Below are 144179 nucleotides of genomic sequence, written 5' to 3'. Positions count from 1 at the left end.
GATGAACGTTTGAGTCACAATTTTGATAACAGTTGGTTTTTGAGGAAAGGAAATGGCGCAGTACCTGTTGCATATCTCGGTGGGCACCTCAACTGCTCCTTAAGGGATGAGGTAGAGAGCCTGGGAAGGCATACAATTGAAGGTGCATATGTCATCGGTTCGAATCCCTGTCGCAAGCTAGCCTCCAACTTGACTATAGCACATGTAAGCTATATGCAACGATAAATCGCATGACACTAACGAGAACGCTGTACGACAAACGGTTGCGTCAAAATTTTGGAAATTTTTGAAAATTTTGGAATTTTGGAAAACTGGCGCCACATGGAGGTCCACCAGTGGGGTGTTATATATATATAGACGAACGACATGTATACGCTGCCTGAAATGGCGGTGCTCGGCCTGCTGCTGTGTGCGTCCAGAGGCGGCTTGATGGCGTCACCCAATTTTTCTTGCACTCGCTGAAATTTTCTGCGCCATCTGCGAGTACACACACGATCATACGTACTATCACATGCCCCCAGCTTTTCTCGTAAGGGAACTGGTTGTGCTTTCGCATTAAAACTGTATAGGTGATCCTGTAAAACTTCAGACAGGAAGTACGATGCTCTCCAGACGAAGTTTCACACACGTGTAAAGAACAATTATGCTCAGGGCTTGAAATGTTGAAGACGGTTCTGCCTAGAGCTTAAACTTATTCACTTGGCCGCACAAGGATGGATGCGTGCTATCACCTTCCTTTTGAAGCGCTTACGTAGTGGAGACGGCCATTAAGTTCGCGTATTTGTGGTTTTATCTATAGTTACTGCAATTTGTGAACTCATTTCCGTGGTAACTACACCCCAAATATCTCGGTGCTTGTTTTTACCTCAAGACCAAATTAAGCGTACCTGCTATTTACTTTTTCTTTCTGTTGTTCTCACAACACAGATTTTCTCCATGCTGGTCGTCTTCTAAAAGCGTGGAACTGGCCTTGTAAACCGGGAAATTATAAGAATTAATGCATGGTTTGCTGTGTGCAGCAATAAGTGGTGGTCCAGCATATTAAAGGCGAAGGTTCTTTATACTGATAGCGGTTGATCCGGCTATCATGCCCACAGAAAATTTCCCATTCGAAAGAAAAGTGGACTTTGAAGCCGCTTACCGAGACAACCAGCTGCAGATTCAGAGAGAAAAAGTCGGCTCCGGTCAGCGCAATTTCCTTAGGCATGATCGAGCCCCGAAGATAGCTGATCTACAAAACACAAATCACAGATGTAGTCTTGCGCTGAGAATAAGTCGCCTTAACAATCTGAAAAGAGCAGGAAAAATGATGCCTACTTGATTAAAATACGCTCCGTCCTCGAAATATGTAGGGGCTGCATGCAAAGTCTGCCTTAATTTTCTGAGCTGAAGTGAAATAACAAAACAACAGCGAACATATTTTTATCAAACTGAAGAATGGTATTTCTTGGCAGAAGCTAAATTTTACATATACCTATACATATTTCACATGAATGACAAGTTGTGGCAGCAGTGTTCGCAGATTATATGATAGATATAAATTTCAGCTCCTTGCTTATCTTGCCACTACAATAGGTAGTGAATCGCATTGAATGAAGAAACAAAAGTTTCCGCACTGAAAATACGTGCGACTCTAGTTGCTCCGTATATACACTGTTTCTGCAGTATGCATTTCTTTTATTTTACATTTCTTATCCCGTAAAGCAAGCAGTGTATGGCTAATCGCGTCGTATTGTCTCCATTGCACCTTTCGCCACATACAATTGCGTCATTGATGTCGCAGAAATAACAGTCCTCTAGTGAGCTGTTCGCACTAGTGCCTATACATTAAAGCGGTAACACTTCAGTTTGCAGCCAGCTTCAAAGTTCAGATTTGATTCTTGTTTTTCAGCGATGTCTGCTAAACGTGCGGGCTATTCAGGCGCATTTTAGTGATAGCCACCGTACCGCCTTCGTGATCGCGCAGTCCGGCAAAAGTTAGCCTGTGTGAATAAATAACTTCAATCCTGTGACATGTTATACGCACAACCCTGAAAAAAAAAATTGAAGACGACAAATGCGACATAACCTAACAAATAAATAAATTCTGCTATACAACCTTCCATATGTGTTGGCACAAGCTAGCACAAAAAAAATTTGGCGACTCAAGCAGCAGCCAAGTTTCCTTCGTCAATCTTTCACCTAGACTTGCCTGTAATAAGGGCGTAATTACTCACTGGCATCCACCCAAGCGCAGCCATACGGCTACAAAGGGGAAAAAAAAATGGATTCCCCTAGACATTTCACCAATACTTGCCTGGCTTCAAGAATCGATCCACACTTGTTCAAGTTGCACAAGTTGCCTCCATAAAAACGCCGCCTCTTTTCATTTCGTGACTTCTGTGTCCACAATCCGAATTCGAAGATTAACAAAAATGTAAGCGTTCTCTTGAGTAGGCCACTAGGCGTCGTAAAATACTAAGGTACAAAGCTACACTGCGCAGTAGTTTGAAAAAAAATTAAACTGCTTTCGTTTACTTCATGCAATATCAGAGCTTTGTCACCAAGACAAACAGCACTGTTTTTCAAGCAAAATACGGAAACAGCTTCACTTACTTCCTCGACCATAGCCTGGGCCAAACCAGCGATGTCGAAGAAGTCGAGGCAAGAGTAGAACGTATAGAACATGGACTCCAGTTGTTGCCCCGTTGAGAAGTGTTTCTCAAGGAAAGTACAGTACAAACATATGCACGACACTAGGAGGGTGTTTGCGCCAGAGGCTACGATGGACCACCGCCATATGCGGTTAAGCCTGTTCTTTAGGCGAACAATTGCGCATAGGTTAATTCTCACTTCTTCGATCTTTCTTGCCCGCTTAACGAAATCCGCGCTGGAGCCAGCATCGACGACGGACACCAGAACTTCGTGCTGATGCCTGATGTACAGCCGGAGCACCTCCGTACAAGGCCGCAGCACCACGAAGTGAAGCACGTCGTACACATAGTACAACCAGTTACCGGCCGTGATGACCGCCTTTACGAAGCCACGCAAGATTTCGCCGCATGGAAGAATGTCGACAAATTCGAAAACCGAGTACGAGGAAACGCATACGCTTGCCATGAATGTCAGCACCAGAACTGACCGAATTGCCCGGCGACTGGCCGTCTGCTTGCATCCCTCTGGTGAAAGGAAACGCACTAGTTTTTCGTACTTCGCAGATTCTCTGAAGAAACCGAGAAGAAAGCCTGACTTCAGGGCCACAAAAGATATGTTCACCAGAACCTTCAGGGAAAGCAGTGTGTAGGCAACCACGTGCAAATATATGGTGAAATTTCCGACATTAGTGAAGACGGCGATCGCCGCCAGATAAAAGTACAAGATTAGAACGATGAGGAATACCGCAATGCATGCCAAAGAATAGAACAGGTACAATGTTTTCCCCGTCATTTTCATATCATCTTCATTGTTGCTCTGAAGATTTCGGAGAAAGAGCACACCAGCAACTCTGCAAATCCAGCCGTAACGCTTGAAATGACACGCCATGAAGGACGCCATGCTGTCCGCGGCAAATTTATGTGCCCCGGATAAGATACTTTCGTTTATATATACGAAAAGTCCTCCTCTTCTGAACTGGCTTTTGTGAGAGCGCTTGTCTGAAAAAAAAATCAGATGAACACAATCTCTTACATTCGGTGTATGAATTCCATAAACTTAAGCTCACCATTTATAAATCTCTGCTTAACTGAGAAGAAAAGTTGAGCATATATTAGAGACCCGCGAGCATAACGGAAACTTTTTATACATTTCAATTTTTATTACAGCTGAAATCGTACAGTATAGGCACACAGTTCTCCAGAAGAGCGCAGCAGTTTAATGATTCCCTTCAGGCTTATTCAGCGCATTTTTAGCAGCTTGCAATGTAAAATTTTCACAGATTTAAACTGAAATAAATTTATTTTGTCTCAACAAAATTTGAAATCAGAAAGTCTGGTTATAAATAATCTTACTGTTGCGAACCTGGCAAAGCCTTTTGTCAAAACTGATTGATATTTTAAATAATGACATTTGCATAACTAATGTGACTGTGAAAGTTGGTCTGTCTAAAAAAAAGCGGCTGCTACACTGCCGTTCACAATACCGATGTACCCATGGAATGCTCCTCTGATTCAAAACCGCAGCTACTACACTGTCGTAGCTGCGTGTTGTACTCCCTTTTCACAGCGGGTGTTGGAAACGCGAGTACCCTGATGCATGATGTCTTAGTCTGATCAAGTCTCAATAACCGAAATCGGTACCAACAAGTTTAACTTCACTTACGCAAAATGAATGTTTCGTACATACTTTGCTGATGTTATTTTCAGAAATGTGGGGGACGCTGGATCGTAGAGCTGCTGTACCACGATCCGTTAGTACCGCGGCACAGAGAAGACAGCGCGCCCCGGCAAGTGGCCGGCCAATACGACACTCCCAAACGCAGCGCTTGGATGAGATTCAGGGACCAATGGCTTCGCCACTACGTGAGCCTAACGAGGGAGTAATCCTTTCTACTGGGGCATATAACGACCTCAGCAGGCACAGTGTTTGCCGATCTCTTCTGCGGTGAGTGCTAGGTTCTTTTTTTTTTCGATGATGTATGAATGTTGCATTGCATTATTCATGCGCGCAGCCCTTAGCTCTGCTGCAGGTCTGAAGCACTTAATCGTGTGTGATACCACAGAAACACAAGCTTCAGGCAAAATGTATTGTTTGTGGCACCCATTTAGAGAGAAGGGTTTCTCCCGGAGGAAAGGCGTAATAGAGTGAAGCAATCAACATGAGTAAACACATTCAAACGCGTACACTCTGCGCGATGTTACCAAATGGTGCCCAGAGTCCACGCTCCTCTTGTCCAACTTGGGGGTTGATGAAGCAACAAGGAAATGAATAATGTCCTCGGTTACGTGCAAGCCAACCGTCCCCGAAACCAAGGAGCATAGAAGACATTTTTTCATTGGTATTTTGGAATTGGAAGAAGCGCAAATTCAAAAAGACATCCCTACGCCCCAAGGAAGCATCCCTTGTCGGTTCTCCGCAATCTATAAGCCATGTCCATAGATTTTCACTGTTTTCATCTGGGATATCAATAACCTAACACTCCTGCTGTCCTCGTGTCTTTTAAAGCCAGCAGCACCCTGCCTCTTAGTTCATGGCTTTATGCGCACTTTGAACTCAACAAGTGTTCGACCTGCCACCTTTGTTATCGTTTTTATTATCACGCATTTTCGATAAGTGGGCGTGTGCACTAGAAGCGGAAACACATGCGGCGCTGCAACTGAATGGCAAAGCTCAAAACGGATGTAGCCAGAAAACATGCCGCCGATTCTTCCCATGGGGCTCGAAATTCTCTCCTTTGGACGTCTCCGTGCTTTAAGGCGTGGTGGCAGGTCTGCTCACAAATAAAGTAGTATCACTGACAGGAAAGGGCTTCGCGAATGCATGCGCAGCACGCAAACGCTTTCACTGCGTGAGCAGAAAAAAAGGAATCTGAACGGATAACTCATTCAGTCTTCCCGGGATACTTGGTATGCTGATACTTAACAGGCTCGCCTAGGTTTCATTTCCTACCAATTTTATATGAAGCGCAAATGGGAAAAGCAGGCCCGAAAAAGAACCCGTCTACTGAGAATTTGGCGCTTGTGGAATGGCCGCCCCCGTCCTGAAATGAACCTGCGTTTATTAATTTACACTTTCCTGATACCTTGCGTTCAGCCTTGGCAACAAAACGCTTTCTGTATTCTCTTTTTTTTTTGTACGATTTATGTCCGCTCTAGAGAAAAATAACAAATTCTGAACTCCAGGCACATATCGGGCGTGCGCTTTGGCGCCGCGTATTAGCCTCTATACTTTAACGTGAAGAAATTAGTATATGCTGCTTATGGGAGCGTTTATTATTTTTTTTACAGATCATGAAAATGCGGATACTAAACACTGGCGCTCTGTGAGAATGATTTAAGAGTAGGAAATTGACAACATAAAAGGTCGATAATTGCCTTGTGCGGAGATTCCTTGTACCTACAACTTTGATTGCACTATGAGGTCTGGTCCACCAACGGCTTCGATCTAGACGGCTGATTCAGCCCAGAAAACTAGGAGACAGTGCGCGAAATAAAGTGGCACATCGCGGTTTGCAAAAAGAATCGCACCGATTTCCTCACAAAACCTCTCAGCATCTTTCAAAGCTTTGCAAATAAGTTCTCTATTGTTTTTTGCAGCACCCTTGGCTGGCGGTGTGCTTGTGATGGATTCCAGATGGCTGACGCGTATTCAAGCTTTGGCCTGATGAACGTTACATATGCCAGTTTTTCAACGTCTTCGAGAAATCTAGTAAGATGGAATCGATCTCTTGATGTTCGTCCATGTGCTGTAATAAATTGCGAGTAAATTTGACTAGTCGTGGTATATATGAAAGCGGTTTTCTAAAACCGTGCTACTGAGGGTAGAAGTGGTCGATTGATTCCAGGTGTGCCATGAGGTTAGATGCAATGATATGTTCACGCAGCTTTGAGGGGATACTAGTCAGACATATTCAACGATAGTTAAAAGGACTTGAGCGGGCACCTTATTTGAAAAATTGGTATTATACGTACTTTTTCCAGACATCCGGCATGTTACCGGGGTCGAGTGATTGCGAAAAAACATAAGTTATAGTGTGCTGCTCGACAGTGATGCAGTGTTTTTTCGCAATTTGCTGTTGATTTCGCCACAGCCACTTGGTGTTGAAAGCGAAAGTGAGCTAATAAGGTTTGATTCACCCTATGAATTAATTTCTATTTCTTTCATTGCTTGTGAGCAAACAATGGGCACGTGATTTACAGAATTAATGCTGGCAGGAATGAAAACAGAAGTGTAACAATCATTTAGTGCGGTAGTGCAGCTCTCAGGTACGATGAGGTCGCCGTCGGGATCAGCCAGCTCGATTTGGTTGGGACGGGATTTTTTTGATAGAAGACGCCAGGTTTTGTTTATGTTAGATCGAAGAATGGAGAATTTTTAGCACTGATATTGCTAAACTTGCAGATTTTGGACTACTGATATGAGTGGGTAAGGAAGCTTCTTACTGAAATTCAAAATTTTTTTATCAGGCACATTTCCCGGCAATCGAGTCTAATAATGAACAGATGTCTAACACTTTATTTAATACGCCACCTACAGAAACGAAGTAGTTCGACATCTTCAGTGGACGCCCTGGCCGGCACCTCAGTGCCTCGTGCTGGTGGCCAAAATCCATCTTGTATAGCATGGAAGAGCTCCTATTTTATTCTGTGCAATATCCTGCTTTCTCTCTGTCAAAATCCTCTCTGTCAATTTTTTTCTGTTAGAATATTTTTGCGAAAATTGCGGTATTTTTTCCTATGGAAAAAACAATTGTACGTAGAGGCAGGGCAGCAGCCGGAAAACACGTAGACATCTACAAGCCGCAGAGTGCACGTTTCTGTCAGCCAATGACGTAGCGCAATAATGTCATGAAGGCAGCCGCTACTACTGTTTTCGCAGAATAGTTGGTCAGAAAGAAAGGTCTGAATTATTCTGGCTTGAAGACGTCATCAGCCAATACTTTACATTTTCAGTCTTATTCGTTCCGTAACCAACGCGCAGCTTTTCCCGAAATATTATTATTCCTTTGTGCGGAGACATGTCGTGCTTGCCGGGACTACGCGAACTGCTCGTCCGCCTAAAAGCGTACACATGTTTTTGCACCTGCTTTCGTTTTCCTAGAAAGTCTTTCTCGCCCCGCCTCCGGGATGGCAGTCGGCAACGAGAAAGTATTCAAGACCAGAACCGTGCAGGCTATTAATCGAAAATGGCCTCTTTCTGGACACCCAGCTGTCCTTCGCTGATGGCGCATTCATGCTCTGGTCTCCCGCCTGTCCGGTTGGTCTTTCATCGGTGACCTTTTCAATGCCAGCGAATCAGCAGCCCCCAGGGTGGTGTGGGAGAGTTGTTACACCCTCTACAGCTGAGGGTGTTTTGCGCTTCTCCTGTGCATAGAAGAGGGAGCATTTGACGCTCTGGTTCACCAGATGGCGCAACCAGAAGCGCGCTTCAAGAGGGGTCTTCGCCTTGTGATATATACCACCTTATTTGTCAGGTAAGCAATCAAGGTGCCAAACTACGCATCCGCGTTTTTTGCGTTAGCCGACACTAGCTAATGCGCCACGACTGCGTGGATCACCGGAACAGTAAACAATTCTGTGAAGCTATTTTGATGGCCCTGCAAAAGACTCATTTTCGCAATGCTCTCGAGGGCTTCTTCCCTTACCCGCCTGACTAGGCTGCTTATATGCTACTTGTTTGATTTTCGGGTCTAAAGTTAATAGAAATGAGCTTTCAGGGAGCACTTCTCTGAGGACGTGTCCCATATGGCGTTGTTAACAGGCGGACTGCGTTAAAACGATTGCGGTGAAAAAAGTAATTGCTGCTAATCGAGTAAACAAATTGTAGAATACAATAACTGTAATTTATGCATGCAAGGAAGTGATCCGCGCACTATAAATTCATAAAAGCAAGCTTTACTTTATGCAGTAGCCGTAATTAGGTCAAGTTTGTGCCACTTTCGAATGCATTTTTTTTTTTCAGATAAACTGATGAATGCACGGTGTTCTGACCTATAGCTACCTAATTTAGGTCAGGAACTTTTTTTTTTACTGTATTGATGTAAAATGTGTTGCATTGCATACTGCTAAAGTAGAAATATACAAGTGAATGTAGACGTTAGTTGAAATTTGAAATAGCGTAGACAATAGTAATAATAATTGGTTTTTGAGAAAATGAAATGGCGCAGTATCTGTCCCATATATCGGCGGACACCTGAACCGCTCCGTAAGGGAAGGGACAAAGGAGGGAGTAAAAGAAGAAAGGGAGAAATAGGTGCCGTAGTTGAGGGCTCCGGAATAATTTCGACCACCTGGGGATCTTTAACGTGCACTGACATCGCACAGCACACGGGCGCCAAAAGGAATTCGCACGGAAGAGTGTTGAAAAAAACTTTGAGGCGATCCTGGGTAGATCGCTTAGATGAGTTACTACTTCAAGGTTCGTTGTATCAGCAGTGGTACACCTAGGTTCGTTAAATCCGGGGTCAACGCTCGAAGTTTGTTATATCCTAGGTGCCATACCTGGTTTCATTATTTCCAAGGCTGCATACTTAGGTTTGTTTTGTCCGACGTAAAGAAACTGAAGTTCGCTGTATTTGAGGTTCCTTACGATTGTTTGTTGCCTCCGAGGTTAAAACTCGAAAGTTGTTATACCCGAGGTGACATAGCCCGGTTTGTTATATCCGAGGCAGCACACTACAGTTCATTATAGGCCTCCATGTATACCATTCCACCCGTTCACCACTACAAAGTACTGCCATGATAAGGCAAGAGTGACACTTTTCGCCAGAAATAATGTTCCCAGTACGTACACTGTAGTAGTAAAAGAAAATCAAAATATGGACCTCTTTCGAGATTTCCAACTGTAGACTTTTGATTTCTGTCCACAGGATGATCGTGAACTTGATGAGCACGCTGTTGGGTTCCTCCAGTCTCGTTGCTTTCTACCAGCGAGCGGCCGCCATCGAAAAGGAAATATGCGTGTTGCCTTGCGATTGCTGCGCCCCCAGGAGGTTCTTCTGGTCCGACATCCAGAGGGACTGCCTCAGCGGGGTGTTCACGATCACAGACACACATTATGACCCGGCCCAATGGCCCAGCGCTATGGCGCACAATCCACTCATGGAGATCTACGCATGGACAAAGTTGGCGCTCAGCCAATTCATGTACTTCGATTACGACAGCATTTGCGCAGTCTCCTTGAGGTCATACTGCCAAGTGCTGTCGGTGTACTTGGGGGAACAACTGAGCATGCTGAAGGATTAAGCCGACCAGCTGCGTGTTGGCTTCTCTCATCACGCTGACACTGCGGTACAGGTGGAAAACGTAAGGATAACGTTGTCCGCGGTGCGCCATCTGAAAGAGGAAATCAGCGACATCTGGCGATGGCCGCTAGTCGTGTCCACCTTGTGCGTGCTAATGCTTCCCTGTCTCTACGTGCACGAAGCATGCCAGGAAGAGTTCATCACCGCATCACGCTACAGTATGATTCTGTACACCGCCTACGCAACGTATGAGTCCGCAACGCTTGCTTACGCGAGCCAGTCTCTGATAAACATGGTTGGTGGACACCGTTCGTTGAAGACAGAAAAAGCCAGGCGTTAGCGCTTGTCCATAAAATGGCCTTATTTCTCAGAGCTTCTAAGCAGTGGTTCTGGCATGGGGCACAGGCAGGATGTTGATGCATATATGTGAGCTAAAGTGGCGTTACGGGTTTAAGCAGGACAAGGACTTTATACCGCGTCGGCGATTACGCATACTACCAAGAGGATCTCATTTACTCTTGGTTTGATTGCTATGACACGTCAATATTGGTCAGCACGTCTGTCTAAAACGGGAAACCGGTTCGCGATATTTTTTATTTTGAAGGAAAGGACGAAACTTTTCTGCTATTTTTCTCATATTTTGATGTTTTGTATTAGCCTGGAGATGCTAGCTGCGACGAAACCTCTCTATGGTGCATTAGGTGTGTTGGCAATCATCTTGAAATTAATTTTGTTGGTTTAAAAAAACTCTAGTTTCTTCTTATTCATTGCAGTAGTAATTATAAAGACATCGGAATAAATTGGAACTTTGTGTTCAAATACTACGTTTCACTTCACTTATTATAATCAATTTGTGTATGGGCAAAGAACATCCAAATCACTGTCGCTTTTGAATAGAGGCACACCCTGAAGCGTGGTTCACTTTTATGAAGATATTGACCAATCCTCTCAGGTGAAGGATATTAAGGGCGTCTGCAAAACTATTCGAGGCACAGATAACCCCTCAAACCGTCACCAAGTAAGTCCTAAACCAATAAAAGTATCCTAGACGCCGTCCACAGAGAAGGAGTTCAGCAAAATCAAGCTAGAACTTCTCAGTGCTCTTTCACGTAAATAGCGCACCGACATCTGTATTTTTTTCTATTTTCCCGACTGCAGCTCATAAAGGGGAAATATTGATGCCCATTTGTCATCTTGTACAAGGGCATTAAAATCTGGAAGGTTTGTTAGCATTCGAGGTACCAAGAACGGAGATGCCTTTTTGAGCGGAAAAACAATCGCGGCTCTGGTATCACGTCTGCTGGGTGCAATCGGAGCTCACCATCTGCTAGCCATGCAGAGTGCGCTACTTCGTATCATATATATGATGCAGCTCTGTCTCCACTGGTTGCCCCTCTCTTCTTTTTGTTTTATGCGCAAATAGTGGCACCCTCCCACTCCTCCTTTCCAGAGGTGGCTGAAAAGACTGGAAACCTTTCAGCTGAATTATCATATCAGACATAAAGGTGGCTCTACAGCATTGCTTTCTAAGAAAGAGGGCCATTAAATCATGCACGATCGAAAAGGCGGACTGTTGTAACGGTAAAGTCTGCCTGCTTCAGATTAGCAGACGTAGCTCTCAGCGAAAAAGAATGCGCGGAATATGGCAACAAATCAGGAAAGATTATAGTGCGAGAAGTAAAAAGAAGACTGCAACTTTTCCCGGAGTGAAATAATTTCAACAGGCCTCAGCCCTGCTGGATCCTACTGATGCAGAAAAACACTGTGAAGACATCTTGCGTAAGACTGTCGAAAAAGAACAAAAAGAAAGGAACTATTCAGCACAGACTCTATGCTGCGTAAGTTGCGACACTGAACGGGTGCGGACTTCAGCGTCCACCATTGTTTCCATATCTCTGCCGCTCTTTATTCTTTCTTTAGTTTCCTTCACGGCTACGGTCCCGGTAGCCACCCACTACAAGGTATACTGCAGCCGCGCCATTGCTAGTAACTGCTGATAACCCCTGCACATACGTGCACAGAGCGTACGAGAGGCCCTCTTAGCGTCGTCCTCATACTGCGCGTCCCTCCGATGCGGCGAAGAATACAAAACCCGGGTGCCGCTTCCCAGCTCGGAAAGCATGAGGAGGACAAGAATGCTGTTCCGTATCAATAAAATGATACTTAATCGACACATGAGAGAACTGACTGAATCTTGTCGTCTAAAAAATTGTTTGGGGTTAACATAGTTAAACCGAGTAGACGGGCGAAAGCACGTGTTCATCCTACAATTGAAGGGGACACTTAATCTCCGCCTTAAGCGTATTATGCCCATATATCCAGAATTTGTCATTCTGTACCTAACAGTCATAGATGGCGGGGAGTCTTCATACCACTACCATGCAGCGCAGTGACGTTAGGCGATGCACCACTGCACTGGCAGATGACTGTTTCTGTCAGCCACCGCTTTCCACTCGCGCAGCTAGCGTGACGCTCCTCCGAAGTTGACCGAGCTTACTCGGGTATAACGACGCTGACGGAAGAAGAAGCAGGCACACGTGGTGGTAGTAACTAAGCTTGCTAATCAGCAGCACAAGGTCGAAAGAACGCGGTCGGTGTTGGGGAACGTACCAGGGCTTTCGCACTGATACAATGGGCACCTCTCAAAACAGTTCATGCTGAATCAACTGTGTTGCCAGCAATCGACAGAAAACGGGGTGGGGACCTGCGCCATCCTGGGAGTGGGAATTGTTTTCGCAGATAGCAGGGGCCGCAGTTGCTGTTTCACTTTTACGAGCACCGAGCTAATATCTTCAAGCGCAGTAGATGCGTGTCTCCCTGTCGATGCGTCGTGCAGAGAGAAGGAGAACAGGCACGCGCCGCAGAGGTCTCCGCTGAAGCAAGAGTCAAATACGCTTCAGCCCCTGATCCACAGCTGCGGGTGCGCCATATGAGGCAGGGGCCCAATTTAGCTACACCAAGATATATTTTTGAAAACACCTCTGAGCCATTAAACTGTTCAGCACTGCTGCCTATTTGAAATCAAAATTTTAAAGCGATGCTGGCATCGAGGCGCCCTCCGAGATGCGAATAATTGGGCGAGTAGTACATTCTGAGCGCGAAGGCAGAAGGCGGAAGAAATTGAAAATTGTATTTTTGGGGGGAAAGGAAATGGCGCGGTATCTGTCTCACTGTATCGGCGGACACCTGAACAGCGCCGTAAGGAAAAGGATAAAGGAGGGAGTGAAAGAAGAAAGGAAGAAAGAGGTGCCGTAGTGGAGGGCTCCGGAATAATTTCGACTACCTGGGGATCTTTAACGTGCACTGACATCGCACAGCACACGGGCGCCTTAGCGTTTCGCCTTCACCGAAATGCGGCCGCCGCGGTCAGGTTCGAACCCGGATACTCCGGATCAGTAGCCGAGCGCCCTAACCACTGACCACTGAGCCACCGCGGCGGGTGGGAGGCGGTAGCCAAGAACGCATGTCATCATTCAGACATACCTGTGCCACTTCACACCACCCGCACGTAAAGTTGAATCACGCTTCGTTGTAGTTGCGTGCATAGCACAGTTTCCGCTGTTAAAGCTACCGAGATCATTGCGAAGATTGCTTTAGCTCATAATGTCTCCAATTTTGGCAAATTTTGCAGATTCAGTATCTGCTGAAGTCAATTGATGCAGAAGACATAGGCCTAAAAGGGGCGGGCTTTTTCCTCTTGAACATGCTGTGACTTGTTTCGGTAAGATGCATCATATCCCCGAGTTTACGCATGCATTAAAGCAGTTTAATTATCACAATAATGGTTGCAAGGCTACGTCGAGCTATAGGTGCTAAAAGCGCCAGCTTGTCTACAGCAACTGTTCGTGTGAATTAGACACATTTACGTGCTCATGAAACCTAAAACTCTTTGAGCTCCTAGTTGTCTTGTTGTTGGGTATATTTTCTAGACACTACAAATTTCAGTGATCATGCGCGCTGATGCTAACATAGAAAAGCAGAACCTAATTCATTAAACAAATCTCGTGGTCAATTTTATTTCAGAGTAAGATGCATAAAGGTTGCCTCGGGAATGGTTTCGGACGATCCTGAGTGGTGCTGAGAAGAGAGAAATATGCGCAGATGCTCGCTGATATTGGCAAAATTATTAATGATTAGCGTATATTCACGCAGGCAGAAATTTGGCACTTTGTTTTCTTTCAAGACTTCCCTCTTCCTATCAGCATGAATTTTTAAATCATTTCTAAGGTATGTGGACGACTGTTTCTGTGTCCTAGAGCGCAAGCACATGGCCCTTTTTCTAGACCACCTGAACTCCATTGAACCCTCAATCAAGTTCACTGTTGAGGAAGAAACCGACGGCTGCCTCCCATTCCTGGACACCACGGTAACCCGTACTCCGACTGGCCTCGTATTTAATGTTTACCGCAAACCTACGCACACTGGAAGATATTTAAATTTCAGTTCTGAAATCTGAAATACTGAAATCAATCAAGTTCAATCAGTTCAAGCTCAATCAAGTTCACTTTTGAGGAAGAAACCGACGGCTGCCTCCCATTCCTGGACACCACGGTAACCCGTACTCCGACTGGCCTCGTATTTAATGTTTACCGCAAACCTACGCACACTGGAAGATATTTAAATTTCAGTTCTGTGCACCCAGTCGCTCACAAACGGTCTGTGGTTGTCTCCCTGATCAACCGTGCCAGACAGGTCTGCAGTCAAGATGCCGATCTAAAGAGCGAAATGAAAAGAATAGAGTCGGATCTTCGAAGAAACGGCTGCCCTCTTTCCTTCATCAGGAACACCGAAAGAAGAATGACAGCGAATCAGCCTACCTCCGAAGAACGCGAGAGCACAGAAAAAACAAAAGAAAAACGAGCTGCTGTCCCATACGTGGCGGGAATTAGCGAAGCGCTTGCACGTATTTTCCGCAAGCATGGCGTCAACATCGCGCACGTCCCCGCTGGCAAGGTGCGAACAGAACTGGTGAATGTGAAGGACAAGCTCCCTCGTGAAAGATTTCCAGGTGTTGTATATGAGATAGACTGCGCCGATTGCTCATCAGTATATATCGGTGAAACAAAGGACTTCAGGAGACGCCTGAGAGAGCACCAGAACGACGTCCGAAACCGGAAAGCAGCATCTAACGCCATCGCCGAGCATGTGCAAGAATCCGGCCACGAGATTAACTGGGATCAAGTAAACATATTGACAACAGAAAAGAACACATCAGCACGGCAGAATCTTGAGTCCCTTATCATACAGACATCGTCTAACACATTAAACAGGAACGACGGAACTCTACATCCTATCTATGCTAAATCATTAAAAACGCTACTGGGTGCTACAAAAGGACGGATCCGTGCGCCGATTGCTTCATAGTGAACAAGGGAGCCGTAGTGTTCCCGAAACGTCTTTTTCATCTTTTGACTTTGGCCAGTGACCAGCAATCTGCATCAACATGATTCCTGACCAGACGGTATGCCGTCAAACCCTCGACTATATACAAACAATCACTGAGGTTGTATAAGCAGTTCAGCATTTAATCCAAAGCATTAAATAGCCATTCAAAAAGAGGCCTTCTTTGGAAATTTTCCGAGGACTTTTAGACGGTTTGTATGCCATTAAATTCGTTCTTATGCTCAAAAGTAGATTTCGCATTTCTTACCTCACTTATTTTACTTCTGAACCTATTTAAGGACGTACTTTATGTGGAATAAACAGATTATGATCTTGATTAAGTTTAGGTATTCTCTAGTGTTTTCTGTCGCCTAGTTCAGGCTCCATGAATGATTGAATGAGCAGTAACGTCACCAGCACTCATGCCTATGCGGAGCTCGATACTGCTGGATATGCTGCGAAATAACCTCAACAGCCTCGTAAAGTATATAAGTTCTGCAAATAATTGGCGCCCTGCTGCCCATAATGGAGTGGCCCGGGCAGGTACGCTTTCTTTTTTGTTCTTTTTATGGTCCCACAATAATTTTTGTTCATAATGAAAATGGGATAAGAAGTGGCATAATTAATTGCACATTTCTTACAAATACAAAACCAAATACATCATATTTGCACGTTTCCAATGGTACTGTTATTCGAACAAAAACCGGATTTAAGCTGCAACCCACACTCACAGGAAAAAACACGAGAACAGTTAAATTTTTTTCTTAATATGACTCGATTACATACTACTAACCAAATGAGGCAGCTTGTTTACGAAAGCCTTACAGGCCAGTAATTTATGCCATCGAGTGTGGTTTCCGAACGCTTAAAAGCAGGAAGAAAAGTAAAACTACCCAAAAGGCCTGTGAGACGTTTTTGACCTTCTTTATGTCTGCTTCTTGGGTGCCTTTACATTATTAATTCCCTTAAGTCTAGCTCGCAAGCCCGCTTTAGAGTTAACAATATCCTTAACCGTCGCTAAGCGCAAGAAACTGTTCTACGCTTTATTTACAATCCCTCCAAGATCGGTGACTGAACTTAGCCGCCGTGGCCTCGAAAATGAATCAAATACTCACTGCTCAAATTGCTCTTCTGCACACTCCTTGGCTGTTCATTCCGGGTGAATCCTGTCACTTTGAAGTATTAGATGTCTATGTAGTCTTCCAAAATGCTATGAAGATCACTTTGCTTCTAAATATTTAATTTGTAATAAAAATATATTTCTGTTTTGTCTTAGCGCTAGCAATGCGGCAAAGCAGCGTTCAAACGCTACCGCTAATATTTCAGCAAGATATAGAACAGTTCCACACCAATTTGGCTCGTGTAATCAACGTTCTTTTCTGAATATCTGCGTCTTCTATATTACACATAAATGAAAGGTGATGGCCATATTACAGGTTTGGTTTTCGATATAGTTAATATTCATCTTGAATACTATTACAACAATGCCAACTCGAGTAATAGTATTTTCTAGATCTGAAATGATGCAGAAAAAAAATATTTCAAATAAGTCTAGCAGCAACCCATGGAGAAAAATTTAGTAGTTAGTTCATTCTGAGCCTTTTTGTTGTAATGAAGTATTATATTTTGTTGCAGATGTTATGTGTCGTTTATTCTAGTGTGTGAGAAAAAAACGTGTTACAATTGCGTAACTCACGTGCATCGATACGGAATAATACGTTCCTATCAAAATCTATGGCGTTTACACGGTGCCGCATTCTTTTTTCGCAGATGAGAGCCACAGTGATAACGTATGCCGTCATCGTCCTGCAGACAACTCACACGACAGACGAATAAGTCGACATTTTCGCTTAGTTTTCTGTCTGTAAGCCTGAAGAACTGGTTCTAACGCTTCAACAAAGCGGATGAGATGGATCACCGCGGACCATGCTTTTAAAGAAGCAACGTCGAGCTCAGCTCTAAAATGCAGCGCTCAAGTTTCACTTGGAGGTCTCGCGGCTTTCTTCGGCGATTCGGAGAGCCTGCAAGCAAAGAGAAATAAAATACTCGCTTTGGAAACGGTACACTAGACGGTTGCATTGCATGCAAGCTTTACGAAAGCGCATGCGTTTTCGCGTGATGTAGGCAAAATTTGTTGGCCACAGCGCCAAGGGTAATTGTGTTTTTGAAATTCTAAGAACTTGTGTGGATATTACTTATGGTGGGCTACGCACGCCTCTCAACAAACAAGGAGAATAACAGTAGTGGTTAAAAAAACACTGTCCACTGGTCCTAATGACGTCTCAGGCCACACCGTCTATTGATCTGTTCTGCGGAGAGGGCCTGCTTCTGATCTCAGTGATATATGAATGTTTCTCTGATGTCTCACATAAAATGCGTGTAGCCAAAAAAAAGAAATAAATAGAGCTCACCGGAGCTCTGATTTGTATCGGTAGCGATCAATCATTCATGGAACAGCGGACACAGGCGCGGGGGGATAAAAGCATCGCTAGGGGCATTCATATGAGGAGAAAGTTTTCACCCGCGGGGCAGATTGAATGGTGCGAAGCAATCAACCCTCGTCAACACATTCGATCGGGCCGGCCTTGTTGTTGCGGAATCGTCGATACTGCTCGTGCCGAATTAATAGTGAAAGGATTTAAGAAGATAAAATGCCACAAACGTGATGGAATCGACGCGATTGGCGTAAGCATTGACCGGGCGATCCAATAAATCATTAAAAACAGCGGCGATATCACGATGGTATGATATGGAGCGCATTCAGTGACTCCTATTGCATGTCTAGCACCTTAACTTTAAGTATTTTCCTGTAGTTTTTTCTGCGTCTCAAAATTTTCTACAACACAGGACAGGCCTCAGAGTAATGAGATGTCACTAAGGCCCAAAATGTGATATTCGTACAGCAGCTTGTAATGGGCACACTTGGGTTTTTCTCCAAGTCGCATTTAAACTACATCCTTCAGAAAGGAGAAGCCAGTTTCGTAGCCTACATCACAGAATAACGTCGCTAGGCAGTTTCTGCGTCATGAACTATGCAAAAATTCACAACCTAGAGCTGGTGGCCCAACTGAAATGTAATGTGCTGGGCTCTTGAAGTGCCCTTGTTCTGTGCGTGGAGTGTCGTACAATTACTCGGCTAACATTGCTGTACCTTTCATGTGAGCGTGCAGGAATCCGCCGCCATTCTTACACGACAAACACTGTTAGGTTTGTAGAACCCGATATTGTGTACCAAGCCATAGATAACTGAAATTACATAGGTGAGAAAAAAGGATCAACATGGCAAGGCAATCTAGAAACTAGGTTCGGTGAAAGGTTTTTTATATTATTAATGTGTCATCTATTTCGCTACGCTGAAGATTTCTGGCAACGATGACACCACAACTTCTTTAGATAAAACAAAATGTGCAAGAAGCTGTTCTACTTTTTAATGTTTTGTGGCATCGGTGCCATGCATTCTTTTAAACGCACACTGTACAAATGGCATGATACTAGAATGAAAGGCATACACGTCGAAGCGATGAAAAATTCGACACTTTACTATAGCATGAGGTTAACAATCCTCATTGCGCCCTCTGGGGAGTGGCGAAAATTCGTCTGCTACTGGTTGAAAGAAAAGGCTCCTGGGAGATGCAGGTACGATCTGGTTCCGCCAGGAGCTAGCTGCGCCTGCGAACGGACAAGTGTGTGTGTGTGGGGGGGGGGGGGGGGGGGGGGGTGCGCGCGTGCGTGTGTGTGGGGGGGGGGGGGGCAGTAACGCAGCTAATCTATTTATGTGCAAAAGAAAGGAGAAATCGACCTGTCTCACCAAATTATTAGTCAACTCCTGTCGGCAGTGATATCGTCAGTGTGATAGACCTCGGGGTCATTAACACAAATGATTCACACTATAGGCAGTTCAGTGCCCCGTGCAGGCAAAGCTCTGGCAAGTATGATGACGATGTTTTATAATAGTGGCACAAGGCCAGCTTTAGCCGAACAGCGCCATGGCACAGGCTATTTTTCTTTAAACAATGCAGGGTCAAATTCACATTTTTCGAGAATTTAGCCCCAGAGCCAGGGAAAATATTCTACACATTTTATCACTGATGAGGAGCCGTCCGCACTGGGAATCGCACCTCACTTCCCGCATGCGAATCGGATGCTCCAACCACAAGCCCCCACCCCCCCCCCCCCCCCACCCCCACCCCCGGATGGCGGTGACCTTCCTACTTCTTGGCCTTTTCTCTGTGCCGCCTTCTCATCTGCTCTTTTTACGCACGCATTAAAAAAAAAAACAGCCACAGTACTTTGATTATAAGTACTCATGGAAACAGAATAATAATAATAGTTTTCGTCGCATTCTTTTCCCAACTTGTATCGTTTTTTCACCACCATGCAGTCTGCTCATCTCACTTCATATGCAGCGTAACTCAAATGCCTTGGCCAGTGATTATAAAAGAAATAAGGAAACGGGGCACCTCGGTTTTTATCAGTTGAAACAAGCCAGTATATGCAGTTTGCTAGCGCTTCGCTTATCTGTATTGATGTAATGTTTTCCATAAGTAAAGTGTTTGCTAATTACACACAAATTTGGACTCTTTGGGTTCTGCGACAAGGGTTATTAAGAAAGATTGTAGACGCCGCCAAACTTTTCGATTAGCTCAAGTTAAAGGTTCCCTCAGTTATCTTCTGAGCCAAATATAAAGATGGGCAGTAATACGCTGCATGATTTTAGGAAACTACTCATTGGGTGTTCGACTGAAACTCAGCCATCGCCCACCGAAAGTGTTTACCCTGTATAAGTCTTCGCCAGGTATTGCAACGGCAAAATAACTGATTGTATTCCACTCATGCAAAAGTGCACCCATTGAATAAAGCCGGGGTTAGGATACGTTACAGCTTTTTTTTATATCTCATAACACTTTTGTAAAGAAACGCTAGGTTACGCCGAGTGAACTATTCGCAACGAGTTGCACTTCCTGTATTGCACCACACCTCCAACAGCAATCTGCTTCGCCCCTGTGTACGGAGAAAGCATTTGTATATAAAATAAATGTAAATGAAATTGCGACGCGGCGCTTTGTCAGGCACACAAACTAAATGTAAACGAAGTATCTGCAGTAAAAATATCAAAAACAAAAAAAAATAAACCGAACAGCAATATCAGAACCTTCTGAAAACATGTATCTAAGCATGCCTTCGATTTATAAACCAGTATAACATTCAAATATTTTAAAAGCATGCCGATAAAGAGCCACCTTGCAAGATAGTTTCAATGTGCCGACAACAGTGAGAGTTGCGTAATAAAGAATGAAACTCTTTAGTCAGCTACCATGTAATCCGTATCCGAATGTGAACGAACGTAGAGCTGCGCTTCTGTTTGTATAAGCCCCAAATGAAAACGAGGAGCCAAAGCTACACAGGGAAGGACGCTCGTATTGTTGCCTCCTCTCTGTACAGTCCCTGGTCGCTGAAATTTTAATTTGTTAATCCACTGCTAAAGTTTTTCTTCGTATATACCACACAATGATTTCTGCAGTCTGATTCCTCCTCACGATGACGATAGCGGTTCCAAGGCACCTGATGAGCTTGAGCCTGTTAGACCGAAAATCCTCGACGCCTAAAACAAGGTGTGACGTTTTTGAAGAAAGTCTTTTTTTTTTTATCCGGTCAGTCTCCAAATGCCAGCCCTCACTCATAAGAAAAAAGTTGCTCATACGCTCAGTTCCAGTTTTTAGGCGATTATATAAGCTTTTTAGAAAATAATGTTTGCCTAAGGTTGTGCAACCCACGGGAGGTGCAGGCCCGGAAACAGCATCAGCACTACTATAAAGAGCCCCATATGTCCCTGACTCCTCAAATCAGATCAAAGGTCTTGCCCGGGTTGGCTGGATGCCACATCTGGCACAACGTTGGGAATCCCACGACTGTCTTGCAGTATCTAGGACGCGGTCTTGATACCAGTTTGTCGTGAGTCCCACACGCGGAACGTTACTTAGTGAAAGCGAAACCCTTTAATGGTATACCAACCTGAGCCATGGTATAACTGAATCCGCAAACCAAGCTAAGATAGAGAAGGAGGGAAAGCAGAAGAGAAGAAAAAAAAAAGAAAGTCCAGCCAAAGAGAGGGAAGAGAAAAACTGGGGTGGACACTTAAGCTCCCCCTAATTCGGAGCTTATGTTGTTGTTGTTATCCCTTTTGGGACAACACCAACAACAACAACTTAAGCTCCGAATTAAGGGTATGACGCGATAGCGTTAGCGGCCGCGGGTTAATGCTCAATACGTGTAATTGGTCATTCTTGCGAAATCTTGAGCGAAACATAAGATGCATTTCGCTGTGACTGTTTCGATTATAGCTCAGGATACCCAGAAAATATCCCTCCTGAATCGGCAGTTCAAGTAGAACGCTTCAACATTTAATTTCTCCTTCACAGGTCTTCCGGCTTCCTCACAGACAAATGGTATGCATGCGATGGTGACTTCAACGACTTCAATAAAACACAAAGCGTCTCACTCTTAACGAGCTGCAGGCGTTCTTTATTATGCTGAAAACTTTCATGCAGGGTTACATTCATAACACAATGATGTCCTAGTGAGGCATTTTTTGCAAACTGAACCGAATTATACCGTGCTTTCTATAACCGACAGGTTTCGCGTGCGAGCAAAAACTGCTCTATGCACTATGCCGAAAGGTCCGAGAAGTCCAGCGGTGATGACAGCTAGTTGAGGTGGCAGGGATCATCTAACTGTTCCGATGTCATACTTGAGGTCGTCGCTAGTTTGCACCAGGATTACCGTGAACGGGATGACTGAGCCTGCCATCTGCGAAAAAGTAGGTGGGCTTACGTGACACGATACAAGTGCGCACTTCAAGTCACAGTGTCTTGCCCAGTATCTGCACACTGGTTTGAAAATTGAACCTGAAGTGAATTATTGGTGCTGACGCCATGCACACAAATCGATGTTCAGAGCCGCCGAGGTGGCTTAGTGGTGTCACAGGTTTGAGAGCGCTCCAGCAGCCTAGCGTGCTCAGCAGTCAGCGCCTGGCAACCGTGTCGACCTCAGTTCTAAGTCACCCCAACTAATAAAGGTTCGCTTTGGCAGGAAATAATACCACATTTAGATGTTCAAGGAGTCCGAAATATTACAGCATCGACTTCTGCAAGCACATCGTCTAGATACTTCAAGAACACGCACGCCTGACCTCGGACGAGGATGTCACAAGACAGCTCTCTTCGGGTGAATGCAGATCCAACCATGATGTGCCAGAGAACATGGATCCATGGTTGTCAGATAAGGTGATATGGTTTTCTCCCATTCCATGGTCTATTTCTTAATTATGCACGTTACATGAAGTAAACTACTAAACTACCCTATCCTCCTACCCCACGAGCGCTCTCACGCGGGAAGGGGACGTGGTATAGTTATCGTTGCCACCGATTCGTTTCGATATCTCCAGAAAACTGCGGCAGCTTTCACTTGCATTGCACAGTTTTGACAGAATGGGAGCTTTTTCTTTTTTAAAACGAGCCAATATTCCACCTAACAGAAACTGACAGAAACGCGAAAGTTTATTATACACATAAACCTTAGGGCTATCTAAGCTTCTATATGGTATGCCTTACATGCTAGTTAGAGCCACTCTACACCACCATCAGTGGCGTAGTCAGAAGTATTTTTCAGGGGGTGTTATATGCCGCCGGTAATAGAAAGAAAGAGAGCTTGCGCCCAGACAACATCTTAGTCATTCGTGTTTTGCGGGAATTTACACCGTTACATCCGCACCTTTAGTACAGCGCGTGCAAACGGAAGCGCAGCGATGTCTTCAGCTTTTTCATCTGTTTTTTAGAACTGAAACCATTTTTGTCTACAAATCGACACTCTTATTTTGGTTTTACATTTTAATATATCGATGCGGTAAATAGTATGGGCGAAAAAAAAGCCCGAAAGGAGAGATTAGAGGGGGGATGCAGCGCTGAGAAAATTGGGGGGGGGGGGGGGGGTTATGACACCGAACCCTGCCCCGCCCCCGGCTACGCCCCTGATCACCAGGTAATGAAAAATTGTGCAAAGAATTTCGTCAATGTCACATGTAAACATTGGACTTGGCTCTTTACGATCGCAAACTTTAGGTTTGAGCCAGTTTTCTTCCACAAACTTTATTTCTACAGTAGTAATTCAGGCTCTGTTTGTGAAAAATGATTAAAAATGATCAAACGCTGAATTCAGCAGACACAGTTAAACCGTTCATTTCGTGCATTCGGGCGCACTGCTGTGCTTCAACAACATGAGCAGAAGGCTTCTGTCACAAGCGCTGAATTGGCAGCCTTCTTGAGTGCAAACTTCGGCAGTGGAAAACTAAACTAGCTAGAGTTTATGAGGCCTATAGAATATATTCCACTTGGCAGCAGCATTCTAAATCCACGGTTGATAGTAAAATTGTAGTCGCAGACAGGACTCAAAACGACAGGGCAGCCGCTACTCCCCTCGTTTCCTCTCTCCGTCTGCCACTTCGCTCGCGGTAACGATTTAGGAGGCCAGTACCAAGTACACTTTAAAGATCAAAGTATCAGAAGCACGCCGTTCATTCCACAGTGACGGCCGATAACGATCCCGTCGTTATCATCGTCTCCTGGGCTCAGATCTTCCGCCGATCTCCTCATATCCCACGCAGTCGCTCATAAAGTATATAACGCTGGAGAATAAATAAATGAAACGACGCTTTAACAGCGCACGCTACGAGGCTCAAGCTGAAAAACGCTCTGGCGGATCAATTTGGTTCATTTTGATCCGTACAGCAACAGTATCGAGCTAATTTTTGATTGAAATTCTGAAAGGCGCAAAAGACACACACACAGGAAAAAAGGGGGATGGCACAAAGAGCGCCTAACCAACTAGCCCCAAAGCAAGTTCTTATGCAATTTTTGATAAGATATAGAATATGCACACAGATTTTCTAGGCGTTCTGGGAAAACTTTCGTCCTCATAGTTGTTTCAAAGGAAAGATTACGAACTTACCGTTTCAGTATAATTTGACTTAGGCTGGAAATTGTTTTTGGCGGAAAGAAAATGGCGCAGTATCTCTCTCACATCTCGGCGGACACCTGAGCCACGCCGTAAGAGCAGGAAACCATATAATGCTCTTTTATAAATTTGCATATTACTTGGCTTCCAAGGTTGTTGCTGACAAGGACCATGTCGATAAAGCAAAGGGTGCAGTAGATCGTGTAGATGACGCCCAACCAAGCCTCGACTTGTTCTGGCGCGGTGTGAAAAGATCTGTAGAGCGCCGTGCACAGCATGACCACGAGGCAAGTAGAGGAGGTCACGATCGCCGGACCGCAGACGTCGTTCATTGCCGTCTTGAGCCGCTTTATCTCGCAGACGATGAAGCGCTCTGCTTCAATGCCCGCCACGTCCATCCTCTGAGGCCCCTCTGTCCTCCGGTGTTCTTCGAAGCGCGCAACCTGTGCCTTCCCATACTGCGCCAGTACCTCGCAAAATCTAGTCACTGCCAAGTACATGAAATACTCTTGGAATATGAAAGTAAAAGTGCTCAACATGGCCAGAAACTTGAGGACAGGATGCCAGTGCAGGCGGCTCGAATAGAAGCTGCTGATGTGGAAAGCGACCGCGCAACATAATGTTGCAACCAGGCTAGCTGTGACGGCCAGCTTCGAGATTACGTTGAGCCAGGAGCGGCTGCGGGTCGCGGACTTACGGGCAAGCATGAAACCATTCGACGTCCCGAATGCTGCCGCGTCTATCAAGAAGGCCAGGAGCTTCGTGGATCCGCAGGCCAGGCATACGAAATTCACCAATATCTTAATGGAAGCGAGGCAATAAGATACGACGCCCAGTGATACAGTGAAGTTAATAATAATAATAATAATAATAATAATTGGTTTTGGGGGAAAGGAAATGGCGCATATATTGTTGGACACCTGAACCGCGCCGTAAGGGAAGGGATAAAGGAAAGAGTGAAAGGAGAAAGGAAGAGAGAGGTGCCGTAGTGGAGGGCTCCGGAATAATTTCGACCACCTGGGCATCTTTAACGTGCACTGACATCGCACAGCACACGGGCGCCTTAGCGTTTTTCCTCCATAAAAACGCAGCCGCCGCGGTCGGGTTCGAACCCGGGAACTCTGGATCAGTTAGTCGAGCGCCCTAACCACTGAGCCACCGCGGCGGGGCACAGTGAAGTTGCAGATCCAATTCCTGCGACACTGAGATGCTTCTACGATACTGCTTCCTTCGAAGAGCACGAGCATCCATAGCCAAGCAGCTGAGTAGAGCGTGTAGAAGTTCTTCCAGGTGGTCGTGGCTTTGTCCAGGGACTTGTCGCTTAGGTTCCTTATGAACAAGCAGCCAAATAAGCGACCCAGCCTGGCGTACCATATGAAACTCCGAACCATGGGAGATCCCTTCTCTGGTTCCGCAATGCGGTGATCCGGATGGACCATGTTCGTGGAGTGTGAATTGTCTTCAGAGTGCATAGTCTTCACTTTGACGCCATTGCCTGAAATGAAATATTGAATTGTGCTACGTAAGGGTACCGAGTCGTTAAATGATGGTCAGCGCACAGAGCGAAACGACGCTGTAGCGGGCTTCACACTTTCTGAATACACCGTTCGTAAATAGTTTCCCTTTAACATTTTCAGGCCTGCGTGAATATTGCGCTAAAAAAACAAAAGCGAAGCAGCAAACAATTCTCAAATAGTATATGCGGAGCCCAGTTCTCACGAACGTCACATGTTCCCAAGTTCTTTGAACAGCAAAAGCTTTCATCAGGTACAATAGGCGAGAAATGCGGAACGAATTCAACGTATTAACTATCGTGTAAATAATTTGCTTATTTCTCCATATTTTACTCTCAGTGAAAGCATTGCGAGTGCGTCTATGCTCCGACCTTAAAGCTCTTGGACAAGCAAGGGCAGGTAATGATGGAAAATTATAGTGCCAAATTATGAGACTCAAGGGAGGGGTCAGCTGAATACATATTTGCACTACAACGTCCGTTTACTGTGCGGGGAAGGTATTTCAATGCGGTAATTATTACGCGCTAATAGAAGAAATCATTCTGGTTTGTCTTTGTAAAGAAACCGCTATAGCTCAGAAAGGGAATCGTTTTTTTTTTTGTTCGTCCAGTGAAGTAGAGCAGCTTCCACGCCAGGTTAATTTAAAAACCAATATGCTCGGCCATCCAAAACATCCATCACCACATAAAAGTAAATATTACGAAGAAATCGCAGCTGCATGTGGATGTACACGGGCAAGAGCACATTAATCCCGGGTTCGTTATCATGCTTTACGTGTTGTCACCCGTGTAAATTGTTGCTATTGTGCTCTTAGCGCCCATCAGCGTCATAGTGGAGAAAATTAATCGGCCGCCCTGCCCTATCGCTGTACTCGTAGCGCACGTGCAGCTTCGGGACGTTAAACACCACATATCATACCATATAGCCGTAACATACCATGTCGCACCGTACCATACTGTACCATACCATACCGTGCTGTACCATGCCATACTATACCATACACGTTCCCTGCCCCAAACACTAGCCACTTGTTCCGTTTGTCAACGCCACTCAACAAAAAAGCAGTACTCGATGTTTCAGGGCGAGTGCCGTTGCTATCCCTTGTAGGCATGTCAGTTGTTCGATTTAACCGGGCGTGAGTGGAGTGCTGCACAATACCCCGGATTATCTTTGCCATAGCGCCATAGCACTGGAGTAATCCCAGTTAACACATCTGCTTAACACGTGAACAGCAACATGCGCCTGTACTTCCCACCCAGGCCTGTGGCATGCACTGTTCACGGTGTGCAACTGTAGATGCAAGCTAATTAGGCTACCGGTGTAGGCTTACTTACGTTTCAAGAACTCCATCGAGATGTGAAATCGTTGCTGCAAAGAACGCTTCTACTAAAGAAGAACCGCGTCATGCAACCGAAACTAGGAGCACCGCGGAAACTTCTTATTAAGAAGCCAGGTTTGTCTTCGCGAAATTTTGACTGGGACGAACTTCACTGAGCCTTGACAGCTGGGTTGTTGGCACCAACTTTAGAACACAGTACAAGCGCAGTAAGTGATCAATCAACGGAACAGGCTAATCGGGAGGATCAAGTTCGCGTTCGCGTGCACGTGACGCTTTGCCTGAATTTATTGCACGCCGTCAGCCACTGTTATCGCTACTTCGCGCCTCATAAACACTGCGAACATAATAACGTGTCCAACATGTACCAGATGTTCTCTTGCACGCAAACTTATAATCCACTGCACTGCTGATGTATGTGCACGCGTCTATATTACATTGCTCTACTCGATATCGGGGGCTGTCTTTGTGGTGCACCGTAGCGATTCGTTTCAAAACGGGTGAATTGTTCCTTTGCCATCCGGGTTCGTTTTTTTTTCTTTTTGTTCGTCAAAATCTCAGCGTGCTACGACCATGTTGAAAACAAGTCCACCTCACAGAATAGGGTCGACGCTGTACGACACGAGGCCGCAGTGGAAATTCGCCGCTTAATTGTGGTTAAACCACTGCAGACGCGACAGGGGCGGGAGCGTCGTACACCTGAGTTGTGTCAAGTTTCCCCCTTCTCATGTGTTATGCGGGTGTAAGAAACAGAGCCCTGTTGAAAGGGACAGCAACAGGTCGATGAGAGCGGAAGAACATGGGGCTGTCACGGAAATGAGCCCTACTCGGAAAACTGCGGGAAGACCTGCCAACGGCAGACAATGGCAGAGAAGAAACGCACAGAGCAGTGTAGTGAAAAACGAAGATTAAGGACAACCTACAAGAACTGCATGCGTGATATGCTAAACTCCTATGAGTGATGCAATAGCTTGGAGCATCGCCGTGACATGCAGCTAGCCAACACTTCTGTTACCGTTAGTGAACATTTACACTTCTGCCGCTAAAAACGTAGGATAACGCACATTCGTGGACACGTTTCTGAAGGTTTTTGCACAGTGTATGAGTAATGCGAAGCTCTGATCCGCTTTGGGGTGCAATGCTCGTGGCAGTCGCGAGCCCCTCGCACGAAATTCCTCGCCACGTTTTTACTCCGCACGCTGTTGTTCCTCTGGTTGGCAACAACTGTTCCCAGTGTAGGAACAAAACTGGAAAATCCAGATTTGTTCATTGTGGTGTTTCGCAGCGCTGTTTGTGTTAAATGCGTGGGTCGCGAACAAACTGTAATGTGGCACGCAAGTAATGTACTCGAGCGTTGCGTTGGCAGGAAGCCCTTTGGTTTGATATGATTTGGTTTGGTTTATTGGGGTGTAACGTCCCAAAGCGACTCAGGCAATGCCGTAGCGGAGTGCTCCGGATAATTTCGACCACCTGGGGTTCTTTAACGTGCACTGGCATCGCACATTACACGGGGCTCCAGCATTTCGCCTCTATCGAAATGCAACCTCCGCGGCCGGGATCGAACCCGCGTCCTTCGGGACAGCAGCCGAGCGCCATAACCACTCAGCCACCGCGGCGCGTTTTCCTCGCATAACATTTACTGTTTATGCATGCTCCAGAATACAAAAATTATAGTACCAATGCAGTTTCTTATTCAGGCAAAATCTGTATCGTTGCCTGCTTTCTTAAATTTTGAGCGATAATAATTCCTTATTCGTAAAAACTATATCGCTAAATTTTACATCGGTTAGTAGAGTTTGCATAAAACGCAGTGTAAAGTAGTTATGTTGAAAGAATGTTGAATAAAATGGGTGAGTGGTTTAAGCAAAGGGTGGCTTGCCGACATCGTTGATTTACATTTTTTGCAATCGACTGGCGCCTTAGATTAACATATCTGAGCTTAGGTTTTGTCAGAAAAAGATCTATAAACAAAAAAGTAACTCATCACGAAGAGGCGCACTACACGCTAAAGCATACCGCCATTATGGAATAATGAGGAAGTGCTTAAAAATTTTGACATCGCATTAGTGAAAGGCCTAGAATACAGCTGACCTTTTGCTTTCACTTTTTCTGAAATCTATGGCTTTTCTAAAATTGTCAAACTTGGCACACAGGTATACGTCAACTTATTTAGGGCAAACGGGTAGGTGCCTGAACAAGAGGCTTGGAAAACACAAAAAAATTGTGCGAACAAGTTGCGAAATCCGGGAATCTGGCACCACATTGCGCACACTGTAAATGCAACCCGATGCTAAAAAACACCAAGGTAATAGGTCGGGCCAGAAACAGGCGGGAACGCAAAATTATCGAAGCTTTCGCTATGCATGTTGCTCCAGATAAGCAATGCGTCAGCTCACCTTCGGTGATGTTAGGGAGAACTGAATTAAACTACCTCAAGAATAGTAATCTTCGGTTGTTGTAAGGGCACGTGTTGATAGATTTTTTCTTATTTTTTCTTTTTCCTTCATATCACTCTTGTCAGTGCCGCCCGCTCTTCCCTCTTCTGTGTATGATATAACGTTAATGTGCGTATAGTCATGTTTCTTCAGAAAATAAACAGTTGTTAGAAAGCGCTTCGTCCTGTGTGTTCATCCCTTTCCGTATTTTGATAGTGCTTACCAATACCTTCAGGGATGCATTTCCAACTAGCCCCAGTAGTGGCTCTTTTGAAGTAACGGGCTTAAATTGAACGGACAATAAGAATAAATGGCCGGAAACAGCAACGTCTCGTGCAGGTATGGCGGATCCTGGAGGAAAGCCGGGATTGAGGCTTTGGAGGCCCGCCACTCAATGAGAGTTTCCTGGTTCTTTGGGGCTAGTATTTATAGGGCCTCTCCACAATACGGCAAGGGCTCTTTGCCACTAGGGGTACGACGCGCCTCTTTTCAGTTTTTCTTCTCACATATCTCACATAACTATCCTACTGTATGCACGTGGCAGCGAATGTGGTTTAGCTCGAGACAGTGGACAGGTCCGTGTATGTTCCTTCAATAGCCACACACACCGAGTTCGAACTTGGCCATGGCGGCCACGTTCCGATGCAGGTGAAATGCAAAAGAAACCGGCGGGACGTACGTTAAATTTAAATGCAAAGGCTGCTGTTGTACCCCTCGGGTGGTTTATAACAAAGCTATTACAGCTTTACCTGCACACTACACTGCACCAACTCTAGTGACGCCCTTTTTTGTTGCTATCAACATGCCACACTGCCGCCCACTGGCGTGCTGACAGCGTCACCGCTCATGTGCAGTAGGCATTGCTAGGCCTAACTTATTTCGCAAAATAAGCAGTAATAAGGGAATGTCATGGGGCGATTCATGCATACCAATGTCCAACGCATCATTACGGAGAAGAAAACACGGAAGCGAAAATTTGGCGTCGATACTCCTTTAAGTCACGTTAGGAATAGTAAAGGCTACAGCACACGCAAGTTTCTATCATTGAGCTAGCAGAGTGAAACATTAGCTTTTGTATAGTCCTAAGCACCCACTTTGTCTGTGTCCGTCTTTTCTGTCAACTCTGTCATTGTTCCTCTTTAACACTGTTGTACTGGCGAGCCACCAAGGACATAGAACGGACAGCAACAGACTCTGATCATACTTTTCGCGAGAAAAAAATGTGGACGAGGACAAAATAAAACTCAAATCTTTCTCTTCCTTTATGTTCTTCCTTAGTCCACATAAGTGCACGAATATTGCTCGCACTTATACTGACTTTGGCTTGAGTGCTGTTACGAGGTACAATAATCTAAAAGAATGAGAACTGGGGCTGGCTGATTATACTTGCTGCTTATTTTATGTGCAGTACATTTAACGGGAACAGAATGACTATTATGAAAGGATACAAAAACACACAGAGTACAAACTAACAACTGTTTATTGTGCAGGAAATTATCTTTAATACACGAACTGCAAATGCCGTTTCACACATACGCACAGCAAGAAAATGGCATAAAAAACTGCAGTATGTCACAATGAGATGTGATTTGTCTCATGCAGGCTCTATGGAACACTATTTCATAATGATGGCAAGACGGGCGAGTTGGTGATACATACTTAAGCAAAAAGAGCGCAATAGACAAGGACAACAAGGAAAGAAAACAACATAGCACTGGTCCTGTTGTTTTCTTTGCTTGTTGTCATCTTTTGTGCTATTTTCGCTTAACTATTTCATAACACAGTAGAAAACAACTGCAAATATAAATATGTTATTATGAAACAAATAACTGAAAATAATTGTGCTGAATTTTATTACCTTTTTTTCATTCTTTTTCGGGGGTGCTACCATTTACTTCAGCCTTCCCCACTAATTAAGAGGCCTATGCATGTCTAGGATGCCATCATAGAAGAGAGTGAAGTCAGTGCTAGATTTTCACCTGCAGAGAATGAAGTGACTTTGTCTTCCTGCTAAATTAGCCTACTCTCTTATTATCTCCCAGCTTGTGACAAATGCTAAACTAAGGATTCGTTACATCTTAGAGTATGGGCTCCGTGCGCTGGTATGGTGGCGCCAGCAGCGACCACAACGCCAGCGCCGCCTCGTGGCACTCGCCGCGTTAACCGGACGCTCAGTCACGGCCGGTCTCTCGAAGGGAGAGCGCGCGCGCCCTCCTCGAGACTGGCCGTGGTGGCCCTGCGCCTTCCTCCATGCCCAATGCGTTAGCGCCAGCCCGGCCGCATAGCAGACGTGCACTGACCGCGATGCCATTCTAAGTCAACGCCTTCTTCTCTGCGGATTTCAACGCATTGAAAGCCTTGACGCCACTACTGCTGCATTTCGTTTTTGGGCTGATCACCGATTCCGAGCAACCATGATTGTGTTGCAGTCCCGACGGCACTGCAATATCTGGCAGCGCAGTTGAGCTTATTGATATTAATTAAGTACCTTTACAGTTTGAGAAACAAGGCTCTGACCCAAATAATGAAATCAGCTATGTAATTTACATCCACTGTGACATCGACTATGTGAAAGGTCGGCTAGAAATGCGAAAAACGCAAACTTACTACACATAAATATCAGATGATAGTGCTCTACATCCTGCACGATTGACCCTGCTTTAATTTATATATTTCCCTCAGAGGAGCATAGCTCTAAGCATACAAAAAGACGATGGGTTTCTTGGTATCTTCCACAGTTAGAGCAGTTTTATTTCAGGAATTTCATGAAGGCACCAATTACATTAATTGTTTTGGTCGTATTTCTCTTTTGGTAAATACTTAACTATAGAAAGGCCGCCGCGGTTGCTCGGCGGTTATGGTGCTCAGCTGCTGACCCAAATGACTCGTGTTCGATCCTGGTTGCGGCGGTCGCATTTCGGTGAAGGCAAAATTCTAGAGGCCCGCGTACTGCGCGATGTCAGTGCACGTTAAAGAACTCCAAGTAGTTGCAATTATCTGGAACCTCCTACTATGGCGCCCCTTATAGTCTTCGTTGCATTGGGACGATAAACCTAATTAAAATCAAAAGATTAATTCCCGAAATTAAGGGTTTAGTGATGTTGTGAAATCCAAGAAATATATAGAGAAATTTGAACCACTCTCTATTTTTCTTTTTATTCGTCTAGAACAGGATTTGAGATCTCATAAATGCAACAAATAAAGATACAAAATTTTAAACCACTGAAGGAAATAAAATGATGCAAATAAATACACAAAAGCTTAGGTGAAACAATGTGAAAAACGACATAAGCACTCTCAAAAGTACGACGTCGCTCCCACTACATACACACACGCACGGAAAAAAAAACTAGAAACAAAATTGACACGCTGAACCACAGATGAGCATAACAAACGAAGACTTAAACTTCAGATGCTAGCTCCAAGAACTTCACCGTAGGCCATTTCCTGTGACTGACTGAACGCATTCCTTCACTCTACATAAAGACATAAAGCAGCTCCTACCAATGATGTCACGTTCGAAACACCCCAGTCAATGTAAACCATTTCCCAGTTCACTCCCATGAATTTAATTCCACAGTGCACTCATTTCCAGCATACCCTCTGTGCATGAGCGAGCATGCACGATGTCCAAGAAAAGCGTTTAAATATATTCGGTACTTTGACTGCAGTGTTTTTATAGCTGTTATGACATTGAGTAAACACAGCAGTAAGTAGAGCACCCATAATTATCCAAATTTGTTCTCGCCTTCGGACGAAACACCTCACCGCTCGCCTCGCTCACTGCAAACTGAACCGGAGAGCTGCGTTGGCTGCGTCCGCCTTTCGCCACTGCTGTTAACCAGGTGGCGCCACTCACGCGCGCCAAACTGCAGCGCACGGAGCCCATAGACAGTGCTCAAGCCAAAGCAGTTCACAGCACAAGGTAATATGCGACTATAATGAAGTCACACCACAATCTGCAGTTCATTTTCCACCTTATGCAAGCACAACAGCACAGACAAAATGCAAAAAGAAACTGCCCTAGAAAAGCTTTATATACCAACAGCCCCTGCAGAGCATGGCTGGTACATCTTATGTGTAAGCATGCCAGTTTCCCTGAAATGCCCTTTAATATAAAACTAGGGGCAATAAAGTACTAACTAAATAACAGAAGATTCATCAGAAGTATCCTTGTCAAGCAAGTACTTATTAAACATGCCCACACAGTTCTTAATTTCAACAAATTATGGCATCATGACCGCTGCTGTGCATAAAAGCATCCTGATAGCAGTACCTACTGTGGCATTTGGACTGCTCTTGACGTATCATCATCACCACCATCAGCCTGACTACGCCCACTGCAGGAGAAAGGCCTCATCCATATCTCCTGTGCCTACAATTTTCCTTTCCATAGCTCACTGTGTTGTCCTGCCATGCAACTTGAACATTTTACCTGCACACAAACACACCAAGACTTCACTTTTACACTAGCACCACAGGATCATGTCCGCTTTAGAACATTGATGAATGCATCACGAGGAACTTGAATGTTTCCAATCATTCTAAGTTTTTTCTGTTTCTCAGAATGCCTCTTCAAGAGTTTCATCTTGCGAGTTATATCACCACCATAACACTTTGCGAGGACATTTTTCTTAAGAGCCTTGATATCTTCACGAGCCAGAATTTTGCCTCCAACAGCAGCTTGAAGCGATACAGCATAAATCTGCTGTGGAATGCTCTCCTGCAACCGGAGTAGCATGGAACGACCAAACTGCCGGGCACGTGTTGCATGCACAATCGTGGTTAGCTCTTCAACAACATTTCCATTTATTAGGATATTCAGCTTCACCAGGTCAGTGAGCTCATAGCCAACTTCTTCGTAGTCAAAGCTGGCATAGCCTGATGTAATGGATTTGAGCTGATCATAAAAGTCAACAATAACCTCACTCAGAGGAAACTTGTATTGGATAAGTATTGTACTGTTGTCTATGTTCTGTGTAGTCTTTGCAACACCCCTGCTGTCAGCACAGAGGCTCATCACTTTGCTGAGGTAAGTGTCTGGAGTGATAATAGTTGCCATTACCATTGGCTCATAGTACTCCTTGATGATTATAGGGTCAGGCATGTCAAGCGGATTGTTTATGGTGACCATTTCACCTCCATAATGCTTGATGTTCTTGGCTCCATGAATTTTAATACGGTAGCTCACACTAGGAGCAGTCACAACAACCTGTGCATCAAACTCCTGGTCAAGCCTCTGGCAGAAAACATCCATGTGAAGGAGTCCAAGAAATCCCAGACGCCATCCCTGGCCCAGCGCAGGGCTGGACTCACCAGAGGCTTGCACACTGGGATCAGTTAAAAGAAGGCGGTCAATTGCACTTTTCAGGTCATTGTTTTTTGATTGGTCTTCAGGGTAGATGCCGGCAAATACCATAGGCTTCGATTCTTGTAACTTTGGCAGGGGCTTAATATGATCACACTTGTGTGAAAGCGTGTCACCTGCGTAAGCTTCTTTGGGGGATCGCATGTTTGCCACAACATAACCAGTTTGACCAGCACACAACATAGCAGTCGGGGTTTCAAGAGGTTTCATGAATCCCAAATCTCGCACAGTATACACTGCTCCTGTTGTGTGAGACACGATTTCATCCCCAGGACGCAACGTGCCGTCGATAGCTATAACTAATGCAATGACACCACGGTATCGATCGTACCACGAGTCCAATAGCATGCCCCGAAACGGTGCGTCAACGTTTCCACCGGGTGGAGGTATCCTTTCTACAACAGCATTCACCAGTTCTTCAATGCCAGTGCCTTCCTTGGCAGATATTTTGAGCACGTCTTTCTTGTCAATACCAAACAGGCTCTCCATCTGCCCCATCACACCTTCGACATTAGCGTTTTTGAGGTCTATCTTATTCAAAACCGGTATGATAGAAAGATCAGCACAAAAGGCGATGTTAAAATTGGCCACCGTCTGGGCCTGAATTCCTTGGTTGGCGTCGACCAGGAGAATGACACCTTGGCAAACTGAGACTGATCGCAAAACCTCGTAGCTGAAATCGACATGTCCAGGCGTATCGATCAGGTTGAGTAGGTAAGGCTCGGGATGACCGGGTTTCTTGTATACCATCGACACTGTCTGCGCCTTGACTGTGATGCCTCGCTCCCGTTCGACCGGAAGTCTGTCCAGCACCTGCTTGTTATCCTTAGAAGCCTTGATCGTCCCTGTGAACTCCAGAAGCCGGTCAGAAAGCGTGCTCTTTCCATGGTCAACATGAGCTACGATACAGAAGTTCCGGACGACCTTCTGCGGGAACTGGCTTGGGTCGACGTCGTATGTGCGTTCCTTGCCGGTTTTCGGGGCTGAAGTGGTGGAGCAAAGCCTCTGCAGCCGATGAGGCCGCCAAATCCCGTTATGTACACATCCGTTCCAAACTGCCCCGCGTAGGTTACAACACCAAGCGGAAACGAAGGCGCAATGCATGGCACAAGACGAGGTACCCGCAAATCGCGAGCTCGCGTCACCCACGAACCCGCGCCGCACGTGAAACGCACTGGACAAATGAAGGCAGAGTCATCATGAAGTCATCAGAGAGAGTCAGCGGCATAGAGAAATATCGTCTAGAGGGAAAGCTGTCGCCACCATGCGAGAGCGCTTCATCCAGAAGACAAATCCGTATGTAATAAAATATAGTAACTGTACATCGCAGTAAATTTGCAGAAAAACGACCACCGAATGTGTCCATTGCGAGATAGGGCTTTCCCTTCATACCGCTAAATATGGACCTCCTGCATGTTTGTAAACAAACGAGGTGGCGCTGCAGTCGCTAGCGAGCTCGTGGTAGGCAAAAGGTCGGGGAGTGGGGTCGCGGATAGGTGTTGTGCGCAGGTTTTCATGGCTTGTAGACGCGTTTCCAGTTTCTGCGAATCATACCAATGGTCGATGCTTCCAACTTAGTAATTTGTTGAAGTACACGAGCTCGCGTTGTTCACGTGCGGCCTATAAAGAGAAATAGTTTGCCACTGTGTATTGTATATATGGTTAGCAGTAAACATGTAGAAAGCGTTCCTGCCGTTTATTTATGCGCTAGGCATTGAATAAAACAAGTTTTGACACTCTGCACTAGCCGGAATGATTTTACTTCGGGACAGTAGTGAGGGGAAGTGCTGGCGTTGTTTCGTCGGAGCAGACATGCGCTCATCGTCTGCTGACATACGTACGTGTCGCGCTGCGCGAAAAGTGGGGACAGCGTCGTGTCCCCGATCTCGTGTCTCGCTTAGCGCTGTTTTTAGCCGCATGACCACGAACCAGCCATGCCGACTTGTCCTCTTGTTAAGCTGGTCGATTTGATGAAAATTTTTGATTTCTAGAATTATTTTCTTTCCTAGCCCTGAAGTCTAGTTTCGTGACGAAAAATTATAGCAAAATATTTAGTACAAATTTATAAATTACGCTTTTTATAAGTGTGGTCGTCAAAAACTGTGAGGTAATTTCTTTGATTTCAGTGCCGCATTTCTTTGACCAAAGCGAAAGCGAAGATGCCATAAACGAGGGAATAAACTTTAAGGTTCGTTTTCTGACCTCTCACATTTTCTGCGACTGGATCACTCACCTTCGTAATTCGCATGAAAATCAAATGATTCCATTTGTCGCAAACTATTCCTGAGACGTCGAGGAGCGTAATAAATCTCTCGATTTTTATCCCTACATGTGCAGTATTGTGTTAGTTACTTTTTGTAAGGAACGTTTTCATGTAACTATGCATGCATAAGTACTGATCATATAGAAAAAAGAACCAATCGCGTCATCATACAGAACAGGTCTTTATGCACATGCTGGCATAAAAAAACTGCGCACTATCTACTCAATTATTTGAGACCTAGCTTGGGGGGGACTTGACGACGGTGTTAATTATAATTACCCAGAACTCCACCAGGTATAGCTATAAATAAAAGGAATGACTGAAACTAGCGTAGGAATTTCATATTTGCACCAAGTTTAGTTACATATCGCATGCATGAATAACGAAAACACTTTTCATGCCGCGTCCCCTCTCAATCTCGCCACGTGTCAGTAGCACGCCTGCGGCTGCTTCTTTCCAAACAAGCTTCGCGATCATGTATTACCTCATGAAACATATGACACATGCATGATGCAATGAAAAAGCATATGGCGTTTAGCACACTTAAGGTACGCTATTCTAAGCACACCAACGCGACCGCGCAAGATTGACACAACTTACCAGACTACTTTCTACTCGAATGAAATAATTACGTCGTCATATCAAGAAACAGTTTCAAGTAAATATTGAATGGCACAAAACGCGCCATTTAAACATGGTGTGCTATTAACAAAAAAACGCATTCCTTGGGGGCGAGTGAACCTGTCGCCGCCCCGTGCACTCCGGCTCAAGGTGATAAGTATATACGTGTGCAGCTACATAGGTCTTTTTTTTTTTTCCTTGAGCAATTATCAGCCTACTATCCTGAATTTCAGGTGAATGAACGCAGTAACTTGCATGCTATTAAGTGCACTGAGTGGCAGTGCCTATCGACTCCCAGACTTCGCGCTTTACTACCGTGGCCCAGTGCCTGTTAGCCAGTTTCCGAATGCGGCATTTATGCGCGAGAAACCTATCGAGGCTAATTTAATATTTTTTATGCTACTACGCGGATCCAGCAGTGACGCAGCTGGTCAATATATGCTGCTTCTGCAGTGCACAGGCTTGAAGCAGCCGCCGGTAACTGCGTCAGCTGCGGCAGGCACGGGAAAGCGGAACCTGTTTTGCCTACCATGCGAAAGTCGCTGCTAACATCAGCGCCACCGCATCTTCGTGACGTCGCGGGGTGAAGGAGGCCCATAGCAACCGTGGCAAATACTTTTTTTTTCGCTTAACAGACACACTTTTTGGAGCAAATATTATTGAAAGAAAAAATTGTTAGTTCTTAAGATACTACACTTTGGCAGCTTCCATCATCGCATGGTGAAAAACAGAAACCTTTCATTGGTGTAGTCTGCTGTTGCGGGATGCGTGATATGTCCGTGCATAGGCTATGTTCATGCCGTGAGAAACATGCCCGCTTTTCTGAGAAACTTGTTTGCGCGCACTATGTGCCCAGCCAGCCCAGCTCTCGGCATGTCCTTGCGCTACGCCTACAGATTTTGCCAAGAAAAACATGAACCTAAGGAAGCGCAAACCTCTCCTAGCTACCACAAGTAAGTGATGGCCGTGATCATGCTGACAAGTGCTACATAATGGTATTTGCGTGAATAGTCGTTCCTGCATGCAGTGCACGACCATCACCAGTCTTCGAATTGAACCAATCCTCGGCGAGTACGGTTAGCATAAGTTGCGCTTGTCGAAGCGAGTACGGTTAACATAATCAAGTTGCGCTTGTCGAAGTATTTTGCGCTTTTAAATTGTCGCCGAGACACCTACGAAAAGTGTGCAGAGTGGTCACAGCAGCGGACTATTGCGTTGTCTGCTCACACACACAAAAAAAAAAAAACTTGTTCCCTTCTTCCACATTTCAATGCACAGGTAGCGCATTCCGCTGAGCAAAACCCAGCTTGCTGCATAAATGGCTCCCAGTGTGGGGGCAAAAGGAATTTAGGCCTAGCAGGAACCAAGCACTGTGCTCAGCTCACTTCGAGTCAAGCGCCTTCGGATGCTTTGGATCTCAAATGAACAGCCTGCGTAGCTGCGCTACACAACTACAAAGTGGACAAAACATACGTAAAAACAACAATCATGAAAGCGAAACCGGACAACCAAAAACATTCAATCCATAGCACAATCAACGAGCCACTAGATGTCAATCCAGTTTGCTGTCTTCCCAGCATGCCTCGGGAGTTCATGGTGGATGAAGTGAAAAGCCGTCAGCTTTCCCTCTAGTACCCTACCATAAGGAACGCTATGGTTTTTTACTCGTGAAGCAAAATTACCCCTTGCTTGAGAACCGTACTAGTTCACTGTAACGGAACCAAGCACCGAACGCCGTACCTGAGAGCACTAGACCAACTGGACGACTAGACCCCAACTGGCGCTGGTTACTACACAGCCTCCAGCGACCCGCAGCATGCATAGGCTTGCTTCCTCCATGTTCTAAAATCCGTGCTGCTCGTGCCCCCCCGCGTACCGTGGCTCCGTAGCCTGCCGGCTTTCCGTTGCGCGCCACGGTCGTGATTGCCGAGGGGTGTGTCGCACTGTGGTTTCTCCGTGGCATCAACTTGCTTTGCGGCGCTATTTCCGGATGTCAGAGACAGCGGCGCGTGAGGCAGCATGTCGCACTTCTTGCCCGAGCTTGAACAGGTGAAGGGACTTCGTGGCACGCCTTTTTGTTTGTTGCGGTAGCAGACCTAATTAATGTTGTGGTCACTGTCATTTGGTGCTGACAATATATGCATTGTTATAAAATCATTAAAGCAGTATGTGTGTTGAAATTATACTTCTAGGACGGCACATTGCAACATTTATTGCAGTTTTAACTCTAGCCTTGTTGTTTTCATTTGAGGCCAACCGTATCGGTGGTTTCGTGTCGCCTAACTGGATCGGCCGGTCGGAGCTGCGAATGATAATAAGTTTAAAGAAACGTAGAATCTAACCGGAACGCTTCGATGGACGGTGTTGGCGTCGTGTCGTATTGTTACTGAGAGCTTGATCGTGCGAAAATATCAAGGCGGCCGTTCCCGAGTGCATTCGATAATTTCTCGCCTGCCGTCATGCGGGCTTGCAGGAGTGCTGTCGTAGGAGCTGCGCGATACAGCAGCCACTTCTTCGAATACGAGATGGCTAAAAGCCCGCTTCAGAGGCTTTCCTGTCGCTTTCCTGCCGCCACACACGCAAAGTCCGAGTGTAGTTGTTGACAAAGCTTTCCTTCATTGGGATTTTTTATTTTATTTTAGACACCCAGCACTATTGCTGCCATCCACAGTTATCGTTCTCTAGTAGTTATCTAGGATCTCCAGTGCGCCCACACAATCTAGTGCCATGACGCTACTGGTAAGAGTGGCATTTGCCCATGCTCCATAATTCTGCTACGCCGTAGCTTTCTCCTTTTAGTCATGAGCCACCAGTAGCCTGGTTTGAGCAAGCCAAAGAGGTGGTGGCATTATGACTTGAACATGGCTTTTTCTTCTCAAATGGTGCCTGCAGATTGAGTGTTTTACTACCAACACAACCTCCCACCGCCTAACAGCTGACTCCCTGGAAGCGTTTGTTTCTTCATTTGCCCGCAAGAGGGTGCATTATGCTAATTGGTGCTTAAATTCCATTTCAGAAGCGCTAAAATTTGACATGGACACAGTGGGCAGACTGCAATGAGCGCTTCTTTCATGTCTGTCTCCTTGCTTGTGTGTCCAGTCTTAGCACTTCTGAAGTGATGTTCATATTGTGAGTAGGATGTAGCAGTCCACAACTCTCCAACAGTTTAAGCCATCCAATGCATGCGGCATCACCACCAAAGCTCCAAAAGTTGTTTCATCGCTGAAGCCTGACCTGAATAAATAAAAATAATATTGCCACAACTGGTTTCGAACCTGCGGCCAGTGCACAAGAGCACTATACTATTGCCGCAACCAATCACGCCTGGTGTTATACTGCAACACGCTCTCGCGCTGTGCATCGCACATCGTAGTCTTCAACTTCTATCTGCGGCACGGACAGATCAGATCAGCTTAGCCTCGATCAGAGCTTAACCTGAGTCTAATATTGTCTCCAGACGTGCTGACGACCCAGCAAAGCAAAACCATGAACCTACCAGGCTAAATACATGCTTTCACACGTCTTCTTGGTTTAAATATGTTAAAATCCTACCAGTTTTTTTGTCTGATATTTGTACCATCCTGGTCTTGACATCTCGCTCACTTCCTTAAAGTGAAATCCTTCATTTGCTAATCTCAGTGTCACTGTCAGGGCCAGTGATAGTGTCAGTGATACTGTCACTCAGTGTCTCAGTGCGAGTAACTGGCAGACGAGTGTAGTGACCTACCTAACCTAAAAGAACAGTGCTAGGAACAAGACAAAGGACGAAGGGAGTTGCAGTGTGACGGCATCTTTGGCAATTACACAGTATCTTCCTACAACATTGGGGTGTTGTGCATCAAAGCTACCAAGGTTTGTCCTTGACACAGAACTGGTAGTGCGCGGTTTCCTTCTATGAGCCTGCAGTCCCTCCCAAGCAGCTGCAGTCATGCTTTTCCAGTGAATTCCTTGGTCTTGTAAAGTTATCTGGCCATGCCACATGACGTTTCCCTTCTCATGGTATCCACGCTGTTTCTGCAATGGACCACCAGTTGTCATTTCTACACATTTTGTGTCCAGCCTGTATCCATATTTTGCTTTTAATTTCAGCTCAGATGCTGTCGTTTCTCTCATCAACAATTTTTTCTTTCTGCCTCTGCGTTACATCTGTCATTTTGCTTCTCATCGTGCTCTACACTGTTCTCAGCCTGGCTTTCAGCCTTTTTCTTTTGCCCCCTAGTTTTGGCCACATACTCCAGTACTATTTGCAGGATACATTGGATGTTGTTAAACAGTCCCTTCCTAGTCCAGGGGTGAAATAGAAAAAGAAAAGGAAAACTGAAATGCATCCGATGCATGCTGGGACCTTGCTGTGGTTGGTGCGAGGAATGAAGGGAAAGCTGGAAATGCATGCTGTTCGCGGAGTCGCAAATGGCATCAGTGTCAGATTTTGCTTGTTTGCTGGCTTAGGTCTCAGGGGCCAGCGCTCTACCGAAAAGTCTAAGTTGGAGCTGTTCAGCGTCTGCTGGGTTGCTCTGCCACACTTGTTGGAAAGTCCAGAGGCAACAGATTCACCCAAACTGGTGCTGCATTGTTTTTCTGGGTGCTGTCGAGAGCAGTGTGGAAATGGTGCTCGTGTTTGTTGTTACTTTATGTTGCTTTGCCACAAGTTTGCACTTCCCAAGCTCTGGAGCTAAAGAAATGGAGAAAACACTAAAATGTGCGCATGGAAAAGAGAGCTCTGGGCACTCTGTTAAGCCGCCGTTAACCCCCTAACCTAACCTAACCTAACCTAACCTAACCTAACCTAACCTAACCTAACCTAACCTAACCTAACCTAACCTAACCTAACCTAACCTAACCTAACCTAACCTAACCTAACCTAACCTAACCTAACCTAACCTAACCTAACCTAACCTAACCTAACCTAACCTAACCTAACCTAACCTAACCTAACCTAACCTAACCTAACCTAACCTAACCTAACCTAACCTAACCTAACCTAACCTAACCTAACCTAACCTAACCTAACCTAACCTAACCTAACCTAACCTAACCTAACCTAACCTAACCTAACCTAACCTAACCTAACCTAACCTAACCTAACCTAACCTAACCTAACCTAACCTAACCTAACCTAACCTAACCTAACCTAACCTAACCTAACCTAACCTAACCTAACCTAACCTAACCTAACCTAACCTAACCTAACCTAACCTAACCTAACCTAACCTAACCTAACCTAACCTAACCTAACCTAACCTAACCTAACCTAACCTAACCTAACCTAACCTAACCTAACCTAACCTAACCTGCACGAGGCATTCAATGTGGGAGAGCTCAGCTCGAAATGGCTAGACAGAGTTGCCGCTTGGTGCAGACTCTGGCCAAATCTTGAGTTGCACTCTTACCGAGATTGTTTTTTATACCCCTTAGCTGTCGTCCCTGAATGACCAGCGTGTAAATAGTGTAAGATAAAATATATTCAGTGTGAAAGGAGTCTCATCTCGGCCTCATGATGTGTTGTCAGGTTACTGAACCCCAGCAGGGGAACATCACCAAGGTCCAACAGCAAAAAAATAACAAAAACAAAAGAAAAACTTGACTGTTATAGACTTTCCTTTCGAGGGACATGGGTGAGCTGCTGCTCATAAGTGTTTGGCTGATACTCTTAGATCTGCATCTCGTGGCACCTGATCTGCTACCTCCATGGTACAGCTTCCCCACAGGCTGTGATGCCACTTTGGCACGTGTGCAGAAGAAGACAAACTCTCACAAGAATACATAATGGAAGAATGTTTCACTTTAAAGCAAACGTATCCATAAAGTTTTATGTGGATGGCCTGGAAACATTTTTGTGCACTCATTAGTGCCTAGCCACACAGAGAAATCATGAGAGTACCACTATATATGTAAGTAGTTGCTGTATGCCACGTGTGGGACTATTAGAAATATGCTACACATGCAAGAACATAAAAAGCAGATATTATCTTCCTAAGCTTACTTCCAGCATAGGGCTCTAATATGGTTCAACATGTGATTGAAAATTGGTTTTTGGGGAATGGAAATGGTGCAGTATCTGTCTCACATCTACGGGGGGTACACGGGGGAGGGATAAAGGAGGGACTGAGAGAAGAAGAAACGAAGAGAGAGGTGCCATATTGGTGGGCTCCTGAATAATGTCGACCACCTGAGGATCTTTAAAATGCACTGATATCCTACAGCACATGGGCGCTTTTGTGTTTCGCCTCCATCGAAAGGTGGCCCTGTGATAGAGAGAATAGAACAGGACCATAACACAGTAGAACACCTACAGAGCATCAGTAAAGCAGCCGTTGCACATAGACATCAAATAAGATTTTTCTTTGTTCTGAGCCATGTTAGGATATATAGAAGAGAGAGAGTGGACACATCTGATGTACAAGGTCATGATGCCAAAATAAAGAAATTAAGTAGTCCCTATTAAAGGAGTATGGCACCAAATTTTTTCTTGCGTGCTTTCTTCTTTCAAATGATGCATTATACATCGATGATGGAGAATGTATGGACCACCCCAAAGTATTCTCCTATGATTGCTAAATAATTTATAGTTGTATTTCTTCTTGATGCAGCTTTGGTTTCAGTTTCACCAAACGAACACTGACTGCAATGTGTTACATCTGTTCAGGTCACGTGGTGCATAAAAAAAATCTAGAATATACTAGCTGGTACATAGTTTTAATTCATAACAATGCTTAAGCCAGCCTGTTTCAAGCGCTAGAATAACAACAGATGATGGATCGGCTGTTATATTGGAGTTTTTTTCTATGCTTCACATGACGTAAACTAAGCTTGCTCATCACAGACATCGTTCTATCGATGAAGCTGAAACTGCATGGGAGGAGAAATTCAATTACAAATTATTTAGTGGTCATAGGTGAATACCATGGGGTGATCCATATACTCTAGTGCCTTATGCCTCATTACAGAGAAAAAAACTTGCAAATAAAATGAACTGTAATAGTCTATAATCCTTTAAGATACATACAAGACGTAGTTGGAAAACATTGACAAATATAGCAAAATGTACAGGATAATATGCTGAACAACAAACTTCACCTCTTTAAACTTGTCCTTATACCAAGAGCGTCTTCTCGGTGGTCGCCTTTGTATTGGCCACGCTCACTGAATGTAACATGCATACACGTCACGAAATGCCTGGCTGTCATCATAGATGCTGCAGATTTCAGTGCTACCCGGAGTCTTCACCTCGTTGTTGCTGGCTATCATCGATGTAGAGTGTACAGCTAGCACTGAAGCTTGCACCATCCTTGAGAATCTGCTGCAAACCAAGCATGCAAATCCAAATGGGTTGACTTTGAACTGATGTCCAAATTTCTTAGCACCACTATCTTGGTTTGCCTGTCACTTGCATCTGAGTGAAGTGAAGAGAACTTATTTTTCAGTCCCAGTGGTTTGAGCATCCTCGGGGTTCAATCTCAGGGATTAGTGCTCCGGGTTCAGTCCCCTGTGCCTTCGGGTACCCACCTGTGATACAGTGGGTATGAGCTTTCCCCTTGACCTGTTGCTCGGCTTCTTTGGGGTGAAATGCTTGTGAAATGGGTCTTTGATCCCGCCTTGATTAGTAGAAAACACCTCGTGCCGTGGCGTTCTTTGGCCACAGATGACCTTGCGCCATTAAATTCACCAGCCTCATAATCACCATTTTCCAGTTTGATGTAAAGTAAATTTGGGTCCATTCTCCACAGTATCATCGTAGTCTCCACGAAGAGTCCTCTAAAGCCTCAGTGATTTTCCAGCATAACATACTGGAATATTTTATAACCTGCATCTTTCCTGAGCATACCGCGTGTTACTTGTGGCTTGCAGGAATCGTTCAGTCCCGAGGACTTTGTGGAGCGTCTTGCCTGGCGAAGCCTTGGGGGCAACATGGACCCCGAGACCTTTGACCCCACCGTGTTGCAGGAAGCATTCAAGCAGGGCATTCGGGATCTTCAGGTCCTCTTTGAAATGACCCAGAAGAAGTGCGAGCGCCTGGAAATGATATGCCGCGAAGAGGAGGCACGCCACTGCCAGAAGGTCACCGAGCTGCAGGACAAAAACAAGGTGATTCACTCTTAACAGCGCCTGAAGCAGTAAAAGTGAACGCCGTTTCAAAATAAGCTAAAACAAGAGCATTTGTACGCGGCGGAGCAGCCTACTTGAGGCAAAAACAACCTTTAATTTGCAGCGGAATGTGGGACTTAATGTTAATGGGAAAAGTATGTCCATGTATGAATTATCTGGACATACTTCAGTTCTCGTGGGCCTGTTAGAAGGAGGTATAGGACAGTTATATTAATTCACCCATGAGTAACCTCGACAAATTGTCAAGCAGCCAAGTGAATGGCACTAATATACCGGCAGCCCCTTTTTCAAAGAAACTTGCTTCAGGAAAAAAATGTTGTAATTTCGGTGCTCAAAACTGTTTTCCAGTTACTTTGCTTGATGATCGATTCAAGACCAGGTGACCAAAATAAGCAGCGCTCTAGATCTGAATTTGTCCAAAATTTCATGCATGGGTGCAGATGTGCTGGTGGGCATTGTTTCATGTGTGGCACAGTTTGGGAGGAGTGGGACAAAGGAGGGAGGGAAGGTGCCCGCCCTTGGCCCCACTTGTAAGTGGCAGATCAACTGGTTTTATCAAGGACTGTGCTTTTGTGTGTAGGTGGCTCATCTCGAGAAAAAGACAACAAACGGGGAGGCACAAATATGGCCAACTTGGCAGCATAGGGTCACTTCCCACTGCATGGATCTATTTGTTGTGTCTTTAGTGTGCTTTTGCATTGGGCTGATTTCTTTGTGCCAAGAGTAGTCAAAACTCTAAAGTACTTTCTCCAGATAGTACAGGTGCACCTCTGACTAGGTCAGAATTGCCTAAATACTTTGAAATGGCAGATGGCTTAATGAGTTGGGGCATATTACAAGAATGAAAATGACACAGTACAGGAGACGACACTAGTGCACAAGTGGAGTCTGCTGCATTGTCTTTTTTTTTTACCTCATACACTAATGGCTCAAAATCCATTGACACCAATGAGCATTTTATTTCTTTTTTGAAGAATTTGGAAATGAACTGCCTAGAACTTAAAAAATGTGCTAGCCCCAGACAGCCTGATGGGGAAGGCTTTGCCTGTTGGTCTGTAATGAAAAGAAAAGTGGAGCACGCTGCAGAAGGTCATTTAACTTCTTCTTTGGGCACAGTCAAAAAAGCATGGGCAATTTTGAAGCAACTTTGAAGTTTATGAGAAAACAAAAACACGAAAGCACAAGCAGTTACTTTCCATTGTAGGAAGGTGTTAGCACCATACAGAGCAGAGAGATTCCACTCTGGTTGTCACAAGCAGAAAAAAAAAATGGAGAAAGAAAACTTCTGAAGTCATGTTTCACATTTCACATAAACTTTGGTACCTATCTTGTGAATTAATAGAATACTTCTGAATTCTTTTACTGATTTCAAGAGCTTCTGCGATCTTTCTTTCTGTTTTGAAATCTTTTGAAGCTTTGAAGCTTTCGAAATCAAATCCTCCGGGGCTGAAAGGTGTATCAGCGAAGTGCCTTTGTCGTTGTCTGAGAAAGAAGTTGACATGTTTAGGCTATCACGATGAGTGTGTTGTGTGGATCTGATTGCGATTGCTCATACTGATATGTTGTTTCGTTTGTTTGCCACTGAAGATGCTCACGTCTTGTGTATAAAAGATCACCTGTTTTCACCATTAAAACCAGTTGTAACTTCGCGCTCTGTGTTGGTGTTGTTGTGTCTCTCATTCTCTAAAAAGTTAAGCGTGTTGAATCATCATGAATAACTTACTAGGCCCAATTCTCGCCATTTTCTTTAGAACAAGGTTTCAGTGCTACAGCAAGGCATTTGAGGAGGAAGTCGGAATACCCAGAGACTCATTCATCTGTGCCTTGACTGTGTTTCCTCCTCTTTGTTGCAGGCATCATATGCCACATACAAGGAGCTCGATTCGCAGATCGGCTATGTGGCGATGAAGGTGGTGCACCTGGGCGACCTGCTGGAGAGCGTCAACACTCCACGGTCACGTGCAGTGGAGGCTCAGAAACTGATGAAACACTTTGCAGAGTTTCTGAGGCCAGAACATGGGTCATCCACAGGCATCTTCCAAGATCCAAACAAGGTTAAAACAGGAGGTGGGGGGGTAGATGGTAGTTTCCGCGCCCAAAGCTCTAGGATCATACCAGTTGGGAAACTCCATTTCAGAAAGTGACTGGTCCCAAGGGCCACTTTTTAGAGTTGAACAGATGGTCACGCGATCTAGTAGTTGCCAACAAAATTTTCTCCCATTTGTCATCATTATCTTCTAATGAGCATATTTTTTTTGCTTGTTTTAGCTTTTAATTTATCTCACGGGCTGTCATATATATGCATTTCTGTTACTGCATCTGCTGCACTGATTTTGTCATCAAGCGATTATGCATTTGTCAACAATTTGTAAGTTTTTGTAACTTGGACACGCAGCAAGCTATGGATAGGAAAATGATAGGTATCACGTTCAGAGACAGGAAGAGGGCAGAGTGTGTCTGAGAACAAACACGGGTCAATGACATCCTAGTCAAAATCAGGAGGAAGAAATGGCCTTGGGCAGGGCATGCAATGCGAAGGCAAGATAATCGATGGTGCTTAAGGGTAGCGGAGTGGATTCCAAGAGAAGGCAAGTGCAGCAGGGGCCGGCAGAAAGTTAGGTGGATGGATGAGATTAAGAAGTTTGTGAGGATAGGGTGGTTGCAGCTGGTACAGGACAGGGTTAATTGGAGAGATATGGGAGAGGCCTTTGTCCTGCAGTGGGCAGAGTCAGGCTGATGATGATGATGATGAACTTGGGCATATCTGGCGTTGTTGACCATGGGTGTCGCAACAATCTGTAAAGCTCTGAATTTTGGCCCAATCAGGCCACTGTTTTTCAATACATGGACCCTACGGGAAGTTTTGCTACTGGTAAGATCAAAGAGCTCTGGCTGCATCATGATGTGCGTTGTACTAAAATTGTGGGTACTATCTCCAGTAGAAAAAAAAAAAAGAATCTCTGATCACTGACTACGTCAAAACGTTAGTTGATGTTTTGACATTGCAGTTGATGAGGGCACTGGTAAATGTAGCAGCTACATTAGTTTTTCTCCAGCTGGACCAGTTTGGCCTGGCAGAGATGCACAGAGTAAGTATACAGCAGCCATGTGAACTGTGTTGTTTTTCTGTTGCAGCTTCACGAAGCAGCGGACGTCATTCAGAAGCTTCATCTGATAGCCCAAGAGTTGCCTTACGGGAAGTACGCAGTTCATTACAGGCTTTGCATTGTTTCGGACTTTTCCCAGAAGATGTGTAAATTCAACTGGAAAATCATTGCTGTACTATGCACCTTTTCATACCTGAGTACGGCAAGTCTTTTCGGGTAACCCGTTAAGTCAAAATGGATTCAAACCCTGCAGACACAGGTGGCAAAGACAGCACTTGTTTGTTATCAATTCTGTGGTTGCACGTTTTCTTGCACTGCTGTACGAGTTTTTCACGCCTGCTTCCTTTTGCTTGCAGTGTAGTCAAAAGCATACTGCTGAGACAGATCTATTCGCATCAGGAGCTTTGTTCTGTCACGTGTGGTGCTGCAAGGATATGTAGTTCCTTCATCAACAGCTAGGATGTAATTGTCCTAGTGTGTTCGGTTTATTAACGGCATTTGCTAAAATGTAGGGTGAGTTTGTAATGCCTACGCAGTCCGGGAAAAACAAGGCAGCCAGGGAAAACATCTCGCGCAACAGTGTAAGCTAGAACAGTGACAAATTGTGGAGCGAGGCAAGCGCTGAAACAGAGGGACAAGGAACTCTAGTGATCGTTTGTGCCAGCGCATCAAGTAACACCTAATTAGTGCCTTGTCTGTGCTGAACACTGTTAGGTTTAGCTTGCAGAGGCACAAGTGTTCTAGTTGGCCTGCAGGGGGACATGGGAGTTTTCATTGTACTGTGGCACCAACATAAGGAAGCAACGAAATTTTCATGGCAGCAAAGTAATTAAACATTTAGTACTCCTCTCGCACGGGCACCACAACGTGTTATAAAATCAGGTCTCTTTGTTCAAAAGTACATGATGTGTGGCTATGCGGCTGAAATGCCGACGTGCACTTTGTTTCATACATCGGGTGCAACGCTGCGAAAAGTACGGAAGTAGTCCCCATGAAAATTAAAGGGTGCTGCGTTACTGCGCGCTTGTTTTGTGGCTGAGTAGTCTAAGTCACGAGAAAGCAGCAGCATGTTGCCGGCAATAAGAGCGCATTTAATAAAACAGGACAAATGTATTATGTGATAAGCCTGCAGGCAAAGCATTTACTGTTTGTCCCTCACCAAATCATCATCATCCCAACAACGCCCACTGCAAGACAAAGGCCTCTACAGTTAACCCTGCCCTTTTTCCAGCTGCGGCCACCGTGTCCCCACTTCTTCACTCACCAAAAGGAATGCACTACTTTTTGGTCGCAGATGTGGGCAGTGCAGACAAGTGCGCTAGCTTTGACAGCTTTGTGCTTGGTGTATGAAACATGGTATAGGGGCTTTGGAAGTGAAGGCCTGAGACAGCCCAGAGGAGTGGCCTTCTTGGAGCTGCCGATCGCAGCATCATCGAGACTTAAAATTTTTTTCATATATGCCAGGGGCCTCCCTGCGGCGATGATGACTTTCACACTGTTAAGTTCAACGACAGGCAAGAGCTCCTTCGACGGCCATGGCACCAGCAAACTACAGCTGGCACACACACATGTACTTTTGCAACCACCTCCTCCCCTGGCATCGCGCCAACTCTCACCGTCTGTTTCTCCTTAGTTTCACCTTAGCTTAGGCTGCACGATGGCATTGCACCAGCTGTGCGATCTGATCACTCAGAAGCTCAGCTTAGGGAGGGCTCTGTAAAACGGCTCTCGCTGTAAAAGCAAGCATGAGATATCTTTTTGGATGAAAATGCTCGAGTACATTTTGGTATTATAAAATAAATGTTTAGGTTGATATTTTGGATGAGTGCTTGTATTTCATGCTTTAATATTATAATAATAAAAATGTAGTGGCAGCAATAGCAATTGCAGTGATGGTGGCCAAAATAATAAAATGAGCTGCCGACTAGAAAAAGTAATTTTTGTGATATGAAATTAATTTGTAAGCTTGACGAATTAATATATTTCTCCAGTTTCTATTTTGAAACTTGCTTCTGGCACCATATTAATGGCGAGCAATGCTGAAAGTTCAGTGATGTTTGAGCTGCACCGTGCAATTGCGTCGCTTCTTTGTTTTAAAATTTTCCCCCTTTGGTTCAATGGTATGCCGCTAGTAGAAAAGCCTGAGCATTTCCATGTGACAGGGGTATAAATAAGGTGGCCTTGAAGACCCTATGCATTTCAACTCTGCTGTGGAACTTTTTCGAGCTGCCATCTCGTAACATATAAAAGTCTGGAGAAGCACTCAGGAATTGTTCATTATGTATGAGCGTGACTGAGTACTAGAATAAAAAAATGCAGTGCGTTACTGGCCTCACGGAACTGTAAAAAAAAAAAATGTAAGCTGGAAACTCTGCTGAATCAAAAAACTTTTTTGCCTGCCCCCGTTGCGAATTTATCAAATAAAAAATATCAGCTTGGAGAGTTTTGTTGCTGCAGAATTTGACAGTGTTGTTCATAGTGTGCTGTTTTTAGCCATTGGTAATCAAACAGTTGTACTGAGAGCTACGGAACCAATGTTGGCTCTTGAAAGCACTTTCTCCTTGATGTGCAGGGTAGCATGCCATGAAGTGGTGTTTTGCAGCATTGAAATCCTGGTGTTAGCCTTTACATCTGAATGTGCTATTGTGCAAATTAGCTGCTTATTGTAATTGTTGCGACTTGTCTTGGCCAGGTTTGAGAAGGCTCGCATGAGGATTGCCCAGAAGTACAATGAGATTGAGAAAGCCCTGATTGCCGAATTCGTTCGAGCGCACCACGAAGGGGACAAGGAGACCATGAGGCAGGTGGCGGCCGTCCTGTCGCATTTCAGGGTAGGTGGTCTGCTTGGGTCCTCTTATCTTCTCATTCCTCCTTTTGAAGGCAAGCATGGTCAAGCACTGTTCTAGCAGTTATTCTGGGTACATTCATTACTTACGTGTGGAGTAAAAAGGGCAGATTGGTGTTTCTGTTCATCTCGGACCCAATAACCGCGGTGCAGTTCAGTGGTCACCATTGAGGGCATTGCTCATTAGTCGTCTTCACGGGCGTGGTGTATGCAGCAGCAGATAAACATTTAAAATGCAGGGGGAAAAAATTGGCCTTGCATTGCGCTTGCTTTTGAAGGTAAAGGTACCTCTGTAGCAAAATATCTTGTTTTGAGATTAATGATCAGAAAGTAAAGGGGGACTTCACTGCAGAGTTTTCACCGTGTCATTTCCTGACCAATTTATTGCAGTTTATTTACTCAAAGGTGTTTGTTTATTCGACTTTTTTTTTTTCACGGGGGTCACGGTTCTGGCAGTCTTGATGCATTAGGGAGCATGAGAGAGTTCTCGCACAACTTGTGCCCTCACCGTGCGATGACGTTCCACGTCACACTCACAACAATACAGGACGTACTATGGACGAGGGTAGCACTGGTAAACACTCTCAAGGTTCGCTTGCACGCAAACATAAATACCCCCGAAAGCAGAAGATTGGATAGTTGTCACCACAGCTCAGTTGGTAGAGCACTGAGTGCAAAATTTGGAGGTCGTGGGTTCAGATCCCACTGGAGGCATGGTTGTTTTTTCTTCTGCTTTATAATTGTCTTTCAGCGACAGATTAATCACAGTATTATTGCCCCTTTGATCAATACCACAAATTAAAAAAATACAGGAACATTTCCTTAAGCACCTTTGTTTCAGTGACTGTTGGTTTCCTTAATATGTATGTCAAATGAGCTCCTCATTTCCCTTCCTTTTTCTGCTAAATATCTTCAGCATGAGTCACTCGGTCACTTTTTGAGTCTTTCAGTGCTGTGAGATAAAGGCAAGGTAAAGGATTGCTTTATTTAGCTTGAGGTGCTCGTGGTTCCCTAAACTTTGTTGGCTGCATTCACAGCAGAAACTAAAAGTACACTTACAGGGCACTTTACATGAGCCAGGGCCCAGAGCCCTGGTTGACACTCCCTTCTTGGCATCTGGTATCAAAAACAATCCACCTGACTCTTGCTGGCTGTCTCAGCATACTTGTGTTTGGTAGCCCACTTGTGGAATTTTCTGTTGAACAGACTTAGCATGTTTTTCTATTCTGCATTTTATTATCTTGCTTCCTGTGCTTGTAAAATTGAAATCTACAGACTCCATTTCATACAACTTTAAAAAATATGCAATTTCTCAGCATGCAATTCCTCCTGAACTAAATCCATCGCACGTCCTATAGCGCCTCAAGGCCCTCCATGTTGGCTTAGTGGTCATCGCATTTGGCTGCTGAATCCAAGGTTGCGGTACCAAATCCAGGTTGCGGTAACCACATTTTGAATGAGGGAAAATGTGGAAACGCCTGTGTACTGTGCCGTGTCATGGCATGTTAGGGAACTTTGTAGCAGCAGCAGCGGCCTTACGCAGCAGGAGCAGCACCAGCCGCCGAAGATGATGGCGCCGAAGTGCAGCCGATTTGAGCTCCCTCCTCGTGCCGGCGTCTTGCACAGTTCGGCTGCACGCCATCATGCTGTAGCACTTCAGCCAGTAAATCAATCATTTCCTTTATCGTGCCGGCCTCATACTGATTGGTGCGACAACTTCAGTCGGTCGAAACTAATCGGTATTGCAGTCTGTGAACAGCTTTGAGATGTTAACCCCTACATACCACACCACACTGTTGGAATTTCAGAAAAGCTTGCTGCTACAAGACAGGCAGCTATGCGGTGAGGTTATACAGTAGGCTTTTCTGAGAAAAAGTTCTCAGACCAACTGCCTTGTTGTCGCATGACACTTATTAAAAAGTTTTTTTGTTTGTTTTTTCAAGAGGTTTGTGTGTTATGGTGAAGATTAGCAACACATAATTACTAGCAGCAAGTAAGAATATGGGCCAAGGAGGGAGAGTGACTAGTCATAAACAAACTGAAAATATGTGCTCGAGTGCTCCACATGTATTCTTTCAAAGGAAGCAGCAGAATTTTCATAATAGAGGGCGTCAGTGTATAGGTGTGTGTGTTTAGTATCGTGTGCATTTGTCTATGTGCCTCATTGTCTTAAATATGGCTGCCGTTGGGACAGTAAAATTATTTGATCCAGTGTATTTCCTGTCAGTTTCGTTTCTTGGTCCATCAGAGTTGTTTGTTGGATTATACTCCATGATAACTGCGGAAGCTATGGAGCCGAAACTCTCCTTGCCAAATTTCAGTAATGAAAGGCAAGGAAAAAACAGTTTTCTTGATTGCAGCATATTTCCCAGGAACGTCTGGTTAAGAAAAGGTTCAACAGATGGTGTCAGCTGTCCGAGCAAAGGTGTGAAGGTGGTGCGGAAAGAGCAACACAGCCAGTGACCAGGCACCTTGTCGTGCATGCAGCCAAACTATTTGGTGGAATGTAGCCTTCCCTTCATTGCCAATAAAAACTGTCACCAAGTGTAGCTGATAACTTGTGGACATTGTGATAGTACAAAAAGACAGCAGGCATGAGAGCAACACCTGGAGCAGCACTTCCAATTGACTTTTATTCAGAGCAGACCTGCATATTTAAAGGGACTTGGAAACTGTTCACAAAGCCGCCAGCAAATATTCTTACCGCATGGAAAGAATGCTCCACTCATTCCTGCATTCACTGTATTCGAGTCCTTGGAGCAAAACCTCCAGTTTATTAGGGTATTCATTTTTAGAAACTGCAGTTCTTAGCCAATAGTTAGCCACATAGTGACGGCTTTTGGCATTATATTTCTTGCCCCATGGGTCATGACATAATGGGTACTGCTTAATGGGTAAGCGAAATGCATCCAGATGCTGCCATTGGCTAAAAGCATGACCGCAGGTGCACTTATATTGTACCCATGATAACATGTGACCACTGGAAGTTAACAAGCCATGCATCGACGCCTGATATAATCGTAACTGGGGTATAGTCCAAACCTGTTCTTTATTTTTCTTTCTGGCACATCGTCGTGTATGAGGAAGAGAACCTTTTTTAGTTGCCATTGCTTTTGGTGTTATTGAAGCTAGCTCAAAAGTTTTTCTGGTTGGGTAACAAGCAACAGAATACCTGTCACTAGTGCACCTTGCTTAATCCCAGTGAAAATTGGTTCATGGTTCCTTTAAGCCTGTCGAGCATACATAGGTCCGGAGAGGCAACAAAAGAAACTCATGTGGGTCAGCCTTGGTAAGAATGTCAGCTTTTTACTTGACACAGGTAACTGCATGCTGTGAGAACAGTGGTTCCAATAAACAAATGCACCCGCCTGCACTTTGCAAAATGGGCGTAGCATGTGCTATTCTTCCACCACTGTATCAAGTGAGGAACTGAAATTTCTGTGGGAGTTGTTTTTATCTCTTTTGCTTTTGCTGCCTCTGTAATTCTGTGTACTTTAATACGCTCTGAATCTGTGTACTTTAATACGCTCTGAACGAAATTAGTCAACCAGAAGTTGCACTCTGTGAGAACGCATGTTTCTTCTTTCATGTCTCTGTTCTTTCTGTGCTCTCTTAACTTTCTTGGACTGAGTTGTTTTGCGCCAGCAATTATGTCTTGCTGTTCTGTACCAACTAGCTGCCACGGTGGCTTAGTGATTATGGTACTCAGCTGCTGACCTGAAAGACTCGGGTTTGATCACGTCCACAACAGTAGCATTTTAATGGAGGCATAATGCTAGAGGTTCCTGTACTCTGCAATGTCAGTGCATATTAAAGAACCCCAGGGGTCGAAGTTATCCGAAGTCCTCCACTATAGTGTCCCTTATAACCTGAATTGTTTTGGGATGTGAAACCCCATAAACATAACATAGCACATCTAAATACCAACTAGCATGGCATTCTGATGAACATGATGAATGAAGTGACTCTAGTGTTGACTGCAGCTGTGTGTTTTCTTTATTCGCAGGGCTATGCCAACTGCATTGACACATTCATTGACGAGAGTCAGATGGTAAGCAGAATGACTGCTCAGCCTCAATATGCACTCATAATTTCACATTTCACTCAGAAGCCTAACTTAAGATCACTTATTTTGCCTTTATCTTTGCAGGGTGCATTCATGAAGAAGGACATGTTTGCTGATATTTTGCCACTTTGTGAAAGAAGTGAGCAGGTGATTGAAGAAGTCTTTATGAACCCGGAACAAGTGATGGGCAAGTTTGTGTCAAACATCTACAGTGGGAAGCTGCAGGTTAGTCCCCTATGTGCCAGCTCGTTCTGGGCTCTTTTCCTTTGCACGCCTGCTCATGCTGGAAAAAAGTTTGTGCTTCTTGTTGCTCTCATATAAACAGCGCAAGGAGGGGAGAATGTACTACTTGCGCAATAGGGATCGTTAATGCAGAACTGTGCCAGATTGCGGTTTGAGGACAGCACACTTTACTAATTACACAAAGAAGATGACAGAAGGGCATAAAACAAAAACAAAAATTGACAGCACAGTTTCTGATGGTGAAGGTGAATTTTTATGGCACAAGGACAGCTTTGGCCGAAGAGTGCCATGGCACAAGGTAGTTTTCGTTTACTCAAGGTAGGGTCAGAGGCCCATTTCCCAAGCATTTCACCCCTCATAAGCTGAGCACCGGACCAGGGGAAAGCTTGTACCCTTTGTATCACCGGTGGGTACCCGGCGGCACTGGGGATCGAACCCTGCACCTCCCACATGCGATGCTCAAACCACTATGCCACAACTGCGGTCAGCACAGTTTCTGCTTCGTAATACAGATTTCAGTAACAGCTGGTGCATGCACTGCGGGGACACAGCTCACAACACACATGACAGCACAGCTGTAAGAGCTTGCATCTCACTCGTAATGGCATCCTTGCTCCTTTGTTACACTCTGGAGGCTGGGGTGAAAGTGTCTTCTTGACCTGGCGGCATCACCTGGGCTGCAGCGGGGGAGAGCCACCAGTGCACTCCACGTGAAGCTGCGTCCGTTTCCTTTCAAGCTGTTGTGGGAACATTCTTTGCTGAGTGCACTGCAGAGGGGTAAGAGGAAAACTCTGGTCCTGAACTGCAATGCACACAAGGGTGCATCTCTTTCTCCTTTCAGGCGTGTTTGAGAATTCTAGAGAGATTTTTTTTTTTGTCCCTTTCTCCAGCAGGTGCACCGAATGTTTACATTATCTTGAGTGACCCCACAGTTTGCTAGAGACAGATTTCCTCGCTTTGCTCGATCTTGCGATGCGATCTACACCTGCAGCAGCTTACTCCTCTCGTGACAGCCGCCACTGCAAAGGCTCGGTGGTTAAGGCATTCGGCTGCTGTGTGACAAGGGCGTGAGTGAGTTTAATCCAGACTTCAGTGGCTGTAGTTTGATGGAAGCAAAACACAAAAGACACTCATGTGCTGTGCAATGTCAGTGCACTCAAGATTCCCAGGTGGTCAAAGCTAATCCGGAGCTCTCCACAACGGCGTCCCTCATAGCCCGTGTATCGCTTTGGGGCATGAAACCCCATACACCAGTACCAGTGCCTCATGACATGCTAATTTCGTTCCTCACCACTTGTTTCCTATCAACATGCACATGTTCCCATCGGAGCAAGAGGTACAGAAGCACAGCACATTCAAGCACACTTGGTGCAGGTGCCACCGAGTTTTTTTTTTCTTTAGTTGGTTAAAGTCTGTACCGAACCCCAAACCTGTGGTCTGCAGTTCGGTGAAACTTGCAATAGTGCATGTCCAGTCATTGCAGCTAGAGCCCTTAGTGCATTGCCTTGGGTACACCTGTGACCGGAACCACTGCATTTTGCAGGTTGTTGCTGCAGGAGCTTATGGCGTGTAACTTGGGCACAACTTTGGGAACAGAAGATTGCATTTATCTATTTATGTATTTACTTACTTACGTATAAACACTGTAATCATTACGAGTCATGTCAACATACTGTTTCATATACGCTTTACTGTTCTCTTCTTCGCCTTTTAACTTTTCTTTTTCTTCATTATTATTCTGAAACATTTTTATTTTTTTGTTTTCTATCATCATCTTTCTTACTTGTGACATTTCTTAGGAGGGCAATGTAAGAGAAGTTTTTCTTTGAGATATACGGCTGTCTCATTGATATTCAAAATGTATACTTTGCTCTTCCAACTGCCCAATTTTACAGTGACAGCATTCCATACAACAGCATACAATAGCATTGCTTTTGTATTTAAATTGGGTGCGCAGAAGCGACAACAGATCTTTTGTGCTAGTTAACTCTTTTTTTCTTTTCTTTCAATGCGTGACCTGGGGCCATATTAAGGAGCGATCAAATCGCAAAGTTGTCAAAAACTTGTCAAAACAGATCAATTACGCCTCGCTCCTGTTGGTCGGTTGTGGCCGACGGCCATATTGCTTTTTTGCATCATGGGTGGCTGCAGATTGCGTCATGGATGTGTCAGAAGTGATGGCGTTGCACACCTAATTATGCAGGTGCAAATTGACAGTTTTTTGTGACCGCCTCAAGGCGGTCAATTTGACCATTGCGTTTCTGACAGAAAATGGCGGTCGTGTACGCGGCGATAAGACTGAGGCGGCTGCGCCGGCGCGAGCAACGGCGGAGGAGGGCGCACGAAGACGTGTTTGACTACGTCCGACTTGCCGGACAAGCTGTTTCAACGCCTTTTTCGACTGGAGAAGCAGACTGTGGAGTGGCTGGGCGACGAACTCGCCGATGAACTGGGTGGTGTGCGTGCAAGCGCATTGTCGGTGCAGTGGCAGGTGCTATATGCACTTGCGGTTCTTTGCTACCAGCGGCTTTCAAGCTTCCGTTGGTAACGCGGCGCGCATTGGCATCGCACAACCGACGGTGAGAAAATGCGTGCAGCAGATATTGGAGACAATCTGCAAAGCTAGCGCACAGAATGGGTGGGTTCCAGCGGTCACCTCTGTGCAGCAGCTATATATAAGCATTTTATTTTTCCCAGCAAATCGCACTTCGTCGTCGTCTTCTACTTTCCAAGGGAAAAGAAACAGGCAACCACACATCACACACTGCAACACGTCACCCCTTGGCACTTTTGTCATCGATCGTAAGCGCCGAACAAGACTTCGACAGGTTGGCTTCATCGATTTCGTATCAAGCGCTTCTTGCAAGTTTGCTCAGCAGGCACCTAGCCTTCACTGCCTTCGTTCAAATTTTTCTGCGCATTTAGGTCAACCGCACAGTAGCTTGATTTCAGACGCCGCTTAAAAAACAATAACACGACGTGAAATCGGCTGCTTTCGTGCACAGTGGCTTCTTTACCGCCGTCAGCGCACCCCTGCGGCACCGAAAGTTACCCACCAGCAAATTTAATAGCACAACTTTGTACGCTTTTTGTTTTGCTTAATATTTTCCAACTTTAAAAAAATTTTTGGCAAAATAAAATACTAGTTATTTTGATCGCTGCGTATTTCTTAATTCTTTTTACAAAAGTTTAGCAGATGGTCCTTCGCCGTACAAATAAATGCTCTCGGGGTGCCGCCCTGCTGTAATTGGCTGATTCCTCGTTGCATCACACGGTAACGTCTCATCGGTTCGTCATTTTGACATCACTGTCAAAACTTTTGACAGAATTTGTGATCGTTCCTTAATACAGCCCCTGGTAACTATTAGCTTGTACTCCTGTTGGGAGTATTAGTGCAATAGTTGTTTATCCCACTCGGCAGCAGGGCTGTCATTGAAGTCCACCAAATTAAGTTCATTCATCCCCATTCAGCATGTAATAATAATAATAGTAATAATAAGTCAATCTTTATTCCCTTTCTAATTCAAGGGGAAGGGACCCCAGATGAAAAGCTGCAAAGCAGCACCTTTCATGTGTCTGACACACAGGCATGGTGTGCAGCATGTGGTCGGGTACGAGACAGATTAACATAAACATGGTATGAAATATATTGCCACAGTCTAGAAGTCTACAAAGTGGGCATTGGTGCAACATGGAGCGCTCGCTCTGGGCCCTCCGCCATTAAATCGTTTCATCGCCATAAGTCATGTAGGCCTGTCTTCGGCGGCTTGCCGTCACATAACAATATAGTCAAAGTACACACTGCTGAAAATCTCGCAAAATGCATTCAGCATCATATTTAACTATGTACGCATTCTGCTCGCTTCAAGTTGAATTAAATCAAAGTTTTTTCTCAGTTCAGCTTCAAATTTTTTGGGCTGACAAACTTCATAGCAAGAGGATGTTAATGGGGTATGCAGTCTTGAGATCGCAAAAAATTGCTTAACAGTTGATTTTTCAAAAAACAGATTTTCATACTATGTATGCTTCCAGCTATATCGCTGCAAAATATATGCCCGGTCAGGACAATTCCAAACTACAAAAAAAATTATATTTGGGAGTCGCATGGCTGATAAACGAAGTGCAAGCTCTGAAGTGACGTTCCCCTTCACATGATCGCAATTCCGAAACCACTTCTGAACCGCCATTATTTTGTTATCATTTGAAAGCTTGTTTCATGCTCTTTCGTTTCAACACCTTTGTGAAAGCGAAAGTTTACTTTTGTTCAGAAGGTGACATCAGAGCAATGCAGCTAATGCTACAGCCGTTTTCTTGCAACTTGATTTCCCGAGACTCACTAAGTGCACACAGACTTCAAGTCACTTTATGTTTGTTTCTGATTTTAGAAATAGTCTCCGCCTTATGGGCTTTTTTCTCTGATTTGCTCTGGGCAATTGAAATGAGCTTGAGAGCAATTTACCCGAGAGGATTAGAGTTGTGCGGTGAAGCTATTACGTGACTGCGTATACAGCTTGTTTTGTCGAGAAGCCGTCAGCGTCATAGTAGCAGTAGTAGTTGTAGTTGTTGGCACCATGCGTCAGAAATATTTGGAGGCTGCATAAAAATCAGAAGGCACACACACACTCAGTGAATAAAAAGCCGAGGTATAGGCGAGGAATTGAACCAGGGCCTTTGACGTTCGAGACAGGGACACTTCCACTCTGCCACGACGGCTCGACATTTGAACATGAATATAGGCGGGTCTAGTGAATTCTTCGACACCTGTATTGAGGAGTGCATGAGTAATTATGAGCATGTGAATTACAGATGTCGGAAGTAAGCGAGTAGCATGCGTTTCTAGTAAATTTCCTTCATGCTTGTCGTGCATGCTGTCGTAGCGCCATCGTGTAGCACCCACTGAAACCCCCCTTCGCCATGCACGGCGCTGGCCCGGCAGATGGCGCACACTTAGGCGACCTTTCTGCATCGGAGTAGTGTCGCTTGTTTCTTAACGGGTGTGGGATGGAACCGTAGCCGTCTACGAGTGCTAGTGTGGAGCAGCGTCTGTGTTATTTTCAGAGGCCTCCTAGAGACTCAAAGCGATTTGTCCAACGGGCAAGGCAATGGCGTTCCGTGGACTCCCTGGCAGCGCTGCAACACGCTGTCACGTTCCACTCTTGAAGGCGAAGCAAAAGCGTCCTCCAATTTTTTTTACTAGCTTTTAAATTATGCATTAAATTCATTTAGTTGCTCCTTTAATCACCAGCCAATCCATTTTGTTTGTTCTAATCGTACATTTTTTAGCAAGGTATTTTCACTGAGGCAAAACTATAAACAGCATCACTAAACAAAGTGCATTTTGGGTGACGCAGTTCTGTAAATTTATAAATATCTTTTGGCTAACTGCCTGTAACGAAGAGCCCAATTAAAACCACAAAAAATCCTTATAGCTTATATTCTAGTTGAGATATTCAAAATGTGTTTGCATATTTGGACTGTACATAAAAAGCACTCTTTCATGGCAATTATGATAGGGATTGTGACAGAAATAAAAAACAGTTTTAAGACCAGTATTCATTTTTAAGCAAGATGGCAAATTGGGTGAGTTGTATGATATTCAAAAGGAAGCACAAACCAGCCACACACAAGAAAGGGAAGAAGACAGTGACACAAGTGCTTTGAAGTACTACTATATTCAAAGGCATATTTTTTACCAGAACATTCGGAGTGGTTGGGCAGTGTTAGTTTGATATCAACTGTGATTACATCTGGACAAGAGACCTGTAGCTGGTTAATCTGTCTCTTTTGTTCTTTATGAGCAAGTCACTCTTAAGTGATGCTTGTACTTGAATACCTTCAGGAACTTTAAAGTAATAAAAATGTTAAGAAGTGAATTTTCCCATAATTTGGAGAGGGTTGTGATATTGAGGGAAGCATTTTGACTGCGGCTTAATTTTTCTGACATTAAGCAGAAACTGCTAATGGATGTTTCATGGGATCATAAGGAAATTTCAGCTGGGAAAATTAAATGATGCAATAGTGACGCCGACCATATGCAAAGGAGCGCGTCAATGACGTGCCAAGTTAGGTGAAGGAATTTTTCATCTCTTTGATAAGACACAAGGCTCTTGTGTCTGATTTTGAGCTTCCATTTAGCATTTGCTACACAACAATGTGCGAAAATTTTTTTCTTTTGCGTCAAAGGCTGACTTCTTGATATTTTCTCTTCTTTTCAGGAGTACATTCAGTCAAACTTGAGTGACCGCAGCGACCCAGAGAAGTATCTGAGGACTCTATATGAGCTTTACTCAAAGTATGTGTTTTTACTTTTTTTCTTACTTCTGCTTGCTGAAAACTGCCTGCATTTGAATGCTTTGAACCATGGCTATGACACTGTCGAACTGTATAAGGGCAGGCACAGACAAGGGGAGATGATGTGCGCTTTGGGAAACAGCACAGTCTTGCAGTTTCTTTGCAGAATGCCTAACCAGACATAATTTTGTTAAATTTGACAGCTCAGATTACATAAAGAAACAATACAGACCATAGCACCACATAAGGAGGTGTCCAATTAGACATAAAAAATATGCAGGGAGCACATTTGCGGTAAACGGGTTTTTCAACATGCGTGTAGTGAATGTTGTTTAGAGACAAAGCAAAGAAGAAAAATAAAGAAACAGGAAGTCTGTGTGCAAGCTGACTAAAGGGACCGACAACTGACCGAAGTGTGTTATCAGAGTTGATCAGGCGTTAAAATGTCTACTTACATTGGCAGAATCAAGCGTTTAATACTGGGTAAATCCTCGCCAAATAATGTAGTGCTTTCTCAACCACCATGGAATTCATCACAAAAAAAAATCTCGCGAATTCCCCCACACATAAAGGAGAGTTGACTGTTAGGCTGGTTGGCACTGTAGATTTAAGGACGAAGCACAGCGCTCTGTTTTGCCCTTTCTGCACTTCTCTTCTTTGGCCTAGTAGAAAGATTACTGACGCCAACCAAGTTAATTTTTGGAAAAACACGACTTTTCGAGACCGGCTTGGTCCCTCCTTCATGGTGTGACTACGAGCGAGGCATAGCTTGGCTTTTTAAGCCCTCGTGTTGGAGACTTCCGGGTCAGTGGCCACAAACCATGGATCTAAGAAGAGGGAAGTGTCCCCAGGGAGGGATTAACATTCTTCCGTGTCTGCTGGATGTGCCACGACTCAAGTAGAAGCCTCCCGCGTGGGTTAGCTTCGGTTTCCAGTACAGTAGCCATCTAAGTCAATTCAGTGGTCGCATGCCTCGCATTGTTCAGCCACAGCGCTGCGCTGATGGATCATTTGTCAGACATTCGCTTTGTGTTGCCTCATTCTTTCCGCAAAGTTCTTCGTTTCCCCTACGTACGAGGCCGGGCAGACCAAGCAGGGGATTTAGTATACAGTGCCTTGGGCCCTTTCTTAAGGGTGATGGTCTTTCGGGCGGGGGAGAAGGCATCCGATAGTGGTAGTCAGTTTGTGCGTTGTTAGCACCCCTTCTTTACCAAGAATGCGAGCCAGCGTCTCGCTCACGCCTTTCACGTATGGGATGCAAACGCATTTCCACTTCTGGCACATGCTTGGGGAAAGAATGGAGCTGTTTTTTTTTTCCATTTTTTTGTTTTGGCGTATGCATCGAATGAATGAACTGGGGTACCCATATTTTTGGAGATCAGAAACTACTTGGTTCTCGTTTCTTTTTTTCTTCATGTGAAGAACATATGATATCGGCTCTCTTCAATAAAGACGTAATGACAGATGCCTTGTGGGGAGAGGGATGGTTCGAGTTGAAATGAATGCTTCTGATGGGGCTTATGGAATGCCGGGGGATTGCATCAACCATCTGAAAACATGTTATTTTGAGATCACTCCTAACACGGGGAATATAGCAGATAGAAAATGAGAAAAATTGTGGAGTTTGAAATTTGTTTTGTTCAACTAGCACCAAAACAGGAAGACAAATGGTTTGGTTTATGGGGGTTTAACGTCCCAAAGCGACTCGGACTATTAGGAACGTCGTAGTGGAGGGCTCCGAAAATTTCGACCACCTGGGGTTCTTTAACTAGCACTGACATCGCACTGTACGCGAACCTCTAGAATTTCGCCTCCATCGAAATTCCACCGCCGCGGCCGGGATCGAACCTGCGTCTTTTGGAAGGCGAATGTTTTACCGGAGAGTGTAAAACAGAGAACATTTAGACAATATTTCTGGTCGTACATGATGAACATGGTCATGAAGAAAATGCTGAGCCCCATAACTTTAGCAAAGATGTCGCTTTTGAGGAGCAAAAAGCATCCCTTTAAGTTTGGCCCTTGCCTGATAAATGAGGGCAGATTTCGGAAGTATATGATTGTTTAACACAAACAATATTTTCTGTACGTTGGAATGAATGGTTATAATTTTTTTGATTGGGCATTTTTCTGTACAGAGTGTCAGTGCTTAACCCTCTCTGCTATCTCTTTAGTTAGCCTTGCTTGGCGAAGTCCTTAGTTCACACGCAACACGCTGCGTTTTGCATCTTTTACATGTTCCACGATTGATCCATGAAATGAAGGCTGCGACACAAAGCATGTCAGTGCACTACGTACTTCCCTACCATCCTTGGCTGTCTCACTCAAGTCATGCCCCTTATATAGTGAGCATATTTGGCAAAAATTTAAACCGTGTTGCAGGTTATGTCATTTTAGTGCCGTAACGACCTAATCTTGGTTTATTTACTGATGATTAGTTTTTAAACCGGAGTCATTGAGCAGTGTTTGATGTACACTGACAGTTAATTTATGCCACTGTTGACAAGCCACACGATGATTCTTTTCGTGGAACCTGTTCGTGATGCTTCAGGTGACACCTTGCGAGTTTGTTGCAAATGGTGTTTTTGATAAACTTTCAGCACGGTCACCCTGAAACCAATGCGATGTGCAGGGGCCCACAGTATAGTGGAGCCTTATAACCAGTGCAGTTGTCGAAGATAAAATAGTGCACCGGCGCCATTTGTCGAAGATGCTAAAAGCAGTGCCTTGTTTGGTGTGCCCCAGGACCATGCAGCTTTCCTCTGACCTGTCTAAATTCAAGATGGGCAGTGACCCGGCTTTCCTCAAGAAGCTGACGCGGCAGATTTTCTCAAAGCACTTGGACCCCTACCTTTCCATCGAGACGCACTACCTGAGGGACAAGTGCTGTGTTGTGCTCAACCGATACTACGAGTCCAAAAACCACCACAAGCGACAGTTCCAATTCGGAGGGTCAGTGCTGCCTCCTCTCGTGCGCTTCTAAGGAGATTGGGGGTTCAGGCCTGGCACTGTCTCACTTTGGATTGCTACACAGCAGTCCTGAGGGTGTGCTTCCTACCAGGCACCACATGGGTGCTTTGACAGTGTTTTTCCCTCATCGCAGCATGTGGAAGGGAAGAAAACTCAAATGTACGGGGCATTGCCTTGCCCGTTGGGGAATAGAGTTGTGCCTGATGGTCACCACTCACGTGTGTTGTTTGATGTGTCGTACAGGTTGACCCCTTGCCTTCAGGAACTGGAAAAAAAAAAAAGTTTAAATGTATAACCAGTGCAATTTCCAAACTGCTTTGCATGAGCTTAATGGGTCAGGCACAGCATATCATGTAACAGAGCTGCAGGGACACCGAAACGCCGTGCTCGCAGTGCATTTCCGCATTGTGTGCAGAGGCACTTTGGTTCCAATGAGCATGAGAGAGCAGATGCATTCCACAAATATTTTCATTATGCTCAAACGTCTGCAGCTTCACCAATTACGTGGTGACAGTAACTTTCCACTTGTCCGCTGCGAGCGTGGCCATTGCCACTGCACACAAAAAGGTGATCTCACTGTTTTCATCAGTATCTGATGCACTTTTCAGCGTCATCATGTGCAAGATAGCAGTTGATTTAAATGCTGCCAAGAATGGGCGGCACGGCTCGAGGGGGTGGGCAAGCCAACTGAGCTTGTGTAAGCAAGCAGTTGCATTCATCAGTAAGCAAGGATACTCCCTCCTAGTTCTGAGCTTGGTTCAGGCACAACTGCAGTTGGGGGAAGGAGTTGTGTCAGGTGTCATACGTGCGTCCCTTGATCCTGGAAGCTGCGACGCTCTCCTCCATGTGCTTGCTTTCATTCTCAAATTTGACTCTCGCATTGACCGGTGCGCTGCACTCGCTACACTTTCCCTGTCTGCATGTTTAAAACACTGTCTACCATCAGGCACTGTAGCAGCTTTTCATTAACATTACATCAGGTTGTATTAAGCAAGTTTTCGTTGAGAAGGTATAGCAGGAATGAAACAGACATGCTCTGGCTGAAAGCAACCGACTATTCAGCATCGTTCTGTCCTTTTGCTTTTTGGGAGTCACCAACTGAGGAAAATATAGGACAATATAGTCTAGAAACTAGTAATTCGGTTATTATTTGGTAGCTTTACCAATGTTATTTTGAATGAGGGATGGCTTTTTTTTTGTCAGTAAACCAGCTGCTTGTAACGTGTTGTGTTAATGACAGTATGAATTTGTTCATTGCTTTTGCACATGACACGGTGTGAGCCAGGCACCAACTCCACTTCCAGTTAAAGATCACCAAGATGTGATAAAGTAAAAAAAAACATACTTAACTCAGGCTGCTGATGTTCGTGAGTGAGCCATCTCTAATTCCCTTTGTGATGCATCTGTCTTTTGTCGCAACCCTAATAGATCTTGGCAGCACCAAAACGTCCTCAATTCTAAAATTTCTTGCCATGCCTTTTTTTTGTTTATAGAATTCATGACCTACGGCGTGACCTCCAGGCAAAGCTGGGTGCTCGGTCCAACATCAACATTGCGCCGACCGTAGAGAACTTTGGTGGCGAGACCTTTCTTTCCGAAGAGGTGGCCATCAACCTCTTGCAGGAGAGTAAGCTGGCTTTTCAGCGCTGCCAGTTGGTGCGTCCTTTTTTTTTCCTTCTTTTGCAAAAGCTCATCTGAAGCATCAAAATGCTTTATATGCCATGGATGGCCATGTTTTCATGCCTGAAGGTCGACAACAAGAGAAACCTAACCTGATTTGATACCATTGATTTATGCCTCACAACCTTTAAAGCGTCCCTGAAAAGGTTGTTCGAGCTTCGCCATAAAATGCATGCATTATGTAGAGTACAGGTCACCAAGCGTTCATACCATGTACGAGACCTCAAAAGCGAGCAGGAAATTTGCGGTACATTTTTCAAAATTCCTGCTTTCGCACCTCGTGGTGACTAGTGATGGCAGGCTTTCACGCGAAGCCTGACATACATCATGTCATGCAAGTGATGTCAGCAGCCGGGGGTTATCATTTGTTCGCCGCTCCACTTCTTTCAGACGTCACACAGCTACCATGGCCGTGGCCACTCTGACTAGTCAGGAACTCCCCCCACCCCCTTCCCCCTGGGGAATATTCCTGCATGCATCGGCAACCGACAGAGGTAGCGGAGGGGCAGAGTTGGTGGGGCCTGGGGAGGAGTGCTGTTTCAACGTACGAGAGGAGAGGAAATGGCGTGAAGACGTGGAAATTCAAATTCTCACTATGCACTGCTGTACCAGCCAGCTTTACTTTCTTTTTTTCGTATGTGCCACGCTCTTTGCCTCACGGCCCCAAGGTCTTCAAAAAGCTGGCTGCTCCTCACCCTTTTTAGCTTGGTGGTGTAGCCATCTCAAAAGTCGCCATTTTATCGTTTTCAGTATACCCATCTGCCTCTGAACGCTAGCCTCGCGATCATCGACTTCACGCGTGCCGCAATGTCATCAGTCTACGGGAAGTAAGTCGCCATGGCCAGACGCCCTTTACTGTAACCGTTTCTTCTAAAACAATATTACCTAAAAAAATCTATGAACAAAAAAATGTGCAGTCGTCAATAGAAGGTGAAACGGGGCCAGAGTTTCATTTTACTTAATCTTAGTTTACTATTGCAGGGTTCTACTGTATGCTTTTGAGGTGTGTGCTCATATGGGCGTACATGTGAATACCCCATTGTCTTACCCTCCTCCACAGCTCTCGAAGCCTACAGAATTGCCAAAGAATGTGGCCCAGATCTTCGATATCCTCCTGAATGGCCTTTGCATTGAGCACATTCATTATGCCCTTGAGATTGGCCTTCGTGGTGAGTACATACATATGATTGTTGCACGTGTGCATGTGTTTTTGTGCTGGAAAAAATTTTACTGTTGAAGTTTTTTGCTTAGCATTTATCAGAGACTACGCAGTTGTCTGTTCTTGCGTTCGGAAGCTTGTAGCTGCAGGGGACCGACTTATGCTTTGCTATATTTATTTACATCGCCAGTTGATTTTTCAGACTCTGTGGGACCGAAAAAAGGGTCCAAATAATCAGACAATCCAAAAAATTTATGAACTTCAAAAAATCACTTTACTGTAAGAAAATTGGCTCGAAAAAAATTCACAGATAATTCTTTCAGTTGATGGTTTGCACTAGCAGTTGACGGGGACCTTCATGAAACCCACACACAGCTGATGGCATGGTCGCTGGCCACCTCTCCTTATTCCTCATCGCCACTTTCTCAGAGGCTTCAAACTGCTCACGATGACGGAGAAATTTTGCAAAATGTCACTGCTACTGCTAGCAGAGCAAAAATATTGCTCATTCTGCCTGCTGCCAAGTTCCTCCCACAACCGGGAATATTTGCTTGTATCTGAGTCAGAGTCATGCCTCTGTCATGTCCGTACCACAGATGTCCGCAGTGCATTGCACGCTGCTGATTCCATTTGCACGGCCTACAGGCTATGCTGACAGCCATGTCATGAACGGACAAGCAATTTTACACTGCTGCACTGAAATGCACGCCCCTTGCTGGCACTCTGCACAAACATGCTCTGTGCAAGATTTCATCAGATGCATACCGCACAAATCAAGGACAAAGTTCGTTACAGGGCAGTGATGGCCAACTGGACTGAGATTGGAAGCACGTGGGAAGCAGGGGGCTATGACACCCCTACCCCCCCTGCTTCCCCGCTCTCAGTTCTATGAGTGGCGGCAGCATCTGAATCACGAAGGACACTCTCACCCTTGTATTATCAGCGCTATTGCCTCTTTTCTTTTTAGACTGTTTCTTATACTGCTGTCACTACATCGTACATCACAAATATTGCTATGTGCTGTTGCCTCAAGTGGCAACATTGAGGTACAGAAATTGCTATGTACCTATCCAAGCCAGTCCATCGGTACAGTGGTCAGTTGGCGTGACTGCTGCAGTGATGCCCGCTCGTAACGGTTTGGTCAGAGAAATATAACTTTAGGGCTCTGCTCTGTCTGAAATATTGGTTGTGAATTTATACACATTCCACAACAAAGTCCAAAATATTGCTAAAGTCTAAATTATCGGAGTCGGAAAAATTGGCCAGCTACTGTAGCTCTTTGGCATTGAACATGTATGTATCGGAGTTTCAATGGCGTTTCCATGTTTAGGGTTCACAAAAAAGCCCAGTGCATCTCGCGCATTTTTGGTGCGTTGCGGGGAGTTTGACCTGTAGTATCCTTGCTGCTTCTTTGTTTCCAGCAATACCCGTTTCAGAGCCAAAGAGCGAGCCAGAGATTTATTTCTTCGACACGGTCAGGCAGTGCAACTCCATATACCAGCTGCTTGAGAAGCTTTTCAACAACAACGTCGCCCCCCTCCTTCTGTGAGTCTCCTGCAGCGCGCCTGTACATTTGCAGACTGTGGTCGCCGTACAGTCAAGCCCAGTTATGTCAAACTCGGTTAGAACGAGTTATCCTTTATATCGAATAATTTCTGAGCATTGTAAAGCTATCACATGAGTGTATAGGAAAATGTACAGCTACATTATACAAAAATTAGCTGTCACACCCAATAGATAAAACGTCGGGCAATGCCTGGTGACTCAAGAACTGGCTTTCCCTGACCACACCTTCGGAAGTTAGCTTTCCTGCATGGAATTTCAAGCGCTATTTGTGCTATGGTGCTGCGTTGGGCGCACAAACCAATGACGACATGAGTTTTCTATGACGAAGGTGGCGAGCGCGTACCCAGCCAACCAGAATATGCATTTTAGCACGTTCCATCAATTGTGCCCGCGTTACCACGCAGTTCGCACATACAGTGTGTCGTGCTACCATCGGTAATTTCGCATGAATTCCAAAAGAGGGCTGATGCGGGCTAGTTGGTACATATTTACGGAAAGGATGTAACAGCGCTTAAGATGGGACAAAGGGAACGAGACATGCGCAGTGCATGTGTGTGTCTCGATCTCCTTGTCCCGTCCTAAGCGCTGTTACATCCGCTCTGTCAATTTCGCATGGTTTGCATTGTCTCTGTGTGTGCACACGATGGCAGCCATAAAACAGCAGAACTTCCCCTTTTCCATGAAACTGGAAATTATCAAGTGAGTTGAACGAGGTGAGAAGAAATCCGAAGTTGCTGCAGCGTACAAGATTCTGAAAATGCATGTGAGCACCTTTTTGAAGAGCAAGACTGACGTTCGGGCTGAAACTCCCGCAGAAAAGCAAGTCTCTGAGATGCTTGGAGAATGCACTTTAATCTAATTGAGAGCGCTTTAATGGAATTTAAGCTCTAATTGAAGTGGTTGGATGACCAGCGAACTTTTTGCCAAGTGCCTGAAGTCTTGGAACGACGTCCTGGTAGGCCAAGCTCGCAACATCTGCCTCATCACAGACAGTGGCTGTGTCCACTGCTACAGTACTAGTTTCAGCAACATTGCACTTCGCTTCCTGCTGCTGAATACTGCATTGGTACCTCAACCCTTGGACCAAGGGTAATCCACACGGGGATGGTTGGTTGTAGGAAATGTCTGGATGAATGGCTCCTGCAGAACTTGAGGACAGGAAAGGACCTAAAAGTCGACCTCTTAGGTTCCCTGATTGTGCTGAGTGGGTTGTGCAATGATGCCAAAACGAAACTATACAAAACTGCTTCCAACATTCTGGTCTCTACTTTCCCGGAGAAGACGGAGCATATTCTTTGTCAGGTGAGCTTGAAGAAGCCTTCAAGGATCTTGATGATTTATGGAACCAGTAGTCTGAATACAGGAAGAGGGCAGAGTGGGTCAGAGAAAAACACTGGTTAATGACTTCCTAGTCAAAATCAAGCAGAAGAAATTGGCTTGGGCTGGGCATGTAACGCGAAGGCAAGATAACCGATGGTCTTTAAGGGTAACAGAGTGGATGCCAAGAGAAGGCACAAGTGCAGCAGGGGGCGGCAGAAAGTTAGGTGGGCAGATGAAATTAAGAAGTTTGCGGGGATAAGGTAGCCGCAGCTGGCACAGGACAGGGTTAATCGGAGAGACATGGGAGAGGCCTTTGCCCTGCAGTGGGCGTAGTTAGACTGATGATGATGATGATTTCTTGTGATGGGGCAGCCGTAGGCGACTGTCTTTGCGGACGGCGCCATCGGGACCTAAGGAGAGCCAACGTCATGCCAACGTCATGGATAACCAGGACACCGTTGATGCGAATTGTGACTAGGTCTTGACAGAACCTATGCCCACATGCTTCGACATGCTCTATGCACTCAGCATGGCTCGTCGCTATTGCCCGTGTATAGAAGCCTGTGGTCTCAGCCGTTCAGAGTCCATCGAAGTGTTGTTCTCTTCAAGGCAATGAAGATGAAGAAACAAGAAATTCACAGCTATTTGTGTCGATAATCTGCGTGCGGTAAGTAGCTGTCATAGAAATACATTTTTTCCTATCTCATTATGGTTGTGTGTTATTAGATTTACTGCTACTTTTATATCAAATTCCTCGTTATATCGAACGCTTAGGCTTTTTTCCCCCAAGTTCATTATATGCGGGTTCGACTGTATTGACTTTTTACATTGTAGAGCGTCACTTGAACCCAAGATATTTTTATAGAGCGGAAGCTCTACTCCTCTCATGCAAATCCTCAAGGTCATGTCTCTCTGAAGAATGATCTTCAAGCGGCGGAGCAGGGGTGTGGCTGTGACGTCATACCATGTGACTCGCCGTGTCTCGGCGCAGCTGCGGCGCATGGAGCCGGCGGCATTCACTCGCCTTCGCAACTGCATTGAACAACGCGATTCAATGCTCACCACCTCGCAGTTGCACTGAACCACTTGACTCGCTGGTTATCTGATAAGATAATAAAAACCATGAAGCGTTGCTTGACGTTCGCAAATAGACATGGAGGAGTCGCGCGCTGGAACCAGTGTTTCGGCTGTGTATTTTAGATGGCTGATTGAATCTGATCCTTCTTATGATCAAAAATGTTGACCAGACACTTTGGCGAAGGATGGAGCTAGGAAACGGTAAACCACAGCAAACCGTGTCTGACTATGCTTAATTGAGTTCCCGTCTGTAAACTAGGTTCAGCTGGGTTGAACCCCTGCCAATTTTTTTTACTTTTGCTTTTGCCCTTTTTGGGTTTGTAAACATTAATGTGGAAACTTGTGGTGCTAGGTGCATAGCTGCATCCGACAAATGATCAGAACTCTGTGTGGTGCGTACTGAACATTCCAAACATGTATACTGGCACGTACAGTTGACTCCTCAATTCAAACTTGCTTGCTTCCAACTGCCTCTTTGGTCGCACCAACGTCCAGTGTGTTGGAAAGGGTCCTGTTAACCCATACTGCAATTAATTCAGAAAAGTTATTGGTCCCCTCTGAGTTTGCACTACCGAGAGTTGACTGTGTTTACATCACAAAGAAAGAGTGTCCAGTGCAAAAGCAAGTGCATTTACTTAAACTAGAAAATAAACACTATTTGCAACATTTCACACATTAGTGCACTGACTAGTCACGGCGTACAGTAGTTGTTCTTGCATCACTGAACATAGAATAAATGGAACGAGCATTCACTAAATGACCAGTAAGGTATGTCTGGATAGTAAAGACACAGAGGACAGCATTTCATTGGGAAAGCTAGTTTCAAAAAGACTTTAAGGCAATTAAGACTATTTTCGTCATTTATGCATGAAATGCAGCTGAATTTGGCAGGAATATGTATTTTTTCATGCATATTTCTGAACTGCACTTTATTTTAAAATATTCTACCATTTGTTACATATGCCGACAACACCGCTGTTCAAGCAACCATTGGATTCAGTCCATTCTTTCGCCTGTGTGCTTGCGAGCCTTCATCTTTGTGCGACACCATCCTGTTTTACTGTCCTAACACTTCGGAGTACACTTTGGTTTGGAAGCTGCCTGGCACGCTGATGAATGCCGCCAGCTAGCCCGTTCCCTGACTTTTGAATAGCAGTGCCACAAGAAAGCCCGCTGCAACAGCAGTCAACCTGCCCACAGCTTCCTTCTGGAGGCTCATGTGTGGCTGTGGGTACCTTCGACTCCAGCGGGCCTGTCCAGCAAGCTGGTTGCCAAATATCCCCTGTCAACTACCTTAGTGAACCACTCCAGCGGCGTTCGCCAGGGTGGCTGCCCCTTTCGTGCAGCGGCCAGATTGTTGTGAAGAAGTTGAGCCGAATGGCTAGAAACAGACAAAGGCGAGAAGTGTGGCTGCCCAGCAGACTACAAGCTGCCAAACCAGTAAACCACTACTGCTTCTGACAACTACCAGTGTGTTAAAGCCTGCTGTGCAGTTCTTTTAGATGCCCAGCACTCATGAAAACTCCAGCATCCATATTTAATGAAAATTTTTATTAAACAAAATAACTTTCAAGAACTATTGCACATGTACTTAGAAAAACATAGAGGTTCATTGCATTCCTCAGCATCTCAGATTCATGCGCGATGAACAATCATCCTACTGTCATTTGTTATGAAATGCCAAAAGAAACAAAGCCAGGACCAACTTTTCAAAATTAGCCTCAAATTTTCTCTTCAATGGACCACTAAATCTCCATCAAGGTTTCACATTGTGCAGCAACGTTGAAGAAGCAGAGACATCACAAGCCTTTAATATTATCCCTAAAAATAAAAACATTACTTCCAGTGCGTATTAGTTACGGCTGAGGCGTAAAAGATACCACATTAAGTTCCCAAATGTAACGCTGCCACAATTGTAATGCAACAGTCGACTTTTAGAGCGCAAAACATTGGAACAAAACATTGGAAATAAACAGAATGGAATTGTAAACGAAGCGTCGGCTTGGTAAGTGCAAAACAAGAAAAGTATGCATGAATGAAACACAGGGAATGAGGTTGCAGTGTTTGGAAAGTTGTATGCAAGGTTACGAACAAAAGTATGGTGGTCGGCTGCTAACCTGAAAAACGCGGGTTCGATCTCTGCCGCGGCAGTTACATTACGGTGGAGGTGAAATGCTAGAGGCCCGTGTACTGTGCGATGTCAGTGCACGTTGAAGAACCCCTGGTGGTCAAAATGATCTTTAGCCCTCCACTACAGCGTCCCGCATAGCCTGTGTCACTTCGGAAGCCAAACTAAAACCGAACAACAGTTTGTCATAAAATGGCTTTACTATAGCTTGTCTTCATGGGAAGGCTACCTTCAAGCATGACAGTTGCTACCACCGTTATCCAGAGAAGGTTTCACACACTCCTTATTTAGAGCCACAGAAAGGATTATCAGATAAGACTTATGCAAAGATAAGCACGGAGTCCTGCCATGCCATCAGCACGTCAGCTGTGCGCGCTAGAGGCCTCATCGTAGAAGTGAAACTTCTCCTAGTCACTCAACTGGAAGGCAAGTCATGCTTGCCAAACTGACGTGTGGCTGAAGACATGTTCTGGAAAGACTTGTAATCCTCCGTGACTTACGAAGGATGTCACAGTGGTTTTGTTGACTCGTTGGCACGGTGTTGTGTGTGTGTGCACTATATACAAGTATGGCTAAGTTTTGCAAGAAAATCATTCATATCAAAATGACACCAAGATTTAAGCACGTACGCTACCAGTCTGGCCATGCAAAAGTAGCAAAAGTGCCATGCAGGTAAAACTACAAAAAGACATCATGATGGTGAGAATTGCATTGGTCAGGGCATGTTTTGGTATCCGATTTGGAAAACACAAGTACTCCTCGTAATGTACATCAAAATGTGTGGCGATTGTTTTCTGCGCCAGGGATGGCAGATTGTGGACTCCTGTTAAGCCAGTTGTGCATGCTTCCTTGTCAGGTCGACGCCTGAACACAGTGTGTGCCTGCAGAAGAAGCGGGAATTGACGGAACAGATGGAGATCAAGATGGACACTGGGTTGGATCGATCTCTGGCAGCCATTATTGGCTGGGTGCGCTGTATACTTCAGACTGAACAGAGGAAAACTGACTTCAAGCCAGAAGTGGAGGATGTCATTGAGACAACAAAGGTCAGATGGCTGCAAACTTGTTTTATTCATACATGAGAGCCTTTCTGCTAACGTCTGCAGAGTCATCTGCATTGATGCTGGAACTAGAATGTGCCTCTGTGTCCCTAGGCCCATCAGCTACGGCTTGTTGTGCCGAGTGCCAGCTTTCTAAAAGCATTGCATTGCAGACTTGCTGGAAATGCGTCAAGTCAGCCTTGGCAATTCTTGTGTGAATTCATTTGTTTACTTATTCACATGCCTCTCACATACAGTAAGCATGGAACCATGTGCTCTAAAGTTGTGCGGAAAAATTCATATAAGTGGAACAGAAGCTACTAATTCACTGTAATTGAGGAATGTATAGAAATCGCATCTTATGCTTGGCTCCCAAAGGAGAAGCAACTACTAACAGGAAGAATTCTCATGTTAGTGGCTCATGAGCTCTGCGGTAAACATGACCCTTTACTTATCTGTGGTGAGGACCTGCATTTCTTACACTGAACACCAGGATGGCCAAACCTGTTCAGTTATGTTATACCGGTGCTGTTTTAGTTTCTCATATACAGTAGAATTCCAGTCATACGAACAGAGCTAGTATGAATTCATAAAATTCCTTGGCTGGAGTGCATTGTATACAATGTGCCAAGTTTGGAATGTTCCAAACTTTCTCTCGCGCCGCTATGGTTGATACAAATGTGCAAGGTGCAACTGCACCCTCAACCACTAAGCACTGCCCGTGCATCGTCAACTCCGCAATCGCTAGTCGCACTTTATGCATAGGGAACAGTGAGCAACGGTGCATGCCTGTAGTAAATAAATCCCATCAGCCGTTAATAGGTCAGCATGAATGCACTTCCTTTGCTTCTGCATACGGATTTTGTTCATTATAGGTGGTAAAAAATTGCGGATGATACGAATTTTTTTGCGGCCTCATGAGGCTCATATCATCAAGATTCTACTGTAGATGTTTGCCCATTTGCACATCTTGCATCGCAGCACAATCTTTTCAACACATCCAGTGGATATGTGTTACTTATGACTGGTCTGCGTCGCTTGACAAGTAACATTCACTATTACACATCCTAGAAAACTGCTCTGCAACCGAAAATACTGGTTCCACTCCAGTCTGTTTTTCCACTTTTATCAAGTTTACGGGAGGCAGTGTGAAGGCAAAGAATTACTGACTTCTTTTTTCAATGCCCGAAGCAGTAGACCGTGCTATACCTGGGGTGGGTTGACTGCTTTAAATCCTTTGAGAGAGGAAAGAAGGGTTAAATTTTAGGAAAGACTGAGATCTATAGGTAGCCATCCACCAGAAGGATCACGGCCAGTTGGTGAGAGCCAGAAACACCAACCATGCCCGCCACAGACGAGGGGGAGATGTGTTGAGGTAATTAAGGGGCTGTAAAGCTATGGGGCAGGCAAAAAAGATACTAATCATAGTAATGGTGATGATTTATTTTCGCCACATTGCATAATGATAGGAATTTGCTCCACCCTTTGTGTTTCGAGAGGAGCAGCTGGTACAAGAGGAGCCAGAATTCCTGAGCATTTGTCCAACCACTCTTTCCACCAGTTCAGGGATACCCAGACCTAATTAAACCTTTAGCCTGGTCATGAAAACCACTCTAACTTCCATATGTAAGATTTTCTTTTTTTAGCCAATAATGAGCATTGCTCCTTTTTTTCTCACTTTAATTGTGTATAAAAAGAAATGCCACAAGTACACATTTGTGACATTTCCTCAAATGTGGGACATGATATTGTATACACTGCACACCTTCATACCATGTACCACAACTTGAGAAAAAAAAAGAAATAAGGGAAAGGACTGGAGAAATATTTTTTTCCCTGGAATAGCTTGCTTCAATGTTTCAACCGGTGAATGTCAATTGAGGGTGCCACAGGCTTTTAAGTAACTTTGACACCAATTTGTTAGATGTGTTGAGAACATTCTCTATGCAGAAAGAAAGAATACTACAGATGTGAAAGATATTGCAAAACTGATGACGATGCACTGCAAGTCTCCGCTTCTGACCTGAACGCATATTATGCATTACCATAAGGTAAGTTGCTAAAGGCACAAGGCTAGGAAATTAACAAAAATGGCATAACCTCTAGTCAGACACAACTGAAGTTCTAGTCAGACATAACTGAAGTCTGCAGTGAAGTTCCGCCCATATTCAGGACCGCCGCACAGAATTCCTCTACAACAAAGAAGTAGTAGTCCATGGTTAAAACTTTCTCTTGTTACCTAAACAAGAAGCTAATCACAAGGAAAAAAATTATAAGCTCTAGAATTTTGACTCCTGGCTTGTTTTATGAGGTCACACATTAAAAAGCTGATTTTGCTTACTGTTGTGATTGGCTGGCAGAGTAATATAGGATGCTGTAGCCCAGTTTTACCAAGTGCTGCTTTATTTAAGTTGTATTCTACTATAACATTCTATTGATTTATTTCTTCCACTTTGTTGCCATTTAAGAAGAAAGTTGATATCACTCTTTTGTCCAACAAGGGGATCGTTTAGGGTTTCCTTTACAGTGCTAGAAGCAACAAAGAGCGAAGACCAGTTTTGTTGGCACACCTCCCATTGTGCTGCTTGTCGAGATGAATGTGTGGGCAGTTTTGAACTAAGGAAAAGGCAGTGAACAGTGTAGTCAGTTAAAGTAGCGTGGCTTTTTGGGCTTGTTGGTACATAGTTCCAATACACTGTGTAGCGCAGCAAAAGACGAGGACACAAGAGACGAGAGACGAACACCACGTTGGAAGTTAGCGCTCGTGGTGTTCGTCTCTCGTCTCTTGTGTCCTCGTCTTTTGCTGCGCTACACAGTGTATTAGTCAGTTAAAGATTTGTGAGTAAATTCACTGAAGTTTTGTTCTGCTCTGAAATGCCTGACAGGTGGCCCAGAAAGTTGTCAAGTACGTCACGAGGTGCATTGAGAAGGTCAGGGACTCACTGGATGGTACCAACGTGGATGCTGTACTCCTGGAGTTGGGCGTGAGGTTCCACAGGGCCATATACGAGCACATCCAGACATTTCAGTACAGCACTGTTGGTAAGAGCCCGCCAGGGGGTTGAAAGTGATACGGAAGTGATCCCTATGCAGTCTGTAGGCAGCTTTCAGGACGAGTCACTCATACCAAATGCCAAGTCCCAGGTGGAGTAACTGTGGTTGTCGCTTGAGGCTTATTAAGTCTTGCAAGAAGACAACATGATGGACACTCTCTCAGGAGTGTTGTCTTTTCTTGCTATAATATATGCCTTGAACATCAGTTGAAAAAAATTCATATTTATTTTTACAGTGGATATGCAGCAAGATAAACATGCCTGCTTCTTTTTCTGCTGAATATAAATTTTTACCAACACATTACCCTGTGTAACAAATGTGCCTCCCCATGTGTTTGTAACTTTTTCGAGAAAAAAAAGTGCGTTCAGTTTGTCGGTAAATACATAACCCAACGGAAGGTTTCTCTGTGGGCTTGCACAGTGACGAAAAATATCCAAGCTGTATATGTAGTCAGGAACTTCCACCAACAAAGCCTGATATTTTGGAACAGTAGGTGTGGTGTTTTCTATTTCTCTTATGAGCTTCGGTGCATCCAAACCAAAGAGTTGATTGAGATGAGCTAGCTGGTGCTCAGTTGCTTGCAAACTGCCAATTATCCTGTGTTTTGAGCAGTGACATTTATTCTATCAATTCTGGATAAACAGGTAAAGACTGCTGCTGCTACCGCAGCCAACCTTCAGGAAATTACATCCACTTGTGGCAATGGCGCCCATGTCTTCACTTTTGGAGTGTCCAGTCAGTGTGCCACAAATTCGCTGAAAACTGGCTGAGAAGTCTTAACTGTTCATTTTTGTCAAGGTGTACTATTGAGCTAGTTGGTTGCAGTAGCGCCTGGCACAAACTGCACTCAGAAATGAGCATGAGAAAGGGCAACAGCATGGCACAGTTGTGTTATCCTTGCTTTTATCTCGTACTGTTACTTTTTGTTTGCTCTATCCTGGTGTAGAAAATTGTAGTTGAGTGTGCTGAGTGTTGAATTCAAATATAAAGGCGGATGGCATTGCATGACTAAATCAGTCTCAGTGGCATCTGCGATACATATAACACTCACTTCACGACAAATTTAATGATTGCTCTTTGGCACTTGTTGTTGCTGCTGCCATGCACCTTGTGCAATGCTACAAGGGCCTCGGGTTTGTTTTTTTTTTCTTTTCATAATGCAGTGCGTTCCTTTCTTTGGAGTGAGCATGGTGCTTGAACCAGATGGTGCTTCGCACTGAGAGAGATGCTCAGTGAGCTTTAGGAGGAGCTGTACCGGTGATTAGGCTGGCAGTTAACTCCAGGCATATGCTCTTCTTCCACAGTTGGTTTTGAGTTGCAGTTATTGTTCTTACAGCAATTTGGTGGCAAGCATCCAAGCACTTATGCCTGAACAGAGTGCAAATTTTGGGTTTGAAGAATAGGGCTGTGGTTATCCTGTCGTATATTTGCTTTCTGCAGCACAAGCAAAGCATCATGTGTTTCTAGATTCATGTCACCCTGAAGCATGCATTTTCCGCAAATTAGTTTCATGTGACACTCCCAGAGTGCACATATGCATGGCTTTGGTGATGTGAGAACTGCTCCCGTGCACAAGGGCTTCTATGGTGGGGGCCACTGTCTGGTGCTTTGGTTCATAATATGTGTTAAAGGGCAGTTGTGCAGGTCTTATAATTCAACGGGCTTAAAGGGGGTGAGATCTGAAAAACTTGCAAGTAACACATGTTTAGTCCTTTTGGGCTAACATTTGAAATGGGGACGTAATAGCCGATTAAAATTGCGATGACCTTCAAGCTTCTCCACAGCGCACAGCGCCAAGTGAGGGGCACATATTGGCATGATCTATAGTACCGGTACATTTCCAATACTAGACGCATTCTTCAAAAGAAGAAAACCAATGCCGCCAAAGGCAAAGCCAACCGAGCGTTGTTTGACAGAATACTATGGTGTACAACGGGGTGTGGTTGATTGCAGTGGAAATTTGCAATTTTACTGCCCGTGACATCACATCAAGCATCTCTGCACTGCTTCAGTACTTTGGGGAGAAGCCTAAAATTTAATCGGCGATTATGTCACCATTTTAAAAGCTAACGCAAAAAAAAACTTGGCATTCTTTGCCTACAGCCTATATTGATCTGAAGCCCTGAATGTCGCGGAATTCTCAAAGAGTGGTACAGGTGCCCTTTAAAAACCCGAAGTGGCATAAACAATATATACTCTTTTCCAGTGATGCTTCTGATAGCATACAAATGGGTTTTTGAGAGGTAAGACGCACAATTGAAAACTATCTTGGAACAAGAAGCTACCCATTGAGCCATTGAATGAAGGCCTTTCTCCAGGGGCTCTTATAAGGCTTCAAATGTGCATTTGCAAGTGTTAACACAAAACTAAGTATATGTGGAGTGCCTTTTAGTACAACTGCTGGCGTTTGCTTGCTGATGGCTGAAACAGCCCGAGGCAGCGGTGCTCTGTACTTTAGCAGGCAAACATGCACATGCAATTGAGCCATGTATGAAGCACTGCAACACTCTACTAAGAGTACCACAGTAGCACAGCCCGTTGCTGGATTTTGTGCCTTAGAACTTGCAAGAGTGGACTTTAATGGCTGTTCAAGCACTGACGGCCTGACGTGCTCATCCGAAGTTACTTGGGCATCGCACTGTGGGCGACACTGATTAAACTCGGTCTACGAATGGCAAAGTTCAGCTTTGTCTCATTCTGCGTCCATGAAGAACTCCCTGGAAAGATTTGAGCGCCGAGATTTTTTCATTTCCAAGATATTCCAAACACCGAAAAAATATGTACACTATTTGTAATTTTTCTTGCATGAGAAAACTACACTTCAAAGGCACCTTTGTAACAGCCTATGCAACTGTGCAACAAAGACGCCAAAAAATAAGTAAATAAGCGTTGAGCAGTCTTTTTGCTCAGCCCACACAATGACCCTGTTTCATCCGTGTTGCTGTTAGAATACCGCAAGTGTACTTCATCCTGCAATATTGAATCAAAAGCTGGACACACATTCTCTGTGTGCAGGGCTTAGCCCACAACTTGAAGCCGGGCCTGAATTTCGGGGCTAGCCCGAGCCCATGCAGTGCTCTAGTCAGGACGGCCAGAGGTCAATTGCTAGTTTGAACATAGACATGCAGAATTTCCTCATGCCAACATGAAATGGTGGTGGTGAAAAATATTGACCTGGATGAAAGAGGAAGCTTCATCAGGTGTAGGGCACCTGGTTCCAGTGGCAGTGGTTGTTGGCCTGTGTTGTGCTCAGGTGGCATGATCCTCATCTGTGATCACAACGAGTACCGCAAGTGTGCCCGTCAGTTCAAGATACCCGCCCTGGACAAGATGTTTGACGTCCTGCACGCCCTCTGTAACCTGCTGGTGGTGGCACCGGAAAACCTCAAAGACGTTTGTCGGGACGACCAACTGGTGAGGCTCTTTCTTCTCTTGTTTTATGTGCTTATTGCCAAACCAAACAACAAGACATATCTGGGCCATGTTGCATTTCCTAACATGCTGCCATCTACATTGTCTCATTTATAACTTTGTGTCGGTGCAACTTTTTTTCTTCATGATGCCAGAAAGTGCCCTGTTTGAGCCAGTAGCTGTTTGTTCCAAGCAAATTGTGCATATGCATACTGCATAAAATAAGTTATGCATACAGCCACAGCCATATTTAGAAAGGGTAGTGTGTCGCTGCGGTAAATAAGCTAATAGTCAGCGCCTGTCTTGTACTGCTCGTTCCTCCCCTTCAGCCCTGTGTGTTCATGCCTTGTTTACCCAGATATTTTGTACAGAGCCCAGTGGCTCTTTCGTCGGACATTTGTCAACTTTGCCTGAATACCCTTACATTGAGGGGCTTTCTTCAGGTAAGCAGCTTGGGCGTAGCTGTAAACTTCCATCGGGAGGGCCTCTGGACAGGGGAGAGAGAGCATAGGGTGTGCCACCTATGGCCACGTGTGTCTCTATGGGAGTGGATGTGCTCTTTGGACAGGCATGGGGCGAAGCAAAGCTGTCGCTTCTTCATCCTGCTAAGTGCAGAGGGTTTGCCAGTCTTTCTGTAGTATTTTGTACGTCTGAATAACTTTCAAGCAAAATTTTGTTATGTCATTTAAACTTGCAAACATTGAGAGCACGAGCTATTACGAAGATCTAATGTTCTGGCAACAGTTGATGTTACCAGCATCTTTCACACATCTTCCAGTGTCTAGTGCTGCACGACTTTGTGGGCACAGCAGTGGAACTGATGTTCCACTGCATGATGGGAATTTCATGATTGGAGCACTCTTGCAAAGTCACTCAGCTTCCTTTCTTAGGAAGAGTATATTTGTTAACTGACTAGGTCTACAAATAGGTCACTGCAACCTAGGGCCCGCATGTGTTTCCCACACCTCATTGATTTCACAATTGCAGTGTTCCATGGTCACAAATGTTAGGATGATCCTGGTGGTGCTCATCTTGGTTTCACCTTGAGTTGCAGTGTTTAGCAGCTCACTATAGGAACGAGGCTATCGCACTCGAGCCTTTGCTGCCTCTTTCTTGCCACGAATGTGACTAGTGTTGTCTTGGTGTTAATATGACATTTTGATCACCAAGTTTGCGTTGTAGCAATACTTGTAAGCGGAGAACACTGCTCACTACCACGCTCTTCAAATTGCATATTAGTGAGAACAGGCACTGGATGTGCCGTGTAATGTCGGAGCCTGATCACTTGAGTGATCTCTCCTAAAGCGTATAGGTAATTTAAATATCTGTTCAGTAATATTGATGCCTGCACTCGTGCAGACGAACACGCCAATCAAGAAAAAGAAAGAAGTGTTGTAGAAGCGCTCGTCCAGGTCTACACCACTGTTGACCCTCGGCCGCTTAACACTAACAGACAGTATGACTTGTGACCTATGATTCATTCTTCCATGATGGCATTACAGCGAGCCGTGCAATTATTCCCACTTTTCGGGTGTCACTAAACTCGCGAACTATGCTGGAGGCAAGCAGAAAGAAAAAAGGGAAATGACTTACTTCGCTGAACAAAGAAGCTTTAAAGTGCACATTGTGCAAAACATGCAGCAAATGAAATGGCGTGTGGGGTAGTTGCTTTGTGACATCAGAGATCTCAACACTTGCCAGACAAGCAAGCTTTCCACAGAGAAACCTAAGCATTTCATTTTAAAGGTAACTACTGCACCGTTTGCACTGAAATTTCGAGGTTTTGTAGCTTGCCACGTGATGATTAAGATGCAATAAGCAGTTCACATTTCAAAATTACACGTCATGGCCCCGCCGTTAACGTCAAGAGTGACAAAAAAGAATAGATGCCAAAGCTGCCTGCCTGCCAGCTTTTACCATGAATAAAATCAGATTCCTAGGCAACTAGGCGAACTAGACAAAGCATGCCCTTACTGATTTCCACTGTGCAAAATGTGCATTCCTGGACACCTTCTGTAGCTCAGTGTCCTTTCTTCTTTTCAGGCGAGTCTGGAGAGGAGCGTCCTCGTGAATTTTGTCCAGCTTAGGACTGACTGCAAAGTGCACAAGTTGGTGAACCAGTTCAAGTGAACGGCTGGGCTTACACAGGTGTCATTTTTAATGTGCATTACCGAAGTGGAAGGCCACAAGAGTTGCAAATAAATGGCTAGAACTTCAGATATTTCATTAAGCCTTTTGCTGTGCTGTTCTTTGTGAGGAAGTTTGCTACGTGGGTTATGGTTTCTTCCATGAACCTGAATGCATTCCTTGGCAGGGTCCACTGTGTGCAAGCGAGTGGCCCCACACTTCTCCTGAAGATATGGCCACAAAGCGTTATTATGTGTGTTTTTCTGCATTATTTGTCTTTCACAGCCAGTACTTGTCCGTACGTGATTTAAAATTCTTTCACACAATTTGGTCTTGGGTAGCGAGGCAAAAGGCAAATGCTCTCTGCCTTTGCCATTTTAGACACGCCAGTGCCAACTACCTCTACACTGCTCACAAAATGCTTGAAAGTTTCAGAACATCTATGCACTTTTTGCATGAGACAGCCAGTGAAAAAAAATTGGCTGTGGTTTAGCTCTGGTTGACCCTAGTTGAATTGCAAAAGCTTCGTTTCCTCGGCACGTCGTCTACGCAGCGTCTCATTCCGACGCTCTCGAGAGCTCAAACTGGTCTCTTCCACAGTTGAAGAGTTACTCCTGGACGTGGCACGACTTCTTCTAGCTGCATCTTCGTTACGATGCTTCTCGAGTCATGCGGCGTGTTCTTCTGGCGTCTCTTGAGCGCGTTGTCTCTTCCTCGCTTCATTCTGTCGTTGTTGCGTCTCTTGAGCGCTCTCCATAACGACTACAATACACTGTGGCGAAGCGCATATATATATATATACCCCCCGCGAGGCGACACCTCCTCTCCCTCTACCCCAGCGGAGCACATCCGATGGAGCGCGGCTGCGGAGTTGCTAGGCAACGGCGGTTCAAGGTCGTTCGTCCGCCACTGCATACGGCATACGGCTGCCTACATACGGCATACGGCGCGATGAGCCGAAATGGCTCGCTGGCTGGCGTAGTAAAGTTTTCGCTGTAAAATACTTGTTGTATTGAACATGACAAGAGGTAACTTTTGAAGGCATTTTTAAGGCCTGCAAGGAAATCTAAATTGCCGCAAGGTGGCAAGTGTAGACAGGTGCGTGTTCAAAAAGATGGAGATTAAAGATGTTAATGTTTTGGTGCTGTCAATTGTTCTTACAAGGGATAGCTTAAGAGCTATATCTGTGGTTATAATGTGTCCTACGGGGCAAGAGCAAGTTAAAGAATCTAGATGGATCCTGTATAATTTAATTCCTAACATGTATTGCAAGTTTTAGCTCGCTTAGTTTGCTGACCTTTCTGCTGCTGCTGACCCAATAGATGTGTGGTGGCTTTGTTTTCAAGAAAATATTTTTTCTTCTCCAAATATCATGCTCCAAAGTGTAAGAAATTGCCTTAATCTGAACATATTTAGAAAATTATTGTTCAGAACCCGTTCCTTGCTGAAAAAGTTGGTCTCCGCACGTAGTCAGGTGTTGAGATGTCCTGTCGTGCCCCAAAATGTAAACCGTGGATGATGCCGTTTTGGTTCGGAATAGAAGCACTTAACAAATTTCAGGATTTTCACATTTTTTAAAAGTAAATTTGGAGTCTAAATGTAGAGACAGAACTTTTTTCCAGTGTTATCTGAAACCTTGTTATAACATTGTTTGTGTTACAATTGAAAACTGCTGTTGCATTGTTTTTTAATTTACCGTATTTACTCGCATAGTTTGCACACTTTTTTAATTAAGGCTTCAAAAGGGGGGTGCGCAAATTGCGCGAAAACTTTCTGAAAATCTCCTAAATAACGCTACAAGGGTCATAACACACAATATATACCGTACATTGCTGCCTATACGACCCCCTATCTAGTACCCTTCGCTGGACAAAAGAAAGTTTGCTCTAAATATCAGACGCACAGCTGCTCCCGCCCTGCCCCACATTATGTAGTTAGTTCTCTGCGGGATGGCATGAGGGCACGTGCGTAGCTCAAAGCAATAAACGAGCAATGATACAATCGCAAAGCCAGCAGTTTGTGGCAAAGGTGGTAACGGGCGATAAAATGGCACCCTCGTGTGCGGCCCGGCCAACTAGCAGTAAACCGAACAGCAAACTGTTCAGTAGTTTCGGATTTGGGCGCGCGCGCAACTGTTCATCCGGAAGAGGACCGTCAGCGTGAGCAGATAAATGGTGCACTAATTCCACTCGCACCTTTCACAACATTACACGGCGACGCGGCCACACTGATCTTCCCTAGCCTGCCATGCCTGCACCCACGTACATGCTGGTGGTCCGTCGTAGCAGAGAGCGCGACATCATGAATAAAACTTTCTTTAGTGCGCTAGCACTTATAGTGGCCATTCTCTGCATTTGGGCATTGTGTGTTTGTCTGTCTGTCTATTTATCTTAAGCCAGTTTTATGGCAGGCTGTCCACCGGGTGGTAGGCAACCTGGGTCACAACCTAACCCTAACAACCCTAGTCCCACCGATGGGCAACGCCTGCCGTAGCACCTGCCTTGTGCCACTGCACCACCGCTCACCTGCCACTGCACCACCGCTCACCTGCCCACCGGGTGGCTTACTTGCCAACGTATAGCCAGTGGCAACCAGGCGAGAACCTGGGGCACTAATTAGGTGGCACCACCTCTAAGCACATCGAACTAAGCAGAATGAGCAGTAGCAGTTAGGAGGCGGAGGACGTGATTGAAATTATGCTTGCACAATAGCTAAACGGAAGTGGGCTGGTAATTAGGTAATAGCCTGGTGCTACGTAGTAGGTTGTATCTCCCACCAACAACTGACTTCATGCTAACGCACGTATCCGCATTTGGCCTAATTACCCAAATCAACTGACACTTTTTTTTTCAATAATCTGAGTAAAACGTTGGGGGGGGGGGGGGGGGGGCACAATGCGTGGCACAAATTATACAAGTAAATACAGTAATCGCAAATATCTAAATTTCTGCTAAAACTGCCACATTAAAGGCCAGAAAACGCTGTACAGGCAGTGGTGTACGACAAAGCAAAAATAGCCAAATGGTCAACCCATTTAATTAGTTTCACATAAAAAAATTAGAAAATTTTTTGTTGTTGGCGAGAAAGAAATTTTTAAAAAGGAGTCGCAGCGCTGTGGCACCAGCATGTGCTACGGTCAGGTAAATCAAGGATCTTATATTCGTAGCATTGCAAGTTGCCATCAGCAGTGAACATATTGTGATAGGACAGCCCATGGCATGATTTTGCACATTTCTGTTCTTAAAGAATATGTTTGGGTGGAATACTCACGATATAAACTGTGTGCCATGTTATTCACTATAGCTTTGACCTAAACACAGGATTTAAAAAGCCAGTCTGATATGTTATGTTTATTCTAAATAAGCATTTATTATTTGCATTCGCTTGATTGAGGCATCCACCTCATTCAAGTTCCAAAGCCATGGTGAATTGCGAATAAAATATGTTTAATAAATCATCTGTATTAAATTAAATGGGACACCGTGTATAAGCACGCGGCGTGTCGATCTGCAGAAATATTGAAGTGAGGGTGAAATACCTGTACAGCAGTGTCATTTTTCATTACATGAATATATCGTCCACACACTCTAAAAATCATTCCACGAGACGCACCTTCATTTATGGCCTGAACAGCGTTGCATTTTATAGGAACTTTAAGATCTCAACTGCTTAATAAAGTCATTTTGCTTAACGTGCTGAGACAACCTAGGCTGCTAAGCAGTTTCTGTCTATTCCGTTTCGGGTGGATGACAATGCCTCCTTTGATTGCCAATGAATTAGAGGACATCATCTGCTGACCTAATTCCATCAAAGGGTGGGTGAGTGGGCGCGTCTCGTCTTAAATTATTGCTATAATTTAATTTGCTGTACTGCTATTACCTAGAGGGAAAGCTAGCGCCCCGTCTATGGAAGCTCGCACGGAGCTTCCTCAAGACCATCTCAGCCACCATGGGCGCTCTAAAAGCATCATGGGACGGAGAGCTACCGACTTCTGAACCTGAACTTTTGGCCAAAAAATAATGCAAAAATAAACGTTGTTTGATAATCAAGAACGCTCTAACATTCAATATCCTGTCTACAAACTGGAAAAAAAAAAACAAGAAAAACGTGTATACAAAATTTGCCCAGATGGCTTGTTCTCTTATTTCGTGTTTACAGGTGCACTTTTAAAAAGCAAAATGTTTTCAAAAATTTTTTGTTAGATACTTTGAGACATTTCTTAATGGAATTTATGAAAACAGAAACATTTTATTGGCGTCGTGTGCTGTTGAGTTTTCGCTACTATGGTGTTTGCGCACTACGTTCGCACCAACGTGGACGCGAGAGGATATTAGTAACGCCACTCTATGTTCCCGCAAAAACCTGACTGTCCCGCATCAAGCATCAAGTAGCTCACCGGCCCAAGATGCTTTGAGCGCCAATGGTGGCATTATAGTGAACTATAGTGTCATTAGTTTCTTATAGTAAAAACTTTATGGGGTGGTGGCTGATGTGCAGCGCCGCCAGCTTCCCCTCTAGTTACTCTATGACCTCAGCCACCATGGGCGATAAGTATCATGGGACGGAGAGCTACCGACTGCAGAACCACAACTTTTGGCCAAAAAATACCCCAAAATAAACGTCGTTCGATGACCAAGAATGTCCTAACATTCAATATTCTGTCTATAAATTGCTACAAACGAGCAGAAAAACATTTAAATGCAAAGTCTGCCCAAAATAAGAGGTGGCTTGCTCTCCTATTGGCCAAGTAATGCAAACCGCAAAAACCAATATTTCGTGCTTAACAGGTGCATTTTACAAAAGTATGTTTTTAAACAATTCTGTTGCTTGAACACTTTCCAAGGTATTTTTTAATGGCATTTTGTAAAACAAAAACCTTTTATTGGCGTTATGTATTGTTGCGTTTTCGCTACTATGCCTTTTGCATACTACGTTCGCGCACCTCAGTAACGCCACTCTTTGTGTTCCTGAAAAAATCCGACTGTCCCGCACCAAGTAGCTAACGATGCTTTGGCTAGTTCTGCCATGGTGACGCGATCGTTGCCTTTTTCTTTTTTCCATTAGGCCGGCTGTCAGGAATAAAATTAAAAGTGTGCTTGTAAAGTGTTTAATATTATAATTTAACGTTGGCAACCACTAAAAGGCATTTTTTTTACTTAAAATTAATACAGTATCCAAGAAGTGTTGGTAGTAGTAGCTCTATGCAAGATTCAAGTCAATTCAAGTCTAACAAAAATCTGATAACAGTTAACAAACATGGTTCAGTGTGACGACCGGCAGTTGAGAGCGGACCGCTTTCGCGATGACCGCCACGAGCTCCCGAGAGAGGGCGCTACGTGCAACTGAAGTGTTCCTGTATATGCTCCCGCAGGGCGCATATACAGGAACAGTACTGGTACGCTACGTTGGCCGCACTGCGCGTAGCGGGTGCGTGATACCGGAGCAACATCGGAGCTGCGCGGTTCTGTTTGCAGCTATTCTTGCGTGCAATGTAATTGCTCGTACATTTATTAGAGGGGCTACTTATTCGCTGAGTTTGAATTTATCACTAATTTTTGTATGCCTTTCTGCAGATGCCGTGCAGGCGAGAGCAGCGCGCGGCGTTTGGATAGCTATTCGATACTGGTTCAAACTTTCTTTTTCAGGCGCGCAGCCAGAAGGCGCTCAGGTTAGATGTTTGGAGACATGGTCTTCAACAAAGCTTAGTATTTTGCCGTTATTCCTTCCCGTGGGGGAATGAAGGCTTCTGCCGAGATGCACAAATTTAATTGTACCTAATTAATTGCGGCAGAAAGCAATATATGTGTGAATAGCAGCTCGTGCTGCTAATTAAGGGCTGGTTACGAACACCTTTTCTTGCAGTTTATGCTTATCAATGTATGACTGAACTTTTGCCTTAAATTATCAGTGATCTGTAGTGCGTCTTCATATTAGCCGTCTTGTATTCTAATATCATGGCGTGAACAAAAGACACGGAGGTGTGGTGCGCAATTAAGGCATATTTGTTCATTAAACAATCATTTTAAGCACTAAGGCAAATACCGGCGACAAAAAGTGAATACATACTGCTGAGGGATTTATTCTTGATTAGTGAACATAGGAATTGAGGGCATGCCGAAGGAGGGTCCCATCGTACAAATAAAAAAAAAAAACAGAAAATCGTGGGATAAAGTACAAATAATCAAATAAGCCATGTACAAGGCACCGAGGCTTTCCGGTGCATGAAATTAAATCATATATTGTAGATATTTATAGGGCAAAAAAAGCAATAACGCCTCTTTGCAAGCTAGTACACTTCTCAGCGAACATCGAGAGCAAGTGGAGGAATACGCAAAAATATTACGATGACACGCACGTAATACAATTGGTTTGGCTCGGTTTTTAAGTAAAGGCAATAGCGCAGTAGCTGTCTCACATCAGGTGGACAGCGAACAGCGCCGTAAGGGAAGGGATAAAGGAGGGAATTAGAGAAGAAAGAGGTGCCGTAGTGGAGGGCTCCGGAACAATTTCGACCACCTGGGGATCTTTAACGTGTACTTACTGATCACACAGCACGCGGGCGCATTTTGCGTTTCGTCCACATCGAAACGCGGCCCCCGCGGCCGTGTTCGAACCCAGGGACTCCTGTTCAGTAGCCGAGCGCCCCCACCATATGCACTGAGCCACCACGGCGGGTGTAAAACAAAAGCAATGTACGCTTTAAGTAATACCGGGCCGAATTCAAACTTGAACTCTATAAGCGTCTTTTATTTTTCAAGAGTCCACTCTTGAGTCCACTCTTAGCTCAATGGTTATGGCGCTCGGCTGGTGACCCAAAAAGCACGGGATCGATCCCGGCCGCGGCTATCTAATTTCGATGGAGGCGAAATTCTAGAGGCCCGTGTACTGCGCGATGTGAGTGCACGTTAAAGAACCCCAGGTGGTCCAAACACTACGGAGTCCATCATACCCTGAGTCGCTTTTTTACATTAAACGCCCATAAACCAAACCATTTTTCAAGAGTGTGGCACGGCATATGTATATATGCGTAGCAAATATACTTCGCAGTCACCATTTATGTCGAACTAATCAGAGTATAATTATTCACTGAAGCTGATGTAACAATGTGAAAAATGTGTCGTATAAGGGCTGACGTTCACGTTTAGTTTTGCCCTGATATTACTTTTAAAGTATGTGCTTAGTACAACGTGCAAGCTATATATTATATGAGACAGTTGCGCAATAAACGATTTGCAAAAAGAACTAAGCAGTGCGGCGATAGGTATACAGGGCGGAAACTACAATGTCACCACGGTTACACACTATGTTGAAAAGGGGAAAGTTATCGCGCAAAAAAGGTAATGTGCAGTTTCATAACCTGTAACACGCGTACGTGACACACCGCACTGCACTGTAACCACATACGCCGCACTATTATTTACTTCTCCTTAGCTTCAAATTATTTGTTTTTCCACGTTGGAAACTATGGTCACGGTTCACTGACTTCGATAAAAAGCGAAGCCATTAAAGTGCATAAGGTTTTATTACTTGAAGCGAGAGCTTTTTGTTAGGCTCCCACAGCCCGACCTTTCGGGCTCAGTACTTTCCAGGAAAATTGTGAAATCTGAAGTGCTAGACGCACTCAATTTTCTATAAAAAAAACTGAATTCTACAGAGTACTAACTAGTTTGGAAACGCGCCAAGAACGGTACAGAAGACCACCCGAGTCAAATTTCTGATCCATCCTGGCGCAACCTCCAATTCCTAACAGCTGTTGCTTTCACGCCGCGTGTCGATGGGCCGGAATGGGGGGAAAAAAAGTACACGTCCTTCAACAACAGTGCTCATCATTAAACGATATATTTGTTACAATCTGTCGCAGGTAACTCCATACAACGCGCCCGCAAACACGAACGCAGACCTCGCGCTACCCGCTTCGCCTAGTGTTCCTAGAGCACATACAGAAACACTAGCTTCGCCGCGCTGGTAGCGCCCTCTGCGCTACCAGCGGGCCCCCGCTCCCATGCATTCTCGGCGCGGTCGTCACACTGCCCAGTATTTTACGGCACTAAAACATGGTGGCGCAAAATTAAAGCGCTCTAGAATACCGGGGCACTATTCCCAAATCAATCGTTAGCGTTGTTAGAGGCTCGCTTTTTGTTTATTGCGTGAATTCACCTTTTGGCAAACATTCTACGTCCACATGCGCGCATCTGGCGGGCGGTGTGGGTGGTAGCTTTGTCTGCGTGGATGTCAGTCGCGCGCTACACGAAGTAAGCTGCCAAAAGGCTCCTGCATGGCTGGAGTGGGGCAGAAAAGACATGCATCAGTGGAGAGGCCTATGATGTATGCACAGCGCCCACCCGGATTTCCAGTGCAACCTCCGCACAGCGAGTTGGATCGCCGGGAAGGCTACGCACGCGCGATGGGTTTGTTGAACGCGTGGAGTGCCGCAAAGATAGTTTTGTAGAAGGTCTGTGTCTGCATATGAAAGCTTGCTGGCTTACTCGAAAAGAAGGCTTCTGCTTAACAAGCAGCGCCAACGCAGACGCTCCGAATGCGAAGAGACCGCGGCGTTTGTGTTCAAGCAGATGTGCTAAAGAATGCAATGCAGACACAATGTCATGTGCTGCTCTTATTGCAACCTGCAATATAGATAAGTTTTTTCAGTATAGCAAACGAGTGGTGCAAAGTACAGGAAATAGACTAGAGGCCGCCGAGCCAATTCGAGCTTCTATTAATATGCTTAGGAGTCCTCACTGGGAAGCTCTCTCTAATCTAGCAACCAGTAACGAAATATACCGGTTTACTGCCGACTGACAAAGTATTTTTTTTTTCTCCATTCTGCCCGCATTTCAAAATAGGTCCGAAGAAGGACGCCCCTCGTAAGCCCACCGGACAACCGGATTCGTATGTTCGTTTTTGTATCTGATTTGTTTTTCCTTCGGATGTCCGGATTCCACTTCGGATGTGCGGACCTTAATCGGACTTCCGCCGGACAATGTTGGCCGTCTGGGCTTGGGCACCCCAGCCTCCTCTGCATCATGCACTCGATAATATCTAATTCTTGAATATCTAAGTCTAGCGGTGTCTCTTTGCCTCTCCGTCCCACGTAGACCCGCGCAGTATGTGGGGTCGTCGCACGTGGTGTCAGAAGTGGGGTCTCAAAAACAAAGACCTTCTGAATGTTCCGACAATCAGGACTTCAAACTTTTTAATCCAAGGAAAATCACGGGACTGATTGCGGGACTCTGACCCCCATTTGAGAGGCTTGAGACACTGCAGGGCTTGAGCGGACAAAATTTCCGTATCTGAGGGAGCTCCCACTTCGCAGCCATCGCTCGGAGCAAGCATGCTGGCATTAGGAAGCGTTATTCCGACATTTGCGGGTGACAAGACGGGGTTTCCCCATCAGTGATTTCTTTTCCATGCTAGAAGAAATTGGAAAAATGGGAAGATGTCGCCGGAGATAGCGACCCGGTCACATTGTCACATTGCGATAGTCGAGAAAATTTTGAAATAACTAGACGTGACTTAAGCTTTTCTTTTTTTCCCTATCTGATGGCATCTTTGAGTGCCAGTCCCCTGCAGAAATGTTTGATGAAAATGTCTTGCCTGACTTTATTTACTAGTTCATCGTTTGATTCACAGTTGGCGAGCCTAGACCATATATTGTTTCTGCACCCTCCTTTCTCTTAGTCGCATATCTGGTCCAACATCCGAGATTCAAGCTTCGAGGCTGTTGATATTCCACATTCTCAACATTCATGGCTGGAGCATTCAGTTTGTGTAGCTGCTCATCGATGCCATCAGTGCTCAATCATTCTGGTAAGGTTGTTTTCTGTTTCCTTCTGCGCACACTGTATGCCCTCAACTGTCGAACTGATCGTTTTTTTTTACCTTGCAACAATTCGAATAACATTTTCTTCCCAGAGGGCCTAGAATTGGCCTCGATATCGCCAGAACACAGGAGATCATCGGGGGCCGGTAAAAGACAATTCAAAAAACCTTTTAACACCCAGTGCCGCAAGGCAATAACACTAGGAAACTGTTGTCACTTCTGTAACAACTTGCAGGAAAGTGGCCGCTGACCTGTATAACGAAGCAAAGCGGGTTTCTAAGCATGTTGCCGTCAGTGCTGCAGCCGAGCCCACTGATGCAGAGCTGACCCCATGGGTCTCTCATATCCGCAGAATGGACCACGTGGCAGGACTTAACCCATCGCGACAGACGGGACACAGCACAGCCAACGCAGGCCACGTAGCGAAACACTGCAGACACTGTAAAGACGGCGATGAATACGACGACGACACTGAAGTCTGTTTTCCACAGTATAAGGAATGCTCTGCGATAGCGAAGAACCGCGACTCGATAGCAAGGGAAAAAATAGAAGCCCACCTGATAGCCCGGACCTCAGAAGAATGTATCAGTACTCCCTCTGTAGCGCTGTCAGATAAGGAAAATCGTTACCTTGATTGTGAATGCTAACGTGTGCCTGCTGTAGCGGTGACATTACTTTTCACGTATGGCACTTGCCTGTTGTCACGTGCCTGATGTAGTGGCGATTTTTAATGTCAGAAAGTCAAGCGTGCGTGTATCCTTTCCAGCCACCAGGGCAGTATTTGTACTGGCTGGCGGCCAATAAACATTTCAGTTGTGAATCAGCGCTCTGCGCTGTGTCCCTTCGTCTCTGTCTAGTCTGTTGCTCGCCGTGAACACCCAACAACTGGTATTGTCGAATGGCTCGATCGCCGTCGGTATCAGAACGGGCATCATGACGCAGGCTTCATCAGCACCGGTGTAGATGGTGCCGTGTCGATCCCAGGAACGCAGTGCACGTGTGTCGCCGCCCGGGAACAGTCATGCCCAGTTTGCAGAATTCCGTGGAAAACCTGGATAACGAAGGAAAAACGGCTGTCTGTAACAGGCCTGCGAGCGCGGTACAAGGAACACGCATGCAAAAGAAGGTGAGTAAATCACAAAAACACGGGTCATGTGGTTGCGTGCAAGTCCCTTGTTTTCCTATACACAAGGGTAGAAACTTGGGCGAGTCGGTAACGGTGATCCATGGAAAGTGAGAGTAGCGCAAAACGGGACAAAGGGACAGAGAAAGACAGACACAACACAGGCGCTAACTTCCGACTGAAAGAAACCAGGGCGGCCAAGACGAACGTAAACCGTGAGGGGAAACAGGCGCATGCGCCCAGAAAGATAATGAAAAACAGGTGAATGAGGATCTACGGATGTGCACGATTCAGCGTTTCTTTAAGAAGGCCAGCTCTCTTTTGGACAGGGAGATAGACGGCTTGCTTACACATTTATCGTCCAAGGCAGCGATACGAGCTGCTTCAATAATCTCCCGCGTTAACTGATCCCGGTGGCGTTCCCTTAAGGGTAATCGTTTCCGAACAGGACACTTGGCAAAAGTCAATCGCTGTGTTTCTAAAAGAAAGCTAAACATGTTGACGATAGATGACCCATTTCTAGTACGTAGTTCAGAGGAAGTGTTAAGTGCTGTGAAATCGCTTTCTGACAAGAGCCTTCTTGGTTTCTCAATTGATGTGAAAGATCTTTATTACTCCTTGCCTTATCATAACCTGCTTACAATTGTCGAAGATTCGATCCATCATTTCGGCGCTGTGTCATTTCAGAATGAATCCGGTTTATCCGTCAGTGGTTTTTTAGAATTGCTACACTTTTATCTCCGCTCCACTTTCATAAACTGGCAAGGCGCTGCTCACATTCAGAAACAGGGAATATGCATTGGGTCTTGTCTAGCCCCTGTACTTAGTGACCTGTATCTGGCACATCTTGACAGGAGCCTCCAAGAGAGGCTTACCAGCCCTCATGTCGTCAAGATCTTTCGTTTTGTTGACGATTTCTTTTTCCTTGTTGAGTGTACGCCATCGTGCTTAGAGCAAGTTGCATCCGGTATTTTAGCTAAGGCACAAGAGTGTTTTTCACCGCTGCTATTGACTAACGAAATGCCAACCGACAACGAGATTCGCTTTCTTGATATCCGTTTTAAATTCCTGGACAACCACCTGTGTTGGAGCTATGCACCTCGGGCAAACAAACCTCTACTCCCCTATATATCTGCCCATTCTAAACTCGTTAAAAGGGGCATTATTAATTTATGCTTGAAGAATGCTCTGGAAAAGTCATGCCCCCACCTCATCAGCGAGAGCTTTCACGCTCAACTCGCAAGGTTCCATCAAGCAGGCTACCCAGCTGATATTTGTGTTTCTGTCGCCGAAGGCATACTAAAGAAGAAGCGCCAGGAAGGTCAACTGCCGTCCGTGCCTTCAGAAAGAAAAAAAGACAAAATTGCCGTTATTCCTTACATTCATTGCCTGTCCCACAATCTCAAGAAAATTGGGACAAAAGCTAATGTTCGTGTCGTTTTTTCTGCCCCTGAAAAACTAAGTGCGCTTTCCAAAAAAACTTTGCCCGCTGATAAACGTCCCCAAAAGCTGCAGTGCACCATTAACCACAGAAAGAAATTCGTGATTGTACTGAAGGCATTGTTTATGACATCCCTCTCTCTTGCGGTAAGCGGTATGTTGGTCAGTCAGGTCGGTGCTTGAATGAGAGACTTCGCGAACACAAAAATAACTTGAGAACTTTTACTGGTAGTAATCTGGCTTTACACTGCAAGGAGTGTGGTTGTGTGCCATTTCTGGACAAGTGCTCGATCGTTGCCAGACACCGGGATCAGTTAACGCGGGAGATTATTGAAGCAGCTCGTATCGCTGCCTTGGACGATAAATGTGTAAGCAAGCCGTCTATCTCCCTGTCCAAAAGAGAGCTGGCCTTCTTAAAGAAACGCTGAATCGTGCACATCCGTAGATCCTCATTCACCTGTTTTTCATTATCTTTCTGGGCGCATGCGCCTGTTTCCCCTCACGGTTTACGTTCGTCTTGGCCGCCCTGGTTTCTTTCAGTCGGAAGTTAGCGCCTGTGTTGTGTCTGTCTTTCTCTGTCCCTTTGTCCCGTTTTGCGCTACTCTCACTTTCCTATACAATCCGCGCTTCTTTCACGTAGCGTTTGCCGATTCTAAGCTTTTTTTGTGCGACGTCGGAACATTTTAAATGTCAACTCCGGCGATTTTTCGATGCTCACAGAAGTCAGTGAAATTTCTCACAAGTTCTTCTCGGTGTCAAGATTGTGTGCCAAACAGCACAGCACCGCTTTAGTTCTCTCACAAATTTTGAAGGAAGCTCCTCGCACTGCCCCGACAGTTTTTTTTGTTGTTTTTTTAACGGCCAACACCGTGTTCTCGATTGCGTCACAGGTTGGCCAGTAGCGTGGACCAGACGGCGGCCACTGCAGTGAAGTCGGCACAGTTCCGAGAAATAGACGGGGGTCCGCCTGCCCTTTGTGCTTATGTTTGGCACAGCCTGGTACAGTCGTCAGCACGTCTGTCTAGAGCGCTCGAAAGGGCCGCTTTTTCTGCACGCGCGACGCCTACCGATAACACCCGGTTCGAGATAGCCTGCATCTGTGCATGCGCCGCCACACTGATTACACTGCCTGCTGCTTTATCGCCATGCCGGTTCACAGCCGCGATCGCCAACGATCACCGGTGAAGGCGCTGCGGCCCGCAATACCAAGGTCGAGATAACACGTCAGGGAAAATTTTTTTCCTCCTGGAACTTTGACGCGCAGCAGTTTCGTTCCATATTTATCATTGTTGTTCGCGAGTCCACTTTCAAACAGAGGTTGGCAATTTGTAGTTGTCGCAAGTGGGTGGATATTGTGGATGTCGCAGACTGTGCTGTTGAGCATGATCATTAAATAAGCCGAACAGCTACAGGAATTAGACACTGATCACTCCAATTGACTTTCACACTCATAGATACGATCGCACAGAACGTGCGGATATTCAGATCGCTTTATTAAAGCTATACACATGCGTGAACATGCTCGAAAAACAAAAAACGAATACAACATCCCGTAAGGCGCTTTCCTATGAAAGTAGCTCTTGTTACCCTGGAAGAAAAAGTCCGTGGCTCCTAGTAGCCAATAGCGGCTCCTCCAGACTGCTTCACACTTAAAATCCTTTTTGGGAGTGAGTCATAAAGTTGTTCTACTACCGTCGGATCTCTCTGAAGACGTTCCCACTCTCCTTTAATAGACTCCCATAGCTGATCAGAGTTCGCTTTAGTGAGGCCGGACTGTCGCGAAAGCCTTTTTTTTTTCATTAACCGCCATAATTTCTATAAATGTTTAAATCTGAACTATTTGCTGGCCACTCCAAGGGATAAATGCCGAGGCTATGCAAACAATTTTAACAACATTTGCAGTGTGGACAGAAGCTCCATCCTGCTGGAAATGGAAGAATCCATCCGGGAACGGCCCATCCAGCACATAGGGGACAAGGACCGTCTGTATGATGTCCACACAGGAAGCAGCTGTCATTCTTCCTTCGATTCTATGCAGGGGCCCAAGTCCTTTGTAGCTTATTGCTCCCCAGACGTGGACTGACGTGCGGCCGCTGGACCGCACATTCAACACATAGTCCTCGCCGTACCTGGAACGTAGTGGATTAAAGCGGTAATTAAAGAACTCTTAACGTTAAGAAGCAGTGTTAGAGTGTAAAAGTGCACTGGTTTTTTAGAGCCTATGCAAATCCTGCAGACTCATATTTCTGCGCGTTTACCATTCTTAATCACTGTGGTCAATACGGACTAAGCCTAGCTACAACAAAAAATGTCTTACGAATATCTTTCTTACCGGCATTTCACAGGGCGCCACACCCGTTGTTGCTGGTCCCAGCGGGTGCAGAAAGTAGCTTCGTCACTAAGAACTACAGCCCTCCAATTTTCGGGCATCCATTCTTCCACAACCGAAGCAAACTCGAGGCGCTGATGTTAATGCGATCCTTTAAGGTATGCCTTCTGTGCAGCGATTCTGTTCTGTATACCTGCTTCGTGAAGCCTGCGTCGAATGGTGTCCGTGGAAACATGCCCCCGCTGAAGTGCACCCCGAATTTCGCGGGCACTGAGAAAGGGGTCCGCAACTGCGGCTGCCACTATCCATCGGTCTTCTTCATCCGTGGTCCTCCTTGGATGTCGATTTCGGACGACATCAGCAAGACGACCTTCTCTGTTATAGGCCTGCAGGACTCTGTTCACTGTCACCATCGGACGCCCTGTTGCTGCACATGTGGCTCTTTGAGACGTCGTTCGTCCCATTGGGCAGATGGCTTTCCTTTCCTGCAGCGTCAAGCGCGGAGCCATCGTTGAAACCCATGTGCAGCATTTTTGAAACCGCACATGGCTTTTAAATGCATTGCTAGCTACTGCAAGTGCGCAGTAATGCGTCTGCGCATCGTAAAGCGCACATGTATTGACAAAGAAAATGATATGCGTCAAAGTTCGAGATAAAAAATTTTCCTAGGCGTGTTATCTCGACCTCGCCATTGCGGCTTGCAGCGCCTTCACCGGTGATCGTTGGCGATCGCGGATGTGAACCGAAACGGCGCTAAAGCAGCAGGCAGTGTAATCAGTGAAACGGCGCACGCTCAGGTGCAGGTATCTCGAACAGAGTCTTACCTGCGTCGCGCAGAGAAAGCGGCCCTTTCGAGCGCTCTAGACAGACGTGCTGACGACTGTACGGGGCATTGCGCTTAGTGGTGGCATGGTGCTGTGTTGTGGGATGCACGTAGCACTCAACGAAAAGCAAGACAGTGATTAACCGCAAATTTGGCGACCACCGAGAGGTACGCGACAAGTGCATGCAGTCATGCTATCCGGCGCCTCAAATGGTCCCCGAATTCGCAAGCGCGAGTGTGCTCGGGACACTTAACGCGGGACTGCTATCAAGACAAGGTGCTTCTGATGGAGGAGCTTGGTGCCGCGAATAGCAGGCTGTGGTTGAAATCGGATGCTGTGCCGACGTTGTGCCCGTACTCGACGCCTACTGAACCGCCGATATTCCAGGGGGCAGCAAAGAACAGGAAGCGACCTGGGGTAAGCAGACTATAGAATGTCTCTTTCTTTAGTTCATTAAAACCTTACTTCCTAAAATTACCCCATGGTACGAGCAGCCACCAAATAATTTATGGTAATTAATGGCGTCGTTGAGTCGATATCGACTCAAGAAAAGGAATGGTGGGCTAACTGTGACGCTCGGTCGCCGTTTTAATCGCAGCATCGTTGTTTGACGAAATCTGCTACTTGCATCAAGGTGTCAGAGCGCTAATATGCTTCCTGCGGTAGTATTTTATCTGCACTTGCTCACTCGTTCTGCCCTCGTCGGCCATGCATGGCAGGGTACTGTTGTGCACGTTGCGGCAACACCGGGAGATTTTACCTGTATTTCCCCAGCATTTCTGGGTCACTTTTCTGTTCTGCTATGGGTGCGTAGCTTCATTCTTTCGCACAGCACTCACTATGCATTTCGTTTTTAAACTGTCTCGTCGGTGTAGCTATCAGGGAAGCTGAGGACCGCAACCGTCAATTAAGCTGAGGGTAGCACGACACGCCACGTTCGTCGCGGCGGGTCGTCGGCACATCGCTTGCGCTAAAACTTATCAAATCGTCACTGCCTGATGTCATTGAGTAAGAATAGCTGGTGTTCGATGGCCTATCTGACGTGGTGCTGTCACAGCGATTCGCTTTTTGCGCATCGCGGCATGACTTGTGCCGTCATCCCCTACGTCATGCAAAGCAGCTCTCCAGACTGCTTCGTCTGTCCTCCTTATAGTGCGTCTTGTTTGTTTTATAGTTCACCGCGGTTTCCACACGATGAACCACCAACCAGCCGCCCTTGTTATTGCTCTCCGGGCCCCGCGCGGGAGTTTAGATCTCGGTTCAAGATTTTTGCTAATTTAAATTATTTCTTGCATACTGTAAAAAATCAAGTCGCGTACTGTGATGAGAAAGCCTTCAGCTATATGAATCAGCCAAGTGCGTGAGGAAGATCGCCGCAGTTGCCCTTTAAGCAGTGCGTCACTCATTCATTGCAGAGGACGCTTTTTGCTCGGCAGGAAACTCTCCGTGAACTTGGAAGCGAACCGCGGCCGCGTATATTTCTGCGGGCCCCGGCGGCTGCCGATCCGCACTAGCGGAGCGACGGGGCCCCCACCTGTAGGTCGATCTTCGGCGAATAGCGTCAGTGCATGTCCGCAAACCTGGCGTTCTTGCTGCTTGCCCGCGACAGGTCGACTGCATGCAACGGCAGCCTGCGCTGTTTCATTGTGTAGTGTGCAGGGGTGACGAGGGTTAGGTTACCGCGGCATCGATAATTCTAAGTACCTTGTATTGCCGCATACAGGTCGACTTGTCTTTAGAAATTCGACCATCCGAAATGTGGAGGGCCACCCATACGCGGAGTTGATCTGTTTGCCGGGTTAAATAGCGTACTCCAAAACGGCGATCTGGAGCAGCTGCCCAAATCTGCGAAGGAGCAAGATATTCGTCGCGGTCCAATCAGAACTTGGTATATGAATCTAAATCGCCCCTTAAAACACGCTTTGAGGAGCAAGAAACTTTGCTCCGGATCGCAGATTGCAATGCGCCCTATGGCATATCTTTGGACGAGTACTTCGCAGTATACGCGTCCCGTGCCGGTTCCCCTCTTGGAGCTGCATGCGTAAACAAAAAGTGCTAATTCGTGTGCAAATCGGTTCAGCTAAAGAAAATTTGAATGGCGCGCCTTTACCCTGCTCGTTCGCGCCGGCGGTCGTTTCCTTGGATGAGCGGCAGGGTGGCGCGGATAATCTCCAGGGCTAGGTGCCTGGATGCCCGCGTCTCCGCTTTCAGGGTGGGGCACCGTTTGTACCACCCCGCGCCACCCTTTGCCCCTGGCTGCAACTTGTTTAGTCCCAAATGGGTATACTCCGCGCAGTAACAGCAAATTTATCTTACAATTGATTCCCTGATGGAACAGTGGGACCGTCGGGAGCGCCGGCTAACCCCTTTTTCCCCACCCTGACCCACCGAGGCACCCTACCAGGGGCGTATCGAAGTCCGAAACTATACTGGGCCATTTGCAGTTCGGTTTTCGGCTAGTCAGTCGGGTCTGCTCGCGAGTGGGGAAGGCGGGCTGGGACGCCGTTTTTTGGTGTTGTTCTACATTTGCTTCTGATCTCTGTCCTTGCGATTCCATCGTTATGCGTTTATTGCTTTGAGTGCGCTGAGATGCCATTTCGCGGGAAAATTTCGCGGGTCGAGTTTGGCTTGGGTCGACTTTACGAGGAAGTGTACTGTAGTCGAAAGGTTAGGTCAACAAAAGTAGTTCGTTCCCGCAATGAAATTTTTCGCCATGCTCCCATTTGTTTCCTGTGCTAATTCAAAAACCCGGCTAATTCGAATATCTCGCCGTCCTAATGTCCTAGAATTAACGAGGTTTTACTGCAGTTGTTAGGTTTTACATTCCTCTTTGTTGAAGATGTAACTTCTTGGTGGGTGTGAATCTTCGCTGTCTTTAAGCCTTGGTGAGGTGTCGGGCACTTTCAGCGACTTGCCATCTTTCAATACAGTGACGCGTACGTCATCCAACCCAAGCTTCACTGAGTTTGGAATAAACAGTTTATTCGCACAAATACAGCGTTTAATATCCAGGCAGTTTATTTTGGAACGCACGAAGAAAATTGGCTACAGGAAAACTCACAGGGAAAGTATAACTGCAATGGACGCAAGTCTTTGGTCACAAGCTGTACTTGAGAATGCAGCGCACAATTACAGTACATAAGCGAGAACAAACACAGAGGACAATGGCAAAACCATGATATGCATGAACAACAGTACTACTCAAAGTACTACATTATTCGACAGCAGAATATTTACACAGTCGTAAGAATATATAGTAACGAGTTTGCTGTAATCTACACCATGTGAAAGACTAGGAGTTTGACTAGATTTGTTGCACCACAGGGGGACAGCACTGCTTACTATACAGACCAACTCAGAACTAGCCTACTCATCCATAAAGCAGGTGCGAACGGGCAGACTGCATATGCACCGATTATCCGCAATAGATAATTCTGCAATAAAATTCAAGACATGCTGACTATCACGTTCTGACTTGCCATGTTTTCGACAGACCCTATGTCGAAGAGACAGGCTTGCGGTGACTTAGAACACGTAGGTCTTTCATTTTTCACACTTTGGTGTCAGTTTTACGTATACATAACTCTCTACAAACGGCTTCTCGATGTGTCCCCACATAACAGTAACAATCTATATGTACAAGTAAATACACCGACTCTCTCATATATGTCTCAAACGTAACTCTCGTGGGTGATGGAGTACTGCTGAAAGGAGTCCCAGAGCTCGTTCTTCACAAGTTCTGTGGCGCCGAGGTGGCCGAGGTCCGTGCTGCCAGACGAGGAGGCGATCTTGCGCAGCGCAGCCAAGCAGGCCACGAGGACGGAGTTGCTGCTGTTCCGTTCCTTGGGCTCCTTGCACAGTCGGACGAGCCTCTGTACCCCTGTGAAGGAATGGACGCGTTCATATTGACGGCACGAACCTTCGCTCGCTGAAATAACGCGCGGAAACTGGCGACATCGTTTGTTACCGCTAATTGTCTGATAGACAGACTTTTCGGGCATGCTGCCTTTCTGCGACTCGTGGTCCGATACATTTTCACCAATAACTGCCTCTGTCGGGGAGTGTTAGTTCCAAGCGTTCTTTAGCAAGTGTTAACATGCAACGCGTTCCTACAAAAGGAAAAAAAAAAGAGTCGACAGAATTGACCTTAAAGGGTATCCTAATCTAACGATGTCGATGCCGTTGGGCGCTCTTGAAGCCGAGCGTGAAATATATTTTCCCTAATCATTCAGCAGTGGCGCCGGAGAAGGTGGAAACGCACCTTGCATCTCCAGGACTGCGCCTGCTGTGCTCGGGCAGGAACACAGGCGGGCGAGGGCGATGGCTGACTTTTGGAGGACGCGTTCGCAGGCGTCCACTTCCCCGCTGCTGTGCAGGCTGGAAGGGCGCACTTGCAGGTAGCAGATGAGCTGAGTCAGCGCGCCCGACTCGATTATGTCGGCGTGGCAGTACTTGCTGGCAGACGCGTTCGCCAGGATCGTCGCCACCTGTTGTGTCAGGTAGAGGAAAACGACGCACCGGGTTAGATTCTTTCGTCCATGTGTGTTTGTGACTGTGTATGATGAGTACTAACCGTCGGCTACATGCGTTCATCGCTGTCAGCTACACGACGCGCAGGCTTGATTAAAGTGTTTGCTGCAGACTAATAATTACGTAGCCTACACATTTTCTTGTCCTGCTGCAGAACTTGTGTCACGCACGGTTTGTGATGAGAGATGATTCAGCGAAAATTTTGTGTTTTTCTTTAGATTGGTGAGTCACACAGCAGACGGAGATATGTTCGCTAGTGTATAATAATACTCATCGCAGCATCGAATAAAGGGCTGCAATGCAGCTGCATAGGACAATGTGGGGCGACGAGAACATGCGCGGAAAGTGCTTGCATTTCGCCGCTCCACTTGGTCGCAAAGCGATGAGCGCCGTTTGTTCGCGTGATTCACCGCGGGTGTGCACAGAAGCTGATCAGGCATGAAACACGCACCTGATCCTTGGCGAAGATGGAGCCCGCCAGGTCCTTCTGCCTGGCCGCCAGCATGAGAGCCCGCACCGACTTGTGCTTGTGGATGCACTCGAGAGCCACCCGGTCCAGGAAGGACAGGTTGGCGAGCGCAGCCGCCGACAGCAGGAACACGTCTCCGCTCTGGGCTCGCTCCATCATCTCGGTCAGGGACGAGACGAGGGAGTCCATGTTCGCCGTCATGCGCCTCAGCGTGCCCCCGGTGCAGTCCACCCAGGGCGCCGTGATTTGGGCCAGCAGGCCGACGGCCTCGCACCTCTCCTGCTGGGTGGCGCTCGCGTCGCAAAGGGTCTTCTCGATGCACTCGATGCCGCCCGCCTGCTCCAGCTGCCGGATGGCGACCGAGTGGCAGCAGACGACGGTCAGGGCCCTCACGGCGGCGCACTTGACTTGCCGAAGGTTGGGGTCCTGGGCGACTGCCAGGATGGCACTCACGCCTCCGACGCGAGCAATGAGGTCGCAGGTATCGGGACTGGTCTCGCCAAGGCTGCTCAGAGCGGCCACCGCTCGCCGGGCGCAGCCCAGCGTCGGGTTCTGTTGGCTGATCTTGACGATTTTCTGCGACACAATATGGGTCCCGGTAAGCGAACACGTCCATTGCAAGGGAAAAAACAGACAGCTACAATGCATCTTTCCTCGTACTGCGACACAGCGTCTCCAGTTAAGAGCTGCTACAATTTTTTTGTTCCCTGTCTTGGGACGGCATGGCACGAAGGTCCGTGCGTGCGTGTGGCGTCATTCGGCACAAATGAACAAGCTGATGCATGCCTTCACCGTCTGACTACTCAATGCGATTCACTTGGGGACTCGTAACTGCTGCTCGATTAGCCGCAGTGATGGCCCCGCAAACTGGAGGTACTGGGTTCAAATCAGTGCTCCCATCGACCCACAGGTTTCCTAATGCGTACAAGCATGCCCAGACCTCTCTCTCTCTCTCTCTCGCAATCTCACCATTCGGAAAGGTCTTGACTGTTCCCTAATCGAGCCATTGCGTCTATAGGCCGGTGCTTCGTTCCGTCGGTAAACTTCAATTTCACTATAATGCTGTAAAGCTATTTACGTCAACGTTTCCGAACATTGAAATGGACTCACCTCAAGGTCTTTCAAGATGAGGGAGTTGCTGAGCGTTTGCACGGTGTTCCGTATGTCCGCCATCAGCGATCTGATTGACTCCAGCTCGACCGTGCCGCCTGGCTTGCGGTTGGGCCTCGCTCCGATCTCGCGAAGGCTCTGGAGCACCCTATAGAGGTGGCTTTCCACCTTCCGCGAGTAAGGCGACGATCCGTGGATGACCGGCTTGTAGTCTCGCAGCAGGTCATTCACCTCCGAGCTCAGGCCGGAAGTGCTGCTGCAGAACTTGAGCCAGTGGCCCTGCTCCAGCCTCCTGGTAACGTGCGTCACGGTCGCCATGATTGAGTCAACGCGGTCTTGCAGGGATGTGATGGCGTCTGTAAGGAAATCGACCAGCCCTTCAGAATAGGCGTTTCCTCTCATATGGCATGGCGTATATAACGTGCTTCTGAACACCAAACCCGGATTATCGAACACAACTTGCTACATCGTCGTAGGCGGAAACAGGTTGTTTTCAGGCGCGCGAAGTTGCTGAACAGGTGATCCGCACTGATACAGTTCTATGCTTCCTTAGGCTGCATGGCTACTCATCTTTTTTCGAACGTATACGCCGTTGTCACAACACCGAATGTGGGTTCAACTTACCGTGCGCGTCGCCAACCGCAAGGACAGAGGCGAGAGCGGGGTCTTTGGTCAGGGACTTGCTCTGTAGAGCGCTGAGACACTCGTTCTCCACGGAGAGGCGCACTGCCTTGAGCCACTGCTGAACGCTGGGAACAGAACTGAGCCCCGACCTGAAACGGCGGAAAAGACTAGTTAGAGTTTGGGTAAAAAGCCACATGAGGGCACAATGTATCTGAACACGTCATGAGGACACAGTACAGGAATTGTGGGCGATAGGGGGCACTTACTGTTCAACTATCCACTGCAGGTAGTGTCCCAGAGGGCTGCCCTCGGGGAGGGCAGCGGGGTTGACGAAGGAGCATTCCGGGGTCCCCGCAGCTTGACCGTTCTTTTCTGTCGGCTCTTCCTCGTCGGCAAAGGGAAGCCTCCGGCAGACATCCCGAATCTCGGTCGGAACAATGGGACTCACAGTGGCGTACATGCTTTCGAGAGCTTCTTCCGCCTTGGCTCTCGAACATTCCACTTGCGGAGCAGCTCCACCGTCGGGGGGCGAGCGACGCTCTTCAGGGGTCAGGTCCTCCGAGGAAGCGAAGCGGACGTTCTTTTTCTCCGAAGAACGCAGCAGGCGGAACGAGCTGCCTCTGCGGCACCGCTTGATGAACGAGGACGCCCCTTTGGGCGTGCTGGTCTTGGGTGTCCGATGTGGCACCTTGGCATTTTCCGGAGTCTTCAGGTTGTCCACCTTGTTGTTTGGAGTCACTACTCCGGGCAGCGGCGAGGCCTTCCTGGCGGCTTCCACTGGGAGAGGCACATCTATCTTGGGCTTTTCTGGAAGTTTGTCCTTCGGCAAATGACAGACGTCCTTCTCGCGATCCGCATCTGATGACATGTTGACCGTCCTGTACTGCACATTCTTGTACAGGGTCTTGCGGCAGACCTGCTCGATTGAATGGGTCAGCCAGTCGTCCTTGGCGGATGTCGGTGAGGGCGCGCCGCCGATCCGAGGTGAGGGTTGCGGCGACACTTTTGAGACCTGGTAGGGAAGCACGCTCTTGTGGAAGAGATCGAAGTTGTCCAGCGACGTGTCGAGGTTGAGCTTGCGGACGACGCTGTCACTTCTCCCGCTCGCCTGCGAACACAGAACACTTCGCATTAGGTGACGCCCGCGTGAGTTGTTTTGCTACATGAGGCTGTGGTGTCTGTTCATTTACATTCGTACAAGTCCCTCGATGGACGCTGGTGTACGCGGATGTAAACAAATATTGATTCGCGAAAGGACTGCAGTACGTATAAACATAGTCAACATAGCTAAGCAGCACTTGGTAATGCCTACACAAACACATGAAAATTTCAGTATACAGCGTGAAATGTTATGTGTAACAATGCATGCCAAATGAAAGTAAATAAATAATTTACCGGCTATTTTCCGCACTCGTCTAGCAAGAGCCTTCGTAAATGTGCGCTGCTGCCACTTGAGAGTGCGGGCATTAGTATAAATAATTTATTGTTTTACAATTTACATTAGAAAGAAAACTGCAAGCGCTCTCGTGTGCCTCGATGGTGTTCATAGAGCTGACATTATTTCGGTCTTATTGCGAAAACAGTACCGCCAAAATCAAAGAGCACCTTTCATTGCGCATGTTCCCTGTCACAATTTTTCTTGCACTCCATTCCCCGTAACCGCCTTTCGTGCCGTCTCCGCTGTTCGTAGAACCCGAGGTCCCCTTTCCGCCTAACGGCTTTCAGTCGGCGCCAACAGCTAGACACGCAGAACAGGCGCAGAGCGGGGTGCGCTTTCAAATGCTGTCGTGACGTGCGCTTTTGAACAAAAAAAAAATCGCACACGCGCTCGCTCTCCCTTTCGTAATTTGTTCGTCCGGCTCAACACACTCATATACTATAACAGGTAGACACAGCATCCCTTTCCTGCCACAGGTTGAGCTTTGTGCCGAGAGATATGGTGACTGATGTTGATCTGGAAGAAACACTCTCAAAGTCTTGTCCTCAGCTTCGTGTTCCCTCTGGACTTGTCGTTGCTAAAGAATCCGCCGGCAGTTCAGCAGTTTTGTTCCCAGTAACATAACGCTGTGTTCTTCCCGTCCTTCAAAGTACTGGCATCGTCGTTTGCCATGCATCGGCGCCCTCGGAAACCGCGTAACAAACACTGTCATGCGGAACGTAAGCGTGAACACGAAAGTGGCACTTCCGATTGAAATGGACAGATGTACTAATTTCGCAGGAGAACTCACGATGCGTCGAAAAGTCAAAGCGATGGTAAGCGGCAGACAAACGCGCAGACTCGGCTTGATGTGCTACGTGCTTCAGGAGCACAGAACTCACCGAAATGTCAATGCCTCCGCGTCCCATTGTGGCGGCCCGCAGCTGACGAGTCGATCGGTGGACTGGAGATGAAAATCCGGCCGAAGTGCAATCCAGAGGGGCACCGGCTTTCAACCGTGGACGCGCATCGCAACGCCTGCGGTGAGCAACTGGCGGGAGCGATGTGAACCGCGGCTCGATGCCGCGTCGCTTTTTGTACGGTAGGGCGAGAGAGAAATTGAGAGAGGGGGGGAGGAGGTCCTCTCCGGCCCCACTGCCAGATGGTCCACCACCACGGGACGCGCAGCTGGCACGCGACGGCGCGTGGCACGTTTCCGCGCCCGCTTCCTTCGCGAGGAGGTTGCCGAGATGCCAGCCGGCACGTGTCTCCTCCGACCCCCAGCCTCCCCCCACGCCTCGTGTGCACCGTGGCCGGGCGACAGCTGCCCCCTTGGCGGCGCGTGCCGGAAGAACGCCTGAAAAGACGGGGGGACCTTCTGCGGGGGCGATCGAGCTCTTGACGCAGCTGTTGCGCACACCGGGCCTCCTCCCGAGATCCGATCTTGCGGGCTCCTCTTTCCGGCCACGCACAAAGCTGGAAACCGGGCTCGCGCAGGCGGGTCCAACTCAAAAGGCTTCCGTTTGCACTAAACAGCCCCCCCTGTTTAGTCGAGCAACATTCGGGGGGCTTCGAGGTCGCGTGTGTGCCACGCGCCTCCGTGGCACGTGGCGCCTGTCAGTGCGGCCGTTTATACGGTCTGCTTTCTTTCGCGTCCACTGCACCGCGCCGTCGTAAGATTGAGGAGGAGGAGAATGTGTGTGCAGTTGTCCTCCGGTGTGAAGCAGCTCAAAGGAACCCCGCTCGCCCTTGCCTCAGCCGCTGGTGAACAGCTCGATGGAGCCCGAACCAACAGTCGGCCGAGCAACGCGCTGCTGCAGCCGCTGCACCGTGTGGAAGAAGAAATGGAAACAAGTCCTATAGAGTCGTAAAAGCGCTCAGAAGACCAAGACGCATGCTTGTCCGTAGCCCGTACTGTGTGTCTGCCTTTATGTGTATTCGTCTTTTGACAATGTGGAAGACTGGGCGAGTTGGTAGGTAGTCATTCTAGAAAAAACAGCGCACACAGGACAGGGACCAAGGGAAGAACCGACGACACGAGCGCTGACTTACAACTGATTTTATTGAGCGGAAAGTGAACAATATATATAGGAAGGAAGTAGCAGATACAATCAGAGGCAGTCAACGTCAAAGAGGAGTAAATGGCCGATAAAATCGATAAAACCGTAAGGGGTGAAGATAAAACAAGATAAAACTCAACAGATGACAAGCCATGGTGTAAAGAACCATAAAAACGCTAAGACACGTGAATAACACATACAATGCCATGAATAACAAAAAACCGAATACAATCAACAGGTGGAAGGCATGTGAAGGTGACAAGGATTTATGCTGTGTGAACAAATTTAACAACTGACATGCGCTTGAAACGGATAACCAGGCACATAGCTCACACATTCATCCGTTTTCTTTTTTTCTTTTCTTGAGAGGTACGCCACTTCTTTTTCTGATAAAACTACGGATGGCGCACTGACGCAGGTGTATTTGAGCGCTTTTACGACCACGTAATGCATGATCAACTATCCCGAGCGCTGTCGCTGCTGGAGCAAGTAGCATAGATAGATGACTATTACCCTCCCCTTTGTATCGGGGTGGTGACAAGTGTCACCTAACCGTTAATTCCTAGCGTGCTCAGTATCTTCGAATTAACTGCTAATTTTCTTCCGATCACTAAACCACTCTCTTGACCTTCTCCACCAATTCTCTAGACGTGCTTCTACTTATTGAAAATTGAGCATATCCTGGCTATTTTAGAACCCTGGTGCTTCGCGGATTCCTGCGGCGGTATCGTGCACTCAGGGTTGGAGGGTAAGAATACGTTCTATCGTTTCCCTGTATTGCTTGAAGCAACAGCAAACGTCATCAGCGGTGTCAAATATTTGCCGGTAACACTTCGTGCTTTCTTTCCCTTTGGAATTCTCAAAAAGTTTTCCCTTTTTGTCTTCGATTTAGCCGTTCTAGCTCCAACGTCGGCTTATCCAGCATTTTCTTTTGCCAGTGAACATTTTCTGAGCATCGCTCTTTCTGTTTCAAGGTTGTCTCACTACCGATTTCTTCCATTTGACATCTGTATTTATTAGAAAGTCATCCGGTTCTTCGCCTCCATGTAGTATCGATACCGCATCGGCATAAGTGTGTGAATTTTGAGATCGTGATCCCATAAGGATGACTTCAGCACCCAGGTTGAGGTGAATGGCTGCTGGCGGTCCGCTTCTTGCTTGCATGTATATAGAGCTCAGCCATGTATGTGCTGGCGGAGCACTGTAAACCGGGCTGGGAGGGAAGATGAAGGTTCAACGTATACATGGCAGTGCTCCCATCCTTACGACTATAGCTTGGTAACTCACCGAGTGGCGCGCGCGGGTTGTTCTTACTTTCCGGACAAGCCTCAAACCGCACGTATAAAGGTATTGTTTTGCGAACTACACTTTACTTTTTAGCCGTTTTCTTCAGCCCATTGTGGTTGAAGTCAGCGAAAGCAGATGTCCTGAAGAAAAAAAAGTCAAAAGACGAGAACGAGCGCATTAACTGCTTCTCAGCTCCTCTAGGAGCCCAGGGTATGGATTAATCGTCCCCATACATTACTTGGAATTCGGGACAGCGCACAGCTGCAGTGGCAATAAGCCTAGAGGCGCTTCCATGGCAGCCACTTTTGTCACGGATGTCGTCGACGGGCTTTTTTTTTTCGTTTTTGTTATGCTCGCACCCATGTGCCACGTGGTGGCAGCCAAGGGAACTAGAAGCGTTTGACCCTAATTCCCGCTAATGCGGCACCCACTGCCTTTTGAACACCTTCTAGCAGCCACAACGCTATATCATCACTGGGATGGGCCAGAATCGTAAAATTCGCTTAGCATCCGGACTTAAATTTCCTTTGCAGATGGTTACAAGCACGCAGACATTTCGGTTTTTCTTTTCTGAAAATTCGGCGGAGCCGCCGCGGTGGCTGAGTGGTTACGGCGCTCGGCTGCCGGCCCGAAAGACGCGGGTTCGATCCCGGCCGCGACGGTCGAATTTCGATGGAGGCGAAATTCTGGAGGCCCCTGTGCTGTGCGATGTCAGTGCACGTAAAAGAACCCCAGGTGGTCGAAATTTCCGGAGCCCTTCACTACGGCGTCCCTCATAGCCTGAGTCGCTTTGGGCCGTTAAACTCCCATAAATGAAATTCGGCGCGCTTTTTTCGGCGCTTATTTCGGCACACAACTATAGACTTTTTTTAATGCGAAAGAGCATTACTAATCCCATTACGAGAAAAGCCGGCGGCGCGTGTGTGTGTACTCACAGATGGTATAGAAAATCCCAACTAAAAAAAACAGGGTGACGTCATCAATCGGCCGTATAACACACACCAAGCCGAGCACCGTCACTTCAGACAGTCCTATAAATGTCTTTCGTTTATATGTACCCGCCACTGGCCGACCTCCAGGTGGCGCCAGTTTCCCCAATATTCTCATACCTAAACTGTGACACAACCGTTTGTCGTACAGCATTCCGGGTGGTGTAATACGATTTCTCGTTAGCTAGCTTGCGAAAGGCGTTCGAACGGACGACATATGCACCTTCATTGTATGCCTTACCAGACTTTCGTATCAAAATTTGATGCAACTGCTCGCCGCAGCGTTCCGGGTGGTGTCATACGCGCACGCGGGGGGGTGTCACACATCATCGCTGGATTTCATTGTGTTGTGTGTGGCTCGTCCAATGAACCGTTAACTACCAACGTGTACAGCTTCGACATTGGCACCACCCGAAGTGAAACGTGGTCGTCCGCGCAAATACTGAAACGCCAAGGAATCGCGACAGCGCTTGCAATGATGTCGTATTTCCACACTAAGCAGCCTGCATGAAGTGCCTCTGGAGGTTTTTTTGCTTTTCTTTGAGGGAAGGGGGGATTATTACTTCCTAAGGAGTCAATTATTTTTTTTTTCTCCCGGTACTGTAATGCGGCATTCCTGAGCGCTAAAAAGTCAGTTTCTGTGCTTTTTTAGTCAGCTAGAGCATTAATTTAACAATTTATTGCGCACAAACGGCCGTTAATTACTGACAAAGCACGTATAGCGTGCGTGCAGAAAGAAATGCCGTCACCAATACATCTAGCGACGGAAGTCATACGATATGAAACAGTTTGACAAAAACGCAAGTGTAAGTGGATTTCTAAAAGGTGGGTTACCGAATGTTATCGCTGAGTTGCGCTAGTTTGAGCAAGAGGATCATGTGGTCTCCGTGTTGGCAGCGATGGTACTGCCGCTGACCGTCGTGGTAGCCGGAATATGACGAGGTGGAGAAATGACCAAAGCGGGTGGTGACAGTCAACAGCAGACGAACGCTTGGCGACGACGTGGAGCCTCTCATTCTGCAGAGGCGTCAAGGTAGCCGAGCAGCCCCTCAAAACGGGTACAACGCCTCATCACGCTTCTGTACTTGCAACTCCTACTCGATAGCCAGTCAGCTGAGCAGTGGATGTCGAGGACCCTTTTTGGCTAAAACCGCCTAAAATGAAACTCGCCATAATTTTTTGGGCTTAAACCAAAATTCCAAACCCTACAGACCACGCCTCTGGGCTCATTAGTAGTCACAGGGAGGTCAGTGGGATGGAACCTCGCATGGACGTTCAAACTTGATTTCAGCGCACTCGGCAAGGCTCCGAAAGAGGCACATTGAGGCTCGTCTGACCTCTCGATAATCTGCACCGAAGATCTGATCTCGGGAGCATGGCGGGTCGGGGTTCTCGACTGCACCCGGGGCTTCGAAGACACCGTATTTGAGTAGTTTCCTCTGCAGCCAAGAATCGTGTACGGCTAATCGAGGAGCGACTGATTATTCGCATCTTGTGCTTCGCCCTTTCGATGTTAATTGTCAGGTTGGGGCAGGCAGGCCTCACCTCTGCCCTTTAATTGGCGCTCCTCATCACTGCCGTGGAAATCTGCATGAATCAGGACGAACAAAATCCAGGTTGACTTCAGAACAGTCGGAGATGTTTCCACAGCACACGCTGAGTCACCGCAGGCCTCGTTTGACAGCGTCGTGAAACTGGCCCACTGAATCTGCTCTTTTTGCACTGCGCTGTTGTGGAAGTTAATGGCATTCTAAGCATACGTGCACAACGACAAATATACGCTTATGCCCGTAATCACAGCTTTTCTAGGAAGCTGTTTGTGTCGAATGATGGTCTCCTAACCAGTTGCACGAGCAAGAAAGTGCACGCAGTAGCCAACTGCCCGATGAGGTCTCCTTTCGGCGAGGATCTATTAGTTGCTCGATACAAAAGAACACAAGTTGAGTTGACGCCGTCGCGCCACCAGCATCTGCCTCTCTCCCGCTGCCCCCACCTCTGCAAGCGGCGGCCTGAGTAACGAACGCGGCGGCAGATGTTCGGCGCGGCCGTTGGAGCAGCCGGCGCGCCCTTTGTGGACCCACCCCGAACGCCCTCCCTCCCCGGGACCCTCGCGTCCTTTGAGCCGCGGGTATTCCATAATACTTCGGCCGCCTATAAAGGGGCAGCATTGTGCTCGCACCTTTCTTTCAAACTGTGTCGCAACTCGGGCTGCCTGCCGCCAGGCGTGCGTCGCCCCGGTCTTATAAAAACTGCGGGGAAACCCCTCGCCTCTACTTCGGTGCCCTCCGGTCCTCTTGGAGCCGGTTTCGCGACCGGGCTTGCGCGGAACACAACACCGCAGAAAGAACCGCCGCTTTAGAAAGTGGTGCGCCTCAGCCGACAAGTTAGCAGAGACACTTCGAAGAGCTGTGGCTGCCTGTGGTAGTGGTAGGAGCTGCTGTACGAAGGGGATAGTGCGCGGGCCTGTCAGTACTAACTAGGCCGCTAACAGTACAGCGTGTGAATAGAAATGAGTCTGCTGACATTTTGGAGAGTGACGTCATGAAGAAAGGCGCACATATACATGCCATAGCGTCGATAAAGGAGCAGTTTGACGTTTGCGCTTGTGATGTGAGCGTCCTCGTTTGTATACGCCCGTTCGCGGTCTGGTGAAGCGTTATATTCAGCTTTAAACCTAGTAAGTGATAGTGCATTAGAATGATTACATCGATGAGCTAAGGGGAGTTGTCGGTTTTACTCTCTCGCGTTGCTTTATAAGCTTATTAACTTGATAGAACACTTTTTGCACAAAATAAATCCAAAGTAGCTGTTGCCAAGCCTCACACAAAGGCGGCTCAAAAAAAGCAAGACATCTAGAGGCCAATCTCCGTTCTTTTAACGATATATCAGATGCTTTACAAACGTCTGTTATTAGCTGTAACCAAATTTATGGAAAACACAATGACATGTCCGAAAATCAGTGCTTTCGAGAAGTTATGCGCAGTGGTGTGGGCTCGTTTTCCGGATGCACGAATACCTCTGATTCTGAGTGACCCGTAAGAGCGATAGTGAAGCTTTATTAACTTTCATTGCACCAATAAATTTCAAAGTGTATCGAGCCAAAAGACGAACATGATCGTTAGTTTGTCTGAAGCCGCTTTTATAACGCCAATTTTCAAAGTTTACAGTTTTACGTTCACTTATTTATTTACAAACACTAAGATCATTATTAAAAAAATCCCTTTAGAGGGATCAATACACACATCATAAGAACAATTGATGTTGAAATAACGCACATCATTCAGACATTTCCCCAAATCATTAGTAAAATCTTAAAAATAGAGTTTTAGTTAGCGTGACAGCGGACCTGAGGTAAACTGCGGTAGCAAAACCGCACTGCAACATATCCCTACATAGAGCTTTATAGTATTGCGTTCCGAGAACGTTAAACGCGATCGACTTTACACTGAGGCGAAAAACCCCTGTAAGATCGTCGCCACAACTGCTAATATGCCAAAATATTATATATCAGAGCCTTTTACAGCCAGTTAATACAGTTAACGCTTATTTCCACCAGCAAAATGCCCAAGCAATGCCTCGGCGATTAAAGCTGTGTGAAATAACAAGCGCAAACATAGTGGTGCCGTCTATAGTTTTCAAAATGCTCAGTACAGACCGCTCGAACAAAAATACTTTCCATCAGAGGACATGCAGTGCTCGAAATGCTTTTGTAAATTTACTATAAACTGCCGTGTTAAATTATTGAAATACACGAAACACCGCGACAAAGCTTGAATTCTATTTCTGTTAGAGTTGAGTTGCAGTTGAGTCGAGTTGTATGCTGCAGGTTCTGAGCAGTTGCGGACGGTTGCAGGGATCGAAGGCCCATCAGCCCTGGGCGAGCCAGTATCTATAGTGTATTTCAAATAGTGGAGTGGATTACGCCTTGCACTTTGTCCTCAAAGCAAGCTCGCTTATAGGGAAAGGCAACAACGCCAGTAATTGCAAGCAAACTTGCCGACCTGAACAGCAACGACTGCTTATTCGGCTGAGGCGGACGGCTGTCGCTTGGAAGGACGCCGCCGTATTGTGATGCAGTGTGCAGAATCCGCAACGCTAACTTCGGAAGATTACATGCGTACACTAACGCTATTTCCCAGTCAGCGTTCTGCGCATGCGCACTGTCGACCTGTTATTTCGCTAAGCACGCAATCAGGCAAAGCCCGCTATACAAAAACTCTCTAATGAAGACATGATGCAAAAATACAAGCGCAATACCAAGATGCAGGGATATTGTATTCATACATTTGCAGCGAACTTTGTGTCAGAATATCACTAATAAGATCGTCCAATTCTGCAATTGTTCTAGGAAATTAAGGAGTTATGTCATGTGTCGATTGGTAAAACTGTCAATTCGTGCCTTTGTCTTGTGTTATATCCATGAGAGAACGCCGTAATGATGCGCGTATTAATACTGTATCGGCTTTTGAATTGTTGAACGAAGATTGTCATTATCAGTGACTGCAATTATTGATATGAGTGACTGATCTACAGCCATGTTGCAAATAAGGCGCACCACATTGTTTTAGACTCTGATTTGACAGTATTAGTTTCGGTGAAGGGATCTCGGGTTGCGGCGGCGTATTCTAACACGGCGCAAATGACTTCATGGCGCCCTGAAGGAATGAATGGTGGTTTGCATAGAGTTAACTGCAAGAGTATTCATGTGCTCTGTCCAGATGGGTTACAGGCCTAAAGGCATATAGGAAATTATTGCTGGTTACTTCAGAGAGAAAAATTATTTTTAGCTCTGGTTTAACAAAAAAATTTAAGAATGAAAACTGGATGTTGGGGAAAGGAAATGGCGCAGTATCTGAGTCACATATCGGCAGACACCTGAGCCGCGCCGCAAGGGAAGGGATAAAAAGGGAGTGAAAGAAGAAATGAAGAAAGAGGTGCCGCAGTGGAGGGCTCCGGGATGATTTCGACCACCTGGGGATCTTTAACGTGCACTGACATCGCACAGCACACGGGCGCCTTATCGTTTCGCCTTCATCGAAACGCGGCCGCTGCGGTCGGGTTCGAACCGGAGTACTCCGGATCAGTAACCACTGATGATCGAGCCACCCGGGCGGGTGGTTTACGCTCTACTTCTTTCCTGTGTGTTTTTTTTTTTTGCGCTGTTACTATGCCTAAGACAATAACCAACTCGCCCAAGAGCTCGTTTTACTGAATGGTTTAAAAAAGTATAGGTTTCTTTTACTGGCTTATACGCATACCACTGTTTTCTTCATAATTAACACACATTTCCGAATTGTCACCAAAATATTCTCTGTAATACCATTATTTAACCTAACTTGGTACCGAGGAGTACTAGTATTTTCAATCGTCAGATATACTGTCTGATTGAAACCGAGATACTGGCGATAATGTCATTAATAAAAATTCAGAACAGAAGCGGCCGTTTCGGTATTTTTAGTTGCCCTCATTTTTTCCCGCTGCTGAAATTGCTATGATTAAGCGGATTAAGTATGGGTCCCTGGATAACGCCGGAATCAACACGAAATGAGAAGGAAGAACTATATAAAGCCACTGAATGGCGACAGTGTTTAATGCAAGCCGCAGTTCATGTGGGTATATAGTTTATCGTTTTTTTTATTACAGAACCTAATTTTTTGAGAAGTTTATTATTCAGTGGAACATTGTCAAAGGCTCTATGAAAGTCTATATAAATATTGCCACGTCATTTTTCTTTAGTTCTTTTATTGCTTCTGCAGAATCATGTATGGTCGAACGAAGATCAATGCGATGCGGGGTCCACGTGAGGTTCATTTTGCCAAGCGAGAGCGCCTTTCCAGTTCCGAAGCAGACGGGCCCGAAGCTCCCGCCGAGGGGCAGATGGTTTAGCCAGACGTTCGTTGGTTGCTGTCACCGCCGCCGCGTCGATCTCTGGCCGTACGCATGCCCCGTCCGCGGCGCCACCTGCAGCTGAAGAACCGTTCCTTCCTCGCTGTGCATAATGTCTGGGCCTCCTTAATTGAATGTGCGTTCTTGCGCGCTGGATGCGCCTTCCCGTCGTATTTCGCTGACATCGGTGCGCTACATCTCTTCTGTAGGCAGAAGGAATGTCTTCCTTAGCTCCCCGCTGTTTATTTGTCCCTGGTTTCCAGTATGGACAGCGTTTGTCTGTTCATCCGTTTGTCAATAAGGTGCGGCAAGCACCTAGTCTAAATAAAACTGCAAGGTCAACGCTAGAACATCGTACGCCAAGGTTCGGATCCCACATCACCTTGAGGGTTCGGATTCCATATGCTGCAGCTTTCTGTAGGCTGCCGTCGTAAACAGCCTGACCTCGACTCTTACACGGAGTGCACACAACGAAGGCCCAACTGACGGAGACCATATTGCGGAGTTTTGGAGCGTGACCCACCGTCGTCGTTCTGCACAACTCTGCAGCTGCATCGACGCGTTTGGGGCTGAGGTCCTTTGGGAGATTTCGACCGCGATCACTTTTTTCTTTCTTTACAACTTTGTTATTCCTCTTTCATCGTTCGTTCTATGACTGAATGGTTGAGCAGTGTGCATTTATCCCACAGTTAGGTAGAGCTACCAGACATGAAAGCGGCAAGGCAGAATTGATGACCTCATGGTCCTACTTGCCTAAGCAAGGCAAGTGCATATACAGTGTTTGCCCCTATTGCTTTGAGTTAGAAGAGCGCTTTTTCTGGCATAGCATTGTCAGCGGTGTAGTACAACAGAATACACCTAACACGTGGTAACTAGCAGGCTTGTAAACTATTTGAATAGTTAACTTTTTGCCTATTGCCTTTAGGCTCGATCCTTAATAACTGAGAGGCGTGTAGCCACCATAAGTAATATCCATATCAGTTTGTAGAATTTCGAAAACGCGGTTACCCTCGGCGCTGTGGGCCAACAAATTTTGGTGTTAAGTGCATTCTTGCATCGATAGTAATCGAACTGATGAATCAAATTGGCGACTTGCGTTAGTGTGCTTTTTGTAACTACTTCGGGCCATGAATGAATTCTCGTTAACCTAGCTCCATGGCGATGCAAGGAACCAAGATGGTGCGGCGCGTGGTGCGCTGGGCTCCAGTGGAATGTTAGTCCATAGCGGGCGCTGGTGTCGTGTGTGTGCGAAAAAGTGAATGTCTGACTGCAGTGCGGCCATGAATTGTGTACTTGGGGGTGCGTAATGCATGGGCAGCCAAGGAGGCGGCGGCGGCGGGCAGCGGGCGGCGGCAGCGGCGGCGGCGTGACCTGAAATATTCGTTTTCGCACGCTATGTGGTTACACAGACTGTGGCCCAGAATTGGGGTTCCACACGTCTGTGCTTCTGAATGAGTCTCGTGCAGTAGTCGGGCACAGTTTGATTGCCTACGAGAATCTGTAGGCTGAAAGTCACTTGCCATTGCAAAGGTACCGTTCGCGCATGTGACGTTCCCAACAAACCCATCCCATTCCGCAGGCCTTTTCCACGCCGCTTTTTTTTTCTATAGCATATGATGGCAGGGCGTATACCTCGGTTCAAATCCGCGTGCTTATGCATGCATGGCTGAGCGGAGAGGAAGAGAAGGCGATATGGCGCCACACACCGGCCGGGGTTCCTACTGCATGCCGCTGAACAGGCCTGCTGAAGTTTCCAGAAACGGCAGTGGCCCTTGCGTGATATAATTCGTTTGTCTAAGCTTGCAGCTCAAGAGACAGCGGGGAAAGGCGTGATCGCGAAAGGCTGCAGCGATGGTCCGACCGCAACGGTCTTCTCAACTCTGCACTGCGACAAGAGAGACGCGTAGCGCTGGGCATCACATGTGAGCAAATGGCGCTTTGGAAAAGAAGGGTGGTGCTCCGACAGCCGTCCAACGCACAAAGGCGAGTGTGATGCAACTCTAGAACGAAGCGGCTTTTCCCCGTCAAAGGACCGCCTTTCAGCCAATGGCGTCGGCCGATTCTCAACAGCCTGCTAGCGTGAGCAGCGTGACAATGCAGTGCGGGGACTACATCCTTCCGTCTGCCACTCCCCGCATTGTATCCTGCAGAAACAGCCGTGGCTGCAGCCACTAACTCTTTCGAACAGTGCATAGATTTCAATCAATTCGTTAAGCACTACGAAACAAGATGCCCTGTGACAACGCCTCGAGCGCTCAGTGCTTCATTTGCTTTCTCGGGTCGTCGGAGCATAACGTGTTCAAGGACACACTTTCTCCTCATTTCTCTCTTAAGAATAAGGCTCTGTGCTAGCTCGAAGCTGACACAGACGGCACTGTTGTGCCGTGAGAATGATCCATTTTCGGTCCTGCACACGCTGGGCAGAAACTGCCTGGAATCACGAGTCTCCGAGCCGGAAGAACCATTCCGAAATAGCTTCCCACAGCACGTGCTTGAAGGGCCGCAATGCAGTGGCGCCTCATCCCACTCCCCTCGTTTCCGCCGTCGGATTCAACTGCGAGCTTTTCCCAATTTTCTTTTCCTGTCCTCGTGGTGTCTGAACTCTGTGCGCTCCACTTCTCGAGCCGCAGTTCGCAGTGTCTTCGTGCGCAGGTCCGTGCGCGCAGACAGCAGCTGTTCTGACTGAGGCCCTCCATGGTGCGCCTCTATTTTTTTGTCTCGCGCCTCCTTCCGGTCGTGTCCCCACCGTGCATCACGGTTGACATCTGCCTCCTGCACGTGCGCGAGTTTAAAATAGGAACGGAAGCGCCTGCCTCTGAGCGCTCAGCTATAGCGACCGGCAGGGATATTTCGTGCACGCTCAGGATGTGCTGGAGCGCAAACACCACTGCGTGGACTACGGCGTTTCACTCTCGAATCCAGCGAAACCCCTAGGGTGAAGTATGCTTAAGTTAGCCAGTAATTATTATTTCCCATCCGCATAAGCGTAACCAGACAGCTACGAAGGAAAGCTATGCACTTTTCTTCTGATAAGTTTCGTAGTTGAAGAACCTGGTCCCTGTTTCGTCCTGGTCCGCAATGGACCAGGACGAAATCTGTCTTTCTGCCCAAACAAAGACAAATCCTCTTGTAGAACGTTGATCGGCGAACTAAGTGTCCACACCTCCTCCTTTTCTTCTTCATGCTTGTGCTAGTTACTTTAAAAATCATTATAAGAATACCTGTTCTAACTGCGCCGTACGAAAGTACACATGTACTGTGCTCTGCTGTTACAGAACTGGTGATTACCTTGTAAAATCTTAACGTATGTTGTTGTTGTTGTTGTTGTTGTTGTTGTTAGTGGCTCTTTATTAATAAAATAACAATGGAAGGAAAAGATGTTGCTAGCCGCGGCATCTGCCATCGGAACCTGAAGCACCCGAGCTGCGACTAGCGGGAATAAAAGGACAGGGAGAGGGAAAGAAAGGGGGGAGAGATAGCGAGAAAGGATAGGGGTATAGGTGGTAATATACACTGCGGGATGCTGCGCCGCGCATGATTGGAGTAATCGGTGCAGGGGCGTGCAGTTGCTTCGTCGGGGGGGGGGGGGGGGGGGACAATGAAGACCGGTATCATGTTCATAATTTCGAGGTATTTAACCCCATCGGAATTATAAGCAAGTAATGTAGTACTCATCAGCAGTCATGCAGGCATTGCGTAATCAGGGGGTAGAAGAGCCTTATGTCAAAATACTGGAAGATATATATAGCAACTGCACAGCTACTATAGTCCTCCATAAAGTCATCAATAAAATTCCAATAAGGAAGGGCGTCAGGCAAGGAGACACGATCTCGCCAATGCTGTTCACCGCATGTTTACAGGAGGTATTTGAGGCCTGAATTGGGAACAGTTGGGAATAAGAATAAATGGAGAGTACCTAAATAATCTGCGATTCGCTGATGACATTGCCTTGCTGAGTCACTCAGGAGGTGAACTGCAAATCATGATCAATGAGTTAGACAGGCAGAGCAGAACGATGGGTCTAAAAATTAACATGCAGAAAACCAACAGCCTAGCAAGGGAACAACAGTTCACAATTGGCAGCGAGAGCCTAGAAGTTGAAACGGAATACGTCTACTTAGGGCAGGTATAGTGACAGCTGATCCGGATCATGAGAGAGAGATAACTAGAAGGATAAGAATGGGGTGGAGCGCATATGGCAAATTCTCGCAGATCATGAGTGGCAGTTTACCAATTTCCCTCAAGAGGAAAGTGTACAACAGCTGTATCTTACCGGTATTTACCTACAGGGCAGAAACGTGGAGTCTAACGAAAAGGGTCCAGCTTAAGTTAAGGACAACGCAGCGAGCTGTGGACAGGAAAGTGGTAGCTGTAACGCCAAGGGACAGTAAGAGGGCAGAGTGGGTGAGGGAACAAACGCGTGTTAATGACATCTTAGTAGAAATCCAAGAGGAAGATAGGGGCTTGGGCAGGGCATGTAATGCGAAGGCAAGATAACCGCTTATCCTTTAGGGTAACGGAGTGGATTCCAAGAGAAAGTAAGCGTAGCAGGGGGCGGCAGAAGGTTAGGTGGGCGGATGAGTTTAAGTTTGCAGGCAAAGGGTGGATGCAGCTGGCAAAGGACAGGGTTAATTGGAGAGACATGGGAGAGGTCTTTGCCCTGCAGTGGGTGTAGTAAGGCTGATGATGATGATGAATGTAGTACTGTAATGGAAATTAGGCAAAACTTTGCGAGCTTCAAGTGAATTATCCAAGTCGCCATTATCTTCAAAAAAATGGCCAGGCTTAGCTTGGTTAAGCCAAGAATGCGTTGCATATCTCGATGGAGTTCCGTGCTGCTCTGTTGACTCGATAGGCTATTGACTCGATCGCCATTGAAACTGCCCGTGTAGCAGCGCTCGATCGCCTTTGAGTCGATAGACTATCGGTTCGAGGGCCCTCGAAATGCCCGTGTGACAGTGGTATAAGACTGTCCCGGCGAAGGAGCGCAGCTCTTTTATACATATGCCGTGACGTCAATCATAGCGCAGCGCCCCTAGCGGGAGGAGCGGGAGTCAGGTGGTGGCTGCGGCCGCGCGCGACCGCGCCAGTTGGGGCCCAGCTTTTCCTCCGTGACGTCACGCGCCGGCGCAGCGCCCCTAGCGGGAGGAGCGGGAGTCAGGTGGTGGCTGCGGCCGCGCGCGACCGCGCGAGTTGGAGCCCAGCTTTTCCTCCGGCTGTCGTGACGTCACGTCACTTGGTTTGGTGGCTGCCCGGCCGCGCCCAAGGGCTGAACTGAGTGATTGCAATATGCAACGCATAAAAAAACAATTTGGTGCAGTTCTGAGTGCCTAGTATTTTATGAGACGCTTTAAGATGAATGGCGTGATGATGTATCTCCTACTCTGACTGCTCACGTCCCCTGACCCGGCATTACATATACGTACTCAGACAGCTGCTGAATGCGGCTTTCACGTAGCACGAGCTGCAGAGAGAGCTTTTTCACAACTATTCATGCAACACGGCAAATGGCAAGGCGCATGAGCGGGCACCTTGAAAAAATCCGTCACTCAGGCATTTGCACTTTCCCACTGTATTCCACTCGTATCCGGTACTCATAATGCAAAAAAGGAAAACCCTGGTTGAGGCAGTCGTAATTTTGTTCTTAATGTTGTCCATAATAACGCGACAAAAATACGCGGGCTCCAATAGACTATGTGCACGTTCACCTTGCCGTCGTCCAGACAGCGAGTTTTCGTATTAACGAAGCGTAAACACATTGAAGAAGTTTGGTGTCTAGGAAGAAAGATTTGTTGCAGTGGCTGCCCGTCGCAGTGGCGTTGAAGAAAACACCAGATTGTCGAGACACTGGAAGTCTGCTGAGGTGCTCGTCGGTGGCTAAATTTTCCGAGTAATTTTGATTTCCCTTGCTAGTTTCCCTCTTTCAGACTCTTCATCGCATCCGAACCTACATCAAAACAATCCCGCGACACCAGCCCGAGATTCGGAAGGCAAGCACTTCGCCAAAGGCCTCTTTCTGCCAAACTGTTGGACAGGAGGGGCGAGAGCTGCTCGCGAGGTAGGCGCCAGTTAATAGTTTAGAAGCGATAGTTTCAACGTCACAAAACGTGCTCACTCTCCCCCTAACACTGGCTCCCCCGCCGATTTTTTTTGTTTGTGGCTTCTGGAAAGATTATTCGAATTTGTGCTCGTGTTGAAAAGCGATACCGCGAGGATCACAGAATGAATCTATGACTGAGAAGTCATATATGGGCTCCAAAACTGTCTTAACTGTCGTTTGATTACTTGAAAGTTGGGTATGACGATTGACTATGAAATTCTGAACGTGATCGCTGGGGTGCATTCGCATTATGAAAAGGTGTACGTGCATTTGAGCGAAGCACACTTGCTCGGGCGCAAATACTGCATCAAATTGCAATAGAAAGTTGGAGGAACACTCTTGTGCCGGAAAACAGGCGGACGGACAGAAGAGGGCCATCCGACACCCCTGATGTGTCCTTCTTAATTCCTTCCGCCAGGTGGAGTTTTGTGCGGTTTCCACCAAAATGTTGAATCGTGCGCCAGTTTGCAGCACACCCACAATAGGCGTCCGTGCCGCTATTTCAAGGGTGGAAGTTGGTGTTCCACAGCGCTTCCAGTTACACGTGTGCTGGAAACGAACGTCGCAAGCACGGTTCGGGAGAGGGGGCGACGGCGCCTGCGTCGTGTCAAAGTGGCGCTTGGCGGTTGACACCAGAAGTCACGGCCAGCTGCGCGCGCAGAGCTCGCGGAAAGGTCAATGGATCTGTCTTCGCGTGCAACGGTCCATCAGCGGGCGAACAATGCTGCCGAAAGTGAGAGCGTCTCTGGCGATCAGCCGTTACTCACGAGGCCTTGTTTTAAAGACTTTGGGGACGCCACTCAACCTCCACCTCATTTGCCCAGTCCCTCAGGCACCCTGTGTAGCCTTACTAATATCTCAGGGACCTGCCGCGGTCCCCGCTCCGCCTCATCTCAGCCTCATGATACATACTGGTTGAGGGCGGTCTCTCGACTTGGAAAAACAGAAACTTAGCGCATGAGTTCTGTGCTTCATTAGGAATTTATGTGGTACAAGCAAACCATAACTATGACAGCATCGCCAAAATTACTAGTGACAGCTAATGACATGTAGGGGTACATTTTCATCCAGTTTGCACTGCACACATACTATTCAGTACATACTCGGTATTATACAAAAATGGTATTCTGGCATGAGAGCTGCGATCATTGTTGTTTGATAGGCACGCGCTAGACCTTGCTTTGATATAGATCGTTTTGCAGTGCAGCTAGCTTTATCTAGCTTGGCAATGTAGTGCCATCTATCACCTGGCCATATATCCAAGCTGATATGTGCCGCAGGTTGCAGTATAGGCCTTAGATGTAAAAAAAGAGGAAAGCTGCTCGTCGTACCATGAAATGTCTTTTTTTGGGGAAGTTGGGTGGGGGGGGGGGGGTACATTTATTGCTTCAGAGGTTGTCGTTATTTTATACGAGCAGGTATGTCGCTTGGTAATCGCGGCTTATGACGCGTCTTCGCTCACGGATGCTATATCAGGAAAGCCGTTCTGGGTGTCATTTTTGCCTTGCACGACTATACCTTGCGTGTGTCTTTCGCATACATTGCAAAAGCACCGAAGTTTGGGCCAGTTGGTATTGATTCATCCTGAGAAAACGAAGCAGCACGAAAAAACTGGGACGAAAAAGACACACATACGACTGGACGAATGCTGTCGTATGTGTGTCTTTTTCGTCCCCGTTTTTTCGTGCTGCTTGGTTTTCTCAAGATGAATCGTATACATTAGATACAAGGCTGCAGGCACATCTCTGTGAGAACACTAGTCTGTGAACAGGTGTACTATATAGGCACGGCTTTACTTCGCGGTAATTTATTGACGTATGACGGCGTTTGACGGTATTTTACCTGACGCATGCTGTGGTGCAAATCAGCAAAGAATGTGCATTCTGCGTTTTACGCTCAACGTTTGTGGAGACGGACCGAGAGCGAGGTTTACTTGAGGGAGAGGTCGGCCTGAGGGAACGTGAGGAAGAGAAGAGATAGGATAACGAAGGATGATGACGTGCAGAGACCTTTTCACGACCCTCGGGAAAACCGGTTTTCTGGGCTGTGGAGAGAATGTGGGAAAGCTAAATCCTCAACTCTTTGCTGTCCTACGAGCCATGGCGGCGCCCGTGGACCTGTCTGTGAAAAGGTCCATCATTTGCTCGCCTAACCACAACCGCGAGTCGAGACCCGTACGTTACACGCGGATAGACCGAAGAGCATCCAGCACACGTGATGCCATGCGAACTCTCCTTCGGTTCGCTTGTGACGCGGATAAGGAATGCAAGACGCCCAGTCTCCTTCAATCGACACAGCCGCCAGCTTAATCCATGTTTGCAAACTTCGCCTTTCGGCAGATCAGACATGAAGAGCTCGTATACCTCATCAGAAGACAGACGCTAAACTGTCGAGCCGGTTTCAAGGATGTGGCGGTGGTGGAAAACTTTAATGCAAGCCCGAAGCTGTATAAGGGAGAGAATTTGTGGGACGAGGAAGAGGGGCAGTTTTCTAATGGAAATGAGGAGATTCAGTAAAAAAAAAATTCTCCTTATCGCTACCATGCATTTCTCCATAGCCACGCATAGCCACGTTGTTCCATAGCCATGTTGTTTTTGAATTTTCCTGCACTCCATCGAAGTGTTTTGAAGAACTTCTGTTTTGGCTAGATGGTTCATTTCGATCCAGAAAGGAAAACAGTAGCTCCGAAAAACACACAGACACAGTAGAAGAACGACGTAGGACGAGCGCTTGTCCTACGTCGTTCTTCTACTGTGTCTGTGTGTTTTTCGGCGCTACTGTTTTCCTTTCTGGATCCATCGAAGTGACATGCCTGTCATGTTAGAAATTTGCGCAAGAAAACTTCGGCTTTGTTTTTGTTATGATATGGGAAATAAGTTTATTTAAGTTTTCAGATAAACGGGCATGCATGCATGGCATGGAGTTCGTACCGTGGCATAAGAATGTCAACACCGACTGTGCGTGGGGAGAGTGTTGGAATTAGGGAACTTCCCGCGCTGGCCAGCTAGGTTTTGGCTCGCGACTCTCGCCGCCGCATCAGTAACCGCGCCCGACTCCAATGGCGTATCCATCAGTGACTTTTACTCGTCAAGAATTTTCAGGCAACTCGATACACCTCACCGGCAAGCGCGATGACTGCGGATGTGCTGGCGGCAACTGCTCTGTCCAGCTCAGACCTGCGAGACAATTGCTTGACTGCATTTTGCGACGATGCCAAGATGGGCACCCCCCCCCCCCCCCCCCAAACACCCTCTCCAAAAGTGGCCCATGAACCCGCCCACATGCGCACGTATATCGTCATCAGCATGCTTTGTTTTTCTGGCTATCGAGGGGACTGTAGCGTATATGGAAATTTTGCTAACGTCCTAAGATCTTTCTGCTGCTTTTAATTATAAATCTTAATAAAAAAGACGACTGTATTGCGTCCATGGAAGCGTTTCATTTCTGTGAGTAAGCCAGCGACGTTTTTTTTTTGCCAGTGTGGTTTTATTTCGTTTTCTGCGTTACGGGACCAATGCTCGCCACTTCTAACAACCTTGATATAACGGAGCGTCGTAAGCCGCACAAGTCATGTCGACCGAAGTTTGAATCTGACCAATGTGATTTTACGTCCACATGACAGAACAGACATCGGAGGCAGTGCACACTCGCCAGGGAAAAAACAAATACATAAGCACCCCTTCAGTCGTCTTCATAAAACCAGAGCTAAGAGTTTTGAAGAATGTTTGCTGCATACAAAAAAAAAGTTTTCGCGCAGTCGCAGATGCAATCAACGCCTTCTCGAGAGCGTGCAAAGATAAGTAAACCAAGCAAACCAGTTGACAGAAGCGTTTCGAGTGAGATCATCTTCGACGGGTTGGGTTTGAAATACAAAAGTTGAGGAATACTGACACTAACCAATATTAGCACCCCACGTTTGTGGACCCATCTGTCCTTTCTTCGGGAGACCGGGTGAGTCCCGAAACGTCGGGCTGCTAATAAACTAATAAATACCAGTCAGCTTTCCTCAACATTTATCGTAGCACTCTGTCGCATTGTCCGTTCGTATTCACTGTAAGAACTACGCCCTGAATCCACCCAAGTCACTCATCCTCTGTCCACGTTCGGATTCTGTATTCTTACCACTGACGCGCTTGATTGACTCCCTGTGTTTTTATTTCTTTTGCAAATAGCTCACTGTGTGAGGCCCAAGGCACCTCCCCCCTCCTTCCTCGCTCTGCTGCAAAATCCGGGAGGGGGGCACAAGCTGTCGACTTGGCTCTTCGAAAACTGCCTGCCAGCTGCCCCTACCACCGGAGGAGGAGGGAGGGCAGTCTGCCACGCGACCGCTGTCGTCTGCCACGTGGCCAGCGCCTCCTCCATCTGCCGCCGCATTGCGCCTCTGTGGTCCCCCGCACATTGCGAGCCCGAACATCTGCCGCGCGTGCGGCTCGACTGCGCCACTCCCTCCGGCACGAAACCGAGCCGTCATTTTCTCTTTCATGATCATCGTCGTCGTCTGCTGATTTTGCTTTTGTAAGGAACACCGTCGTCAATGCCGGAGATTCTCGAATGCAGTAGAAAAGCCTCGCCCTTGTTCTACCGGCCAGCCTTCTCTATACTTAGTTGGTAATCTACATTCTGCCTAATTAGACGCTGTTGATCACATTCCGATATGCTATCTGCCTGGAGCTCCTTCCCGTACCCAGGAATTCTCGAGAAACGCGTTTTTTTTTCAACGGGAAGTTGTTTATGAACGCAATTTTTTGGCACATTGTAAGATGCACTAAAACGATCAATATATCTGCAGATCCCTCCTCGGGACGCTTGTATATGCCTGCTATCCAGTGTCGAAAACGCACCCCGTTGATTTTCTGTGGCAGTATTAAGAAGCGCAGGACAAACTTCAAAAGTAAGATTTTGCTACACATCAGAAGGTTAGACCGTTGCCGTCAGTATGTATACAACAGTATCCTACAATATTCCACACGCCTCAAAGTAAAAGGGATCTCCAAGAAAGCTGCACTTGCATAATTGTCCTGTAATCGATTACTTCTCTGGAATTGCTCAGCTACTTTTTGGAGGCTGTAATCTGTTACATTTCAGATGAAGTAATTGTATTCGGTTACTTGTTTTCTGTAACGTGTACGAGACCGCCCCAGAGGAAACCTGCTACATCTCACCCATGATGGCATGTATCTGTACTGGCTCAGCTGGTCGTTGCCCTTCGGCACAGCGGGGTTTTGTTTGCGACATGTTCTGTGATGCCAACGTAGATATATATATATATATATGCTTACGCCGGTCATTGCAAAACTGCAGGAGCTGCCTATGCACGTGTCCGTAGCAGTTACTTAGTACTAGTGCACCAACAGTAACACATTTTTGCTCCCCCTTCCCTCTTTTCCTCAGAAAAAAACCTTGTGCAAAAAAAAATCAAAGGAAAATCCCATTATTTCGTCGCAGAAACTCCCTTAAATGCAATGCAGCGTCAATTTCAAGGCGAACAAGGCGGCTGAAACAGAAACACCAGAAGGAGTTCTTGATTGTGGGACGCAGAATAACAACAGATTTCACTTAGATGGCGCGCGCGCGAGAGAGATTAGGTTTTATTAACAATTAAAAAAAATGAATTTTTGCCGTCGAGGATGGATCCGCCGGAAATTTCCCGCCCACTGCAGTAGACGAGCAGAAGGTGCCTGGTGGCCGGAGGGACCGCAAGGATCTTGAGGAGTGGCAGATGGTGGCGCATTCTCAGGACGTGTAATAGTGTTGGGGGACCTGTGCAAAAGGGCGGGCGTCGGTGGGGTGACGGGCATGTTGGTTTTTAGGCGAGGGGAACGTGTTCGTCTGTAGCTGCCGTTATAGGACAGCTTCTTCCGCTGAGAGCTGTGCGCGGCAAGTGCATGCGGCGTTCCTCACAGCGTATGAGAAGTGCACACTCAAAGCCTGCCCCGAAATCTGGGCCGAACCCTATAACTGTCCCCGAGGCAACTCGGCTCCGTAGTTCGCTGGCGAGCGCTTCCTGCGGATGCACCCAGACGATGCGGTAGCAGCAGGCGGAAGCGGCCAGTGCACGACTGGTGCTGCCGCCGTGTGAATGGACATGTCTTGCTTCAAGCGTCTCCTGTCAGTCTGTGAGGATTGTAGCTAACTTGTTACTGGTCCCCGCGCGACTCGAGGGTGGCCAAGAAGACTATACCGTTAACCACACCTTTGATGAGCGTGGCCGGATTTTCGTTCCACCTACACCGGGCAGTATGCGCCCAGACAGACATCAAGCCAGAAGACAGCTAGAAGGTGGGACGTATAGTACGTATACAGTCTGCGCTATGCACAGACGCAATGCTATGATACGGGACAGGAACCACTACGACAACCCTGTCCGGGATTTGTCACTGCCGAATTTCACGCTAGCACTGCTTCGGACCTCGAGGAGCTCGCCATAATAAGAGCTATAGAAAATGCGGCCCACACACCACTGCGTGCAAGTTTGTCCGGTTAGTGGTTCATTTGACGATGCTGCATGTTTTATACGCTATCTAAAACTTAATCTGCCGAATCCTCCTTCTTTATTTTTGCAATGCGCGACGGCACACACGCGCTCATTTTCCCGGCAGGCAGTAAATGCAATAAGGTACAACGCTCAGTGCCGCTTTGACGCCCACATGCCACGCGCGCAGTTTTCGAATTGCGGAATAAATGGACAAAATTTGTTGAGCCACACCAGCGAGGGTAATCGCGTTTTCGAAGTTGTGAAAACTGATATGGCTATTAATAATTCCGGCTACAAATCTCTAATTGCAAACAGGCGCCTATATGTGATAGTGAAGAGGTTAACTACTAGAATTCAGTTAAATAACTTTAGTGGTTAATTCGCCTCGTCTGTGGTGTCCGCCAACGTCGATATTACGATGCATCAAAAGATGTCCCTGCCTCGAAAAATCTATTTGCAAAAATTAGTGCCGCGCTTCCTTGAAACGTGGGGTATAAGTGTCTTTTATTTGGAATAAATGGCGTCAGCGCCGGAAGGGAGAGCTGCTTCGCCAACGTCGTGAGGTTGGAGGCCATCTCGGGCCGCCTGAGCATTCGACAGGGGTTGCTTCTTCGAAGAGACATTCTTGCAGCTCTTCGCCTCTTTCCCGGTTTGCATTTCGGATAGCGGGACAGGCGCGGTAATTGTCAACCAGCAGGTTCCGACTGGCTTCGCTGGGGGATGGGATCGTCCTGACTGCGGGCCTCGCTTTGGGCCATAAAGCGCCAGTGTCTTTGAATCGCGCCGTGGCGCTAATTTGCTCGGGCGTCCGGCCCGTGGACAATGGAAGCGCCCTCGTTACGGCCATCCGGTGTACCTTGCGGAACGGCCTTGAACGCGAACAATGCCAGCCACTAATGATCTTGCGCGCCCAAAGAGTTCATCTGTGGTTGCTCGCTCCGGCTCTTCTTTCTGCAAGTGGAAACCGCGAACTTGACCGGACCATTCTTCGCGCGTATTTTGTGGCCTCCCGATTCATGATACAGATAGGCGTAGTCTCCAGTCAGTTTCGTTGTGAAGACTTGTTGTTTTCAATGGCTTTAGCTAAAACAATCCCTCACGAACAGAGCGCCCCCAAACCCCAATCAACCTTAAATTATCTCACCCTTTCAGGCAGTGCGCATCCATTCCCAAAATCCAATAATCTCAGTGTGAGCGGCCATAGCGTTTTTTTGGCGGTTGTCGGGCTGGACAGTAGAGGTCTTTTTTTTTTCTTGCAGGATTTATATTCCCCGTAATTCCTAAATATTTTTCTTTCGATTCGTTTGAGCCCGTTATACCTCGTGACATGGGCCGGGGCGTTTTATTTTCAATTATTTTTCCCAACCCCATCATACGATTTGTTTGTTTGCAACAAATCTGGAGACCAGCGGGAAAATAAAAAATCGCACAGAGTTTCCCCAACTCGCTCGAATGAGAAAATGCTCGAGTTTATAATATCGATGTCAATCTACACCCATCTTGCAGTAACTGAATTTTTTTTCTCAGTTAACGTGATTTCCGCCAAGGCCTTTCAACTGTAACGCAACTATAGTACAGAGGCAGTTAACGACATTGCAGCGGAAGAACCACGCGAAAATTCATGAAATATCCCCTGCCTAACCTCATGATTTGGACAGAGTGCATCAGAGCGATTTATTTACGGATTAGTACTAATGGGAATCGTCAGTTCGTCCACATGGATACCAAATACCTAATCGGCAGAGAGCAGATGCCGAAATAGATTGTTGCGATAATAAAGAGCTATTACTCATCACCACCTAAGCCATACAGCTACAAACGAAAGCTGTGCAGCTTTCGACAGCTGCACAGCGCGACCCTGAACCGGGAGGAATTTTTTATCATGCGAGGCTTCTGTTGAAGGTGTACAGCTTTCCTCTGCAGCCGCATGGCTGCGCTTGGGTAGGCGATGATGAGTAATCGCTCCCTTCGACGCACCTTTGGGGACTCCCCCGGAACGCATTGGACTAAGTGGTTACAAATTGGGATGATTAAGCATAAGCAGCAGAGTACTGCAGGAGTCTATACTGGGCCTGATTTAGTTTTTTTTATATTGGTGATACTGCTTTCAGTATCTGTTTGCATCGCCCATTTGGAATCCTCATCAAGCTTACCTCATCAATGCCCTCGAATCTGTTCAAAATCGCGCTGCTCGCTTCATTCATTCATCGTACTCTTATGATATCAGCGTTTCCTCCTCAGAAACAGCATCCGGATTATCACCCTTATCGCTCCGCCATCGCATTACCAGCTTGTCTTTATTTCACAAGCTCTTCCACAGCCCTGTGCACATCGCACCTTATATTCTTCCCCCAGCACGCATATCTCATCGCACCAGCCACCACCTACAAGTTGCCCGTCCACGCTCACGCACCGCCACTTTTTCTAATTCCTTCTTTCCTCGTGCAGCCGCAGACTGGAACGGCCTTCCAAACAACGTCGCCATCATCACTTGCCCAAGTCTTTTCGCTGATAATGTTAAAAGTTTCCTGTTATTGTGAATCTGTGCTTTTAATTGTTGCCACCCCTTATGTAACACCCCTCTTTTGGGGCCTTTAAGGTAATAAAATGAAATGAAAAGATGTTGCACTATCTTTATCAATCAATCTTTATTTCTGGTACTCGGGGATTAACGACCCTAAGGCCTTACAGTAAACAATGTAGAAGCGTCAAGGAAAGAAAAATTCCCGAGGATACCTATAATTACGTTTCCCGTTGGCAATGCGTTGGAATCTGTTGCCTTCACGTCGGGTTTTGTGTCATTCTTTCATGGTTGTGTTTGCGGACCCCTACACGACTGGCTGCACACGGACGCATCTCTTCGGGTCCTTCTGGCTGGTGGCTTCCCCGATGGCGTCCAGAGGTGGAGACACGGAAGCGGCGAACATAAATCGAAAAGTGTAGCTGTCACTTCCGACCTGGCGTCGTCACTATCGGTCCTGCATGGGAACTGAGTGACCGACGGCCCATTTTCTCCCCGATGAAGCTCCTTATGCTGTTACACTGAAAGCGATGAACTGGCAAGACGATAAAGAACATCATCTCTCAGCGAAGCCCAGATATCAAGACAAAATCGTGAGAAACAAGCACAAAGCACGACTAAAAAGCACTGCAGTGCCGACTGGGGCATCGCTCAAGGCGCGAGGAACAGAAAGAGGGGGGGGGGGGGGGGGTGGACAAAAAAGAAGTAGCGATCATTACACCCTGGCCAATCTCCCGCCGTGGGTATGTGCCAATTAAGCCTGAGGACATCGTCGTCATCACACGCGAACGGCATGGTATTTATATCGTTCCAGTACAAAAGGACAAGGAGCTTGGAAATATGTCTGGACGGTGGAAGTAAGTATTATGTGTCTAGGCTATAATATAATAGGCTATATTATGTGTCGGCTGTGCAAGGCATCTGTTATGAAAGAGGGATTAGACCGGACAGCTCTGTTTCGGCATGCTGATTTTCAGCCTTAAGCAAATCATCGCACTAGGTGTCATAATGGAGAGTTTCTAGAGGAGTGCCCGCACTTGTCGACACCGCAGAGAGAAGAGTTGAGAAATAGGGCAGAATCGAAAAATGAAGGTAAAAGAGGAATAAACTGTGGTTCTATATACGTGTCACAAAGCAATAACCTCGAATCGATAAAGTAATTGGTGTCGGCGCCACTTCTCAATTTACGGTAAATATAAATATCTCAGCTAGCTCTGCATTAGAGCGGGAAAGGCATGCCTAGCAAATATGTCCAGCTGATGAAAAACAACTACTGTTTTTCCGCCGAACGTAAAAGTTTGCCTTTCAACCTGCCAGCCTATACTTTGTAAGCATAAAAATACCCCAGCGGTATACATGGGACCCGTTTGGAAGTGCATTGTTCTTAAAGTAAAAATAGTTAAACGGATGCAAAGAAGAGCTGCTAAGTTCCCTCTCTCACTCTGCCACGAGTATTTTGCGAGTATGTGGGATCCTCAATGTAGCCGAACTAGGCCCTGCTTTTCACGTTAACCAAAAGCAAGCAGTGATTATATTACTACCATGCCTTGAATCCACGCGTTAACGTGCGCGCAAATTCTTTCTTTCCGTGAATCGCAAGAGATTATCCAGCACAGTCCTGTTGTTTGAGAATTTTAAGGAACAAGCGCTCGTCCCGTCCTCTCACTTCGTCCCTTTACCTCGCGCCTCCTGAAAGAACAGCGCGGACTTGCTTTACAAGATCCGCATGTCCGCGCCTGTACTTATTTCTGGTTATATTGAAATTACCGTTTGGACTGGGAATGTATTTTCTTTCCAAGCGAAGAGCCTCACTGCGCCAGCTTTTCGAGCCGTCAGCTGGGCCGCAAGTTTCACCTTGAATGTAGCTGGAGGTCAATCAAGGAAATGACTACTGTCTCACGTATCTCGGGGGACATCCGAACGACGCCCGTAAGGAAAGGAAAATAAAATGAAAATTGGTTTTAAGGAAAGGAAATTAAGCCTCTCACATATCTCGGTGGACACCCGAATCGCGCCTTAAGGGAATGAAAGTGAAATAAAGTTGGTTCTAAGGAAAGGAAATAGCGCCATTTCCTTTCCCTAAAAAACCAATGGAAACCGCCAGTCGCTCGACCACGAACGTAGCCAGGGAGATGCAGCTTATCGCTTTCGACCAGGGTTAACGAGAGCTAAACCACCAGCAATTTTTTTCTTCTGCTGATCATTGTTGGACGTTTGTTTTGACCTGTGCACTCAACTCGAATCGTGCGTCTTTTTCTGCATTTATGTATATTTTGTTTGTAAAGTCGATGTTTACGTCGTCCTTCTTGTGCAGTGTACCCCTCGTGTACAAAATAAAACAAACAAAAACAAGCCAGTTTAATTCGTGTATTGCCCGATATAACATTTTTGCTGAATGCCAATGCTTAATTTGGTCTTGGAGTATGTGCTCTTCGTACAGCTCATATGTTAAAAGCAGTGGCAATGTACGTAACCAGGCTCCGTGAAAAAAAACGGAGGAAGCGGGCTGATCTCTGGTCACCCCGTTGGCTTCCCTGAAAAGCTCGCGGGTCTGACACGAAATGTGTGGCCCCTCGTCAAGGTCGCCGCTCACGGCTGCAGCCAAGCGTCGAGGCGGGCCCGAGCGGCATACCGGGAGGGCGGAGCTCCGGCGCCAGTCACCCACGCCCACACAGTGGACGCTTGACTGCGGTCGCGAGCGGCACGTCCGCTTTTTTGTCCGCAGCTGCAGGTATGGTTCCTCCTGTTTGTCATTCGTTGACCCCGCTGTTTGTTCGCAGTCAACGTCATTCCACGCGATAAAGGCCTCGAGTGTGCGTCGTAAAATTCGCACATTTACTGTGACGGGTAATTCCCATTGGCTGGAAAGAAGCTACGCCCCCTGACTGGAAGTGGCGTCACTTCCGGCAAAGTCATCAACAGCTTTTAATTGCCAACACATAAGGTGTCCCAGTGAATTATTTAAATGCATCACAGCGGATACACGAGGCCTAGACTATCTTGGCCGACTGTGAAATTACGCCAACAGTCGTGATTAAGAACTAGCCATACTGCACGATAACTGCACGTGCGCTTTATAGTCAAGTCCAGTGCGTGCCAATTTTGCTCTGAAAAGCGGCTTCTTCTGTAAGGCACTTGTCGGCCGTTCGCTCGATTATACAGCAGTATAGTCTTGAGCTGCTGGCAGCCGATGTCTCGACACGTCGATGCTGTGTGAATACATATTCATTGCTTTATGAGATCATTTACCCACCAGAGGTGTTTTTTTTTTAAATCTAACTCCATATATTACGCAGTAGCGTTTATACAGCGGCACCTGTATGGAACTCGCAAAATAATTTTCCATCTTATAGCTAGCTATCATTACGATATCGTGAGCAGCGCGAGAGAAATAACCGACGAGAAACGGAGGAGGAGCTGAGAACAAGCGTTGTTCTAAGTTCACGGCACCAAGCGCCACGAGTAATACCTCGCTCGGGCATTACTTGGTACAATACGGGACAGACTTGCGTTGGAAATGCTGTGCCCTATCCTTAGGAGCTCGTGTGAGCCAGAACACCGTCGGCACCCAGCCGCGTCCTCGCTCCGGCTCGATTGAAACACAGCTCGGTAAAGTGGTCGCTGAGAAGTCGGCTGCCCGGAGAAGGTGCCCGCTTATCCATTTCTTAAACTTATCACCCGTTGATGCTGCTAAGTAACCTTGGTTCAGAGCGCGGGATATAGACCGGTGACTGAACTTCGCAAGAGCGCGGTATCACGTAAAACCACGCACAGCTTCAAATACTTAGCAAACCTTCATGCGTGTTCTTTCGTGGCCCAACGATGATGGCACAGAGCAGAGGAAACAGGGCTCCGCACGTGTTGTCCTTTCGTCTGCGCAGGAGCCTTTTCCCAGAAACGCCTTTCCCAACCTCTTGCTAGCCTTCTCGAGCAGTGGACGACCGGTAAGCATTGTCGTGCAATAACAAAAAGACGACAGGCAAAGTGAAAAACTAGGCGGGGTTTTAACGAATGCAAACCGAGTAGAAGTGCGAAGGCGTGCTTGTGTTTAGCCTGTTTGGCCCATTGTTTTCCTTTGCTGGGTCGTCGGCATGTCTGGCGACGATATAAGACTCACGGAAAGCTTCGATCGAGGTTAAGCTGATCTGATCTGTTCGCGCCGCAGGTGCAAGTTGATGAAGACGACTATGCGCAATGGACAGCGCGACAGTGTGTTGCAGTTTCATTCTCACAACCTTTCATCCTCTCCTGCCGGCGGTTTTCACGGCAGATAATTAAGCACTTGTTTATTTCCCTCGCTGCCGTTCACAGATCTCCCCGTCCTCCTCTCCTTCGGTGCAACCGTCAAAGGACGTGTGCTGGCTTCCTCACAGGTATACGTTATCGAGACCGGGAGATTTTTGTGTTAAATCTTCTTTCCCTTTGCTTTTCTCTCAAAATTTATTTATTTATGATTATTACTTTTCAATTACTTTATGTTAACCCTCACCTCTTTGTTTCCTCGGCCCCTCAGAATGTGTTTCCCCAGATTCCTCAATTTTTTTTTTATGAGCCGCTTGAGATAAGCATGGATGAATTTTTCTCCTGTTTGGATCTGCACCAGACCCTGCCCAGCAGTGCGTGTGTGCCATCGCTTCAGAGGCAGCAACAACACGAGGCGTGATCGGCTGACCTCCCACTCACTCCCACAGGAATTTGGTTTCTCGCTGTTAACAAGGAGCTTATTCCATGTATGATGTGGTGTTTCTTTTTGGCTCGCATGGGATTTAGCTAGCTGACAGTCTCGAATGGCAGTCAGAAATGTGATCCCGGTGTCCGCCCTGTGGGCAGATGTTTTGCTGCGTGACATCCCTATAGGAACCAGGGATTCTGTGATGAAGTGATGGATGTTCTCGATAAAGTGAATGCACGTAAATTTTGATCTCATACCAACCAACAAGGTTCGGGTGTTCCCGTACTTGCCGAAGGTGGCAATAAAGAAGAGAAATGCAGTGACAGAACAGTGCTGTCGCGCATTGGCCAGCGAAGCTGATCGCTTGCGTCGTCGCGAGCTCGAAACCCGGTCGCGGCATTATTTTAATTATTTATTTAGGTGAGGCTTCAGCAATGAAACGGCTTTTGCAGCTTTGGTTGTGAAGTAGAGCTTTGGCTCTATAGAACACACCTGATGTCCCGTTCAATGCACTGCGAACGGCTCGCTTCACGAGCTCGGGCGCCCGATGCGCCATTCAGGGGAGATCAGTGGTTCAACCCACGTCCTCGGGCTCCGCAGCGTGTTCAGGCGTTGAGCGAAAACGGGCTAACAGAGTTTACATGTGCGTCTGGCGGACTTGGCCTTCCATGATGAACGACATACACGAAAGTACGGATAAAGCGTTCCGTAAATCGCTCTCAGCCAGGAAGAGATCCTGCAGTTTTAATACGGGCTTAAATCAGACGCTACGCACCCCGGCTGATAGACGCGACCATGCAACTATTATAGACCTCGTTTTGTTACTGTTTGACAAGCGAAATGGTGTATATTTTTAGTTTATGGTTTATGGTGGTTACGCGTCCCAAAGCGACTCGGGCTATGAGGGACGCCGTAGTGAAGGGCTCCGGAAATTTCGACCACCTGGGGTTCTTTAACGTGCACTGACGTCGCACAGTACACGGGCCTCTGGAATTTCGCCTCCATCGAAATTCAACCAGCGCGGCCGGGATCGAACCCGCGTCTTTCGTGTCAGCAACCGAGTGCCATAACCGCTGAGCCCCCCGCAGTTCACCACACTGTTAAATAAGCACGCTACTAAAGTCAGCACTTGTAGTGTCTGTCCCGTTTTTTTTTCTCCGTGTTTTTGCTGATCACGGCGGAACGGTACGACCTTCGCGTGGAGTACCCGTTTAGATTTGGCGTTCCCTCCGAACTAGTTAAATCCAGACATTCAAATTTCGCGGCAGATTCTTCAGAATTCTCCTCTCCATCTGGGTCGAATTTTTATTTTCATTTGTGTGCTATTTATTATTGCTATTATTCAGGCTTCTTGTTCGTGCTGCATTTTTAAAAGTAAATACATTTTATTCTTTAAGTTTGGTTGGAATTTCGAACGTTCCGAAGCCGCACGCAAACAGCACAAATGACAGAGCCATCTTCATGGAGGTTTGGAACGTTGTGAATTGCCGGAAATAAATCCTTCATATTCCCGCAGTGGCTCGCACAATGCAGTACAAACGTGGAAAACGCTCGCAACAGATAGAGTTGCGCATATACCAAGGATAAATTTATGCAAATTTTCCTGGCCGCAGCGGCAAAGCGCGCCTCAGGAGCACGAGTGGACCAAACGGTGTAAGGTTATGCCATCCGAAGAGCGGGCCTTGAAGTTTCCACAGCTGTCGTCACGTCTCCTTCACTCGAGCTCGGCAGATGATCAACGCGTCTTTGTGGATTAAGCGCTCTTTTTCACAGGACCTTAGTGCTGGCCTTAAATGAAGTGTCTTCCTCCTCCCTAATTGTACTACGGGTTCCGTAATTTTTTGTCTTCATTTCGCCTCTATATCGGAAAAGCGGCTGTCGAGATGAAACCCGCAAGCTGTTGCTGGCGAGCGCAGCAGCCGGGGGCGAGACAGGTCACCCGCACCGACGCAAAGCAGCTCGCGGTTCTGCTTCCGCTATCCCACTTCCGCCGCCGAGATGGGTCGCCTCGCACACCGGAAGCGGGCCTCCGTCCGTCGACTTGGCCCGTTCTGTGCAGTGCCCGTTATCTCTCTCTCGGCTCCGCAATGGACGCAGGGAAATCACGCGGAAATATCGTTCGGCCGAGCCTTTCCTGGCTTTTGCCGGAAGCGAAACGATGCCAACGCACGGCAAAGAACCCAAGGTGGTTGAAATAAGGCCTCCACTACGGTGTATTTCTTTCACTCCCTCCTTCATCGCGTCGCGGTTTAATTGTACACCGAGAAGTGAGAGTGAGCCAAGTTCTGAGTCTCTCAGAACCCCCTTTCTCCGTACTATTCAAGCGCAATATAGCGTCAGGCGGCATACGTTTCCTCTTATTAATTACGAGACGCAGGCGGATCCATCGTGCGTATACATATGTGAGGCCAATCCCGATTGCCCTGCAACACCATTTAAAACGTATATTCCGTTCACTTTAAAAGGCATTATTAATCCACAGCCCTACGGGGGCCGCGCACTCGCCTTAATTCAGCGCCGCTGAACAGAATAACTGCGCCGCTGTTCGCGGGGGAAGCAGCGCGGCTGATGTCGCCACGTGCTCAGGCGCGCGTGCCCCCGATGTGGGCCGGCGACAGGATGCGAGGCGGTTTAGTCAACTGTGGAGGGCTTCCTGCAGCGCCGCCGAGCGGGGCAACAATGCGCGGCTCCGGGGCGCTGCCCGAAAGGAAACGGCGTCTGTGAAAGCTGCCTTCGATGCAACGCAGCCGGAATCACAGTCCAGGTTCACGCCTCAGGTTTACGGTACCGGCGCTTGGCAACGCGCGTGGCGTTGTAACGCGTGTCGTGTCGTTTTCAGGTGTGGACGGGCCGCTGTGCTATACTGCAAACTCGACGCCCAGGACTAAAAGCAGGAGAAAGCAAGTGCCGCTCCCCTCTCTGTAAGGATACATAAACCAAAATATTTTTTTTCCCCGTTGATAGAGGCGAGAAAACCCAGCGGACGCGTTTTTGTTAAATTGATTATGAGGAAACGAAAGGCGCGGCAACTGTCTCAATTCTCGGTGGACACCTCAACAGCGCCGTAGCGGAAATGATGAACGAGGGAATGAAAGGAGGAGGAAGCCGAGAGCTCCGGAATAATCTCGTGCCTGTGGCCCACGCGCGCCTTTTGCGTTTCGCCTCCGTCGAAGCGCGGCCGTACGGGACTGAACTCCGGCTCAGCAGCCGAGCGCGCTAACCACTGAGTCATCGCAGTTTCTGGGCATATTCTCCATTAGTAGCCACATTCACAAAACTACTACTATGTTTAATATGGTGGCAGCGAGTGCTTGCTGGCAGCACATGACATGTTACACGAAACAGGTCCTTACCTTGTTGCCATGGGAACGCTTGATGTCGTGTAGGAAATGTTAAAGTGAATTGCTTTCATCATCTGACCGAATGACGTCACCAAGAGGCAAGGGAGAGCGCCCAGGGTAAAGGGTATACGGTGGGGGCGGATGAACGAGCAAGGCCACGTGATTTAGCTGCGAGTGAGAGCACTTCTCGCGTGCAGCAATGGCATGAAGTGTTTCGCTTCGTGCAAGGAACAAGTGCTACTGCGTTGGTGCTCGCTGTAGTAGCTGAAAAGTTCTCAATAATACCCCCATTCTCCCCAAACACGAAGCCAGCACACTCCGTAAACACCACAAACACACTGATCACAACACAACTCCTCGCAAGAAAGGATGTCTTTGCTGCAGGATCGACACACCCTACCACGTGGTGTCATAGCAGACTGCCACTTGGTGGCGCCGGCAGCCCTTGCCGCCTCGTTGCCTCTTGGTGACTCATCCGCTTCTACCTTGGTGTGGAGTCCGCGAGGAATTTTTCCCCAAGCCCTAGTTCGCCGACCTTGCATTACTTGGCCGTAGTTTGGGCAGCTCCTCGCAAAATGTGCCCCCATTCCCTCCAAAAGATTTTTCTGGCTATGTACGCCGTTGCTTATCGCTTTCTGTCGACGTCGAAAACTCGCCTTCACTTACTTTCGCACCTTTTTCCCGCCCATGGCATTGCCTGCGCAGAAACGGTGCATTTCGCCGACAAACGCGCATGTTCCTTCCTCGTATAAGCCGATCGAGGCTCTGTGTCTTTCTGGAAATAAAACTGTCGCTTGTGCCCTTAGGCACTTTTGGTGTGAGCTTTCAGTTCGCAGCACGGCACGCTTGGCAAGGGCGAATCGCATTCTCATGTCCCTATACGCTGGGATTGATCACTCAACAAAAGCTTACAATTTACGGAGAGCATTTGCTAATGCAGAATTCTCCATCCAGAGCTGCAAATGCTGCAAATGCGGGCAGCCGCACACGTAGGGAAAATGTTCTTTAACTATAATTCACTGGCTGCAAAGTTGGCGCTATTTCATTGGTCTGGAAATAACATCCTCTGCATTCGCGCCCTTGGTAAATACCTCAGCTGTGAGCTAGTTTTCTTTTTCCTACATTTGGCTCACACTGACGTTGCTTCACATCTCGCTCATGCCCCAGCGCCCATTATGCTGCATAGTTGATCGTGTGTCGAGTTGTCATGCTTATGTGGGTTTTCTATTATTTTCACGCAGCCTGCTATAAAATCGGACGATATTCTTTTAGTCCAAATTCGGTCACAAATCGGTTTATTCAGCAAAAATTTCCATAATCTGTTTTTTTTTTGCTGCAAAAAAAAAAAACAACTTCCTAAAAGCGCTCGTTTCTGACAGACAAAATGTGCCGTATTGTTTGCTCAATACGTATATTTCACAAACAACATGGAAATGAGAGGTTTCGAGGAAAAAAAGCTGTTCACCAAACTATTTTTTTTCTCTCATCTATTTGACATGCATGCCGGAATTACCTTCCTGCCTTGCACGCTGTAAAAAACAAAACAAAAAAAACAGGCTATTTTAAACGCTCAAGTGCCCTGGAGCATGACGTCGTTAGCGTGGATAGCGCTTAATACATGATGCCGAATAAATGTCTGGTCGGTGTATGCCCGCGTTTTGGCGTCCCGCTTCTGAAAGTTACTTTTCGTAACTTCAGTGATGTCATGAATACCAAGCGTTAAGAGACGTTTAAGATCAGCAGTTGAACAAACACTCTTCTACTAAGCACAAAAGACTCAGTAATTTTCCTGCAGTGTCCCTAGCTTTGTGCAGGAAAACGTACGTTCTCTATACTCTTTCGTATACAATGCCTACGCCTCAAGGAGCCCCTCAAACCCTTGCTCTTAATTGTGTGTACTCTTGAAGGGGCATTAATTGTCGGGGTTGAAATCGGGTTTCGCCCGAAAACGAAGGGCTACAAGTATATATAGCATTCACATTTCGGTTCAAGCTTTCGTTAGCGTTGTGCGTTATAGCTGTAGTGATCGACTGCGAGCGCTATATTACAACATTCTTTTATCAGTTTTTACTTGTTTTTGTCCGCGTCTGTGACGCGTGTGCGTTACATTCGCAGCACACTGGATGCAACCAGTATAATAATTTACCTACGCAACGAACTAAAACTACGTCCGATCCTGAGGGGATATCTGCCGCAGACATTAAAACTCCCCTGCTGACGCCCGCAGGACGTCCAAGGGAGTTTCAGTGCTTATTGGGTATAGTTACGCTGGGTAATTGAAAAGCTGGCTTACCGACACACGATCCCACTGCTCCGAGTTTTGGCCACAACACTTGCTAAGCAGGCAGATAGCTTTCATGTTGCGCCGCTTGTCCGCGATCCTAAGTCACCGCAGAAGCCTCCGTGCGCCAAACATTGCACATCCTCGCGTCGCCCGAGGCAGAACACGGGCAGCGGAGAATTCCCCGAGGGAACGACACAATGCGCCGATGCACGGCGTCGCTCTGTTGTGAGCGATTTTATTCTTTTCCTCGCGTCAGGAAGAACGTCATCCGACCCGCACACTACGCAGACGGATCACTCGGCAGCAGCCGCCGCATGACGTCGGCGCCGGCCGACGCCTTCGTCAAAGCAGAGTGCCGGGTTAGCATCCGCAAAGGCTTCTCAGTGAAATGCCTAATTGGTTATACGGTTTCGCAGCAGGGGTGGCGCTTATAATTTAGTTGCTGTTCGTGCATTTTATAAATTAAGTCCCCGATCCAAACCTGCGACCGATGTGCAGCCGCAGCCGACATTCCCTTTAGTGTCGTTCTAAAGGCACCCTCAACTCTTTTATTGCGGAAAACCTTTACTCGACCCATATTCGAATACGCTTTCTGCTGTGGAGCCCATAATCCCAGCGAAATGTTGAAAATTTGAAAATGGTCGAAGAAATTTGCCGGTGTTCACTGCCGTATTGGTGCGTGTGGCATGGTGTAGCCAGGCTTAGCTCAATAGAAACACATGCCTACAAAAAGCACAGAGCAAGTGTAACCATATAGCAGCGAAAACGTATAGTAATGAAAGCGAAACCGAATAAAAATCTAATCCGTAGCACAGTTAAAAGCCACTAAATGTCAATCCAGTTTGCTGTCTTCCCAGCATGTCTCGGGTATGGTGGCCAGAATGAA

The 144179-nt window shown here is 46.6% G+C and overlaps 3 protein-coding genes across 4 annotated transcripts; 1 reads left to right on the top strand and 2 right to left on the bottom strand.

The window, feature by feature from the left end:
- Positions 1 to 31015: 31015 nt before the first annotated feature.
- Positions 31016 to 36100, bottom strand: waw (Translation factor waclaw). Its single transcript, XM_077638126.1, has one exon. It carries the CDS (start codon positions 36023 to 36025, stop codon positions 34037 to 34039), a length of 1989 nt encoding a protein of 662 aa, XP_077494252.1. The 5' UTR covers positions 36026 to 36100; the 3' UTR covers positions 31016 to 34036.
- Positions 36101 to 39642: 3542 nt separating this feature from the next.
- Positions 39643 to 84091, top strand: Sec10 (Exocyst complex component Sec10). Its single transcript, XM_077638125.1, has 16 exons — positions 39643 to 39854; positions 45654 to 45890; positions 47765 to 47965; positions 49047 to 49111; positions 51711 to 51849; positions 55870 to 55914; positions 56014 to 56154; positions 62388 to 62464; positions 65206 to 65412; positions 66924 to 67086; positions 68171 to 68279; positions 69691 to 69814; positions 75217 to 75406; positions 78286 to 78442; positions 81708 to 81868; positions 83909 to 84091. The coding sequence occupies exons 1-16, from the start codon at positions 39825 to 39827 to the stop codon at positions 83993 to 83995; spliced, it is 2133 nt and encodes a 710-aa protein (XP_077494251.1). The 5' UTR covers positions 39643 to 39824; the 3' UTR covers positions 83996 to 84091.
- Positions 84092 to 102523: 18432 nt separating this feature from the next.
- Positions 102524 to 143518, bottom strand: insc (spindle orientation adaptor protein inscuteable). Of its 2 annotated transcripts, none has more exons than XM_077638119.1 (7): positions 143303 to 143518; positions 106528 to 107369; positions 106262 to 106410; positions 105638 to 105993; positions 104510 to 105103; positions 103790 to 104015; positions 102524 to 103408 (listed from the first exon to the last, which is right to left on the bottom strand). In XM_077638119.1, exons 1-7 carry the CDS (start codon positions 143366 to 143368, stop codon positions 103200 to 103202), a joined length of 2442 nt encoding a protein of 813 aa, XP_077494245.1. In that variant the 5' UTR covers positions 143369 to 143518; the 3' UTR covers positions 102524 to 103199. The 2 variants fall into 2 exon arrangements, with proteins under 2 accessions (XP_077494245.1, XP_077494246.1); XM_077638120.1 differs by lacking the exon at positions 143303 to 143518 and adding an exon at positions 108581 to 108927.
- Between the last annotated feature and the right edge of the window lie 661 nt (positions 143519 to 144179).

Source organism: Amblyomma americanum, chromosome 9 (assembly GCF_052857255.1).
Source record: "Amblyomma americanum isolate KBUSLIRL-KWMA chromosome 9, ASM5285725v1, whole genome shotgun sequence".
NCBI lineage: Eukaryota > Metazoa > Arthropoda > Arachnida > Ixodida > Ixodidae > Amblyomma > Amblyomma americanum.
This window is presented reverse-complemented; position numbering and strand designations above follow the sequence as displayed.

Excerpts from the sequence above, each read along its gene's own strand:
- insc (XM_077638119.1), bottom strand. The coding sequence starts at position 143,368 with ATGAAAGCTATCTGCCTGCTTAGCAAGTGTTGTGGCCAAAACTCGGAG. Across the intron at positions 106,411-106,527 it reads CTGCAGTGGATAGTTGAACA|GTCGGGGCTCAGTTCTGTTC; the intron begins GTAAGTGCCCCC and ends CCGCCGTTTCAG. Across the intron at positions 105,994-106,261 it reads TGCGGTTGGCGACGCGCACG|ACGCCATCACATCCCTGCAA; the intron begins GTAAGTTGAACC and ends ATTTCCTTACAG.
- waw (XM_077638126.1), bottom strand. The coding sequence starts at position 36,025 with ATGCATTGCGCCTTCGTTTCCGCTTGGTGTTGTAACCTACGCGGGGCA.
- Sec10 (XM_077638125.1), top strand. The coding sequence starts at position 39,825 with ATGTCGCACTTCTTGCCCGAGCTTGAACAG. Across the intron at positions 65,413-66,923 it reads CGACAGTTCCAATTCGGAGG|AATTCATGACCTACGGCGTG; the intron begins GTCAGTGCTGCC and ends TTTTGTTTATAG. Across the intron at positions 67,087-68,170 it reads CTTTTCAGCGCTGCCAGTTG|CTCTCGAAGCCTACAGAATT; the intron begins GTGCGTCCTTTT and ends CCTCCTCCACAG.